This window comes from Notolabrus celidotus, chromosome 10, assembly GCF_009762535.1.
Source record: "Notolabrus celidotus isolate fNotCel1 chromosome 10, fNotCel1.pri, whole genome shotgun sequence".
Classification (NCBI taxonomy): Eukaryota; Metazoa; Chordata; class Actinopteri; order Labriformes; family Labridae; genus Notolabrus; species Notolabrus celidotus.
In genome coordinates this window covers 15,216,119-15,332,062 of record NC_048281.1, presented here as the reverse complement: position 1 = coordinate 15,332,062, position 115,944 = coordinate 15,216,119, and the positions used below count along the sequence as shown (strand labels likewise).

At 39.2% G+C, this 115,944-nt stretch overlaps 2 protein-coding genes and 1 long non-coding RNA gene across 5 annotated transcripts in view; 1 reads left to right on the top strand and 2 right to left on the bottom strand.

Moving 5' to 3' along the window:
- Positions 1 to 403: 403 nt before the first annotated feature.
- LOC117820729 lies at positions 404 to 89,678 on the bottom strand. Its single transcript, XR_004632829.1, has 6 exons — positions 89,591 to 89,678; positions 89,261 to 89,322; positions 13,807 to 14,087; positions 4,845 to 4,982; positions 2,994 to 3,171; positions 404 to 541 (listed from the first exon to the last, which is right to left on the bottom strand). It is a non-coding gene; the product is annotated as an uncharacterized LOC117820729 (long non-coding RNA).
- Positions 89,679 to 94,419: 4,741 nt separating this feature from the next.
- lnpa (limb and neural patterns a) lies at positions 94,420 to 106,919 on the bottom strand. Of its 2 annotated transcripts, none has more exons than XM_034694625.1 (13): positions 106,640 to 106,919; positions 104,689 to 104,788; positions 104,239 to 104,280; positions 101,036 to 101,223; positions 100,888 to 100,946; positions 100,752 to 100,792; positions 98,740 to 98,823; positions 98,606 to 98,657; positions 98,288 to 98,509; positions 97,093 to 97,198; positions 96,043 to 96,113; positions 95,575 to 95,730; positions 94,420 to 95,445 (listed from the first exon to the last, which is right to left on the bottom strand). In XM_034694625.1, the coding sequence occupies exons 2-13, from the start codon at positions 104,713 to 104,715 to the stop codon at positions 95,270 to 95,272; spliced, it is 1,224 nt and encodes a 407-aa protein (XP_034550516.1). In that variant the 5' UTR covers positions 104,716 to 104,788; positions 106,640 to 106,919; the 3' UTR covers positions 94,420 to 95,269. The 2 variants fall into 2 exon arrangements, with proteins under 2 accessions (XP_034550516.1, XP_034550517.1); XM_034694626.1 differs by lacking the exon at positions 106,640 to 106,919 and adding an exon at positions 106,116 to 106,480.
- Positions 106,920 to 112,147: 5,228 nt separating this feature from the next.
- The window catches only part of hoxd3a (homeobox D3a), a 66,492-nt gene continuing 62,695 nt past the window's right edge, over positions 112,148 to 115,944 (top strand). Inside the window, exons 1-2 of one of the 2 annotated variants that reach the window (XM_034694629.1) lie at positions 112,148 to 112,387; positions 113,402 to 113,582. The gene's annotated coding sequence lies outside the window, so the exon portion shown is untranslated. The remainder of the gene's footprint in view (positions 112,388 to 113,401; positions 113,583 to 115,944) is intronic. The other variant, XM_034694627.1, reaches the window with a different exon arrangement.

Sequence of the window (115,944 nt, the reverse complement as noted above, 5' to 3'; positions counted from 1 at the left end):
GATGGCAATAATATCAGGTCTCACCTTGAATCAACAATGGTCACAGCTTGCAAATGGCAAGACAGAGACAGTGCGATTAGAGCACACAGAGGAGGGGCTATGCAAGCTTCACATGGGAATATAGTCAGGCTGCAACAAACAATTAATAATTAAATAATGGATTATCATTTTGGTCCATAAATGTCTGGAGCACAGTAAAAAAAAAAGCATGTTACAGATTCATTAAAAAAAACAAGTTGACATTGTTAAATATCACATTGAGTCAAACCAATAATCCATAAAACGGCGACACATTGTCAGGTCATCATGATGGGTAGATAATGCTTAAATATGAAAATCAAAAAGTTGATTTAAAAGTTGAATACCAATTAAATGACTAGTTGATAATCAAAAATTCTGGATTATGATTGTATATACCATTTCATCAGTCCTTGACTTCACATGTAAAGTGCATGAACACTACGGGAGGTGCTTCATACCAGAGTAACTCCTGACACGACTCGGTGTGTGCGTGATGTCGCCTGGTGAATTCCCACTGACCCTGAAAAACATCAACACGAAATCCTTCATTCCCTCTGCAATGACCACCTGAACAGTCTAAAATAGACACTACCATGTGTTTTAAATGTAAACTTAAATATGGATGTGTCTTGTTGAGCCTTGTGAAAGGAGAATCAGTCACTCTTAGGGTGGATGATAAAGTGTATCTTTATCTAATTATCTATAAATGGTATCATACATGATAGTGATATGTTGCAAAGTATTTAGTTTCTTTAATTTTAAGCTGACCTACAACTCAGTATGTCCTGTACCCACAGGACACAGCACAACTTTTCACAGACACAGGCCTACTTTTTCAACCAAACTAGATCATGTCTTAAAATATACCCCTAGAGCCCCCTCCTTAAAACTTAAAGTTACCTGTGTTTTCCTGAATAAAACTTTTAAAATCCACAATCAATAAAGTCTAAACATTTTCCCATTTTCAGCAGATGTCTGCAATCTATTAATACACATGGAGCATGTCCTATTAAATCCTGTGATATGGTGAGGGGCTAAATATTGACCCAATCCTGATTGGTGTAGATTTTTTTCATACCCTTGCTTATTGTTTTTATGACTCTTTGACTTTAACCCCTTTACTGCTTCACTGACTTCATGCAGCAAACAATAGCTTTTCAATAATTCAATTTATAGCTCGCCATAAATGGAATTCAAAGGACAATGCTGTTGCAAATGAACACCGGCGATGCTTTTGGCTCCAGTAACACTGCCAGAGGAAAGAGAGAATATTTATTTTACGGTTGCCTCACATTCCCATTAAAAGGAGGAAGCTACATTTCCAAGCGCGTGTTGTAAATGTAATATACGGAGTTAAAAAGAGACAGATGGTGGAGTGAAACTCTCATGTGGCAACGCTGTGCAATAGTACCACTGCAGCCAGCGCCAGTGTTGAAAATCCTCCCAACACTATCCGAGGCCAGATTAGATCTATTAATACATGTTCATGTGTGTCCATCACGTGCCTGTTCACACACATGTTCATGTGGGCAGTCTGATCCTCATACACATGAGGCCACACCTTATTCATCAGTTATAGTTAGGGCCAAAACACTGAGAAGTGATATGTGGGAATGGATCTGAGACACAAGCACAGAAATGAATTACCCTCCTATTTATTTATCCCGGCCTCTCTGTCAATCACAGCAATAATCAGGACTAACTCATTCAAATTTTCAGAAAATGAAGGATGCATTCCGCCCAATTTTCAATTTGGAAGTGGCAACTATGGCCATGATGAATGTGTGAATAGTCCATCTTCCTCCTCTCATTTCTCCTAACCTTTCCTGACAGCTTAGATATTGCCTACCTGGTAATTTGCTCTACAATAATTGTTACTGTGAGATTTCCCCCCAGCTTTTAACAAGGATTCTTAACACCCTCTGTAGGTGACAAAATGCAATTACAAACACAAGTGCCCCATCGTGACGGGTCATCAGCAGCTGCCACCTCCATTCCCCAAACCCAACTGGTGTCAGTAATGAAAAAAAACAACAGATATGCAGACAGATTCTGCAAACATTTGCTGCGAATAAAACTTTAATTAAAAGATATGAAGCTGTTTTATTGATTAACAACATCAGTGATTAAAGTGTACGGCTGGCATTTTTTTCCAGCCTTGCTGTTTTGTTTCCTCTCAGAGATCATTTATTTGTTAGGCGGCCCTGTTTATTGATAAGTGTGTTTGATGAATGCAGATGCGGCTGTTTGGAGAGTGGGCATGCTGATGGAGCGATCATATTGTGCGAAACACCAGGCTCGGGCAAGAACAGATGTTGCCGCTCTATCCACTGGGACGCCATGTTTCACCACCACCCCGAGTGCACATGCAGGCACGCTGCTGTAAAGCTGCAAACCAACATATTCGAGGCGTCCTAACAACTCTATGAAGTTTATGACACATCACCGCAGCTCTCAGATCTCTGTCCAGCACTAAAACCTTAATTATCGGACTAATTGCTACGGCTATATTCATCTCTGTGGTAATCCTTTGGTGATTACATTTTGTGTTCAATACCAGGCTTATCCTTTAATTAAAAGGATTATTAACCTTTAAAATAGCCCCACACGGGATTAGACCCTGAAATGTTAGTGTCAAAAGCTTTTTTTCTTAAACAAAACAAGCTAAGAAAGCAGTGCATCATTTCAATCATAATCAGGACACTGCTGGCTGGTCAGAAGGCTCATAGCTGCACTTTAAGTTAGCCTTTATAAGGAGCTGACTTACAACAGCAATAAGCCATCATCCATATCTCCTTCCAATTAAGGTCCACAAGAATGCTGACACATTACGCCTGCTGGGCTAACAATCACTGCACATAGGCGAATAATGATACTGCTCTTACAACAGAGAGTCTAGGAATGCTGAGAACAAGGTGAAAGGGTGAATGAGTCAATGCAAAAAAAAACAATACAGACAGTGAGATCTTCACCTCTAAAAGCAGGTGAGATCAAAGTTCAAAGTCAGCCTAAGTGGAGCGTGATTGAAAATCATTGCGGATCTTGCAAATAAAGGAGCATTTTCAGCCAATGACGGGGGTGGTGTGGTCAGGGTCTGATGACAAATCACTGATGTAAAGCAGGCCTCTTCATGTCCACTCAGGTGAGAAACTGTAAGGAGAAACTCTGGTTAGCATTTGAATACATGGATGTAAAAGATGTAAAAGATGAGTCGATACTATCAGAGTCATACTTTCTGCTGCTGTGGTCACCCAATTTGTCTGATCAATATCGGCCCTCATCAATAATGGAATGGAATGGTTTGGCACCAATGAGCCGTGAGCAAGAGCCCGAGATGCTGAACCATCCTGAAGCTGAGTCGAGCAGTTAGCATCAAGAGCTGTTTGCCCATGCCAAAGCCACGCTGCATTATCCAGAGCAAGTCTTCATTTGAATGTCCTAATTAGTTAATTAGTTGGTGGTTAAGGATGATATGAGCATCTCATCAATCTCTCTATCTCTAAAAATAAACACCCAGGGACGGCGGTGGTGAGTCATTAGAATACTGATGACTGTGGGAAGTGTCTGTGAGGATTAGAGGTCTGCTTCTGACACTCCATATTTCCACAAACCGCCTGGCTCCATAAAGAAGACTAAAGAGCCATTTGCTGTGAGCATTGTATGGATGACAAGCCAAGCATGACATAATGAGTTTACAGAAAGTCTGAAGAGTTCAATTAATGTTTTGTCATGCGTAGCATTTGGGATCCATTTACTTGTTTATCACTGATGGAATGAAAATGAGAATTAAACATGAGAATGAAAGTTGGTTCCATAACTTCATAGCCACAAAGTATCATTAAAGGGATAGTCTGGGGTTTTTGAAGTTGGGTTGCAGGAGTTACTTATCAATAATTAATACACATCCCCTACAAAAGACAGCAGCCAACAAAGCCTTTGCCTAGAGAAGCCAGTTGGATGAGCATACGGAAGTTGCTTTGGACCATGTCTGCAGCAGAATCCTATTTCAACCACCTTGAAAGGAATACCTGAAAGAAAGGACACTATCTAATAAAGGCAAGAGCTGTATGAAAGATGAATGAGACGATAGCTCCCAAAATGTGAATCCAAAACATTTGAGCTCTCTCTTCTGAAAGGTCAAAAAGTCTGCCTACTAAATGTTTACAGATGGGATGTGACTCAAGTGTATAGTAGTAGCAATGTAAAGTTAAACAGTATCAGAAATAATACAATGACACACGAGTCATTGAAGTTTTTAAAACAGTAAGTGTCTCATTTAACCCTAGAACCCTAAGGCTAAAATTAGTTACACCATCTATAACGCCAAGTGTTTTTTACCCGATATAATATACCAAATAAAAAGTACTTGTCATCGAAATATATCAAAATATGATATTAGAGTAGTTTTCTTTTATTTTAAACTGTGCCATGTCTAACAAAATGAAAAAAATATATCATGGGGGGAACTTTTAAAAATGCTCCAAAATTACTGAAAATTTGGAATTCGGGACCAAAAATTTCTAAAACCAAATTTGATGAAACTGGAAACTTGGTGTTCAGTCCACCCATTCCTGAAACAAAAAGAGGGTGAAAATCACCCGAACACGTACCTGTAGGAAAAGGCGGGTTTTGGAGTTGGGAAACACCAACGCCTTTAAAGACGTCAAAGACGATGCTGAAGCTACCCAGGGACCCATGACACTTAGACAAACGCAACATAATGAAAATCATGTAAATGTGTTTGCTCGGGTGAAAATCACCCGGCGATAGTGTTCTAGGGTTAAACTGGGGCCTAAAGCTGTTCTGATGTGGGCCGTACCTACCAGAGGGAACTTTGCCGTTCTCCCGGTGAATGTTTGATTAGCAGTAGGAGTGGGACGTCAATACTGCTGCTCTACCAGCTGTTCCCTACTGGGCAGAAGCTGGCTCCAAATGACATCACCAGTACAAGAGGTCAGTTCCTGTCACAGGAGATATTCCGGCTTCACTTTTGTACAATGAGAGGGGGTGGTGATGAGTCGTCCATCTTTAGACGACGCATCACCACAAATATTTTTTTCACCTTTCACCATGCCTTCCTTCCGTATTTTTATTTGGCACTACAATGTACCAAGTTTATTTCTTAAAAAATGTAGGTTATGACTTTTAAAAAGGGCTTCTATTAAATTTGCTGTCCTACCCAAAACATCCTCCTTTAGTACTTATGTCAGAGTTTGAGCAATTACTTTAGGTAAAGTAACAGCAGTGCAGACAAAGAGTATGTTTCTTATTCCTGCAGTGGAGTGTAAGACAAAAAGAGCAGAGGAGAAATAAGAAGAGGCTGAAAAGATAGGTTAAAAATAGTTAGCATTTGGCAGCATATGATTGAGTTTCCAGGGCTCTGAAAATTCACTCTAATTATTCAATGGTATCCCACTGTCATCCTCCCCTATATGCATTCCTTTGCGTGGAAGTACAAGTGACTCCAACTAATATACATAATTCTGCTACTTAATTGGCACAGATCGGGTGAAAGTGGGCTAGCAAAACTCCTTGGAGACTAATAGGGGCACATATCATTGGCTCCATCAGAACAGTAGTCCCATAGGTGATCGAAGTCAGCAAATATTTCATGAGCTGTGCTATCAGAGTACCTCACCTCTGGAGTCCTGTGCACTATCCTGCGAAGAACACTTCCCAAACTGTTCTGCTGTCAGGTGTATTTATAGCAGGCGGGCCGATGACTGATGCTAATGCCATGGAAATTATGCAGTGCACTATTGCTGTCATAACAATATGTTAGACTTTAACAGGGAGGTTAACTAAACTAGTCATTTAAGTTATAAGTGGGCCACTGGCGTTTGGCTGGAATAAGCTTGGTGCTGCAGAAACTATAATCAGTTCTCATAGACATGGTCATAGTTGTAGCCTAGTGTTGATTTAAATAATTTGGTGTTATAGGGTCACATTTGCTGACATGCTAAATAGGGAATTGAGTTTAATTGGCATTGAGAAAGGAAGAGAGTCAAAGGTCAATCCTGTGCAAGAGGCTGGAGAAAACTATTAAAACTGAGCATAAAAAAGATTAACAGTGACTGATATTGTGTGTTAAAAAAAGAGAAATGCAAGAAAAAAGGAACAGATCTGTAAAGACTGGCATTATTGTATAGCTGATTCAAAAGTAGCAGTACTTATCCTTGACCACAAAGCTACAAAAATATATGCTCAGACATTTGATGCCAGCAACACATTTAAAAAGGTTAGGAACAACAAAGCACTGAAAAAGTTGTGTAAAGCTGAAAAAACACATTGAGGAATATCTCCCAACCAATTAGGTTAATATGCATCAGGTTAGTAATGACTGGGTATGAAAAAGAGCATTCAAGACAGGCTGAGGCTGTTTTCACATATTCAAGGAAAAATTTTGCCTTTACTAGATAAGATAGCTGATGACAGAAAGGAGACGTTGGTGGGGGAGAGCGTGAGATGACATACGACTGCAAAGAGGACAATGGCTGCTTTTGAAACCGCCTACTATACTAGCAGTACGTACTGATTTTGCCAAAGTTCAGTATGTAGTATGTGAACAAGAGCAAAATCTGCAGTATGCCAAAACTCCCCCGATGTCTACTGATTCAGGAAATTTCACAGTATGCGTCAGACCAGTCTGCCTCGCGTACTGTTTCCCACAATGCACAGCGCTCGTTCCACTTTTTCTTTTCTCTTCTTTTTTTGACGGGGGGAACTCTGTTTCTCGGTGCTGTGAAAATTATTAAATTCCATATAAACCACTTCCTAACTTTAAAAATCATAAGTGGATACTAAAGAAGCAGTTTCGCGATCAGCTTGGCCGTTGTTTACTTCCGCTTTCCGAAACCGGGAATCCAGTGACGTCTGGCCCAGCGTACTGCAACACAGATCGAACAGATTTTCAAACGCAGTATGTAGTAGGCCGTACCTACTGCCTACTACATTAGTAGGTAGTATGTAGCAGGCCGTTTCGAAAACAGCCTGAGTCTCTCAGAAGCTAAGATGGGAAGAGGTTCACCACTTTGTAAGAGACTGCGTGAGCAAATAGCTTAACAATCTCAGAATAGTAACCTCAGACTAAAGTTGAAAAGAATTTGGGGATTGAATCAACTACAGTACATAACACCATTAAAAGATTCTAGATAGCGATGATCTTCAGGCCCACAGACAAAACTGCAAGCAAAACAGATATGACTCTGCAATGGAAATCCCTGCATGGGTTCCAAATCACATCCAAAAAACATTGTCTGTGAACAGAGTGCGTAGCACATGCTCTCTGCATCCCCAAATGCAGATTAACACTGTCCCATACAAAGAGGAAACCATATCTACACATGATCTACAAACACTGGTGACTTTTCTCGGCCAGAGTCTATTGAAGATGGACTGAGGAGGTGATGTGGTCAGATTTGACATTCTTTTTGGAAATCATGGAGAGCACACAGTTCAAAAGCAAGCATCTCTGATGGTATGGAGATGAATAAGTGCCCAAGGCAGGGGTAGTTTAGCATAAAAGGAAGGTAGCATAAATGCTGAACAATATATACTCTTACGTAGGCTCTTGTCACCAATTAAAAATATTTGGCATATCATGAAACAAAACAGTGGGACAAAGTAGACCAAAAACTATTGAGAAGCCGAATCCTATACTCTGCAAAAATGGGACACCATTTCGGTTTCAAAACTCCAGAAAGTGGTCTCTTTGAGTCCCAAACATCTACAGCATAGACTGTATAAATATATCAATATCTTAGAAATTGCCATGTTAGAAAAATATCTACCCCACCGTACAGTGTGTGCCGATCAAGAAATGAGCTATCCAGACTACACTGGTCTTTTGTACCAGGCTGTAAACATGTTTATTTCTGCTGTAAAGATCGGCTTTTTTGAATTGGTGTGTATGTGGTTTCCGGTACTTCCGGAGCCAACCTCAAGCGGATCCTCAAAGAACTGCAGTTTTTGGCACTTCCGCATTGGACTCATATTTTTGGACCGGGGTTGCCACTTGGTCTACAGAGTGTTGCTAAATGAAGAGGTGATGCAACACAATGGTAAACATGCTTTTTTACTAACTTTTCAAATTTAAATTGAGCATATTTTTCATAAAATTTTAAAATGTTCAGTTTAAACACTTGACTTGTTGTCATCTACTATTTTCAATTCAAGATAGGGTCTAAATGATTTGCCAACTATCATAATACGTTTTTGTAAACATTCTATACAGCATCCCCATATTTTTGGAAATGACGTTGTAGTTATCTTGTCAACCTGCATATCTTGTGTTTTTAAAATTAAAAACTCAGCTTCTGTTTCACATTCATTTAAAATTTTTGTTTTGAAAATTAACTAAAATATAAAAAAATGTATTCATTCTAAAATGTTGTTTTCAGGGCACAATAATAGAAGAAAATTGCTTATAAATATTGAGACTTCTTTTCCGCACTTGTCAGATGTAATTTAACACTTAATTACTCACTCAGGTTTTAGCATTTCCATGTAATGCTGGTCAGTGTCATCAAATACAATCTATCATAAGTGTTAACATGGAAAACAAGAATGTATGGATGGTTTCATCAATCAACCAATCTCCTATCAGCTTGATGTATTCCTGTAGGACAAGGCCCCTTTAACCTTTCTCTAAATGAATGCAGACCACCACAAATATCCAAATGATTGGTCCCTTCCTCCATGGATGATAATCAGTACGGTCAGCAGCCTTTTGGTTGAAACCAGAACCTTCAGAAACGCCACACTCAATAGTAAAGCAGCACCATAATAAAAGGTTCACACTATATCAAAACAAATTGTGGCCACTAAAGGAATCAATTTCTGACATTTCACCTCTATCTGTAGAGAGTTCACTGACCCTGGCTCTTAAATTTACAGCAGCGTACAGCCTCAATCAAAATGTTTGTCAGCAACGCATTTTGTCGAAAGTTTTAGTGTAACACGTTGCAGATCATGACATGTATGGATTTAATGGGCCCTTGAGCCACCCTTATATATCTCATGTCTTTCACACAGGATGAATATCGTAGCTCTCAGTGTAATAACACCGGTGGAGATTTGTGGATGAGACCCCCATTTCTAATCTTAGATCTATTAAAGTGCTTCTGAATGAATCATCAAAATCGGGGTGTCACGAGGGACTTGTTAGCCACATCCTGCAGTCAATAACAATTTCTGATGGGGTTTGTAGGTATGGTCACAAACGGTAACTTTTTATGTACAATGAAATATTGTCTACTGAAATATAGATACACAGAGAGCATGTGCTACTTATATTTACATTATGCTTGTCCAAGATCAGAACAAATCTAAATTATCCATGGTAGTTTAACTATGAAATATACAATGTGTAAGTTAAAGCAGTGGCCTCAAATGTTAAGGTAAACATTTCACTGGAACAGGGTTCTAAAATCACATCAACAGTGATGAAAGAAACAAATTGCAGAGAAAATGAAAACATTAAACATTCTACCAACACTCTTTTTTCAGGAACAAACACAAACCACCAGCTGTTTTTTTTTGCCTGAGAATCAGAGAGAAGAAGAACCACTCAAGCTGAGGATTCCCTGTAAGCAGCAGAGATGACTTTCTCCATCGCAGTGAGAGGCGGTTCTGCTAGCCCGGGGAGAGGGATCATGAGTACAATATTGACTTTAAATTACAGCAATAGCTGCTGCTCATGCTGTCTCAGGACCATGCTGCGGATCAAACACAAAGATCAGGCCAGGATTAGGAGAAAGCCACTGACAAGCGCCGAGCTGCCTCTCTGCTGCGGCAGCACGTGTACTTACACAGCACCTACCAGATCTCACACTAAGCTCTCCTCCGCCTCTCAACATGTAGCACACAGACCTGACAGTCACCTCATTTGAATTTCAAAGCCGAAATTGATCACAAACAAAATTATCTAAACACAAGGGGTTAAAGGCGCCTGGTTGGTGGCGTGTGTGTGGACTTTGTCAGGAGAGATCTATTCTGAGGACTTGAGGGGCGGCAGTGTTTCCTCCCTAATGTTCAAGACTCTCACGTTTTGCTTACAGGATACAGCCGTGCTGTTGCAACGCCTTGTAACTGGGCTTTTATTTTCCTTTTCCTGGCAGTTAAACACAAATAACAGCATGGATGATGTGCTGGGAGTCATTGTCTGTGCTCAGGGAGGAGTGCAGGATATGACTGGTGTGATAAATGATCGTGCCTTGTGCCTAGCGTGACAAAGAAACTGCGGCACAATCTGCATGTGCTCCATCCTTTCGCCATCATTAGGTGTAATTGGGACTCATGGCGAGGCGTGTTCTTTTTTCACTGTGGAAGTATCAGGGAATGGAGCTGGGACTCCTAATAGGACAAGGAGACATGTCCAGGCCACTACTACAGCACTGAAAGTATGTCCTAGTATCACACTGCTGGCCTTAATGGAAGCTCAACAGATATGTGCCTGTGTCAAATCTCATTAAGTCTAATGTCAGACCGGCTCTATTGTCATGTCAAACTACGCTTTTTGATGTTGACCTTCAGAGTGTACACACAGATGCTGTTATTGGCACCTGTCTGAGGCGTGTGCAGTATGCTCCTGCACACTAAACACAGCACTTATGCATAAAACAAAAAACACTGCATCCAGCTAGGGGCGGATTTTACTGGTACTCAATAGCAATAATGCCATTTTATGTGGAAATTACAGCAGTTTGTAACAAGGTTAAACCAGACTCAGCAATCCTCATGCAACCATTTTTTTCCCAGCATTATTATTCATCATTAGGACCAGAGTAAACTAAACAAAACAGCAGAGTAAAATAGAAACTGTGGACTAAACTGCATTGTAATAATAAATGTGGAGAGGGAAATGAGGATTCAAGTTGCACCTTTTTTCACAACCAAATACTCTGAAACCCTCTCATGCATTCTTTAAACGCAGCAGAGTTGAAGTTCTAGCAGCAGCAGCAGGAACACAAAGTCTTTGTTTCATGACCTCAGTCTGTGTATCCTTTCCCCTCCTTCGAATCAAAGCCCCCACACCATCTTTAGCATTTAGAATTAATTGCACAGTTATCCTCAAATTAATTCCTAACTGTTTTACAACACACAGAGAGAAAAGGGCAAACCAATTATTATTCTGTTTTCACCTTACAGAGGGGGATATTATGCAAATGATCTTCTCTACATGAGAAGGAAAAGGGGCTTTATTTTCCTCAGCAGATGCTGCCTAGACAGTCTAGCATTCTGTGGGGGACAGGAAGTGGGGATGCTGTGAAGATCTGATCGCTCCACCTGGCTTCCTACTGACTCCATATCCAAGCAATAATAGAAAACACACTGATTAATTATTTATTTCAAAGATTCATTTCTGTTTTTTTTCTACTTTTCAGGCTGGACATGTAAGGTTAAAAGGAATGTTCCAGGTGCTGTCTGGAAGTATTTTACAACTTCTGTGCTTACGAGCTGGAGGTGTTTCTTGATGGAAGACAAAGTCCCTTGGCTATGCAGACCTGCAAAATGTTTTATTTGCTCCTTTCCCAGGAAGAGTATACACACTAAGAGCGTGCAGTGAGCCTGTTAGCCAGACATCACGATGTGGCTGACAGGATGGCAACGCTGGGTTTCAGAGAGGACAGGGGGCATCTCACCTCCCTCAGCTGCTCCGCACTTCTGACCACAGCGAGTGTTTATTAATCTGAGACCTTGAGACCTCATAGAAGTTCCTAAATGAAAACTAAAAAACACAGACACGCAGGATTTCAAACTTCTTAACAGTCAGGGGCCATAATGCTTTGTAACGAGCTGATTTAAAAATCTGATTCTTCTTTCCAAGGTGGAACAAACCAAAGCTTTAATGAGCTGTGATGATGAGTTGAGGTCAAAGCGCTTATCGTCTTTACAAATCAGGAGAAGATGTGCTCATGGAAATAAGCTCCCATGAGTATCCATCATCACCTCAAAAAACTGCATGCAGTGGCACAGCTCCAGGTGCTCGAGCAAATTGGGCTTTCGATGTGGAATGGATCAAACGCCGGCTCAATATTCATTACTCTTTCTGACTGTGATCTGCTGCAGATCTGTGAGCGGGTGAGGGTAATTGTGTACCTCATTGTGTGGATGTTTGGACCAAACTTAATCATGATGTCAGGCTGTTAATAAAAGGTTATTAAAGGAACAAAGATCCAGGTTTTACATATGTTAGGCAGAGGAGGTCTCGGGAACTCCTGTCTCTGAGGTAAACACGGGCCTTCATGACAAATGATGCTCATGCTGAGATCAGATAGTTAACATGAGATCCCCTTATTAACCAGGTCTGCATAGATAATTGGCACTTGAGCCTCACATTTTGAATCTGGCCTGAGCAGTGTCATTTATCAAGAAGCCGAGCATGCTGTCAAGGCTCCATAATAAGCTGCAGTAACTGATGAATCAAGATTAAGCAGATAGATTGAGAATGAAGGAGGAGAAAATGGGCCACAGCCTCCTGGCAGGGGGGCTTATCTTGATTTTCATAATATTAAAGCGGTATTATTCCAAACATGGAGAGAATCTACCCTGCATTAGAGGCTATAGCTGTAAAATAGCTCTGTAGTCAGACACTATCATGATGAAGAATCTCTGTGTGGATTGCAGCACTTTGCTCTAATCTGAATATTGTGTGTGTAAGCTATTTGACCTGCGTGGTGAGGGACAGTTGGTGAACTGCTGGTTTGGTTGACATTTTGAAGCCATCTTTGAAATTTCATCAGTGTTTGAAAAATGTGATATATGTTGAGAAATGTGTGTTCAAATCAACATAGTCCATTAATCTAGTTGGTCAATCCCCAGAAGATTAATTAGCAACACATTTGACTTGAACTGATAAATGCTAAAAACAAAATCTCTGGTGCAGGTGATTGCATTTTTTTCTTTTTGAAATTGAAAGAAGATTTAATTTCAGGGCGAGTCTTGACTTTTAATGACGAGGGATCAGAAACTTCAATTTGTCACCTTGGGCTATTTGAAATTATTATGGGCATATTTTAATTTATTTTTTAATTTATTTCAGATAAATCTATAAGTAAAGTCATTGAGAAAATAACTGGCAGATAGTCATTATGAAAATATTCATCAGTTGAAACTTAAAGTCTAAACTGCCTTCATTTGATAAACATAAATGCGACTCATGAAAAGAAGACAGAGAGCGACTGTTGCCTTGGGTTCAGTAACAGCTATTGTTCACAGTTTGAGCAAATTGTTGTTGTTATACAATATAATTGGCATTAGCTAAACAATGCAGGAGCACATTAAGCCTATTACTGCTGTACAACTATATCAATCAAACCAATTATAGCAGATACGACTTCCTCATCACAGGAACATAATTAGATGCATGTATTCTGAAGTCGCTGGTTTCCACTAGTTGGTCAATGGATCATCAGTGTGATTAGAAATGTGTATGAGTGTTCTCATGTGTGTGTGTGTTCACTGACCCTCCTTCTTTATCTCACTGGTATATAAGTGTAGATAATTACAGATGATGGGCTGGTGATCAGCTGCAGGTATGGGAGCCACCTCAGGCCTCGCCCAGCCTCTCACCTCCAGCACTCCCCTGCTCCGTCAGGCATGTTTGGCAGCGTCTCCTCTCCCTAAGTCTCCAGCTGTCCAGTGGGGTGCGCCAAGTCACAGCAGGAGCGCCTGCCTCTCCATCTACGGCCCATCTCTTTTTTGTAGGAGTGTGTGATGTGAGTGTGTGTTTGGGTGGTGGTGGAGGTGGTGGTGGTGGTGGAGGGGTGTCGTCTCTGTACTCACATTACTCACTAGCAGACGGAGCACGCTGCCAGCACCCAGCATGTCCGCCCACACGCCCCTGCCCTGCCGGTTAGACCTCACGGTTGGAGGAGATGATGGAGAGAATCTGGGATCCAGGAGGGGGGTGGATCCAGAGGAATCTGAGAGACTGAGAAAGACAGACAGAAGCCCAGAAGCTTACCTCCGTCCCACAGGCCGATCCTCGGACAGCCCGACCTGATATGGTAGTCTGAAGTCTCCTTGTTGGGGTTCTTTTGGGGAGGGGTGAGCAGGGGGGGATGCTGTAAAATGAAAGCTTGATCATGTATTTGCTTCTGTTTTATCACCTCCCTATTTAGCTGCTCTACAAATTCTTCATATACATTTTTCTGCAAAGTAGATTAATGTATATTTTGATGTGAACAATACAACTTAAAGTCATTATTGTTACGAACAGCATTGGAGAATTCAAATTTGGCAGCCCGACTTTCTTCACAAGAGTAATTAATGCAACATTTTGAAAAGCCGGCAAAGTAATGAGACCTTGGAGTAAGTTTAAGAAGCACCTCTTTGTGCTTGATGCTTGCTTGGTCTATTTGCAGCATTAGTAGAAGACTAAAAAAAATTAAAAGATAAGTTCAAGCATTTTTGTAGTTTTGGCAATTAGTCATGTATTATAGTTAATGAAGAATCATCACGGAGAAATATTCAGTAACTGCTTAGAAGCACTAAAAAAATCAGCAGTCTGCTAATGTTCATCATGAACACTGGGACACATTCTCAACAACAAACCCTCATCCACACATAAGTAAGTATGGCTCATTACAACCAGCGAGCATTACTTTCATGTGCCCACAGGGGGCTCTAGTGTACCACACATTTTACGGCCCACACTCAGTTAGCGGCTGCTCAGAGACCAAGGCACTGATTGTGTTTAGGGTAGACCTTTTGAACTGCTTTGCTGTACGATTGATATAAACATTAACCAAGCTTATGCACAAATCAGAGCATAAGCATGCTGTAATAGTGCAAATTAAACACAAAACAGTTAAACTAAAAGAGGAATTCAGTCATAGTGTAATGTATCACTGCTTTAAACAGGTTAAAAGAAGCTGAAAGCCTGAGTGAATACAGAGCTTATCTTGATTCCAGTATTTCTGACTATATATATATGTGTGTGTGTGGGGTGTGTGTGTATGTGTGTGCCTGTACGAAATTCCAAGGTGGTGAACAGTACTTGATGAGCTAGCTCTGGAGACCTCTGAATTTTAATGATGTTGGAGATGATATTGTGTGTCCTTCAGCTTGTTATACTGACACAAGCACTCCATAAATCATCATACCTAGCTATCGTAAAATCAATACCAAACTGCTACCTCAGCGCTAAACCGTAATAAGTTTTTCAGCCGTCTAACAGCTTAAACTTTGCTGTAATGCCGTTCGACCTATAGGTTAAGATCAGAGCATGCTTAATTTGTTTTGTAATAGAGACTTTCTAATCCTTAATGAAGCGCCTATTAGGGAGGCTTTTGTTGGCACATTGGTGATCAGTTGGTGGAACAGCCGCTGCAATTAAGTTTGAATCTTTGTCCTGGAGCAAAAGAAAAAAAGGAAAATAAAAAAGAATGTGGAAAAAAAAAGGAAAGCTTGAACGGTCAATAAATGTTAATCCAGTCAGAACTCGTCTGTGCCTTTGAACAGGACTCACGCTGGGTTTTTTTCACATGCACTTGTTTCATCCTTCCCTAAGAGAGGTTATCCCTGAAGGATACTGCCACTGATCCTGAGACCAGGCTAGCACTCACTAATAAGAGCCCATGTGTAAACAATGTTTTCCACATTAAACACATTAGTACTAGGCTTTGAGAAAAATAAAAGACAGATTTGTTCACAGAAATTGCTCACGTAAGTAGCATTTTAAGAAGGGTTCTTAAAAGTTTACAGCCAAAAAAGTTTAAATAAATAACAAGACCTTCAGGCTTTAAAAGAGGAATTATTCCTCACTTATTAAAAACTTTAGTCTCCCTTCTCCCCTCTCATGCTTCATCCAAAAAACAATATGCAAATATTAAAAAACTGATAATGACAAGCCTCATAAAACCATGCAGGGTTGGTTGTTTTTTTTTAGAATGATAGCTATAACTGGAGCAGCATTTCTGAGACACACAACATATGTAAAAGCCTTTGCACAAGAGAGAAGCCATTGCCACGATTTCTGAAGCGTAAACAGCTTATGAAAGTCAAATGGATATGTGGCATAATCTGACACGGCGAGTCGCTGCTTCAAAAACATCCCTAACAAACCACGGTGCCAGACAACAGCGACAATAGTTGCATGTTTTTGAACGCTCCACAGGTGCTCGAGATATAATGTTTGCAAAGCGCAAGTCCACAAATGGAATTAGTCATGTAGTCAGCATGAGAACAAAACTCCTTTCTGTCTGTTTCAGAGAAAATAAGTGCAGCTAATGAACAGGATTACATCCAATGCTGTATATTTCATGAGTACCAGCTTTCAGTTAACACTCCAGTGGATGTAGCGCTTACAAAAACATAAAAGGTTAACACGGGTCACAAGCCCAAAATTTCCATTTCCAAAGATTTAGCATTAAATCAACACCACTATCAGCTCGTAACTCATGTGTTTGTGGCAAAGGGAACACCCACATACCCGTGGTTTTTAGGGCTGCTGACGTTGGCTGTGATTTACACGCAGTAAGAGGTGGTGACCAATTGTCAGAGGTCTTGCTGGCTGACCCTGAAACATCTGTGTTTAGGGTCTGCTGCTGATTACACAGCAGACAAGGCAGCTAACGGGACAATATTACCCTGGCAGGAAAGTGGCCTGAAAATGTTTGACTTGCTGCTAATAGCATGGTGTCATACAGCTATGTCAGAAATACTACATGAAAACAATTTAAGATTACATTTTGATGTCTCTAGTTGGATCTATGTTGTCTTGTCAAAAATTGTTAAAGAGCAATTACTGATACATCTTTAAGCCTAGGATGAACTTCTATGCATACTCTTTCCCTAATGACCATCTAAAGGTGAAATTACTGATTTAATAGGAAAATGAACCCCTGTAAAGACTTGTGTGTACAGTTTCCGTGTAGTTGTTTAAATATGGAATTATAAGACTTTTAAAAGATGAATAAATCGATTTTTATTCATGTGAAGTTAAGATTTTGGCATTGTGACAAAATTACCTGTTATCAAACACAAGTAACTAAACTGAAACAGTTTCTTTTTAGACTTTGTAGAACAGAATTTATGAATTAATGTCAAAGTCAATGCAATGATGTCAGAAAACTGTCTGACTGAAGTAACTCTCTGAAGATGAATGTGTATTTTAAAATGAGAATTGAATACTGTTTTCAGAGTTATGACTCTAATTGGTGGTGTCTTTTTAGTGATCTGCGGTCAAATACATTTCCTTTCACCCACATTGCTTTGTTTGTTTACAGGATTTTTTAATCATAATTGTACAGAGTATAGAATTAAGTTTATTAAAGTTTATTATAAAACACTGATGGTTGCCATTGTCCACCGAAGTGTCTTGTAAGACAGCTCTGCTTGAAGTTAGCGATAATATTTGAAAAAGTTAGAATTTAAAAAATCTTTTTCAAACCAAAGGAGGCAGAAAATTCAGAAATTTAAATTCACTAAATTAAGTTCTCACAGGTTATCATTGGTGATGTTTTTTTTAATAGTATTAAAATATTAAGCTTCATTATTATATTCAATTCTATATCTGTTTATTCGAGTGCTGATATTGTGTTCATGTACACAGAGTGGGAAACCTTACCAAAGTACACAGAGCTACCACAAGTTCTGAAGGTGAACTGTTCCTTTAAAGAAGGGTAATAGATTTCAGTTTTTCTAGCTTATTAGGCACACAAAAAAATGAAGAGTATCTTTTGAGCCTGTACATCCTCGAAACTGAATTTAAACAAAAAATCAATCCATGAATTGTTTTGCTAAATTCTGTTACACTTGCGTTTGTTCACTGAAATGGCAGCAGTCATGAACTTACAAAAGATGTTGACACTGTGACTTTGCAGAGAAGTCTTTTATTTGAATACAGGGATAAATTGGAGCTGCCTGGTATCCTGCGTGTCTGTCACAGGCCTCCCATGTGGCTCTGATGGGGCTGTTAGGGACTGGCGAGGCGGGGCCGGGGCAGGGGGGCCACGGTGGGGGGAGGGGCGGATTTACTCTTAAGGCCAGAGCTGGGATCCGTCAGTGTGGGCGGGTCGGGTCGTCTTCAGTATGACCTGCCACCTCTGACGGAGCTCTAAAAAGTGCAATCTGACCCTAAATACTGAGCAGTCGTCCCTCTGACACAAGCGTGCGTCATCTGAATGAAGTCTGCAAACTGTGGTGTAATACTGGTCTATTAATACCTTCTTTGTGGGACTTCTACCCTACAGTGTGGATAATTTTTATATCATATCAAAGTTAAATAAAATAGAAAAATGGGTAGTTAGCAATTTTCACCTACAAGCATCTAAAAATAAAATGCAGCAAAGTAACCAGTGTCTTGTCTGCATGAAAAATACAGCGTTGCCTCTCAATTAAACCCACACAGCAGCCGCCCGTTCTTTACGACACGTAGATGTAGTTTTTCACAATTGTATGATCTGCCAAAAAGTCCAGTCTCGCCCTTTGTTGAGCACCTACAGAGGAAGAAGCACGGATAATAAAGGTCTCTTTATGATGAGGCTTCTGCACACACACAGCCACAAAAAAAAACTTTGGGAAAAAAAAAGATCTATCAAGAGGTGGGAATTACATTGCCCTGTGCTGGGGTGGGAAAAATGAAGCAGGCATTTCTGAGCTAGCTGGCAACATAACCTTCAGAAACATCCTATTTTTCATTAGAGTTGTGTCAGACAGCTATGCCTTTAATAACATTCATCCCCGCACCAAGGAGAGGATAACTCAAGCTTTAGGCACATAATGAATGGGAGAATAGGCCCTGGTGCTGGCTCGCCAAACAGGCAGAGCTGCACTGCTGCACCGCACGGCACCCTCCTGTAATAACGGCATGCAAATGAACAGTCAGATGCTTCCTGAGGTGGCTTTCTAATGTGGCCCTGTTAATTACTGTCATTAGAGCAGGGGGCTAGGAGAGAGGACTAACAAGCCACCGTCCTCATGATCCCCGCATTTGAAAGCCATCTTCGACGATAAAAACATGTCAGAACCCCGGTAAGGAAATTGCAAATTGCCAAATTTGCTGACAGAGTAGAAAAATTTGTGCTGACTCCGAGCAGCCTGCCAGTGATGGATGCATTCTTGACACAGTCTTGGTGTTTAGACTTAAGAAATAATGAGTATCAATGTCCCAGCCAAGGAATATGCAAAGATGAAAGAGCGCTGCGTGGGTTTAATTAAAGGAAGCAGAGGCAGGAGCTGCTTTCTAACAGAGTGACCCAACATGATCAGGTTCTTATTGCTGTCATTTTTGTGCTGAAATACGGCCGGCGAGGTGCAGGGAGAGCTTTAATAAGACCGACGTAATGTCAGAGCAGGCACGCCAGAGGCAGCCAGTGTAATGTAAATGTAGTCAGGAGTTATTTTTGTACGGGAACAGGTTCAGGTGAAGAACATCACATTAGAGAGTGAGGCTCTCTCGGTTTTGTTTTTAAGAACAGCTGAATTGGTTTTCACTGCATCATTACAACCACAGGGGGTGTGGGTACTCATTGTTTCCACAGTCAAGTAAAGTATTTTGTTTTACAAATGCCCTCCGGCAGTTCACACTCCCTACATCGGGGGGGAGAAAAAATGTTCCTCATACTTCAGAGAGCAAACCAAAATATCCCCTATTATGTCTGTGATGCATCAAATCCCTCGTGTTGCCTTGAATTTAGTTTTCCCCAAAAAACTGGGGGTGACACGGTCAATATATTCACCACACAAGGCCACATCCAGGCTAATCTGGAGGACTTTTCCCCCCTCTCTTCTCCTTCTTCTCCTCTCTTTCATTGTTTCACTTTCTCGCTCTCATTCCCTCCTCTGTTTTTCAAACGTCTGTTCTGTTGAGGACAAATCAAAGGCTCTATTTTACTAATGTAGCACTGAGCAGACTGTGAGGTGGCTGTGGGGATAATGAGGGACTGCAGAGATGTGAAACAGACAGGCTGAAATGGATAATTAGGACAGAAAGTTTCTGCAATGCCAATGACACTCTCCAGGAAATAGGATCATTAAGTTCTATATAAAATCTCTAGATGTAGAGTGTATCTGTATAAAACTGCTCGTCCTCTTCATCCTTTCATTACAACTTTTCATTTCATTACAAGCCAGCTCTGTTTAAGTGAAGGTGCAGCCCTTACCTCTGTTTTAGAGAAATGTCACAGTGTATCCACTTTAACAATCTTTATAACTACCTGGGAAATATATTTAGCATAATTGCTGCTTTGACCCGCTGCAGAAATACATGAATACTTCTTGTCCTCTCGCATGACCGCCCACTTAAAGCTATTCTGCAAATCCAATAGTCCTGATTTGAAATGTATGATCACAGATAGAAGCGGTGCTGTCCGATTGTTAGGACGGCGTGTGAATGAAAAGGACAGCCTCGCAGGTCCGGAGCACTCAGGAGTATTTCAGGCGGTATCAGAGGGGTCTTCTGCAGGCAAACTGGATAATGAGCCGCAATGGTTGTTAAAAGGCGTTTGAGGGAGATATCATGCTATGTTGCTCTATTATGATTAGATTTCTCCTTGACAATATGAAAAGATCAAATCAATATCTACTGAGATTTTGATGATCCACAAGCCACCCCCATCCAGATCCCCCTCCCGAGGCTCTATTGACAGAGCATGATCTCACATCACTGCTGTACTGCCAGGCTTTTCTCTGCTACTGTAAAAATATGTAACTTCGATTAGTGAAATGCTGAGCAAAACGACCTGAGCTTTGGATTCCCTTCCAAATGTTGCTGTTTGGGCACTGATGACGGGACCTATTGTGTTTCACTTTAAAGCAATTCAATTAGGAGTCATTAGTCCTCTGAGTGATTACCAGTGGCCTATCGATAGAGAGGAAGGACACGCTAATTAAAGGGCATTTAAATGTTTCTCTGCTCAGAGTAATGGGGAGAAACAAAGCATTTAAAACGCAGTTTGCAGGAAAATATCCTTGCACAGCAAATGACCGACATAACATGTTCACTTTGCTCTCCGCAAATTCCCTTTATAGACACATATACGGGAATGGATCCCCGCGGAATACTAAAATATGGTCATACAAGAAGCTAACAGCCCTGCTGAAGCGCAGGTAAATATTCAGATGTTATGGTTCCTCGCTTCAGAAAAAATAAAAAAAGACAGATAAATAGCTAAACTGATGTAAAATCATGGCAGGCATTTAAAGCACATATGTGAAATTGAATATAAGCATTTCACTAAAAGCGAGGAGTGGATTATCTTTCATTTTTAATTGACTGTCAGCGTTTTGCATCTTCGAATTCATTGTATCAGAGATGGATCGCTACTTTCACTGCCTATCATGAAGTTAATTTCACTCTTAGATGAATGGCAGTGCTTATGTTGAAGGAAGGTGACTCCCTCTAAACCCGTTTTCATTTTTGTATAATAGCGTGCTGCCTTTTTTTTTTTTAAGCAATCAAACCATATAAAGTGGAAATCATCAAAAAGGAAATGAAAGATATTCTGTGTATCAAAAAGATGAGTGTAGAAAGGCTGATAGTTGGAATGAAGAGTAAAATCTGGCTCACGCTAATCTGAGAAAATACAAGAACACAACAATGCAGCTTTTTGTTCAGCTCAGAAGATTTCCACGTGTATTTGCAGAGACTTAACATCCATAGCACGAGGACAGCACATCTCTGCAGTGTTGAAAGGACTGCTTTGTGTTAACATAGTGAGAGCGATATTGATTAAAGTATGATAAGAAGAAGCTCCAGTCCCAGGGCTGAGCCTTTATGGCTATGATTAAATATGCTGAACCCAGGTAGGACCTGTATCTCACACAGAAGCTCTGCATCAAAACCTCACTATTATGAATCAAAGAGTTTAAGAGCTCTAGAATAGGAATGTTTTAATGTTGAAGGAAATATTGCACATTACTGCATCCTACTCTAGAGTAATTGAGTAATTGTCTAATTATAATAATCTAGTAATTGATCATAATTGGACGACCAGAAAACAAACACTGTAGCATGGTAACAAATATTAGTACAAATGTACTTTATGGGATTATAACATGACAATGACACAAATGGGAATCACTGTAAAAGTTTATCTTCCCAAAATGTTATAACTTTGCATGCCATGAATGAATTAAAAGATTTAAAGTGATTATGTTTGGGTTACCTTAGGTGCATTTCGACCAAGAGTTCCGGGGTCTTTTAGCCCCCAGAATTACTTTACCCTGAACTAAAAGGTTCCTGTGCCCCCATTGTTGTCTGCGTTTCGACCACGGGCTGACGTCCCGGGTAGATTGTGCAAATCAGGGCAGTCATATGGAGGGGAAACAAAAATTATATTAAATAATATTTTGAAATCTTGATAACAAACTAAACTAGTATGCATTCCCAGGAACTCCCTCTGTGTTTCAACAGCTGTGTTAACTCAACAAACACCGTTACGTTCAACCGAAAGTCCCAGGACCTTTGAAAACTACTACCCCCCAAGCAGGGGCTTTTCAGGGGGAGATTTACCCCTGAACTAAATTTGGACCCTGGTTCCTCCGGTCGAAACGCACTTAGTTCCCGGTCGAAAAAACGCCTCTTTTCTTTAAGTTTTAGTTGGCATGCAGTCTCTGTGATAAAACAATTGCAGATTAGCTTAATGAATTAAAATCTGTTTGGATTACGATTTTGTGGTCAGGATATGAAGATTTTTCAGTTGCAAATATAAACAGAGCATGATATAAAACTGCATAGCTAACCTGGGCTGACCTTGTATACAATATATTCCATGTTTTCTACAGTACTATAAAAAAAAGTTAAAAGTTGGGCAACTATATCCAATCGATATTACCATGGCCTTGTGTATGCTACATAATGTGGTCTGATATGATTGAGGTACAACTAAAGTCATCGGTAAAACAATATGTTTGATGTTTTTGTGCTCAAAATATCATGAACAGTTGGTTTATTTTGTTCTAGCAGTCAAAATGAAGTTGGGTTTTTTGGGGGCTTTTTGCCTTTATGATAGGACAGCTGAAGAGAGACAGGAAATGTGGGGAGTAGAGAGCGAGGGGAGACATGGTGGCAGTCGGGAATGGAACCGGCAACCTCTGGGACGAGGACTATAGTCTCTGTATGTGGGGCGCTTAGACCCCAAAATTAGTCATGCCTATTTGTGATTCTTTTGTGTTTATAATTGATGTTATTATCATTATATTTATATTATTATTTGTATGCCTTATTCTTATGTCTTTGTACAAAGAGAGCACAGTTTACCAAGATAAATTCCTTGTGTGTTCATGCATACTTGGCCAATAAAGCTGATTGTGATTCTGAAAATGAAGTTTTTGACAGATAAATAAAAAAGTAAATTATCAATGTCATTATATCCTTAATATGGATAAATAGGAAGTTTTTTTTTTCAAAACAAAGTTCACCAGCTGTTTAAGAATGTGGGCTGATTCAATGATGTGTTATTGCCAAAAAAATCAGCCCCTTAAGTTTATTATACAGTCTGGTTAGTGTTTTCTCTAGTGATAAAACTCCAGTGTGAGAAGCAGTCTCAGTGGAGCCTATAGTCAGTTTGAGATTACTAATGATTTTTTATTTTTTCACCTTATCTTTATGACATAAAAAGTTCTCATAGTAGTCCTAAAACCTACTACTACTACATGTGAATTAATTTGTATAGTGGAAAATGAGGCGAGGATGTGAAGCTAAAATCTTAATTAAAGGTAAAATATTGACCTGAGCAGACATGACTTGTATTGTGTACATGCTGTAAGTGTGTGAAGTTGCACCAACACATTTTGTGTTTATTTCATCATGCATTTCCACAAAACGGGCACAAACAGCTCTTAACCGTCCTGTTATGCTGTGGGTTGAATTGATCCTTTTTAAAGTTAAAAAAAAAAAAATGTTAAAAGTATTTTTTTTGGTATGAAGCGTCTTCAACTTGGCTTCATAGGTGAAATAGATAAATATAAAATTAAAATGGTTAATTTCACATTTTAGGCAATATATGCCTTCCAAACCAGCTAAAAACAGCCTAAAAATCTGGGCAGCATGTGACAGAAGAGGTGTTTAGTTCATTTATTAACATCACTTCATAAAAAATTCTAAATTCTAAATAAAATAAACAAAAATCTGTGTCATGTAAAGCTATGGTATTTAGATTTAGGTCTTTCCAATGTACATTTAATAAAGTTTTAACATGAATTTTCATTAAAAACAAGTGAGTTATCCTCATTAAACCAAGATCTGTGAGGATCAAAGAACACCAATGGACTAAATAATGATTTAAATGGTTAGTAATGGAGTTAATGATGAGATTAAAAAAATGTTTATTGGGATTTTTTGGGGGTTCTGACACTTTTGGATAATTAAATATGCCCTGGGTCAAATTGACCCAGGAACATTATTGCTGTTCCTGGGAACCAAACATAACAGGAGGGTTAAGAAACTTTAATTTCCATATTTTCATTTAAAAATCTAAAATATCAGCCAACATCCACATATGCTCGATATCTGAGTAGAATCTGATCACGCCTGAGGTGTGGGTGTACGAGACTCAACCAAGTTTAAAGAGGAGCAGTGCTGTGAAAACCGCATGCAAACAAGTATGCAGCTCGCTCAACATCTCTTCAGCTCAATGTTTTTCTGTAGTCCCATTGAAGTGTTTGTCGTCAGACATGAATGACATTCTGCTTTAAATCAAAAATTCTAAAATTCCCGCCTGTGTCATTTGAAACCCTACTCTTTCTGTGGAGAACTCATTAGTTAAAATACTTTGCCTTCAAAATTGGATTATCCAATTTTGCATGCTTACTGCATTCCTGTGTTTTAGCTACGCAGCCGAAATAACAGTGAAAAACATCCCCTTGGTCTGACTTTTATTCCTCACCTTATTCCCAATGTCATTCATTTGCCACTGAAGGTAACAAGCCTTTTCCACTCTGTGCTCTGTAACGGCAGACCTTTAATAGCCATTTCCCGGTGTGGTGAGGGGAGAGAGGGGGAACATGTTTATTTGTGTGTCTGCACATGCCTCTCCAGCGATTCTCTCTGCTCCACTCACCCAGCTGCTGGCTGGAGGAGTGATTCATGGGCCTGACAGATGCCTGGTGCAGCTGGATCTGTCCTTGATCATCCCAAAAGCCTGGACAGCACTGTCATTCACCATTGCCCAAATTATCTCTGTATTGACTGCAGAACCCTCTGTGACAGCGCCGTAATGGCTAATTACCCAGGATGCTTTGGGTACTTTTAAACCCCAGAGTGTTCCCTTGCTGTCTTGCCATGCGGCTGCTACTGTTATCGCGTGTCGCTGTGAGGGCCAGCATTTCCTCAAGCCCCACCTGAGTACCACCAGCTAAGGGTCCCGGAACAAAACGTCAAGAGAAAATGGAAGGAATATTATACTCTTTCTGTGGAATTATACAGTAATGACAAAGTAACAAAACTTGTGGTCTCAGTGGTGTTTGGTAAGCTGTCACTTGTGACATCTCAGAGGACTAAAATGTGCACATAAAATCCCATTTACGGTTTGTCTGCTTCCCTCCTCTTCTCTGTATGTCAGGGTAGTCCCCTGATGAAAGACAAAGTTAATTACCGAAATCTGTGTAATGAAGTTAGAAAAATAAAATGCTGAAATAAATCTTTTTTTTGTATGGACACATGATACTGTATACATGTTGAATGGGAGGGAGCTACACTGTTAAAGTTTTATATTTGATTCAAAGTCCACCATAAGCATACTCATCTCCATTCTGAAGCTGCAATGTTACCTTACACTTTCAGATGTATTTCAGGGGGAAGGTGACAGCGGGAAGTGAAAGGAAATGAACAGGGAGACAGAAAGAAGGGAAGGAGAAGGTGAGGGAATAGAGGGTACAAAATCCCATCCTGACTGTTAGAGAAGATGATGAGGTCCCCTGAGAATGGACAGAGCAGAGAGGGAGCAGCTTTTCCTCACAAAGACTCCGGTAATTTGCCACATCCTGTCCGCACAACCGGCATGGAAGCCACTCTGTCCTTAATTACCAGGATAACAAACCCATCCCCTCCCGGCTCCTCGTGGCTCTGTTCTCCTAAAGCTGCCTTCCCCCCTTCGGCCAACGTCGCCACCACCCAGGCATCCCGCGCTCCCCCTTCCCATCAGTGTCGGCGTAGGAATGGATGGGCTCTAATGCTGTCTGCAGACAGTGGAAGGATGGACACCAAATAAAGTGATAAAAGCTGAGAGAATGGCCCTGCCTGGGTTAGCAGCTCTGATCTTGATGGACAGGGGCACTATAATGACACAGAGGCCTCACCTGAGTAAACTATTGCTTCTGACAGCCCTGTTAGCCAGATACACAGGGGAAACCTTCACACGAGACGACCTCGCTGATGGTCTCCAACTAATGACGCAATTACCACGAAATATGTTGATTATCTTCCAGTAAAACATTCTCCATTATTTATCATAGTTGAATTATTTTAGTACAATCATTTCTTGTCTAATCTTTAAATAACATACAGTTTCCAGAAGTTTACTTTGGTAAATACTTAATTGCACATCAGAAGCCGCTGCAAACCTTGTGGCTAGTAATGACATCGCTGTCAGGAGACAACCAGAGTATAGGGGCCGTGGCCTTTTCGTCTGCTCGGCGTCTGTCATCTCCAAGATGGCGTCGTGTCTGCCTCAGCTTTATTTGCATTGGCTTTTGCATACGTCCGCGTTGCTGCCTGCATCCTGACTCCACGGCATCAAAACAAAGAGGAAGAGCCAGAAGAAGTGACACGATAGAGCTGCCTCACTACAGGACACACAGATAGTCAGCTCAGAGGGAGTGACGAAGCTGGATTTGTGCAGTGCTTGTGTGCCTTTTTTTTTTTTTTTGCCTGTGAGCTCAGAGGCAGTGGGAGGGTCTGTTATTCCTAGGGGTGAAGGGGTTAGAGGGGTGTGTGTGTCTGTGTTACCAGTCACCTGCTGCTAAATCCTATTAGCAAGGCCTGGGGGTTAAACCAACCATCACCATTAAAGGCCTGTCAGGGGAAAGCCCACAAATAATAGGGCTGATCGCTACAACTCACAAATAATAAGGTGCTTTGATAGAGGATAATCAATTAGTGATAATAGGACGAGGGTTGACATTTGGGGATGTGTCTAAAAGGGGAGAAATCGGAGCATAAAAAATTAATCAAATTGATGTCAAAGGGAATTTAGTGTTTGGACTTTATTAAAAACCTAAATATTTGAAGAAGCACTATTCAATCTGTGAAATAAAAAATATACAGTTTTTTTTTTCCATCTGAAATCGGCTGATTGTGATATTAAAGCTGTAATTACTTTGTTTAATTTTTTCAGTGTGTGCATTTAATATCGTGACCTTTAAAACATTTACATAAAGCTCTGCAGTTCTTAACGATGATGATGATGTATTTGTTTTGATGAGGTGAAAAATAAAGAATGTTTTCAAGGTAACTTGAGGTCACACAGAAGCCCAGCCAAAACCTTAGTGTTAATAGTTTAGATGTTTTCATGACAACTGTGCTTTCTGCAACAATTTACCCATGAAATTACACGTCACAGGAACTCACCACAGCTGTTCTCAGACTGCATGTTTTGGAGCAAACAGTAGAGGTGTCTGTTTTGACTTTCCAGCCAACCCAAGGACAAAACAGCGACTGGTTTTTAGGCCTTATTGCCTCTTGGAAAAAAAAAAAACTAAAAGTGAAAGTAACAAAGCAGATATTGTTATCTAAGGATTAGAGTGTCAGCCAAAACATTTCCATATGCTTTCTAAAGCGAGGAAATAGAGGTGAGAAGAAGTTGGCAAAGCAAGTGTTAAATGAGATGAGAAGTGACAGTTTACATCTCCAGCCACAATTAACACGTTGATGGCGTTTTTCGCCGGGCCCCTCACAGTGATAATGCCTGTTGTCAAATCTGTTTAGCACGCCAAATCTCCTGGAGCCTTCAGCTAGGCAGCAAGCTTTTGACAGATTGAAGGTTCAGAGATAGGCTATCATGACAGATGGAAGCTGGCATCGATGTTCAGCTCTCGCCAATCACAGGGGACCTGCCCCCCTTATTCTGCGGGGCGCAGCTCCGCAACCTTCCCCCCTCTGATGGGAGCAGGGGATGGCATTGTTAAGCAGTGCATCTGTGAGACTCAGTCTCCTCTGATGGAAGCATAAGGCAAAGAGCTCTCAAGCAAAAGACGGCCACTGCTGTAAGCGCATTTCAGATATGATGGGAGGCTAGCTCGAGGGAATTGTGGAAGAGAAAAAGTTTGAAACATTTTGAGGAGGCAGAGGAAGGACCCAGGAGAGAAAAGAGCGACTGCAGGAATCGTCAGCTATTCAGTAATGCCATCATTAAATCTGATTATTACGTAAATGCTAGAAAATGCTCCACACGGTCACAGCAGAGTGGTGTTTGACAGAAATTTGTATTTGATCAGTCTTTATATCTGATTCGTAGAATGACATTTTTTCTTTTGACCAACAGAGTCTCACCTGTTAAATACCCAAAACTGAGAGGGAAAATCAATTTAGACAGCCTTGGATTGTGCATAAAGTCCTCCTTAGAACTCAAACTACAGTATGATTACCCTTAATGAGATCCACCTGAAACAGTGGCACAGGAGAAACTCATTAAATCGAGCTTGTTCTAATCAGACAGGCTTATATGGATTTTGCAGACATCAGAAAATGTTCTGAAAAGAAAAATACACCAGGGCCTCTGAAACAGAAGAAGGGATCCGATAATTAAGTGTCTGCCATGCGCTGATGATATCACGAGTGTTAATGATCACTATAATGACAGTTCACGCTGCACCCAGTTGATTTACAATACACCTACTGTGAGGCACCACTGCGACAAACACTGCAGCAAACACACCCAAATGAAAACAGTTTAGTACAGACTAAAAAGCCATGAGTTAGACCCAATAGGCACTTTAAGGGAGAGGAATTAAATGCTTACTTGCACAATAACATTTCTGCAGGTAGATAACTTTGAGATGCGGCGTTGTCGGTTTACTTACTGGCAGGCAGCCCTCTAAGTTGTTTGGTCTCTCCCTCCCTGTTTAGGCGAACACATTGTTGATTCAGACCCATCATGTTGAGGCTTGAGGTCACCCTGTCTCAGGCTTGGCTAGTTAGCAGCAGCCCACCTGATGGCCCAGAGGAAATCACAGCAGCCGCACTCACAGGAGAGGGCCTGACAGCCAGGCCCCGCACCAGAGAGAGGGGTCCAGCCAGGGGGGTGGAGAGGGGAGGGTCAGTGTGGGAGGAGGGGGAAGAGAAAGAGAGAGGGTTCTAAAGGGAAGAGGGAGGAGGGGGGGGTTCCTTCAAACATAGTAGGGATGAGAGACGGCTAAAGAGGGTGCAACGGTGAGTTGTGTCGTGATCGCGGCTGCATTTAGTGAGAAAGTCCAGGAAGGAAAAGGCTCAATGATGAAAGAGGGATGTAAGAAAAGAAACAGGGCTGATAAATAGACTGATGCCAACTTACTGGGTGGTATATAAGATCAGTAAAAGAGAGATGAGGAAACAGGAAACAGTGCCTGGGTTAAGTTGTACAAAGAGAGTGTAAAAGAACGATGGGGATCCTCATTCGCAGAAGAATGGTGCTTGATATTTTGGGGAGTAGAAAAGGATTTTATTGGATCTATAAAGGGGGCTGGTGTAGTGGTCTAGTTGTCTAGTTTTTCTAACACCGAACAGCAGTTTCTGTTCAAGCAGAAGCAAAACTGCACTGTGTAAATGAAGTGAGGCATCAGTGTAAGTTATCCTGGGGCAGTGATGCTGCTCTTGCAGAGAAAACGTTGGCTGTAAAATGCTGTGATGAACAGCAGACATTTCCAGTTCACAAGTCTCCCAGTCTCTCCTGAGAGTCTGCTTCATCCCTATTATAGCCAATAATAGCCCATTGTAGTCATATGCTCTTTCTCTTCACTGTGACTGAATGAGGACACATTATTTACCGAGAGGAGACAACACTAATATGCTGCTGCAGGAAAGTGCTGACGGGAAGAGGGCAAAAATCAGAGGTTTCCCCTCCTAGAGGACGTTACACTTCTTTATATTTCTATTTATGCTTAATAACATCCCACAGTCTGCCAACACACCTCTAGACAACCTCCACAGTCGCTCTCGCTGCAGGTTCAGCTACAAGGTGGTAAACTGAGGAGATGGAAATCAATGTTTTATTTTCCTCCTTCTAAACTAACTAAGTGCATATTGATGCTGATAAGGTCATTTTGTGCAACTTGAGATGAAAGAAGTAGCTAAAAACTGGTAAGTATTGTCCAACACAAGGGCTCAAATGACATATTTAGATTGAGACATTTTAAGCTAAATTCTAAATGCTGCAAAGCTATGCATGCAAGATTTTAGATCTCATGTTACACAACATCATCAGTGTGGGACATATCTTTTATTTACGATTACAGCCTGTACAATCATGAGCAATGCACAAGTTAAAGAGTAAGAAATGAACTAATTAAATGAGTCCTTTAGTACTCGTTAAAATGTAATCTCAATGGATAAAAGCCCTTCTTCTGGAGCATTTCATCAGGGCAATAACTGCAAAGTACAGATCAAAACCTTGTTGCACAAATGTGCCACTAAACAGTTTCTTTAGGTTTCCATTTTGTGCTTATGTCCAAAGGCATCAGGAGACAAATGCCTCAACACAAAGTCATACACCATTAATGCAGTCAGCGGTGCTGAAGCCTCAGAATCTTATTATCTTAGTTGGTTCAGCCTCATTAGCCGTTCTATGCATATTAATGGATGGGAAATGGAAAACTATACCCCATTTAAGAACAAAACATGCTCAAAGTACTCGCTGCTTCCAGGTTATAGCACATAACTCACTCTGCAAATTGCTATCATCGGGCTCCTGGCAGAACCCTGCTGTTTTCTTTACCCAAAAGCCCCTGGTTGCCTCGCAGAGACAGAGTTTCATTAACCTGCACTGCATTCAGATGCCATTATGGCTCTAATTATGGCACATGCTCCTGTGAGGAACTGCCTGGGTTCTCAAAGACTTTTATGTCCGGCTGTCCTGTCGCCAAGGCCGGGGTCGTCCCCACAGCGGCCGGAGTTCCAGATAGGGAAGATGTGCTAATCTCAGATGCATTGAAGCTGGCTTTGTAGACTTATGCAGGCTTATCTATCATGGTCACGACTGCATTAGACATAAGACCTTAAGTTTGAAGGCACCAGAGTAGAAAGGAGAGCAAATTACATTGTTCTCATCTACCTCCTCAGCTGTGCCCAGATTGCATCAGTCACAAAAACACACCAAAAACCAGTGTAACACTAAAACCTAGCAGGGCAGAGGTAAGTCTTTACGTTCTATTTGTTCCCCACAATAAAGTCTACTATAACAATCTTCACTTAATGATTAGAAAAACAAGGTAATGACAGTGTTTTTGCCCCTCAAGACTCAGCACACCTGCCAACAGACCAATGGAGACCTTAGCTGGGGAAACAAATAAAACCTCTGTCCAGTGTCTCATTATCCATGAAAGGATCTCCTCTTCTTCCTCTGTCTAATCAAAGAGAGAGGAAACACAGGAACAAGACGAAAAATTCCAGCATGAGGAAGATTGAAACAGTTCCCTCAGCGTTGAGCATTGCCCACTCACAACAGATAGTGAAGGTAAGAAGATCCTTTGGCAGGTGCTACGCTGCTGTCAGAGCCGTAGATGAGCTCTGCTGCTGGATAACATCTTGCCAAATGCTCGAAAGTTGTCAGTTAAGAGTCTGCCAGAAAAAGGTGGACAGCTACTAACCTCTCAGAGAAAAAAAACAGAGACCAACTGTAAGTTCATACCATGAAAAGAAAAGTTTAGAGTTTTTCTGAGTACAATTAGCAATATTGTCACACGGAGGAAAAGAAGGCCTCTTTTAGATACAAATGCCTTAAGCATTTTATGGGACTGATACAAGGAGACAAAACACTAACTTCATTGTAAGATCTTCCTGGTGTTTATCAAACAGAATTTTTTTCTTGAAAGGAAATTTGATGTATTAGGATTCAAGGATTCAAGGTTTTTTATTGTCATACCAACACAAGCTGTTGCATGATATGGAACAAAATTTTGTTTCTCAGGTCCCGTATTAAGCCAAAAAAAGAACATACATATAGCAAATGCTAGTTTTCATTTAAACAACTATAGCACACGGCATCAGCAGCTAGTTTAGAAGTTAGAAAGTAAGTAGCGGAGGACAAAGTACACAACTTCATTACTTAAGTCAGAGTATAGATCCTCCTGGTCAAATATTACTCCAACACAAGTGAAAGTTGCTCTGTCAGATTATTACTTGAGTTGAAGTACTGAAGTACTTGCTTTTAAAAATACTTAAAATATTCAAAGTTATTTTCAAAATAGCTCAAAACATTCTATTTTCACAATACATGAGTGCAGTCAAGGATACATAGGAGTACATTCTGTTACATCATGTTTATTTAGAAACCATTACTTGAAATCTCTAAAAATTGTACCATGGAATAAAAACAGCAATTCAGTTACTCCAAGCACAGACAACTTAGTTTGAAATGTTCATCTGGAATGAAACAAATGTTATGTAGCTCAACACACTTTCTCAGGTTGGACAGTGAATGTTTGTATATTTGGGCAGAGTGGGAAACAGGGAGAACATTTCAAACGATACGTATCATTCTTCATTTCAAAAACCTCTAACACGGACTGAAGATATGACCATGGGTGCTCAGGTGGAGAATTATAGCCATCATTACCACCTCTACATGAACTCCCTGATCTGAGTGTAATGTGCTCTGTGTTTGCTCCACGTTCAACCGTCAAGACGCACGATATACAGGTATGACTAAACCACTGAGACAGACAGAACTACACAAACACATTTTACTGTCTTAGGGATCAGATTTCAGAAAAGAGAAGGAAATTCATGAGCTGACTTCAAAGATAAAGTAGTGAGTAACTAGAGCATTGAATGAAATGTAGTGGAGTAAAAAGTACAATAACTGTCTTCTGAATGTAGTGGAGTAAAAGTAATAAGTTCCCCAAAAAATAATACTCAAGTAAAGTACAGATACTCCAAAAATGTACTTAAGTGCTGTACTTACTTTGTAAATGCCCACCACTGATGATAACATATCCTTTTAGTTCATTAAAATCTATTTTCAAAACGTCATGTACCTTAGTTTAAACATCATCAGTACAAATTTTACTGTACAGTAAAGTTTTAATCAGCATTTGTGGATGCTGTGACTGTGTTCAAAGTCAATGGTTTTTGATGGGATTTTGAGCCCATGCAGTGATTTCCACGTCTGTGTTTAATGCAGAGCTGCCTGAGGGCCCGAAGATCGCGGCCATCCTGTATCATTATCTGCCTGATCCTTTTAGTACAGAGTTTTCTCTAGATTCTCTGAATTTTTTCAATAATATTTACTGTGGATGAATCATTTACATTTAGGAACATATTCTGGAATTTCTGAGCTTTTCCCTCACCCAGTCTCTCACAGAGTGGTAAACCTCTTCCCATCTTACCACTGATAGACTCAGTTTCTCTGGAATGCCCTTTTTTATCCAAGTTATGTTATTAACCTGTTGCAAAGTTTGTACATTTATTTCTCCCGTACATGCGTCTACCTCTGTCCTTTAGTTTGACTTCTTCCCAACACATTTTCTACCCTTTCAGTGAGGGATAATGCATGGTTAGTGGGTGGTTAAGCAGTTAGGACACAAGACCCTGAAGCCAATCTATTCCATTTCAGGATTGCAGGACAGGACCCAGTATCCATGTTGTGGAAATTTCTGTCAGGGAGTCTTTGTATCCTTACCAGTGATGGCGGTCACTAATCTGATCACTTTTTTCAGTAACGAGTAATCTAACGCGTTAATATTTCCAAACCAGTAATCAGATTAAAGTTACTTATCAAAGTCCCCTTGTGTTACTATTATTTTTGTCATTTTCGATAGTAATAGTTTTTTGCTTTCTTCTTGCATCTAAACAACTATGGAGGGAGGAGAGACATACGCATTTTCTTGCTGGAAATATAGTCCCTATTTTGAGTTCATGTCAGCTAAAGATGACAATATTAAGGTGACATATCATGCAAAATTGACTTTTTAATGGTTCTTTACCTGAAATATGTGTCCCTGGCATGTCTACAAACCCCCCGAGAATGAAAAAAATCCATTCTGCCCCTGTTTTGATTTCTACACCTTTCTGTAAATGTGTCTAAAACGAGCCGTTTCAGACTTCCGTGTTTTTGTTACGTAACAACAATATCCGGTCTGTCACGGAGTCAGAGCTCGGAGCTTGTTCAGCCCATAGACTGTATAAACTAATACTGAATCCCTCCCCCGTTTTTCATTACCTGCACAAATGTGTGCTAACAAGGAGCTTAGGAGGGAGGCATGCTAGTTGTAGGCTGTCTTAATAAACACAAAGGTCGGTTTGACTCCCCACGTCTGCAGATTTGAAGATCTAGTGGATGATTTTTATTTATTATGGATAAGTGTTAGCGCTAGTTAGCATAGCTACATGTCGTAGCCGTAGCTGTGTACCAAGACACACGTCAACATACTGACAAATAAAACAACAAGAAACACTAAATCTGTGACCAATCCTTCAGAAAAGGTTCCGCTGCCTTTCTGGCAGAGGTCGGTTTTACTCCCCACGTCTGCAGATTTGAAGATCTAGTGGATGATTTTTATTTATCATGGATAAGTGCTAGCGCTAGTTAGCATAGCCACATAGCTACATGTTCGTAGCTGTGTACCAAGACACACGTCTACATACTGATAAATAAAACAACAAGAAACACTAAATCTGTGACCAATCCTTCAGAAAGGTCCTGCTGCAGGCGCCTCTCCATCAGGATCAGATTCTGGATCAGATTCAGAGGGTTGAAGTAACGCGATCTCTGAGCAGCCGTGTATATTCAGCTAACATGTAAACATTAGATCAATGTGCTGGAGAGCCGAGGCACATCCACTTCCGGAGGGGGCGTGGTCAGAGGGAAAACAGAGTGTTCTGAGGAGGACTGAAGAAGAGGGCTTTACAGGCATGCCAAAATCTGATTTCAAAGTGTTTTTTTGAGCATAAACTTTAAAGACATGTTTTGGGGACCTCTTAGACCAATATATATTGATGAAAAAAGCGTGATATGTCACCTTTAAGGTTCGTTGTATACTCTGTTCTGCTGGTAACAAAGTACTATCTAGCTTCAAAAACACTACGTCTAATTTGAAGAAACATTTGGAATCGCAGCACAGCACAGCACAGTCAAGCTTACAGAGCAAGTCCCACCAGGTGGGGCTAAGCAGAGAGCAGTGAGCAAAGCCATGGCCTTGACTTCTGCAGGAGGTCCCCCACCCACCAAACAACAAAAGCTGGACTTCGGCGCAAAACCAGTAAGTGGGGGAGAGTTGAAGGAGTTGGTCAGGTGGTATGTTGTAGAGGAAATGCTGCCCTTAAACAAGGTTGACACGATATCAGCCTACATGTGGTGTTGTACATTGTTTTGTTTTGTAAAACCACTCTGCTGCTCTAATGCTGTGAACATCAGGTTCAGGTTCAATGTTCATGAAACATGTTAAAAATAATTTAATAGTTACATTTATAAACAATGTAAGAGTAAGTTTTACCGTTACAGTGTTAACAGATAAATATGTGAGTTTAAGAAAGACTGGCTTTATTTAATTTTTTATCAAAACATGTATTATTTCAGGAAATAGTATTTAAGTTAAACTTAAAATGTCTTTTTAACTTTTTATTTTTTGTATCGATATGTTAAAAATGCACTTCCAATAAAGTGAGTATTGGCAAAACCGGTTGTCATTTTTATGTTGAGGCGGGGGTCGTTGTCGGCAGCTGCCAAAAGTAACTAATAAAGTAACCAGTAATCTTACTTAGTTACTTTTAAAATCAAGTAGTCAGTAAAGTAACTGAGTTAAATTTAAAATCAGTACTCAGTAATCAGGTTACTTTTTCAAGGTAACTGTGGCAACACTGATCCTTACTGTTGCTTCATTCAAATTCGACAACAAAATTCAAGTTTTAGGGTTTTCAGAAGACGATTAATAAAGTATCATAATAATACATTTAAAATATAATGTGTCTGACATGTTTTTTCCACAGATTTGAAACTTTCAACAACAGCAAGAAGTGAAACAAAGTATTAATTCTTACTGAGGATTTAAATGTATTTAATAATTGGATATTACATGCTGAATCAAACCCAAAATATTCCTCAGTAGAAATCTTTATCAAACTGGGTTTTAAAATATATGTTTTACAAAGGCATTAATATATTTAACCCTTGAGTAATTATTATTATTATTATTATTATTATTATTATTATTATTATTATTATTATTATTATAATAATAATAATAATAATAATAATAATAATAATAATAATAATAATGTTACAATGTTACAATGTCTTTCAGCAGACGCTTTTATCCAAAGCGACGTACATACGATAATACGATAATAATAATTCAATTTATTTATAGGCGCCTTTCTGGACACTCAAGGTCACCTTACAACATAGCAATAATAAAAGCAACACTCAACAGTAAATAAATAAATAAATACATTAAAATAAAGATACAATTCTGGAAAAATGAAAGGGGAAGGGGAGTCATTCCAGTCCCAAAGAGACGGATTAGAGTGAGTATGCTTGGTGGAAAAGGTGAGTTTTTATGCAGGATTAGAAGGTGGTGGGAGAGGGGGAATTTTGTACGTCGAGGGGGAGAGAGTTCCAGAGGCGGGGGGCCGAGCGGCTGAAGGCTCTCGACCCTCTGATACACATTAGCTAAGATTATTTTGATATTTCTGTCATAATCACCTGCCACCTGCAACCACCTTGCACACCAAACTTTCAACCCAGCCACCTCCCCAGCATCCACCTGCAAGCTCCAACTATGGAGGCTTTAAGATATCATCACTCCTTCATTTCTGTGCGTAAAGTTAATCTGCAAAGAGTGATGATGTTTGGAGTCTAGACGCCATACACAAACAATGTTCTGCGGCTGGGATTAAGTTTTGATCTATACAACTTGCATTGTGTCAAAACCTCAGAGCTCCAGATAACTGTGGTGAAGCTGTAACATCCTTCAACTGTGATAAGTACTTTCTTGAGTTCAGGCAGATCTGGGTTGGAAAAAATATCGACCTGATGGTAAACTGTAACTAGTTTCAAAGTGTCCCACCAGGCAGTGGAATCTCATCCATCCAAGAACCGTCTCCGTTATTTTTCACGCTCTTAATCAAACACTGGTTAGTTTCTTGAGTCTTTGGGATACAGTTGACAAAGTTCACCACTTCATTTGGGCTACTCTTTTTGTTTGGTTGAACTTGTGACAATCTTTGACATGATGATTCTTGAAATGTTTGGTTAAAGTGGTTGTGTTCTCTTATGCTATGCTATTGCCAGCCATCAAATGTTAGCCTTGCACATATTGCAAGTTGCCACAACATTTCTTGGCGCAAAAAGCGAGAAATAACTCCAAGCTGCTGAGTCTTTGAAGTTAGCTATCGGCCTAGAAAAATGCAAACACCTACAGAAGTCCTGGTGACATAGTACGCATGAATGGTTACTGTGCTATTCCAAACACAGAATAGCATCAAACAGAGTTTAATAGATCTGCCCCATGGATCTGCCATATGCCCTTGATTGTCAACTTAGCTGTTTGTGTCAGTATCTGACCCATTTCATTCAGGTAAGTTTAACTCTGTCCCCTTCTGCTGTTTTACCAGCAATTAAATAATAATAATGATGATATTCTTTTTATTAACATAACATGTTATTTCCAAAACGTGTGATGTTACGGCAAAATTTAGTTGGTTGTAAGTGGAAATATGATTTGCATTGTTTCAATTATAGGCAAACCATTACTAAATAAGTTATTCAGGTTTAATCAGACGTGTAATATCTTCCGACAGCTTTGTAAACACGTTTTGATCAGAATGTATGTTTCTTAATTTTGAAGTAAAAGTAATAACGGATCTTGCTTGCTTTTTACCAAGGACAACAACAATGTATGACTTACTGGACTCTTTCAATGCTGTCACAAAAGTGAATAGACCTTAGAGGCTTTACATAAAGAACACAAAAAGTGTTATTAATTCTTCCGGAATCTAGAAAATCACTCAGACGAACACTCGGTACTTCTGAAGCTTTCAGCAGTGTGTGAGCTCAGCTATAGTAAGCATGTCTTTCCTCTTATTTCCTCTCCTAATGGAACAAACTACTGCATTAATGTGAGCTCATGATTGAAGACACAGTGAAAGTGCACACACTTGCAGTGTGCAACACTAATTCCAATAAAGCCCTCTCCTAAATAATCTAAATAATTTTGCTTTAATTATAACCACCATAACAACGAGCCACAGTGAGATAAATAAATAACTTCACTGTCCTCCCTGGAATTGTGCTGATGCGGAGGCCTGCCTAGGCATTATAAACCTAATTAGCAGAAGATTACTATGCAGTGTGCAAGGCTGTGGTCCAGAAAGACATCATTAGGTCTTCTGATGGGGATATGCCTTCAGCACATTGATTCTTTTTCGCTCCAAGAACAATGCAGATTGCAGACTTTATAATTGGGCTTTCAGGTCACTTGTGACTTCACTTCCACCGTGTGTGGCTTGCGTTCTCCATTCAAACAAAAGAAGCCCATAACAAAAAGACATAGCTGCTGAGCTCAAGGAATGAAGAGGATGGTCATGGACTATGAGACACATCAAGAAGATCTGGATTAAAAATATGTATAAAACAAATCATTTCTCCACAGAAAGAGGTGATAAAACTCTAGATCTAATCGTGTTTTGAGTAAATAAACTTCAACACAGTTTGACTGTCATCACAGATCTCAAAGTAATATATCTCTTATCTTATTTCATGTACAATCCCAATGAGGCCTGCCAACAAAAACTCTCACGCACTTTGTGCTGAGAATGCACAGAGGCTAAAACATATCCCTCAGCTCCTCCTGAGAATTCCTAAGGTGTTACTGGACCTGGTGGGATCTATAATCTCTCCTGTGTTCTGAGTCTGTCCCAGGTGTCCTAGCTGCTCAGGCTGTTCCCAAAAAACGAGCAAAGAGATCCTTAGGAGACAAACATACCCGGGCCCTGCTCTCGGGTATCTTGATTGTCCTGTCACTATACCAGGGGCTTTGAAACACTACCAGTACTTAAACATAGATCGAGTGTAGCTACATCTCAAAGCCTCACTCTATTTCCAACCACATTTGTCAGATGCGTTGTCTAAAGCGTTGTCTGAAATACTGCCTACACTGCCCCTATCTGTTAACGAAAAACACTGAAATAACTTTGTGAATGAACAGGATCTGATGTTGATACAACACCTACACTTTTAGTACTCTGCTCTGAAATACCCTATCTGCTATTACATTGAGTTTTATTTACATCCATAAGGCCTCCTTTGTTAACTAAGGAGCTGTTGTTTTAGCTGTTGGGACTGACAAATATGGAACTCTATCCCACTGTAATAAACAACAATGGTAAAAGGCTAATATGAACTTGAATTTTGAAATCATATTTGCATCTTATAGAAATCAGGGCTCTGAGGACTATTCTTTTTTGCACAAATACGTTGAATTATATAAAGTTTCCTCCCAATGTTTTGGGTTCATTTCTGAATGATAATTTAGCTTCTACATCACAAACACACAGTCCAGCAACCAAACTTTTCTTGTCAAGCTTCTTGAAACAAGATGTAGGGGAGAACGGGGTTGGTTGTCACACGGGTTGGTTGGCACACTCGTTATATCTCGCCACCAGGGGGCACTGTCTCTCAAATTGGGGTATGGACATTTCCAGAATTAGGATCAGAGCTCACCTACATAGTCTTCTCTGGAGTAAGACAGCTGAACTTGAGGTGAGAGGACTTTTTGTGTTTTTCATGTCAAATTGTAAATATTCAGCTCCTCAGTATTTTTCTTCTGGTCTTTAAACGATGGGTTTATAACAAAACAAGTGTTACCCTTACAAAGTGTGAGGGGAAAGCTATAGTTTAGATTGTTATTAGCTAGCTAAGTAGTTGTAAGATGGTTGTTAGCCTTGATGTTAGCAAAAAAATCCAGTTGGGGTTGGTCGTCACATTCTCTTTGGGGTTGGTTGTCACATGTAACAACCAACCCCTATGTTGGCAAATTCATGCATGGTGAAATGAGTTGGAGTGCACAGACCCTACATTTGCCATCACTGTAACTCAGACAGTGACTGCATGTAGCCTAGTTGAGTAGGCCATTATTGTTAGGCCTATTTGTTTTGTTCTTTATGTTGTTATATAGGCTGGTCTAAAGATGTGTTTCCTGTTCATGTTCCTTGCTCATTTTATGTTAAAATGCATTAAGTTATGTAGACATATCACTTGTCAGTGCAATTAAACTTTCAAATTTAGTTCTGCCTTCTTGCCTTTTTTAAAAGATTTTTCCCATTGAAATACCATTGTGACAACCAACCCCATAGTGTGTGACAACCAACCCCGTGATGGGGTTGGTTAGTAAATTTGATAGTAAATTGCCTCTTTGTTACAATGAGTTGGAAAATGAGAGGGATACACATTTCGAGCCAACACCTTAAGCTTCAATTGAATGTTGGAATGACTATTGAAAGATGTTTAAATGATGAGCAATCATCAAAACAGTAAAAAAAAGTGACAACCAACCCCGTTCTCCCCTAATACCTGGCAGCAATTTTTCCTTCTTATAATTCGATCATTATTTTTAGCTTGTGGTATCTTGGTGTAATATTTACATCTTGACTTGTCAGGTCAACGTGGCTTATACTAAGTGTGATCAGATAAATTTTGACTGAAAATGAAGCAAATGTATTCAGTAAGATGTGGGAATTTTTTGCAGTGTGAGGGTCCATTTAAATGTTCAAACTCAATCCAGACTACCACCCCTCACCCCAAATAAAAAAAAAAAAACCTACATCTTGCTGTAGTATCCTCTACAGTTACGCAGACGAGTATTAAAGTCACCCAGCCGAGCTTTGTGGTCCCCATGTGCCTGCCTCTTCAGGTTACCAGTCCCAGAGCTACAGTGGGATAATCATCTTGTTTTGATTTATGCTCCTCCTTAGCTGCTGCAAGTTATTAAAGCCTTTTTTTAATGAAACCAAAAATGGGTGCAAAATTATACAAACAGAAAAATTGCAACTTTTTGTGGTAGCTACCTATTTTTTGAAACTTTGAAACTTATGTGAAGAAAACTTGAGGCTGTAGGGTCATAAGGCTTTAGAGCACGAAGAGTAAAAACATGGTAACCATAAATATTCTGAGGCTCTCCTCTGTCTCCTGCTTGGGTTGTGTTTTGTTTGCTTACTTTGCATTCCTCTATGTGCGTTCATAAGAGAGCTTGTTTAATCAGCTTTGCTTGCTGCCTTTCTATCTGGACTCGCCCGTCGTATGCCTGTCTCCTGCACCTCGTTCTCACTGGCTGGCGTTTGTAACGGAGCACTACAGCCCCCATTTGAGGTATGATAATCAGCTGATTAGCCAGCGAAGTCCTTTTCCCAGAGGCTCCTTTGTGTGCAAAATCCTCACACTCATTTGACATGTGGACATCATCAAGCTGATGAAATGCAATTGTAATGAACAAGTGAGGCATAGCATCTGCAGTGGGACCCTGAACGAAAAGGACCCTTCCCTCCTGACATGCTAATGCTGAAAGCTGCTCTCTGCCTGTACTCCCGGTGGGTCCCTCATGGAAATGTGAAGAGATGCATATTCAAACCAGCGCCTTCTGAGGGGGCTAGATGTACAGAAGAGAGAGGTGGGAAAGAAAACCCTGTGTGGACTTGGCCAAATGTTAATTCTGAGACAGATTATATTGCATCACGCGCAGTAATGATCTGACAGTTCATTTGTGAGAAGAGTTCAGGATCTGAGGTTTAATGCTTGGGTGGACGCAGGTGCTGAGCCCCAGCTCCTCAGAGCTGTCAGAGGAAGGCAGGGGGCTGCTGTCAAATTATCCCAGTTAAAAAGGCTGATGCGCCTGCAAATATGAAAGACATTTAAGAAATTAATGCATTCGTATTCAACACATATTGCAACAGTGTTTCATTAGAGGTGCTCTAGTCATATTAAAACTGACATCTGACCTTTCACATTTCTCTGAGGCACTCAGGAACATTCTTATTACATACATGCTAAAGTCAAAGAGAAGGTAATTGTGATAACTAGCAATAATTAAACAAACTGACATTTTTGCTCCATCGTTTCTCTTTTATTTCTCTTCTTTGGAAAGTAGGATTTTCATAAAAGCTATATTTGTGTGAGGGAGAATATTTTAGAGAACAAGAAGAGGATTGGGGAAAAAACCTGGAGGCTATGAGAACATCATATTCTGCCTGAGTATACCATCATTTCATCTCTTAGTTGTTGTGCGTGATTATCAAGGAGACTTATTGTATTACCGCTGCTGCTTTGTTACTGCATAATCTTGCCGTGATTATGATAAGCATGCATAATGGAGACAAATTCCATACAGTTTCCCTGATCAACATTTTCTGCTTTCATGCATAAAACATTCATCATAAACAGAGAGAAGGAGGGAAGTCATGGAGACTATCAAAGTCAGGATTCTGTAAATTATAGCTCGACAGTTTCTCAAGGAGTGTTTCCAGCTGTGGTGTCACAAAGCAGCTTGCAAAGTTAATCTGCGCATACAAGACTTTTAACAAACAATGCACAAAATATTTTGGATTCTTACAAGAACAGAGCGTCAACTGGTGCTGTGCACTGAAATGCTTGTACAGTAGGTGGAGGTCAACACATTTAAGCAGACTGATGATGCCATACATATTGTTGTATATGAATAGATGTAGGTCATTACACCTATGGCCTCCTACTGAGCTGCTTTGCGATGACAGGACCTCTTGGCTTGGACCTCAAAGACAGAGCAAATGGGCAGTCAGCAGGCCCCCTGCTTTCAGAGCCTTTTGGGTTGTTGAGGACTCAGGGGCAGGGAGGGTCATGGACCCTGAAATCAAGTCTCACACATCTCAACACAATCCCTAACCTGGTGTGTTCTCAACTAGACCCTAGGCTCTGAGGTGGGCTCCTTCCCACCAGGTGTTCTGGATGGCATACTTGTCTTCAGGGTATGGAGTGCCGCTGGCCGCCCAGGACTACACATGGTGCTGGGGGTCAAACATGGAGCCATGCTGGACCAGCTGTCGCTTTGCTGTTCGCCCAAGCTCTAAGTCAGGTCCGCTGGAGAGGGCCAGATGCGCAGACTCAGTCTCCTACATCTCAAGGCAACATGGATCTCAATATCTGGCCTCTGTGCAACATTATCATTTAGCCAAGATTATTGCAGTAAAGTAACAGATATGTCGTGATCATAGAAAAAAGAACCCAACGTTGGATGTTTGCATGACGGCACAGAAAGGCAGCAAACAGTTCCTCAGTATTCTCCCAATAATTGGCAGGGTCACTGTTCTGTGTTCCTGTTTAGCATACAAGGGCATCCATTAATTTGAAAAGGCTAAGCTACCATGCACACACATGTACGCACCTAGATCACAGACTCGGCACTACTTTTGGAGGCAGCAGCACTCCATCTTCTGTCTAACTGCAGCTAAGAGCATGAAAGCAGCAGTGAGATTTCATTTGGCTAACTGACTGAAGGCACTGAGGGAGTAAAGCTCGCTGGAGAGATTTATACACCCGGCCTGATGCTTCCTGCTCCCTATAATAGAACAAAAGCTTGTTGTCTCTTCCAATTACAGATGTCAAAACGCTTATTTTGAGGGTTGTGATCTTTTCCCTTTTAATCTGCTAAGATAAAAGGTCTCAGCTTCATTAGCATGTGTTCTCTCCTCCCCCCCCCCCAGACTCAGATTCCCTGCAAGCAGCCAGCTCTGCCTTACAGCCTATTACCCACTCTTGGGGCCATTAAGGTCTAACATTAATGATGTGTAATTAGCATATGATGACAAATAATAACAATGCGCTCCCATTCGATGTAATGGGGGGTACGATGATAACATGGAGTCCCACTGTTTCAGCCCTACATAAAGCTCACAATATTTATGTTTTATTGCCCACTCAGTTGTTCAAAGGTATAATAGAGTGGGATGTAGTACGTGTGCATAAATTATTCAAATTAATATGTTCATCGAGAAATATAGCAATTACAATGCATCAATAAGTCAAAGTGCTTAATCTGCACAAATCTGGTCTGCAGTTTAATCATGTTCAATGACATCATAAGTAAATGTGAAAGCATTTCTGAGAGGTTTTCACGTTAAAACAGAAATTGTATTAGAATATTGTGAAGTAGTGCTTTTAATTTGCAATGTTGTAAGTTAGACGAGACGCAGAGAAATCATTACGTGTGCTTAATAAATTAAATGGACCAAATAGTCAAATAATGGGGTTTCTGCAGCTCTCTCCTCGTCTTACCTGCCTCCCTAATTTGTAAATTATCCATTAAAGTTAATGATAACAAGCACTCAAGTTAAATGAAGGGGTATTAGTAGACAAGTGATATGCTAAGAACAGAGGCGAAGCAATCAGAAGTGACAGACCGTCTTCAAACGGCTCTTCTCATCCATTAAACAGGCTGCCTGTTTGTGTCAGCTGTGGGTCTGGAAGAAAACCATACAATTAAAGAGACCCCGCATGTTTACGCACACACATTCATATGCAGCTCCAACATGGAGCATCTTGTATTGTGTTTTTGTGTAATGCAACCCACACTCCCTTTTTCTTTCTTTATTTATTTTATTTTCACATCTGTCACAAAACAAACCCATCACCAATTATACTGAAGCGCAAACACGGCCGTGTTCAAATTTGTTGGTTACCTCCTGTAAAGAGGATGGTGGGGCATCTCCGAATCAAACTAATCAAAGCACCTCAAAAGTAGAATCTGAATGAATGTATTGACAAACACACGAGTGAGGGGCTGTTGAAGTAAACAAGTGTGAGATGTTACGAGACATGCTACTGTTTTTTGTGTTGCATGTGTTAGATGAGAAATTAGGTCTAGAAGAATTGGTTTTCCCTTATAAGCATTAAAAAAACTCAGCACTAAAGAGACTTTCTATATTTTATACAACTGCACTGTTGATTTATGGAAAACACAATGCTAATAACAAATCTTAGCAATAATGTAGGTATCAGACATTCCCTTAAAAAGAACAAAATATAAAATGTAGAAGTGCAGAGAGGAAATGTGCAATAGTAGAGAATATATGTCAGCTGTTTTAAATTGAAATTGCTATCTGGAAACCCCAGACATTCTCTTTTTTCAAACCAGCAAAGCAGAGCTACTCGAAACCCTGTTTACAGCACCCAGATCTCAAATTGACTTGCTAATGTTAACTTTTATTCCGTTGCCATGGGTTACCATGTCGTGTGATTTGACACCGAGCTACAGACACTGCTGATTAGTAGCATCCAGTTCTGTCCATCTCTGTGCATCACTGAACCATCTGGTCATTTATTCACTAATAAGCCCCTAATGGCCCAAATATTCAGAGGCCTGTCATTGTGACATGGCAGAAAATGCCTACATCTTTCAACTCGCCTTGACATGTTGCTTGTTTCACATCAGAACTCGTCATTTACAGGAGAGAAACTCAGAGGGGTAAAAACTTGACCTAATCTGCAGTGTTAACACCGAGGGAAGGAGCTTTGTTATCTGCTAGACTGACTGAGGGGATGTTAATGCATTCATCCTTTCCTTCTTCAAGATCTTCTTTTCTGCTATGAGGAGGAGGATATGAGTGCTGTCAATAGGAGTTTGATTATGCACACATTGATTCTACGCTCAAAAATGAAAGATTATGCACAGCCCAGGTTGTGAGATGCTGCTGTGAGAGAAGGCAGAAATGCAGCTCCTGGTTCTGCAATGTGTTCACGTCCGACCTGTCATTTATCGCCAAAACATCGACTTTGTGCCGTAAATATTTCAAGATGAACAAAGCCAGCTGGGATTGTAATTGGTGACATGCAACCATAAATTTAACCTTTCCTGGGACACTGGTGGCAACCAATTAACAAGCCATTGAATAAAAAATTCCCTCAATTATCTGTCCCATTATGGCTCTGCTGACCTGCATGTACAAAGAGCAATGAGAAGGAAGAAAAGCAGGTTTACACTGGATTTTGTTCTCATGCACGGATGTATTTCAATTTAGCGTTTACTGAAAATCAAAACATTATTCTCTTGGTAACAAGATGCATACATTTGGAGCAAGATTAACATCATTATGCCAATCAGTTATTTTATGTGTTAGAAAACAGGAAGGCGACCTGATTTGATGTACAAAGATAAACACTTTAATACAAAATTCTAAATGAAATCCTGAAAGAGCCCTTTTCTCTATCATTGGCCTGATTGGAGTGTGAATGAGCTTCATGTCCACCGGCTGGTTGCCGAAGCTCTCTGTCAACTTAACTATCAGCCCAGGATGGTGTGAATGTATACTTAACTCCCTGTCACTTAGCGAGGCATGCACCCTGAGTCTCCATCAAGACGAGCTAAGTAAGATGGAAGACGAGCGGGCTTTGGCTGGAAAGGAGACGGGAAATGCCACCTTTGGTGAACTCGCCTGGAACCAGAATCTCACAGACTTATTTGAATGTTGTGCTAAGGCTGAGGGGATACGGAGCTTGTGTCTTTTACACACTTAATATGATATCTATTGTAGGAATGTTAGGGTAAGGCTGTTTGAGGGATTTACTTCATACTTGAAGCATTCACAGGAAAATCCCTCTTCTAGCTCATCTTTTCCCTTTTTAAATCTCCTGCCATGCATTGGCATTGCAAACTACATCGCAAGCGGAGGAAATCAAATCATCTATGTCTTAAACCATCAGGCTCCATACAAAAATAAAGTTGAAACCAAAAGCATTTGATAAAGGAAAGCAAGGAGAAAATGTTTTATGTATGCAGTGCAGACTTAGGACTGAATTCAAAGCAGAATATATAGTTTGACTCCACTTTTTTAGCACTTCTAATTAGCCAAAGTATTCAAATACAAACAGTCTAGCCTGTCTGCTGCCACTGCAGCTCTGTGGTCTAATTTATGTAAACTTGTTCCATTATATAGGCTGCTGAGAGTATCATTAAGGTTTGGCTTGGTTTTGGGGGACTCTTTTAACACAAACCTACAATAAAGCACAGCCAACTCATCTCATTTGCTCTGTGTGTTGGGTGCATATATTCTAATGAACGGCTTACAACAATGCGACCTGCCAGCGCAAATAATTAACCTTAAGTGAAACCAATTACACACTTTTCTGCCATCGCAAATGCTTCTAAAAGCAATCATGTATAGCCTTCTCCAGGAATGTTGTGCTGATAAAGAAACTAAGTGGTGGATTCTGGGCTATTCTGTAGCAACAAATGAACACTGAGAAGTCTCTTTATGCTCAGAGAGATATCTAAAGAGGAAGAAGATAAACAACAATTATACTGCTCTCCCTGTCAGCGCAGCATGCCTCGGGTCAGTCCATTAGAGATCACTGTTTGGTGCACTGTGGTGCTGGAATAAGAAGTGCACCCGTTTGCGGCCAGGCTTTTGACTGGCAGTTGGGACCTGGAGACTGTGTGTGTGTTGTGAGCTGCCTGTGAATGCAGACGGGGGGGGGGGGGGGGGGGGGGGGATATCCAGACATAAACTTCCGCTGTCAGCATGGGCAATCATGGCACTTCATTGTCCAGCAGCATCATTACAATATGGTTATCATCTGAGCTTGAGTCTGACACCTTCTCCAGGACCTCTCCAATCACCCCCCATAGTAGGCTTCAGTACCAGGCAGTCAGGGCAAATCTCTGCTTTGTGCTTGTCTGCCTTAATAGACTGGATGTCACTTCTGCCTGTGGAATGTGCCCGGTCTTCAGCTGTCAGTCAGAGGCGCGGGTGTCAGGCCGGAGCGTGGCTGGAGCCGTCTGGATTAGAGGGTAGTTACCATAGCTGTCAGATTACTGACAGCCTGACACCCCCTCTCCCAACTTCCTCTTATTGTTTCTTTGTTTCTCTCAAACATCCTCCAGATGGGAGAATTACCAACCAGAGGAGAGAGAGAGGAGAGAGAGAGAGAGAGAGAGAGAGAGAGAGAGAGAGAGAGAGAGGAGAGGGAAGAGAGAGAGAGAGAGGGAAGAGAGAGAGAGAGAGAGAGAGAGAGCAAAAGATACAAAAGCCGAGGCGGGTTTTTAAAGTTCTATGCCACGTTAGCTTTGTGATGAAGTAAAGTGTGCTTGGTAGATTCCCATAGAGAGGGAAGGAAGCGGAGAGAGAGGATGAAAGAGAGAGCATTACACCTATTCCCACCTCTCCTTGTTATCTTTGGTATTCATGTCAAGATAGGTGATTGTGTTGGTCATTAGTGTTCCTATACCCAACAGAGTGTCTTAGTTAGTACCTTTGAGTAAAGCTTCATCTTCACTGAATATTCACCTCTATGACTGTACCTGTCTCATTCATCTGGAGAAACGTTGGAAATGTTCTTTAATTTCTCTTTCTTCTTTAGACAAATGAAGCAGCTTAATGTGGAGATGTAGACAGGCATGATAAAAATCACTTAGTTACTATAACCTATAATGAATAATGGAATCAGCCACGCTTTCTGGAAGTATTTTAATGATTGAAGAAGCTGTGGGCAGGCTACGGGTCAGCACTTGTCTTTACATTTCTCATCTCTCTCATTCCAGTGACCCTGTATGGCTGATTCTTTAAATGAGCACTGGACTAACAGCAGAGTCTACATTAGAGGAAGAGGTGGAAACCCACATCTCACTGCCTGCCCATCTTCCCATTTAAATTCAGCATGAAAAGCAAATTCAGCTTCATGCCAAATACAATTAATTCTATCAAGTCGATCAATTATTTCTAAATGAAACCTTGGCTAAACAAATATATAAAACAATCTCAATATCATAATAATATATTTTAATCTGCTCCAACTTCTACCAGCCCCAAGCAGTGAACTTCACAAACAATTACACGAGTGTTAAATGAAATGAAATGAGATGTTATGTTTGTTAAAATAGGCAGATACACCACCTCGGCCCCTGGCCGTCGTATTCTACCATAAAAATAACCAAAGGCAGATTACAGTTTGCCCTGACCTCCAATCTCCTCTAACAAGCCCGGCTACAAAAATCAGCTGCACCGTCATGTACGGGTAAAGATAATGAGGGCGGCTGCCTGAGGAGAGACCGAATGCAAAACAATTATAGTTAGTTACAGGAGCACAGGTTAATATTCTCTCATGTCCCTCTTCTCTGGCATTCCCTTTTGTCCTACATCAATCTTAATGAAAGTTATGAGACCTGTCCGCAATGATAAGCAGCCACTCAGGCGTACTCTGTGTCAAGGCTTCCACATTATGCCTCCCCTTCAGCCTATGTTTTGCATAGCCTAAAGCATCTATTAAAATCCCCTTGTAAAATTCATAAAACAAAAATGTGGTGGGTCAAGTCTAGAGGGAGCCAAAGTAAGCTGCTTATTAGCAGGGAGTCGAAAACACAGATCCAATTACAGATCCTGAACAAGGAGCACTAAGAATCAGCATTGGGGAATAAGTATTTTCCTTTTCTCTCCCCTTCAATTGGCCTAGGTGCAGAGGAGAGAGAGGGAGGTATCAGGGAGCAGGATCCACGAATGGTAATTACAGTGGGAGTGTTTAGTGCATGAAGCTAGAGTTGGAGCCATTCAAGTACAAACTCATGTAAATCTTCACTTTGCTTCAGATAGTAAATTGGTCGGGTTTAAGAGGAATCCCAGAAGGAGAAAAGGAGAGGGGCTGCGCCGAGAGGAGCCATGAGCTCCAGAGATATGTAAAGATCTCTGTCTGGAATTTAAAGGGCTACAAATTAGACCAGACATTAGCCTTTTTCTTTTACAGAGCCAGCAGAATGTGAATGAAACAGAATAAATAACTATAAGACGGCTTTTCCCCCCTTCTTATAAGATGACATTAATCCTTTCATGTGCAATGACAGCTTACAGGGTCTGACCCTCTCCCCAGACAGCCATATAAAGCAAGGGGATTTCTTAAGATCCCACCAAGAACATGCTTCTGTTAATAAGAGGTCCTGATAGAGGTCTGCACCCCGCATTTAAGACTACAGTTTACAGCACCCTATCCTGCTCAACAGATGGCTCTGATTAAACCAATCAACAATGTGGTGAAATGTAATTCCATTTAGACTTGGGTTAACTAAATCTGAATCATTCCATATCCGTAACAAGCGGACAGCACTTTTACATTTTTTTTCTTGCAGGGCAGTGAAGGCTGAAGTGTCTCTCAAGCGTACAATAGTGTGAGCATTTGAGCCCTTTGAAAGAAAGAAGATCAAAGGCTGCTAGTCCTCCTGCTGCTGCTGGGTTTAAGCTGTAACCAGCACAGACCCTGCTCTTCACATCTCGAATGGCGCATAGTGGTGGGTGGCGAGCTGACTGATTGCCAGGAGTGTACTGTCAGCATCACTCTCTCCACAGAGGACCATGATGGGGGGGACAGTGTGCAGGCAGTCCCCATGTGGACCCCCACGCCAATACCAGCAGCTCTGCAGAGAAATGGTGGCAGCCTGCATCTCACATAATGACCTCAGTGGGTAATGTGCTACACTAATATCTGGACAGGGTAATTCATTTGCACAAATGGACAATCCATCACATTTCTGCAGACAATGAATCCTGCACACAGCTGAATGGATGTTGTATTAAGTTTTCAATAGAATCCTGAAAAAGAAATCAATAGGAAAATACTGTAATTTCTATAAGTGATATTTAGGATGCAATGTTAATGCATTTTCTGGATGCTAAATTGAACCTGTGAATGTCTTGTAATAATAGTAAAATGCATCTAAATTACTATAAATGGGAAAGATGCATTTGTACCTGATTAACTGGCAATTAATTTAAACACAAATGGTAAGCTGCAAATGTATGAATACTCAGCCAGCAGTTTGAGCAACAATAAACCATATACGGTCACCACAGAGGTGGCTGGAAATACCAGAGGTTAATGATGCTAACAGTGACATTACCTCTGGAAACATCTCCATGGCTCAGTGGACTGTTTGGGGACACACCATGTGCTTCTGGATGTTGTGGTTTCCGGTCTAGCTTGTGGCCTGTGTTGTGTGTCATCCCTTTCTCTCTGTCTAACTTACCCAATATCCCATTTCTGCTATCTGAGTTTCCATTCAGTGTTATTTCATTACAAGTGGACACACGGGAGTTATGTCAGGGGTTAAACTAAGTGTGAGGTCCTCTGATCCTTAAATAAATGTTAATAGAGTGGTGTGAGTTAACAGACACTCAGGTACAATTACCAGGCAGTCTTACACAGCTGACATTATCAAGAGGTAACCTACAGTACAAATGGTCTTCCTTTTGAAAAGTGGCCACTTTATATTCCTTCACCTTGGATTTTTTTTGTCCTCCTGCCACTTCTTATTTCCACTCTCCAATCAATTTCATCTACTGCCAATAGGCTGAAACAAACAACAATGTCTATTTACGCAATAGGATCAGACACAAACAAATCCGCACGATCTGCAGTCCAAAACAACATCTGCTAGTCAGTGTATGCAGATTAATTGAAAGTCTTTGTGCTGTCATTTCAGTTGAGTGCAGTTTGACTAACATCTTAACCTACTTAGTGCAATTAGTGCTTCATTAGAGAGGCTAACTAACTATTGCTTCTCTCCATAATGATGTGCAAGAGTGTAGACATAAAAGTACATAATCAATGGTTTCCAATTACTCCACAAGTGCAACCACTATTTCAAATAAACTGGATAATAATATAGAGCCATTACAAAGTCTAAGGTAGCAGAACCATTTAATTGCAGTGCAGTTCTTCTCAGCTCCAAGATTTTTTCACACTAATGAAGTGTCATACAAAAAAAGCCTGTATTGATTTTTTCACCACACAGCCTCCACCACAAATATGTAATTATCCTTTTTATATCTGGCAGGGGATTAAAGTAATCTATAGTATCTAGCCTTTGCGCTTCCCTGACAGGGTTGTGTGCGGCTTTTACCCTTTTCAAAATATGCAGCTTTTTGATGAATGAACTTTAGACAAAATGCTGCTCTGTTCTTTATTGTTTTGTCTAAAAACCTGTATTCTGAAGACATCATGCAGCATGTACAGCTGCCTGAGCTTTCAGTACACAATCATGGCATTTCAAGCCCTGTCATCTATGAGCCAGGCAGTTAGGGCTTACCATCAGCTAACACACACACACACACACACACACACACACACACACAGAGATATGCTCCACAATCATGCACAAAACAGAACCAGCCACACACTCTCACACACACATAATTTTCTTTGGAGATCTCCAAGAAGCAGTGAGCTCAATAGAATTCATCACAGCTGGTTAATAAGGTTAATTTAATCCAATAATGTGTCCATGAAAATCGCTGCTTCCTCTGGAGCTGAACACAAAAGCTCCCTGCTGTTCACTGTCAAACACACAACACATCCACACTCATCCTCAGCTTCACGTAATAACAGCCCAGTCCATTTAAACTTTAAGCCAGCTACTCTTCTCCCCTCTCTCTCTCTTTCTCTCTCTGTCTGTCTTTGTGTCTCCAGACCTGAGATGGACGAGCAACCTTAAGACTACCCCACGCTGGGCTGCCCTTCACGATAATAAAAAGCCATTACCTTGACCGCTGACACGAGGCCAAGTGTGAGGGTCAGAGTGATATTTATTGATGAAACTCTGAGCTCCCAATCTGCTGCACTCAGTGCGCATCATACAGCTGTCAGCACAGACAGGGATCAGGCAGCATGATGGCCCTCGACATGGCCCATCTATAATTTATGAACTACACAGAAAACAACCAGGAGACAACAGAGAAGCCCCGGCTGCCCAGGGATTACCCTCCAGCCCAGCTAAAGAGATCTGAACGAGAACCATCTAAGGGCCACTGTGGGCCACGCTGATATGGGGCAGCAGGTAAGCACAATAGCTGGTGTTCCATATTCAGAGGGGCCTCACCGGGATCCATCTCTCTGGAGGACACTGTTGTGAATAATATAATAGACAGTGTTTACAGTGGGGATGTAAAGTGAGTGCGCTGGTGCATCACACACCCCAGCACACTTCAGCTGAGCCCTGTAAATGAGCTAACAGAGGGGCAGAAGATGTAAACTTTCACACTTTATTCTGCAAAAAGCTCCGGGACAGCCCGCTGGCAAAACGGTCAAAAATGGCAACTACAGGGTGAGAAGGTTTCAGTGGTAATATCATTACTATGATTGTTATCATACTTTTTAAATTTACATTTTAAAGACTTGTAAACCAAGAGTGGGTTAAATTTACGGCTGCAGCTAACCGTTATTTTAAGAAATTAATGCATCAAAACTGATTGATTTGCATCTTTAAATTCCATGTATCGTTTAATCCACGGCCCTAAACACAAAAACACTCAGTATAAAAATGTGACACAGAAAGAAGTAGAAAAACTCACTAATGTCAAACTTTACCCGGGATTGTTATTTTTTATTCATTTATCTATTTATTTATCTATTTATTTAAAGGGGCAGTACATATTAATGAACATTTCAGCGTAGCATCCATGTAAATATGCCAGAGTTAGCCATCAGGCTAATTTTCATCCGTAGTCCCCGGCAGGTCGAAACAGAGTTCATAACAAATGGTAAACATAAAAAACAACAAAAAAACAGCGCATCCTGATAGCATGACAACGAAAACAACAAAACATCACAAGAGCTACAAAAGCTATGAGTTATACAAAAGTGCAAGTAAGCGCATTGAAGTTCCGTTCAGCATAATCGAGAACTTTGCCTGTCACTCAAACATCCTAAAAGCTGTCAGTATTTTAAGTTTTTTTATCAGAGTTTCTTTCAATTGCAGTGAACGCACGGCTTACAAACATAGTTAGGTGAGGCTCTGGTGATCAACAAAATAAGCATTAGATAAGATAAGATAAGATAAGATAAGATAAGATAAGATAAGATAAGATAAGATAAGATAAGATAGTCCTTTATTCGTCCCACAACGGGGAAATTTAAGTGTTACAGCAGCAAAGTAGATGCAAAACAGTATAGAGTAAACAAGAGCATATAAAATAGCAATTCTTAAAAAAGTTATTAGAAATTAAAATGAAACAAGTAAAAATAAGCATATCTTATATACGTATATACACTAAATAAGTCAATTTACAAATAATTACAAAACCAATGAGGCAGTGAAAAATGTGCACAGACTTGTAGCCTATAAACAATGTACAGAACAGAACTGAGAAGATGGGTAGAAAGACATATTGCACATGTAAGAAGAGAGGGATGAAGTGAGATTAAGTAATTATTGCATGTTAATAAATAGAATAAAAATTAGTTTCCTCAAACAAAATTGATGTAACATCTGAGTACCAAAACTTGCCACACCCTGTGACTTGCAAAGGGACTGCAGGTGTGAATAAGCTACAAGCTAATTTTGGTACAATGCATCAAATGGTCCCCTCATGAATAAACATGTTAAATTGAAAACACTTTTTAAGTTTAATTTAGATTGTTCTTTTATTAATAGTTACTTTGGTCTTAACAAGACAAATGCGGGTTACAGCAGATAGGAGGCACTTATTCTGACTGCTTTTTTCCCTCTCTGGTTTATTTCTGTATTGTTTTTTTTTCTCCTCATTTTAAATCCCACTTGACAGTTCTTTGTGGAAAACTTTAATTGCAAATACACTTCTGGCCCATTTTTTAACTCAAGGGTATTCTGTCTCCATTCTTGAATTCCCTCCCAGATCAAATGCAATCCTTCATCGGCCAATTTCCCTGACACTTTCTTTTTATCCTCTGAATTCATCTTTACATGCCGCAGACAGACATATATTGTTTCTGATCAATAAATAACCATATAATTGAATACTGCTGCATCCCAAATGAAGCCCTCATTTACCAAGCTTCAGTAAACAGTGAGATTCTTTGCCTATCTAACGCTGACATTTCAGAATTCAAACACATTCAGGGCAGTGTCAGTGCACAGAGCTTCTGTATCCCACTTAGGCTCCCTTTTCAATATAGAACTATCTCCAGCCAATAAATTATTCTGGGCATCTCCAAAGTCATTACACATTTATTTTGATCTCGCATCATAATTCACAGCTTGGCGCACAATGCATTTTCTCAAAATGCATGGTAATTCCTTGGTGCAGAGCAAAGTTATGATTCATTTATACTGGAGTGACAGCATAATGCAGAGACGTCAAAATCCATTAAACTGTTCAATGTCTTGGGGTTTATTTTTAGATCCAATTGAGATTTAACTGATGGTGAAAAATATACAGTCAGGTGTGTTTACCTCACCTTTAGAGGGAATGTGTTATGGTTCCAATTAATTTGTTATTCCTGTCACTAAAGGCATTGTCTATGTCAAACCTGTCACCGTGTCTAGGGCTTTGTTTTCTGGAGAATGGCATTTAATTTCACCGCATTCTTTCATAACTATACCCATTTAAAAAGGTGTGCATTTGATTTAGATCCACTTAAACTAAATACATGCTGATTTGATTGCTCATCACAATGGCAGATTGCGAAATTGCTGCTTGTTGCCTTGACCACTGAGCTAGTTAAATGATCATCCACATTTTAAAAGACATTCAATTATCTCATGGGCGCCTCCAGAGATGGGAGTTGAGAGGAGGGTTCTCCTGGCTGAGTGGATGCTAAATTGCATTACTGTGGACATAATGTTACCATTTAACAGTGTTACCTTTGTAAACACTTTCCTATGTATAACAATATACAGGCCTATACTATACTGGGGCCCTGCATACCTAGAATTTTCATTGAAATATATATTAGAGGGCCAAAAATGTTGCAATTTTTGGTCCAATAATTTTTGAATTACACTGTTTCATACATATGACTATAACACATCTCGTATTGTTACCTGACTTAAAGATTTTCAAGTGTAGTTTTATTATAAGTTTAGTTCATGACACATTTCAATTATTAAATGTCATATTTTGCTCAATTAAAGATATTTTGCTGAATAAATTAGAAAAACTATATGTTAGTATCGATGATATGATGTGTTAAAAAATAAATAAACTGTAAATTTGTTTCTTAACTGTGTTTATATGTCTGTATGAATTCACTTCAGCAGGGATTGTGAACTCCATACTGCTATGTTTCTTCAGTATGAAAGCCCACTGGTGCACTGAGTATGGCTAGCTGCTGTCGGGGATGGGGAAAGGCAGGCAGGAGGGATTTTTTTTCCCTTTCTTCTACAAGGATTTTTTTGTGTGCAGTTATGGTCCATCATTATTAAATGTCTCTTGTTGGATGGGAGAGGCGCTTTATCAAAAACAGCCATTCATCAGGCGCCGTGCAAGACAGCTCACATCTGACCTCTGCGGCAATAATGCCGCATCAAGTAGGCCAACTACCTAGTTTAGCGGCAGAGCAGGGAGCAGGGGCTGGCTCCAAGATTAAGTGTGCTGTTTCAGGTTTTCATTCCCAGGGGCTCTGCTGGCTGATGTTGTATTGATTGCAAAAGTTTACCAGTAAGTATCACAAACAACAATAGCCAGGTCAACGATCGGTGATGCCTGAACCGCTATTCCCCGGCGGGGGGCTACACGTTCAGGGCTAAAGCACTGCCATCATCATAGCTGTGTGCAGGGTGTAGAGAGGGCTCTCCTGAGCTGGGGAAGAGAAGTGCACTGGCTGTTCCAACTGACATTTAGGAAAGCGATATGTCAGTGTGAAATGAGCGAGCGTGAGATAATTATAAGCCTTTGCATTATAAAAGGCTGCATCGACAAACTGTCGGATTGGCCTTCCACAGAGGCACACGGCCCTGTTAGGTACTCCTGCATAGGCTACTCCTCATCCCATCTAATGCTTTGGTAAATTTTTTTAACCAGCCCTTGTAAAGACCCACGTCTCTCTACACACGCGACAGGTTCAAGCTCAGTGTTTGGGAAATTACTCACAGTAAGGCTTATTTCCAACAACTCACTTCACATGTTTACGATAGCATGTCAAGACAGGAAGTGTTACCAATAAGCAATATTTTCTGAAGGAAACTGCAGTGCTCTACTCTAAGATAAGTGTAAGAGCTGAGCAGTAAAGAACACGATTCACCCTAAGGCCATCTCCGGCAGGCTGAATGATGGTGCATCCTTGGCCCTGCATGGAGGACAGCACACAACCCTCCATCACAGTGCCACTGGACCATTACCCAGGGACTGCAACGGCCAGCCGCACAAAGCAGGCCTCCTCCACTGCCCCATGAAGCTAATCATGTGATTTGATGCAATGACAGAGTAATGACACAGATTGGTGGTGTGTTCAGCTGCCCCTGCTGGAGACTAGAGAGGAGGTGGTGAACACACGAGACTGCCCGAGTCAGAGCAGGAGCCAGACAGAGACAACATAACAGCAAGTTACTGAAGATTTCCAAGCACTCTCACAAGTGAAATCAAGATTAATGGATCTACTGAGGGATTCTTTTATGTCCTTCAGTAACTATATTTCACTTAATGAGGGACATTAGCTGTAATAAAACTACTCAGAAGTACAAGCCGTTAATTAATGCCTCCACATTACCACTGAATGAGAATAACGGAGTTGTAGGACCCATTGGACCAAATATTAAAGGTGCAATCTGTAAGCTCATAATTTCCACTGCTCTGTGCCAATTCATCATTTCAACCACTAAGATGTATCCAAGTACTTAATTACCAAACCAGTACAGTGAAAGTTTGATTACTGTAACACATCATTCCTTATTAGAGTCTTCAGCATGTCTGTATTTGTTTACCTCTTATTATCATGTATGGAAGAAGTGAATGTAATTAGGACCAGAGCTGAGGACTGTGTTTGTAATGGATAGGAAATGATCTAAACAGATGAAATAACGGTCCTGTTTCGTTCTAGTTTGGTCCTATTGTGTTGAGTCCTGCATCTCTTGTTGTAAAAATGACTTCCAGATTCTCACCACAGAAATATATCTCACTAACCTCCCTCTTACAGCACCTTTATCTGGGCTATAATCCTGTCTGTAATGTGCCCTCGTTAGGAGAGCACTGCTGGCCCACACCAGTAGCAACACGGGGAAGGCCTCAGGCACCACTGGAATTAATTACAGACAAAAGCGATGGTGTTTGCAATTGTCATGCCAAATTTATCACTAGCCACTTAATGTGCCTCATCTGAACTGATCCACACTAGCTGAATTGCCCCAGGGCATCCATTCCTCCTCTGCCACGGGTGGGGTGCTAGTAGTAAGGGAGCATGTCTTTGTGCATGTGTGTATGTGTAGTGTACAGGGAAGTCTACATCTGCTGGGGGCCTGCCTAAGTCCTAGGCTGGAGGCGTTGTGTGCTAACAATGCCCCCAGCAAATACAGAGTGTAGGAGTCTATAACAAATGTTAACACTGCCCCACAACCCCCCCTGGTCTCTACCCACCCAGCTTTGTCTCCTGAGAGAGCTTCAAAGCCAGTCTTGACATCTTTAATTCTGTCATTTTTGTGATGATAATCCTTGATGGGCTTGGATGTGGTGTCAGTAGTCATTTGTTCAATGCCAAAGTACATCTCTACACAGGCTTGGTGCACACAGAAATCCTCAGATCAATGAGGGAATCACACCATATTTATCCATAAACACTGTCAAAACAGAACACACTCAAAAGCAGGGCGGAGCTGTAACTGGTGATTATTTTCATTTTTATTTCTACAAAAAAATCAGAAAAAATAAAGTATTTTAATTCTGAAAACGTCTTAAAATTAAATAAAATTACAATTATTTTATAATTTTGTTGCGTCATTTTCTGTTAATAAAGTCATCAATTACCAGTACGATCATTTCAGCTCTGCATGGAAGTTTCCGATACAGTCCGCTTAGTAAGCATATTATAAAATTGATTTATGATACTTTTATCACTCAAGGTGAAACAGAGTTCGCATCATTTAGCATCCTTCTTTAATCCTGTCATTTATATGGCTGTTTATATCAAAAGGACATAGGCTGTCCCAAATGCACACTTACACATAAGCCACCATTATCTTTCTGCTTGTGCAGCTGAAATCCTAATACCTTAGTTCAATAATAATGCAGAGGGGACAGCTCATTGGTAGCTCGGTGGTACAACAGTATAATAGCTCAGGAGGAGTCTTGCCTCTCTTAAACAAATATACAGGTGCTTCAGTTCAACTTAGGAAAAATGCAGCAAAATATTGTATCCACAAGTGCATAATGTCTCATCAACACCGATCGGTTATCAATTAAAGCAAAACCATCTCATTATATTAATGAATGGCCTTAGCCAGTAATAGCCTGTCTTATTGATGTTTGAGCAAGGTAAGCACAAACCCCCTTACACAGCACAGAGATCTACAGTATCAGCAGCTGAGAACACACTCGCGAGGAAGAGGAAAACAAAAAAAAGGAAAAGCAAAGAGGAACTGAAGGACACAACAGGCTACTCTCAGAGGGACTGCATTTATTCCAGCAATTGTCATGCAAGCCTTGTTGTAAGTAATAATGTGGCCTTTAATGACGGAATGATGGACCTGCCAAACACTGCCTCTGCCATATACTGTGTGCATGTCCCCGCCGTCCGCTTCTCACATACCCATCTGGGACGTATTAGCATATCCTCGTCAATTCACAGCCCACTTTAACATAATCCATATTTGTTGGGTAAAGTCCAACAGCAAGGCTCCCCGTACAGCGGTCATATGATGCTATGACACACTTCAGGAGCCTGGCCCACATAAAAGCATGCTTGGGCAGCTAAGCAATTCAGAAATGCAAAATAGCAGGGCACACCGTTCCCTACCTTGTACCTGGAGGGACAAATCCCTTTTGGCCAGACATCTCCAGACTGTTACCTCAGTATTTCTCCACAACAGTACTTGTGATTTTTATTCTAAGTGTTCGGGAAAGAGGAGGAAAAAGAACAAAAAGGAGTCCGCTGTCATGGCTGGCAGTGAGTGTGTAGAATACATTGAGTTGCTGAGGCATGTCAAAGTATGTATGCTTCACCTATCAGGGAATAATGCCATATTTTGATACACATTTGCTTCGTAAATATTCTTACCCTTTAGAAAATGACTGGAGTGCTGAAAGACCAAGCTTGGAATAACCTTAAACTGTCATTTAAATGTAAATAAGAGGAATGGTTTCCTTTTTTTTTAATACCAACACTGTGCTGCTGTGGACATATAATACACCTCAGTACTATATTAAGTAATGTGGACATATTTATGCACTCAACCACCTGCATCTACATTAAGAAATGTCTAAAACAGATGTATAAATAAAGTCATGGTAAATAAGGCCACAGTGGTGTCCTTACCAATGCATGCACATGGATGATAACTTACTAATAACATCATTAAAGGCAGGACAATCATCATTTCAAAGAGGGGAAAAGCATCTCTCATGTCCTGACTTTTACTGATAATGTAATGTGAGAGTAGATTTTATTGAGTACAGTCTGGAAACTGTTTAAGTGAAAATAAACCTCAATTTCAATCAATCTGCAAATCCAATCAGAGGGTGAAGAAATAAAAACAGCAACTAATGATGAAGTGACTCGTATCAATTCTCCATTTCACTGATGCAATTCGTGGAAGTTATCTGCAGTAAAGACATTCAGCAGAGTTCCTTCACCCGCTTGAAGCAATACCTGTCATGAACCATCATCACAAAAGCCTTCTGAGATATAATCTCGGAGAACTTTTAACCCAGGAATTTCAAACCCTCCTGTCAAAGAGAAAGCAGAGATCTCGGGATCATGACACTCAGTCAGCAGCAGTCACACAGCTCTGGGCCCGGTGCTTCTCAAGTCCTGGACTGTCTGGCAGCCAGCAGGGCCAGAGGCTGAATTTCACATAGCTTAGTTAAATAGAAGTCCAATGGAATCCGCTAACTGTACTGCAGCGCACCAAAAACTGTACCAATACATCAAGGCTCACTGCATGCTATTTCTCATCAAACATAAAAATATAAAACAATCTACCACCACTGCTGGGAGGTAAACAGAGTGGAGCAAATTGTAAACATCAAGGCTATAAATATTTCAGCCATGTCAGCTGTCAGACCCACCTAGTGTTCAGGCCCAAGACATCTAGTTATGGCTGAATTCTAACTGAGGTTGACTTATGATAATGACATGCACTCACAGCAGGATCTACTGTAAGTATACAGGATGCCTGCTTCATTTCCTTAAGTTTAGGAACTTTCTCATTTGGATCCCCTCTACCTTCAAAAAAGAGAAAATCTGTTACGCATGACTTCAATTTTATGAAAAATTACACAAAGCAAACCCGCTCCCCCTGAGTCACAGACCAATTTAATTTGTGCTCTGGAGGGGTCAGGGAGGGATCTGGCAGTACACACATCCCCCCCCTGACCGAACCCCCCAATGAGGCAGCGAGCGGGACGCTTCTCCGAGGGATGTCATGCTGCATGTCATCAGCCTGGTTAAATTGCACTGCCAGTGGGTAAGCAGCAGGGGTCACATGAGGCTCAGTGTGGACTGCAACATGTAACGCATGGTAGACCACAGTCTGAAGGCTGGCCAGTAATGACTCCAAAACACCCCGATGAAGATTGAGGGGCAGCTGTTTTCATCTAAAGCAACTCGTCTCAGACACACGTGCAAACACAATGGATGAAAGGCTGTGTAAAGCTTTGCAGTGAAACCTTGAAACAGGCGGTAAGGTTGTGGCTGTTCGCACAACAGAAATCAATAATGTCAATACTGTGTCAATAGATTCTATCTATAATAAGGCAATTTGTAGGGTGTATTATTCCAGTGGAGAAGATTATAATTTAGAAACAATCACACAAACCAGAGTACCAAGTTAAGGAAAAATGTCTGTTTTGGGAGCGAGTCCAAGCATTTGCCCTTGTAAACACAAAGCCCACATGTGACTGGGAGAGGCCTCAGTTGGGCAGACAGCAGAGGGAGTTAACAAAGCTAATTAGAGGAGGCTGACATGTTAAAGTGAGCTGCGGCTTGGGAGTCAGCTCTATCACATATGTTTCCTTTGTGGCGGGTGAAGTGGCTCCTTTGTTTGTGAATTGATGGCGTTTCGCTCCGCCGTCCCTTTGGGTAGAAGCACTGACCTGCGGAGGCCCCGACAGTGAGAGGAGGCTCTTTCTCTGTCTCCCCAATGCCTGCTGCTCCAGCTGTCCCACTCCCTCCCAAACCTAAACCCTCCCAGAGCCCTGGATGCACAGTGAGATGGGCAACACCTGTAAAAGAGCATGTACCCCCTCAGCCCAGGCACCTCAAAGCAGCCTGCCCACCTGCTACTGAGCTCTCTGGGCCCTGCAGCTTAAACGCTCATTTTGTGCCTCTCAGCACGGGACTTATTGATATAAATAGCTGTGCACAAAGTGCACACTCTGTTTTCTCTTGGTCTGATGCAGTAGGTGTGTATGTGATTATACTCAATGGCAGCCTCTTTCAGGTGGGGATGAAATATGAGCAGTTTGGACACTGGGTAAATGACAATCTCTGCTAGATTCACTGAAAATGATTATAGCACAATTGACATACATCGAAATGGACAACATGATTCTGGTCCCCATCTTAAACAAGGATTCAATATCTAATATGTAGACACAATTTACTCTGTGTTAAACACTACAGATACTGCGATAGATTTAATGATGACCTTTCCATTTATCTTGATAAAGCTTGTCCTTTCACTGCAGTGAAAGGTAAGGTATGTCCTTGAACAAGCCGCGATGGTAACAAAGAAAAAATCAAAGCGTAGAGCCCATAAAGCACAATCTATTATATTTTTATTTTATCTGAGTACTCCGTTAACCTATTAATGTTTCCTTTGTATTTGTAAGGGTTATTTAAAATCAGATAAAAAGCATCGGTAGACAAAGCTTTCAGTACAGCATCTCAAAGACTTGAATGGATTTTGAAGTGTTAAGTCGCCCTCCGGGGCCACAAACAAAGTTTGGAAAAAGTCAATCTCTTTCATTCACCTTAGCAGGCGTGGCAACAGATTAATCCTCAGCCATTAAGATGACAAGACAATTTGTGGAGTAGTTGAGTGTAAATAAATACGTTGAGGAGGAGATAATACATTAGGCTGCTGACCGGGCTATTCCATTACAGCAGCACATTTGTTTCTATACACGAGAAAGCCATTCAGCCGACGGCGTCTTTCCTTCACGAGGTGAAAGTGGATTCTTGTGTCTGAGAGGAAAATAAGGGCATCAGGACTCCCCGACATTAACTTTCATCACAACAGTCATCTCACCCACCAGGAATAGAGGCTTTCTCCAGCTCGCTCATAAAAAGGAAAAGATATAATACACAGCCTTCAGTTTAAGAGGTAACAATAGTTTTGTCTCCATTAGGTGATATAAAATAAAAGCAGCAAGAGCTGCACCCACTGCCTTGCCTTTTTTCACAAACATGGCTGTAAAGCACTACCCTGTAACGCAAAACAGCCTTAAAAAAACGCTATATTTTAGATCCTTTATATGCATCTCAAGATTTACAGGCCCTTTTTACCATTCCAGGTGGTAGTTCTCTGCTGGAAGAAAACAGGCAGTACAAGCCAAGTGGCTGCATTGATTTTGCAGTAATTGATCTGATGGTTCCTTGTGATAATTGACAATTATCCCTGATTACCAGACAGGGGCTTAAAATCAGTCTAAGAAAATGACCGGCATTATGGGATGTTGTACAATGGCTGAACAAAGATAAATCAATACACCTCTGAAAACTGCTTAGAAAACAAGACAAAAGGGTGTCACAGCGGACCACATGCTGCTCTGCCTCTAACAACCTCTATCATCCAGTTTACTATACCACTCCATGTTACATGTATATTCATGCTACAGGGAGTTTACAGGGAGTTCAAATGAACACAATACTCATTTTAAGAGCAGGAATTAAGCAAACATAATTAGCTGCAAATTGGAACATTTACTGCATGCATGTGTGTGCACGGGCTGCAAGCCTGCAAACGTCAGCATCTGTGTGTGTGCCCATATTAAGTGTGTGTTCATGTGTAGCTATATGTCTGTATTGCTCTGTTACTATGTGTCTGACCTCAGCTGATTGGTCTTCCTGATTCTACCAGACAGATGCAACTCATTGCAGCTTAATAAATATAGGGGCCCAGGGGATCTGCGCTAAACAGTTCTATTAAGTTGGAAACATGTCAGCCAATATAAAAGCAGCCTGACCCCCGGAAAGGTCAACTGTGACACGCATGTTTACTCGGGAAAACAACCGGAGGCTGGAAGGTCTTGTTTTATCGGATGTCTTCAAGAGAGAGAGAGAGTGTCTGGCTGCCCAATTGTTGGTTTTACGTGATTTTGGGTCTTTGAACCCACACATAAAAAAAGAGCTGCACTGTCACACAGTGTTTTTCTGCACAAGTAAAAAGACAGATACACAAGGTTACAGTGTATGTTCATAGTATAGTATAGTATAGTGTAGTATAGTATAGTATAGTATAGTATAGTATAGTATAGTATAGTATAGTTTAGATAGATAGATAGATAGATAGATAGATAGATAGATAGATAGATAGATAGATAGATAGATAGATAGATAGATAGATAGATAGATAGATAGATAGATAGATAGATAGATAGATAGATAGATAGATAGACAGACAGTCCATCCACATGTTGGTTTTACCAAATGAATACAATAAAACCCAAAAATCATTTATCCTTAATCGTGAAAGAAAAGGTAGAAGATAATAACACTAGAAAAGCTGAAATCAGAGATGTTTTAAATTTAACTGAAACTAAAAAAATATTTTTTTTTACGTTACCTTTCTTTTTATTGCTTCATCAAAAAAAGGCTTTTCCAGCACTTTTGGACTACATACCCATTTTGCATCTCCATAGGCTTTTTATTTTTTATGAACTCATGGTCCAATGATGTTGATATCTTTTCACTGGAGTAACTCCCTGAGACCCACTAGTAGTGCTTTGAGTGGGTCCCTTTGAAATAATCGGTCCCCACTAGGGATGTGCGATATATGTTAAGTCTAAAATTACATCTTAATCGTTGTTTTTGCAAAATGACAATATCCAGTACCTCACTCATTTTGCAAAGCCTTTAAATGACATGCCTCCAGAGTCCAGACAAATCCCCTGAACACAATCTATTGCGCATGCCAACTGACAAACACATCCAGTGTTCATACATTACAACAAGCTAAACTAGCATAGCTGCCTGCATGGCTGAAGTTAAAAATGAGTGAACAAACAGTACCTGGAAACAAAACCAGCTTCTGAATCAACGGTGTTAGATTTAATTTCTAGAAGTGCGTCATCCTCACATTTTAAAGCAGGTGGTTCGGCTTCCAAAAGATGGATTTTGGGGGAAAGCGGATGCCGTTAAAGACTGTTTCATCATCTGCCAATTACCACCACACTTAAAATGAAGACTATGAAAAGCTTCTGGAGTCAGTGATCACCCACAACTGACCAGCAAAGGTACACCGGTAAAACAAAAACACATGCAGCAAATATTGGCAGAGTTATTCTTGTTTACATTAAGGGGTAGTGACAGTTTAAAATGCTTTCATAATAATAGTTATTATATTAATAATAGTTTTTGTCCGTCTTTGTGCAATATTTTCAAATTAAATCCTGTAGGCCACTTTGAAATGGTTTTCTCATACTGGCACTGTTTGAGTTCAATACCTCCTCTAGTGATTTCAGTATTGTAATTACTTGAACAACTCTATATATATATATATATATATATTTATTATATATAATAAATAAGACGCATTTTTCACAACATCTATCATATCACCATCATCATTGTTAATAAAATATCAATATACTTTAAACAAGAGTAAGCTAGAACATAATAAGACATTTAAAAAAAATCAGATTTTATTGAGGGGTGCAAAAACTTTCAGCACCCCCACTCCACTGATGGTTGACAAAATATAGTTCAGCATGAGAGAGATGAGGAGCGTCCTTTGGAAGTATGGGTAGGGAGTTTATGCGTCCTTACAAATATGAATGCACAAGAGACACAGGATGTGTAGCTGGCCCCATCACTGGGAGTTTTTAAGACCAAAGTGAGAGTGACAGTGGTAGTTTATGTGGTCAGACTGTACACGGCTTCTCTCAAGCTGCACAACGCATTAATCAATGCATCGCACAAAAGAATATTTGAAATATTTGAAGACATGATTCATGTACCTCAGTGTAAACTGTGATTTGCACACAAGTGTGATGAGATGTTGCTACAGCTGCTACCGCTAGCTGTGGCTCGGGTGTTTCGTGAACAGTTGACCGCAGCACATTAAATACAGTGAAAATTCACACTCTGTTGAAGTAAATGCATTATCATTTTGGACATACTTCCTTCCTTGTATGACATGTTTGCCACACGTGTTGCACTTTGCTATGACTATGATTATCTTTTTTAGTGAAGCTTAGAGAAACTTGCTGCAGTGGCTTGATGCTGTCGGCCATGATCCTCTTCTTACAACTTTGTTGGCGTGCTGTGTCCCAGTTGACGTAATGTTACGTTGGCACAGCAGAACTTGGCTGATAAGTAAAACTTCTGTGGAAGGCAAAGTTCTCACTAAGGTATAATCCTGAAAGATTTATGTTGCTGTTAGGATCCAAAAAAGCGGAAATGAAATTCATGTGATCTTTTCCAATCAACAAATCTCAAAAACTAAGAACAGGTTCTAAGTTGGAATCAGTTCTTGACACTAGGGATTGGCATTTCAAGCCAAAATACTATTCGATAATCATTGGCATCTATTCGACGATTATTCGCATAATCCCCCCACACACACACGCACCTGTCCCGTTAACGCCCCATTTGTGTGGCAGTCACGTTAACCAGCAGCAGGACGAGGTGCTGCTAGTAGCAGGCACTGACAGCGTCTGTATCGATCTTTATGTCGGTGTTTCTGTGATGCGGCATGGCGTGTCTGTTTACATTTTATAGCCATGCTTAGTCTCTGGAATAACGCGTGTAGTAGTGTGAGATCCAGAAACAGAGAAAATCACTGCGACTGTCGCAAATGTTTTCTTCTTCTTTTGCTATTTAATGCAGTTAGCATTCTTCTTCTTCTGTTACTTAATGCGGCTAGCAAACAGCTTTAAGACGCTCTATAGCCAGCGTCTAGCAGGAATACCATATTACAACCAGGCACCGGTGAAAATGATGAAAAATTATACTTTTAAAATGAGAAAATATTCAAAGTACCTCTTCGATTTTTATTAAGTGAACTAATATTCAAAAATCATTGCCCATCCTACTTGCAATGCAGGCCCATTCGGTATGTTGTAAGTACGACAACAACCAGAGGAACCAGTGTGGAAAGAAAGAAAGAAAGAAAGAAAGAAAGAAAGAAAGAAAGAAAGAAAGAAAGAAAGAGGTGGTTAAAGCATGAAACAGTTCAAAGGACTTTGCAGTCAGTCATGCTTCCCATGACATGAGTGTAGAATGGACTTTGTTTCAGTGGAACAACCTTCCTCCTCATATTTTGGTGCTCAAAGCAGTGCCAGGCACGAGCTCCCCCCCTGCTGTGACAACACAGTGAACTCTGTCACTCAGGAACGGCAGAGGTGAGAGGACCCTGCTTCTTTTCTCCACTAATCTGCCTGTACAATGTTTAATCAGCACATCAAAACATTGAGGGAGAGGAATTTCCGTGCTTGGTGAGCCTATTAGGGATGCAGTCACAGCGTTAACTAGCATTGATGAACTGTTTGCTTATGCAGTAATAATTAACTTCCATTACATTACTTTGTGTGATTACTTTCTTAATTGCCTGAATTATGCATCAATTTAATATCTAATAACCAGTCTCAGACATTAGACACTGTTCAGACACAAATTGCATGTAGTTTCCGAGCTTTAATTAAACACACTAGAATAAATGAAACGATGCAGGATGGATGTCTTGCAGTGATTTCCTGGGTGCTTAAATATGCTATTTATTATAAAAGCATATAAAATTCACTTTCTCCTCAGGAAAGCAAACCACAAGATGCCAATTATAGTATGCAAGTTGCTTTGCCGTGGCTTTTTCAGAATCTAGACTAATAAATTTGTTGAGTGGGACTCATTGTTATATTATGCAAATACATTATTATGCCATTTTTTAAGTTTCAAATTTTGTGTGCAGAGCAAAACATGTCCCCGAAGATGATTTTAATTATATAGCAGAATGGGCTCATGTTTTGCATTGTTATTGTCCTCTTGTATGGAACGGGTGAGCAGGGATATTAAATGAGAGTCAATGCAGATATTCAAATTATTTTTCATACCACTTTAATGTAATATATCTCCTACACATTTTATGCCTGAAATATGGTCATGTGTTACCGCTTGAAGCTAGGAATAAATGACCTAATCAGAAATATAAAAACACTGTAAAGGTACAGCAGCCATAGAGCAATTATAGGAATGTTATTTTAGACGTGTTGTGGGTCGTTGCATCAGTGTGAAGAAAAGCTTTCTGCACAAGCTAAATGCCTTTGCTCATCTCTTGCTATGCAATGCAAAAATAAACATTTTAGAATTAGGTCCATCTTTCTCAATTGTACCCTTCGTGTTACCTGATTCAAATTTGATTTACAGGTAGTAAAGCAACTGTATATCATATGAACGGAATATAATTAAAAAGCCAGCCAATGGAGGCACCAGGTCATTCAATGAATTGATATTAACTTTTAGTCCTCTTGCATCATCATTTTACCCTCACTCAAAAAGTGACACATCCACTTAAAGAGAAAAATGAATCCTATTTTCTTCATCAGCAGTGGTCTGGCAAACATACATGAAACAGAAACCAAGAACATGTACACTTTGTTAAAACATCTTGTATTTAAAAAATGAAATGTAATTTAAAATGTTTTTTAGTTGGATACTTGAAACCTATGTACAAATTTAAATGATGACCCAAAAGATACGGTGGAAATAATCACCTATGGCTGAAATAAAGATCTATTTAGCTGATCCAAACTCATGCAAATCCTTGTGACTGGTGTTAGGGCTGGCAGCATCGTTAGTCTGCTTTTTAAATGATCTCTGGAGCTGGTGAGCTGCTGGCAATGCAAGGTTAGACAGAAAATGATGGCAGCACGCTGATGCTTCACAGACCTCATGATAGTTTCCGTCTGTCATTATTTACGTCTGACTAGTCGCGTCATGTCAGCTACCTAGAGAGACACTTTTAATGTGAACCCCCCTCCGTTCTCCTATTGCTTTTCACAAGCACTGTAGTATACCATTATTTCTTTGCTTCAGTACCTTTAGGTGAAGCTCGCCCTCCCATCAGCTACAATCAAAGACAGATCCTCTGCTTGATATTACACAAGCCCCTGTTCGTACAGATCTAGCACCCGGGCTGCATAATCCAATAAGTCAGGCTGCTCTGTAATTCGTTTTTACTAATTCAACAAAGAACAAAAAGAAAACATTAAGTGATGTGGAGCTTTGAGATTTAAGATATGGATCTTAAAAGGTTTTGGATGGCATAGCTGCAGCAACAGCTCCATAATGAATACTGGAAATAATTCATAGTTACAGCCTCACGCTTTATATTGCATTATGATCGAGTCATTAGCTAATATATTATGTTTTCTTTAACAGCAGAATACACACCAACATGTTGTTAGATACTTAAGCCATAAAATGGCATTAATCCCCAATTATGTTGATAATCCTCTTTGTTTTTGTTTAAGGAAATCATATAGAAATGTTCTGTTTAAATGTCTTTAACTCTTCCATGACAGTCAAATAAATATACTTGGGTTATGAGCAAATCAAGAGACCTGAGGATGACAAATATCACACAGATCTACATTGTTCACCATATTCTGACATTTTCTTTTTAACAAATAACTAATCAATCATTTGATGTGTAGCAACAGATACACCAACAATGAAAACGGGTTAGTAAAAATGATCAAGTTATGAAACACAGAGAGTAAACCCAACAGGCCGGTCTTATGAGTTCTTCCTCAGAACATACAAATTTATTTCACAACAGTTACCCTCAAGCTCGATAAGACGGCCATTTATCAAAGCACTGCCCATGAATCAAGTCCCGTTGTAAAATCGATCATTGATTCACCTTATTCCCTTGTTTTTCCATCTGAGCCACATAATGATCATTAAACTGACCACAGAATGTCCAAAAAATGGATTTATAATACACTGAACTCAGCCTGAAACACCACCAGAGTGGTACCATGAGGAAAAGATGACACAGATATAGCATACAAAAAAGAATAATCGTTTAGTGTTTCTTACGACTATGATGCTCTCTTCTGCAGCTTTAAGTACAGAAACTCTTAACAGTTAAAAACCACGGGCCCAAGACCTCTTGGCGAAAGTCCATCTCTACGCTTTGTGCACGTGATCCCAGCCAAGATGAGCATGCTGTAATGGGGCTGCTTAGCCCCATCATGACCCAATGAGTGCCGGCTGTGGAGTGGATGTGCTTGGTGTGTCTGTGTGTGTGTGTGTGTGTGTGTGTGTGTGTGTGTGTGTGTGTGTGTGTGTGTGTGTGTGTGTGTGTGTGTGTGTGTGTCTGTGTGTCTGTGTGTCTGTGTGTGTGTGTCTTCCCAGCAGGGAGACAGTGCCTTATGAAGGTCACAACTGCAGCAGTCTGGGGCTCTTTAAGTGAACCCTTGAGAGGATAACAAGCCACATCTAACGCTCTTTCTTTGTGCTCTCACAGCCACTAATTCACAGGAGAATAGAACAAGCCAAAACACAGTTAGCGCTAAGCAAAGGAAAGCAAAATTCTATCTCAGGATGGTACAAAAAAACACACATTCAGTTCCTGAAAATGCTGTTTTCCATTACTGTACAGAATTATTATCTCAGAATCTGAAATCAGTCTCAACTCAAAATGAGATATGTGGTGTTTTGAAAAGCAATTCTTATATAGCCTGTATACAAAAATAGGAAAATGAAGAATACCAATCGCCTCATGGGAATTTCAGTTCAACCACAGTGTGTGACAGCATTGCCCTGTGTTATGGCCGCCTAATGGACAATGTAGCATTAATTCAGCTTCAGATGAACAGGCAGGACAGCAGAATCAAAAATGAGGAGGGGGCCCTAGGTGTATGAATTATGCATATTACATTAACATAACCCTACAATACACTGTGCGACAAAACAATGCAGTGAAAATTGGCTTCGACTGAGATATTGAACAATTTCCTACATGGTTCTTGCCTACCTTAGAAGGGAGATTGTATTAAGCTTCCTCAATAACAGCCAAACCCATATGAGATTTGTATGTGAACACCTAGTCCAGTGAACAAAACACTATGTAAACAAGTCAGGGATAATTGAAAAGAAAGTCTCCTGACTGCTTTCCCAGGGACCTATCATTCAGGTAGATGGGAATTTGGTTAAATGGCAGGAGAGAAATTACTTTTTTCATTGATTTTCCTTTCGACATCACAGGCAGACGAATGAAATGGAGCAATTTACTTTGTCTAGCTCTGAAATGGTATTCAAGCAAAACATGTCAGAAACTATTATTTGCAATCATGTTGCTCTTATTAATCCTGAGGAAAAAATGGATAAATAAGAGCACACAGAGGGATTACTGGGCTACAAGAGATTTTCAGTTTGTATTAGGCCACAAACAGTGTCGAGAGACACACCAAGTCACGAGCAGTGTGTAGTTTAAAATGTTAAATTTAAGTGTACTTTAATCAAAGTTACTTTAATCACTTGAAGATTGGTTGGGCGGATCCTTACCAATGATTATTATCTCTCTTTTAATGGCAGTAGGTTGAGACTGTGGATAATCAGCTGTTAAAACTATATGAAGTGAATTTTTCATGTTTTCAAAGATGCTATTCTATCAGCTTTAAAAAAAAAACTCAAACTTGTATATATTATTTCCAATTATTTGTGGGGTTGTGATTTGAAGATGACTCCTGTTTAAGACACAGCCTTTAGCTGCAGCAGAGTGTAAAACAGCATGTGGTATTGGTAACTGCTTCTGTTCAAGCCTTGTAATCATTACCTGGCATCTTATTGCCTCTGTGGCTTTTAAAGCTCTTGTCTCACCCTGAGAAAACAGGGAGTTATAGCTGATCTTTTATTAAAACTTTAGGAGAGTGTCCCCCTCTGAAGGGGCGGAGGAGGAGTGGGACAAATTAGTGTTGACAGTAGACACTTAAAGCAGGAAAATCACAGGCCCACTGGGAGGCAGGAGCCACATGGGGCTCCCCGCCTGTGTAAAGAACACTCCAGATTTCACTTGAGATGCAGTTGCCTTTTAACAGGGCAGGGGGAATGTCAACAGACCCTCCTGAATGAACCAATAAAGCCACTAAAAGGAGAGGATTAACCAGCTGATATCAGCGACAGCGGTTTTGAATGAGGCCCCACCTCTCTGGAACAAGGCCTGAAACACGCTGGGCGGAACATTTCTTTTCATATGCAGGGTGCTACACAGCCAAAAGTGTGTACTTCATTGTGTTAACGCTTGATTGTGGTCATGGTCGAGTTAACCATGTAATTCTATTCTGACTTTACTTCTAATGGATTGAACTGAGTATTAAGATTTACCTTTGTATCAATTTGAAATTGACAACTTCTTCTCCTAACCTCTACTTGTGATGTAAAAGGAGCTGTTTCCTCCTTAACTCTTTTGTGTAGTAGTTGGACTATTATTGCTTTTACTGCCCATTTATCAGAGAGCGCTGCTGTTCATGAGTGAGGCTACACAACATGAAACAGTAATTACAAGACATCAGGGGCTTTCAATCTCCTCTTAATTTCCCAGCAGCTGTGATGAAAAAACACTAAGTCCAATTAATGTGTCAAAATATGACCCAACAATGTCACGGCCTTCTCACAACCCCATAAACATCAAATAAAAGACGGGGCTTAAAATAGATGTAGTTCAACCATGATGGCAGCATTTAATTTCTATAAACCACCAAACAAACAGGAAACGATGCCGGGTTAGTTGTTTTTCTCAGGTGTTGAACTTCATTTAACAACAGCAGTGAGACCAGACAGGGTTAAGGAGAGACGCTCTGTTAGAGACATTTGATACAAGGATAAATATATCCCAGAGAGGTGTGAGGTTTAAGTTAAGGGCTGAAGACTGAGAGTTCAATGTATAGGCTGTAACATGAGAGGACTGTGATAAATATAGGTTAGCCTCTGCTTTGAAACTGCAAGACATTTTTTTCCATTCACTGTGGTGAAGTTTAAAAACACACAAAACTTGGTTTACTAGCTTAGCCTCATTTTTGAAGAGAATGTCGACAAAATAACAACATGAGTTTTGATCTAATGTTTATCAAACCATATTTTAATCTTCATTTTTAAATAGGCAAACCACGTGAGGTAAATGATCTGTGATTTATTTGTATTAATGAAATTTGCAATGCTACCATTAGCTGTTAATTCACTGGTTAATATCCAAGCTACAGAGCTTCCTGTCATGCTCCAAAAACTGGTAAACACATGATCCTGTGCACATCAGCTCTAGACAGCATACTAATTTTTTTGTTCAAGTCTGCTTGTAACTTAAAATATATTTTTTTAACATTATCACACTGCTGGTTTTAAGTCTTATGTCTTCTATTCAGTGCATTATTTATAAGATGTTTAATGTTATAATACCTTTGAATCCTAGAAATGTGAATATGTACGCAACAGTTTTATTAACATTAGTAATACAGAATAATACAAATATTATCAGTGTCACTCAACTGTTGCTGAAATGGATCTGATCAATTATAATACGCAGACCAAGGACAAACATCAAGTTTTAAAGAGGTCAACCAAGCAGACTCAGGGTGGATCTCAAAGCTCTTGACTCTTCTCTCCTCTCTCCTCGCTCCTCCACCGAACCGGAAGTAGTTACCGTCCCGCCATCTTAAGTGGCGTCCCAAAGCTACTTAACGCTGCTGGAGGAGAGAGGAGAGAGGAGCGAGGAGACTGATCAGAGGAGCGATAATCGAGGAAACACGAGTGAAGACTTTGTGGAAGTTTTTTCTCTGACAGACACGCCCCCTGATCTAATAGCTCTCACTGATTGGACGCTGCAGCGGCTCGGACTTCTCTGAAACTTCACATCACTTAAGTTTAATAATAGAAAAAAGATGGACCTTAAAACAGTCACTAAGGGTGCCCTGAAACAGATCAAAAACATACGTCATTTTCTAAACAGTCTGTATGTGATGAGCTGAGATTGAAAAGTGTTCGATGTGAGCTTTAAACAGAAAATACTGAACGCAAAATCATAAATTCAATTTAACAGAGGATGGATTATGTTATATCTGATTGTTTTTGTCAGATTCACTGTCTAACGAAATAGAGTAGTAGAGTCTAACATCATTGAGAGAATATATATTAATGATCAGTTATTCCTCCTGTTAGTTTCCCCATTTGTTCTCGTTTTCTTCATGAAGAGAAGTCTGACAGTAAAGTTTGTCTGTTAGTAAAAACACTTGTTATATTTCCTGTCAGGTTAATACAGTTTCATATGAGGCTGATCATTAATGAGAACTGGGTTTGAAAAGAGCTGCATGATTTATATTTTCCCTTAAAGTAATAAATAATTTAATAATGAGGCATTTTACCGGTAAATCGATCCGTGATGCTTCAGGACAGAATAAACAGAGAGCAGATTCTCTTCATGTGCAGGTGTGTGTTAAACAGGTAAACACAGAGACAGAGCTCTGTTACTGTTTATATTGATCAGAGTTATTACAGTGAACATGTGTGTTAAACAGGTGTTTGTTAAACATGTAAACACAGAGACAGAGCTCTGTCACTGTTTATATTGATCAGTTATTACAGTGAACATGTGTGTTAAACAGGTGTTTGTTAAACATGTAAACACAGAGACAGAGCTCTGTCACTGTTTATATTGATCAGTTATTACAGTGAACATGTGTGTTAAACAGGTGTTTGTTAAACATGTAAACACAGAGACAGAGCTCTGTCACTGTTTATATTTATCAGAGTTATTACAGTGAACATGTGTGCAGACACAAACAGCTGTTAAAGCCGTCATCATAAAACCGACGTCGCTTCACGTGACGCTCCGGAGGAAAGTACGTCTCTTTTCTCTTAATACAAATCTCCTCGTTTCCTCTCTCCTCTTGTTTCATTTCCTCTTATCTCTGGTGGGCGGGGCTAAGACGCGAGTGAACGACTAGACTGAACGACACGACACAAGTGAACGACACGAGGATGGACGTTAAGAGCTTTGAGATCCACCCTATATCTGAATATGTGTAAGTTGTGAATAAACTATTTAAGTTTAAAGGGGATGAAGTACAATTAGTATATCAGAGTATATATCCCCTTACTGGAAACTCATTCATTCCTATGTTGAGGCAGTGTGTGATGAATTTAGACCCTTGGAATGTGAGGCTGATTTATTATGGACAAAGTGAGGGTAAAACATTGAGGGATTTCCCTTTAATCAGATCTCTTAGGAGTCCATGCAGTGGTCCAATACCCCAATGAGTTCTCTTTTAAAAAGCCGGGTATATTAGATTGGCTGCACGCTGCCTCAGTTTTAGCTTCAATCAGAGGGAATTGGGGAGGATTTTGTTAAATCTAAAAGCCTTTTACATCTCTGAAAAGTTCATTTCTCTTCATCTATTAACCCTGAATAAAACCCGACCATCACTTATGCATTTGTCCATTTAGAAATCCTCAAGCTCGTGAGCTGTAGATCTGAGCTCAAATTTGAGCTTACGGATGGTCAATCACAGAGGTGCGCGCCTCAGAGCTGAACCACAAATGGGTCCTTCACAGCATTGTAAATCAGGACCTCAAAGAGTATTATTTAGCCTCAAGCAAAGAGGGCTTGTTTATCAGATGGTGCCTGAGTCTAGGATAAAACCTCCCAATAAATCTGGTTAGCTTTTATGTGCTCATGGAGACTGGCAGGCTCATTCTGTGTTTAAGGCTTTCAGGAATGCAGAGGTAAGTATGGCATTCAAGTCAAAGGGTGCCCATTGTATGATTAGTACCTAAAGACTACTTCTAAAGGATGTGGTTTTATTAGCTGTTTAAACATATTCTAATTGGTCTTAATGCACTCTCAATAAAACCGGTGTCACAGTGTAGTACTGCCATAACTTAACCACTTGATTCAAGTGCAGACAAAGAAACCATAAACCACAAATCAGTGACAAATCATAACACAAAAAGGGTGAATTCAAGGTGAATCTTTGGCTTGGCTAAAGGTTTTGCATTTATGATTTAGTGGGTGTTGTCACCATACAAGTTCAATAAGCATTGTCAATTTCTCACATGAAGTGTCAGTGTGTGCCGCACTACATCCGACAGCGTGCTACATGTAAGTTATCACGACTGCAGCACTCCAGCGGGTAATTTTCTGAACATTTTATTTTGTTGTCTGATATATTGCAGCTCAGATATAGCGATGCTAAACCCCAGGTGATAAATCAAACGTGCAGTGGCTGCCTCTGATAACTCAATAAGCACCTGGACTCCTCCTAACATGTCACACCTGCACTTCTACGCATACCAGTCTCATTCTCAGGCCTCACTGGGGGGCTCAATACACCTGCCAAGTGCATTTCAGAAGCCTAGCAGCTGGGAGAGAAACATCATGCATGCTTAATTAGGAGGTTCAAGAACCATGATAAGTCGTTGGTTTTTTTAATACACAGTATATATTCCTAGTTGTATAAAAATATAATTTATTCATACAGCAGCAGTAAGTAAATAACGTGTTTTTTATTTGTGTAACTAATCTATGAAGAAAAATAATGAAATAACTCAAATATTGTATTGAATTACCTGCATAATACATTTAAAAAACAACCAGAAACAATCTATTCTAAGAAAGTGAGACTGTCTACACTATTTCAAACAAAGAAAGAGAAAAATACAACCGTATTCTTCTTTCACACTGCAGAGTATTAAATAGACTTGATTTAATGAGCATATGTAACAAGAGGATACCAAGGGGAGACTTTTCTGATCAATATTATTGCATACTTTTTATCCAATCAATGAACTGTCTGCTTAGGAGTCTTTACCAAGTGTAATAAAAAAAGGCTGTTTGTTTAAAAATATAATAAAATAATGATTCACAAACCTCTGAGGCATTTATTAAATTGTATGACGAAATGTTCAATGTCATAAATGAACAACGCACAAAAAGGCAATTCAATGGATAGATTGTCCGCAAAGACTGTCAACAAGTACTTTAACAAAACATTGATTTCAAACCCTCCAGATGAATTAAAAGGACTTTTAAGGGAATACATGATCAAGTATTATAAATGTTTATAGCGACATAATAGTAAATCAATTATTCCAATTAAAAGACCTTTCATGGACATTTTTCTGCACCTCCTGATCACAGCAGGTGATTGACAATGGGAATTATAACTGCCTCTTCTACACAAACAGCACTTAGTTTGTAGTTTGTAGTGTAGTCTGAGAAAACAGTAAGATGTTTAAAAAACATACTAAAGCGATGTTATGGCCACGTACACAGAGGCATTTCAGACAGGAGGTAACATTTCCAATGAATTTTCAGTGTTTTACGGGGCCAATCTTCTCACCAGTCTGAGGGTATTGCTTATAAGGTGTGACTCTTATCAACACTGCTCGAGCTATGTGTTTATCACACACTTTGAGTCATAGGCTCTATTCTGATATGAGCTTCAGCATTGCTACAGAGGCTATAAACCCTATAAGGGAGTGAGGAGAGGAGCAGCAGTATGATAACTCAGAGCGTCCTGCTGTAATTATGGTATTCATGAAAAGATGAAATTGAGTGCAGACTAAATCTGTAGCTCCAGGCAAAATCAACAGCCCTGTATTAGGCCGTGACCCCTGCCTATGTTGAGGATACGGCAAACATACCAAAACTTTGCTGCTTTTTTCATCAGTCAAGAGTGAGGGAATGAAGTGCATCGATTGCTTGTGATTATTAACTAGACTGAGATAAGCCCTCTCCTTATTATGCAGATTACTGAGGCTCCCCGCTCTAGCATATTGTACAGATGCAAGGGAGCAGCTGCTCTTACAGATGGTGGGTACACGGATCTATCATTATGCCTCCATTGTCTCCACTTCAATTGTTTGGGGGACAACAGAACTGCATCAAAGAGGAATCCGACTGCAATGAATTAAGAAAGAGAAACGAAAACCATCAACTAAATTTATACACCGGAGGCCGTGGAATGGAGAGGAGCGTAAAGCTGGAGCTATTTCATATATACAACCATGGAGTCGCCCAGTCATGTATACTGCACCCAAATCTGTTGGATTCAGCACTGTGCACCAAACATATGTTGCTTTGTTATTAACAAACAGATTAATTCAGGACGCAGGTATTCATCTGAATATGAAAAAACACTCACCAAATGTCTACAATCCACGAAATAAATGAATTAATGAAAAAAACTCAAAGAAAAAAAATGTATTTGGTCGTTATTTCTACGGTAGTTTGCTATTTTTTTAATGAAAAACTGACGCAGTTTTTGGTTTTGCATGAACCCTTTCCTTGTAGGGTAAATACAATCATTTGTTAAATACACCTGTTCACTTTTTTCTTCTTGCAAATACCACACTGTAGAAGTCTCAAGAAATTGAAATATAATATAATGCCACAAAGCCAACCACAGTGAAGGAAGAATATGCAGACAGCATCAGTTTTGCCCTTAAGAGGAACCTCTGGTTGTCCATTTGACTCACCACACCTCCTGCTGTGCACTGCAGAGAGCAGGACACTGGTAGCTCCTCTGATCAAACATGACATTACACTAGAGGGAATTACATGCTCACATTATAACAGAGAAGGTCACACAGAGTTGTAAGTCATGACAGCAGTCTCATACTATTTCACAGATAGCGAGGGGTAATATTACTTTAAGAATTAATGCGGTGACATTAAACTGAGCACGATACAAGTTTCCAACCCTCGTCGGGCAGGCTTGTAATTTAAGGTTAAATGGAAATAACCCTGCTATAAAGTATTTACAGGTGATATAAGGAGTCATTTTTCTTTCACTTGCAGCTGTCAAGTTGAGTGACAAAGACAAAATAGATGATGAACATACACTTTGAGGAAGCAGAAGCTTATACTGAATGCTTAGGAGCATATTAATGAGAAGCAGATGAACTCTAAGTAGATTAGGTAAACCAGATTAGAAAAGTGTCCTACTGTGAAGTTGCAAGAAGAAAAATAGTCCTATTAAAGAACCTGTCATGATTTGTTATTATTTAATATAAAAAAAGAGAGAAAACAAGTGGTTGATAACTTACAGACATAAATGTTGCATTAAACGGCGTGTGCGTTAAAATTATTCTAATATAACTTTCTAAATATGTTTTAAATCCAACAATAATGTTTACAAATTTAATAACTCTATTGATTTCTTTTGCTTAGCTAGTGGACTAAAAAATAAGGCCCATGAAAATGTCCAGCCCTCATTATCCTATCATTTTTCAATGTACGAGAGCCAGAGTGGAAAATTACGCTCAACAGGGCAACTCAATAATGCCCACCAGATAACTGCATTTCAGTTTTATTTTATGTTATTGTATAAGAAATATCAATGATGGATCTTGGATGTTGATGATGTTTGTCTTTGAGGGCATTTATTCTGCATAACAGCAGGCATTGATTACAAAGATAGTGCTCCTGCCAGCATCTACACAGTTGTATGCAGTAATTCCCACAAGATGCGTAGAACTAACATTACTGGCTCCAAATAGAAAATCAATTCCTTAGCAGAATATTTTCTGTTGTCAATACAATAAAGATGCTGGCTTCAGATGACCTCAGTATGAATAAATAAATCTCTTGTTTACCATTCTTTTATATCAAATAGATTTATTCAGTATCGAAGTAGAACTCATGACAAAAAAAACACTGTGCAAACAATTCAGTGCCTCCAAATGCTTTTTGCATGTGAATAAAAACACACAAAGGATGCAGAAAAATAAGTAGCTGCATCCCAGTAGGTCTGAAAGCCATATCTCAACATTAATTCCTTAACTCCTATCTCCTATATTCAAATAAATAACACTTTGCCTTTCTTGTTCATGTGTCATGGGTGGATAGATTGAGCCCCTGTCAGAGCACAAAGCTCCCCTCAGATGTCCGCATTGCCTCGTCTGTTGTTAGGACCTGGTCCACATGGGGCCAAATTTGATTGGAAAGCCCAAAGGGAGGAGTTCCACCAGTCACAGGGGCATTGTTAGTGCCTCAAAAATGGCCCGAGAAGAATGACTGATTATGCAACCACAGCCAGGGTTACTAATAGGAATTCTATTTGAATTTCTAACATAACAGATGTTTGCTGGGCACCTCCATGGAGTGCGCATACACAGTTATGCTAATTTGCCAGTGTTTCCCTTCAACTTAGCTCAGAGTCATTAGAGCACACAGCTAGCTTGGATCCCTCTGTCAAACTAATAATTGGCCATTATTGATATTAATTAACATTTTTGCTCTCTATGTCCTTTTTGACCTGCTATCTGTTAGTAAATCCAGTTACTGAGTCCTATTAGGGCAATAAAATCCACAAGACTCTATAGTAGTTGCAAGCCATTTATCAGAAAGAGAACATAAAGCCAATTAGGAATGGGTGCAGACAGTTGTCTTCATTCTCCACTGACTACTTCTTGATCTCCATTATAAATTGCTAATAGGGCAGATACTGGTTAGCTAACGGGAGGAGGAGTGTGGGGCTACTATTGCTCACTCCCAGCCCTGATGACAGGTGAAAAGGACCAGAAGTAGTATTCTAGCCTGATGAGGCTACACCATCATCAGCTGCTGTTTTTTCCTCAGTCTTTTGGTTGAGGGGCATTATTGTGGACCTGTCTGTCTCCACTGCCAGTCAATCATGTTAATTGGTCCAAGAGAAGACTATTACAGAAAGCCATTAAACTGTTGATTGTTCATCTTCCAAAAGTAATAGCGTTTGGTCTCACTGCTATTATGATGCTATGAGCATCGGAAACAGTGTACACCATAGGTTTATGGACTCAGATCAAGAAATCCTAATAGGTGTATATTGACTGGTTTATTTTCCACAACACTCCGATGGGACCGGCGATTGCAAGAAAATATATCAAAAAGGCTATCAAAAATGGTCGGGTCTTGTGTGTAAAATCAATAGTGAGCCATAGATGGCTTGAGTTTTCACAGTTCTCTCTCGTCATTTAAAAAGACTGTAGGCTGTATGATGCCTAGGAGGACCCATGAGACGTTTGTAACATAGCAACCCCTGTTATATGTTTGAAAGGACACATTAGTAATAACCTAATCTGCTTTGCCTTTAGTGAAAACACTGTATGTTGTTGTTTTGAACTTGATAACTGGTTATTGCTGCTCTAACATGACACTTCGGGGATGAATGGTTTAGTTTTCTGGAACAAAAGAGCTCAAGTAGCAGTAGCAGTAGTCATGAGTTGTTGCAGAGGCAGGTAGTTTAACATAACCTATGTGAATTACAACCCATGTTTGTGCTCCCTGAATCCAGATGCTACCGTAGAAGCCCGGGTTTATGACAAGAGGTATAGTGGTCCCTTAAATGAGCAGTATTTAATAGCCTGGATTCAAGTGTAAAGGCTTCCTCCCTTGTGAATTACTCTGAGAACCTAATTACAAGTTTCATCATCAATCATAAGCATTATTTATTCAGCGAAATGAATTTCTAATTAATAACTGATGAGCATTATGGCCTCGAAGACTGTAAAGCAATTAATTATGGTCTGCAATAGGGAATATCACAGTAAAGGACTAACTGGCTCACAGTCACAGCACAGCAGTGCCAACAGGCTAATGTCCACAAACAAGAGGCACTGGATTGTTTTTGTACCTAGGCTTTATTGAGATAATTACTTCCATGAATGTTGTCTGGGGGCTGTCATCTTGTTGGCAATGTAATAAACACTGAAAAACTGTATACAAATTTTGTTAAATGCTGCTTTGAACTGCCATCTTCCATGCTATGTGCTGCCACCTCCATGTTTTGTTTTTGTTTGGGATTTTTCTCAGACTACAAAAAGGCCCAGAGGGCTTATTTTTCAGGCAAGATACTTTAAAAACACTTCATAATGCACAGACTCTCAGCCTCGTTTTAAAGTGAAGATAACACTTTAAAACATCTAGGGCGCTTTCACTGATCTTATTTCTGAAGGTATTTCTCCTTGAAGATTACAAAACATGTTGAAGTGAAATGGCCTGAATTTCAAACTTTATTACGAATTTAACATTAATTACCGACTCATAACTTACATTAAATATAGAAGAAATAAAATTACTCAGCTTCATCATATGTTACACTAAACATACAGTCAAACTGTTCATTACATTTAAGTATATTTTTCCATGTTGCAATTAGTTGTTGGTCAAATGTTTAACTAACTTGCATTTTAGCAACATTTATATTTTGACCTTTTGCTGAAATGTGGGGTGTTTATTAGACATGACCTAAAAGTTAAAAAAAACTAGTAACAGAAATATATTAGTAAGTTTATATTTGTACCCTTGCTTAAGTTACATTTGTTGCAATCACAAAAAGGGAAGAGCAGGTATAGTTTAGATCAAATGTATTTTATTGCATGTGAGTAACTCGCAAATCACAATTTTAATTTGACATAGAGTACGGTCTAGACCTCCTATGTTTGTAAAAGCGTCTTGAGATAATGTTTGTTGTGATTTGGCGCTATACAAATAAAGATTGATTGATTGACGACTTAAAAAGGGAAGTGTAGGTATAGTTTAGATCAAATGTGTTATATTGCATGTGTGTAACTTAAACTTGTGTCAGCTAGTTTATCAAAATTGACTTTTCCCCATAAATTGACAGCTGAAGTTGTTGAAAATAAAAGTGTACATTTAATGAATCAAATATTAGACAGTGTATTACTGTTAGCTAGCTTTCTCTCTAATAGTACATTTACAAATATGGCAGTCCACTCATGTCATAACACATTTTTGTCATTTGTTGTTCTGCTCTCGTCAAAGCTTAAATAATTTTTTCATAATGTTTCAGTGTTTAATAAGGTAACCTCACAGGTTCTTAGCAGCACTTTAAAAACAAGGCCACTATCAGCTGATGAAGCCAGAACTGATCCTTCTGCCCTGACCTCCTTCAGGGGGGGGGTTAAAGCGATCAGGTGACCATCCATCAGGTAAGCAGGTATATCTTTCTTTTTCTTTTATGTATACAGGATATTAACCTAATGCACCGTCATTTTTCAACTATGAATGCCTAGTTTGAGGATGTAAAGAGGAGAGTAAAGGAACTACTTCAAATCTTCACATCACTGAAAGTACCTTATACCTTTAAGGTTTAAGCTGGATTTAGCATCTTAAGTATGACTATGGGTCAAACACTGACTGGTTAAAATGAAAGAAGATTAGTGTACATCTTAATACAGCTGGGACACTAAAATAGACACATTATGGAAGTAACACGGGGAAAGTCAAAATGATGATAAAAAGCTATGAGAGGCTGTAATTCTTTAATTTAGAGAATGGGAATCAGTGAAGCAGCTCTTTAATTTATGTGTTGTTTCAAATCAGCAGATTTTTTTCACATATTTCTGTCAGGTTTTTTTTTAACGCATATATTCATCTCGCACACAATGATATCGGCACAAAACAGAGATGAATTGAGTCATGCATGGTTGTGTGAGCTACCTAGAGTAAATGTAAAAAATGTGCATGACTGTAATGCTGAATGTGGCATTGTCTTAATGTGTGTGTGTGACTCTTTTATGGGTTAAGGTAACAGGATTTATGAAGGGCTTTGAATGAAGTATAAAATTACCTGATGTTGTACATGGAATGTGTTCTTGTGTTATGTGGCTTGTGTTGTGGTAAAATTTTAATTAGGAGATTTTCATTACACCCATCAGTTTCTATTCAGAGATTGTATGGTGAGCGTGTCCTCTGGGTATTTTTTCTATAGCTCTGTTTTTTCTCTTTAAACATTGTTTTCCAAGGTCTCAAGGATGAAGAGTCTACTCTTATTGTTGCATAAACAAATGTGGAAAAAATACTGCAAACTTTTAGACGGTAATCAACATGTGAATCTTGTTAAATAAAATATCTTTATCTTTTAATTGGGAACTTTCTCTACAACTGTCAGATCACATGTACCATGATTTCCTGAATTCCTTGCTGAGGCTGCTTTATCGGTTTTGCAAAGACTGATACAGCAGGACAAAAAGTTAAATTATATATTCAAACGTTATCATGTAAAATGTACTTTATTGTTGCATCTTAACTAAAATATTTTTTATTCTCTATAAGAAGAGATCCACATAATGGGAAAATAATATATCACACTAAAAAAAAAAATCATAAGTACCCTAAATCTGTTCATATCTCTTTTACAACATTATTTTATGCATCACAAATTTTACCGTTATCAAGAAACTGCAGCTTCTGTGGTTTGAATACTGCACTTGTCCTTAACCCTCCTGTTATGTTGCGGGTCAAATTGACCCTTTTTAAAGTCTATTTTAGGCAATATATGCCTTCCAAACCAGCTAAATGCAGCATAAAAATCTGGGCAGCATGTGACAGAAGAGGTGTCGTGTTCATTTATCAACATCACTTCATAAAAAATTCAAAATGTAAAATAAAATAAAATAAAATCTATGTCATGTAAAACTATTGTATTTATATTTAGGGCTTTTAAATGTACATTAAAGATTTTTTTAATATAAATGTTAATGAAAAACGAGTGAGTTATCCTCATTGAACCATGATCTGTGAGAATTAAAGAACACCAACGGACTAAATCTTGATTTAAATGGTTAGTAATGGAGTTAAAAATTAGAGGGGGGTTCTGACACTTTTGGATAATTGAATATGCCCCGGGTCAAATTGACCCAGGAACATTATTGCTGTTCCAGAGAAACGAACATAACAGGAGGGTTAATGCAAGTGTAGTATTTAAACCCAGGATTGCCTTTTTTATGACTTGTGCAGTCTTCTATTTATATATCAAATAATATTTCAAAGGTATGGTCCGCCTGTGACAATGAAAGAGGGAAAAAAGTATTCCTAAAGCGGGTGATAACACCAAGTCATCTGCCCATACCAGTGCACATCTCTATAAGATCAGCGTAAACAGAACCTGCTAGCTATACTGTACTTGACGAACATTAAACCAGAGGCATTGGTGGTCCTGACAGGTTAGTGTCCAATCTGTCTAATTGAATTAAAGTTACAAAACACCACTTCAAACAAGGTATTCAATGGGGTGGCACACAACAGCAATACTGCACTATATCGCTGTCCTGAGTCAAAAGAGTAATTGTTTTTCTGTCTCTAAATATCAATATTTTAATTATAAAATAATACTGCTATATGAATAGATGTTCCTTGGATCTTGAGTCGCCGTTTGGCTATTTGTCAAGTTATTGAAGACTAGCTGTATCGTGATAATTATCATTTTCACAGACCATCACACTGTAAGTTACCCTATGATTCCCACACCTGGTAATGTAGTATTACATAGAGAAGTGACAAGATCTCATGTCACGGGATCTTGCAATACAAAAGCGTGATGATATTTCTTATCGAGGTGATAAGCTGTCTGCGAGTTCAGTACGTAACATAGTTTGTCCTGCATATTAAACTACGAAGCGGCCGCTCAGCCTCATCTCATTCATGGAGAGCACTGTTTTCTGAGGACGGCACTCAGTGAATTTGTCATTTATAACTGCAATTATAGCATTATGCCGGTGTGGTGGCAGGGCCGTATCAAAATCAGTCCAGTGCAGCTGAAAAGGTTCTGCCAAAACTGTCAAAGAAAGTTAAAGGGTTAAAGGTTTGATAATGTGGCCTAAAATTTGAATGTAATATGCTGATCTACAAATGTACATTTAACTTGTGGAGGGATCCTTCATGTGAGACAGCTATCACCGTTTGTCCCTGCTTACAGACACTCCAGACTGCAATTTATTTCATACACCAATAGACCTCATAGTTACACAAAGCAACACCGGACTCCTTGATCAATTGTACCATTGTTGTTTCACATCTACACTAGTGTCAATATTCACATTCACTTTCCCCGTCTGTCCCATTCTGCCTTTCTCCGGCACTGTAGGAGTGTAATGTAGATTTAAGTACTTTATAAATATTTTGTTCTGTCATGTCTTTGTTACAGCGTGTTAGCCAAGCGGCAACCTCCAGCCGCGAGAATTGAAACCAATGCGGAAGTGTTAAAAACTGCAGTTCATCAAGGATCCGCTTGAGGCTGGCTCTGGAAATACCGGAAACCACATACACACCAATTCAAAAAGCCGATCTTTACAGCAGAAATAAACATGTTTACAGCCTGGTACAAAAAAACGGGTGTAGTCTGGATAGCTCATTTCTCGATCTCGTGTGTGTGAAAACTACTAAATAAAAAGTATTAAAAAAAAGAAACAGATGGGTGACGTCACAGATATTACGTCCATTATTTACAAAGTCTATGGTGTTAATGTGTTGTTAAAATACTCAAATATTGTAGAAGAATACATATCGATAAGAGGACGATGAAAACAAAGTAGAAAGTCATTATTGCCACAAATAGTCACTGAGGCAGAGAGGGACACAGAGGTGAGAGTTCATAATAACAGGCTACAGTGAGGTCATGTAAACAGCTTGACATATCAATAACTGTATTTCAGACCTGGTAATGGTATCGAAAAAAAGGCAAATGTCTACAGTGGAAATGTACAAAACAGAATTCCAGCTGAACCAGACAGTGAATGTACCTATTATGTGTAAATCTAGTAATCCATAGCTCTGTGAGATGAAAGTCCTGCTTGGATGAACAGGTAAACTTCTCTCTCAGACTGACGAGAGAGTGATGACACTTTTACAGCGCCTACATATTGTTTGTGTCTTTTACTGCATTTGGCGATTCACACACAGACGGAAAGTATAACAGAAGTGACATTCGTTACATGATGAGGACTAGTTAAAACATTTCAAAAATTGACATGGATTGTTTTGCATTTTGTGACTTTCATTCAAATGAAAGACTATTTCTCTACTCAAACCTTGCATCATGGAAGTTTCCTTCAAAATAGTGTCTAAATATCTTCTTGTTTTGTTCTTGTGCACTCAATGTCATTGTGTATCATAGCGTCTTGTGAACTGAGTGTCATCACACCCCTAGTATTACATTGTGCTTGTAGTGTTCATTTACTTCTTCGTGGAATGTTTGAGGACAATCTCTTATAGTTAAAAAACATTAAATCATGGATGAAGAGCAATAGAAAGGCAGCAACAAATCCAACATACTAATGTTATTTCTGATTTGAGCACTGATTGTGAGATGTGATTTAGTGGCTGGTTTTGACTCTTTTGTCTTTGAACTTTTTATTACACTTTAATCAACATACAAGTATTGTATTTGTATTTCTTTTACGTATATGAATGAGTTGTTAGGTCTTCCTCTTATGCCTGCCAACCACTTTACCTCAAATTGCCACCCAAGGGACGGACAAAGTATTTGAATTGAATTGAGAACTGAATCGGAACGCATAGAAATGAGTGCACAAGCAAAATGGCAGATATGTGTATCAACTGAAGTGTTTTTCTTTGTTGTCATTTACTGAGTTGAAAAACACATATAAAACTTAGTTGGTACACTCAAGTTAGCAGGAACAATTAGACTTAAACTGCTATACACTGCTGAAATTGTCTCGGGTAGAGTGACACAATCAGCAATGAAAATACCAGACATGTTTTATATTGATGCAAATTACTCCAGAAGGAGTTTTGCAGTTCCTGAGGACATCGGGTGGGTAAACCAAACTTCTTTTTTTTTGCTACAGTTATTGAAATCATTAATGATTACAAATCCATCTCTTCAGGCCAGGCAGTTTTAGCAAGCAGATTGATCTCAGCAGTGCACAATGTAAAATGACGCTGGCCTTTTTCGTTTAAGACACCTCTCAAAAGATCAAATACAATCCAGGAGATGCCATTGGATACACAAATTCATGATTTTGCCAAACACTGCTCAGTTTATGTGTTTATTGATATCTTAAAGTAGGACTTAAATAGGAGAGAGATAACCTGAAGGCATTATTTTTTGGCCGCATGTAAATGATCCTCAGGATGACCGGAACCAATTACTGAGTGGATTACAGGGTAATCTCTTTTTTGACTGTGAGTTTACAAATGGCCCAGTGGCCTATGAAGGCTATACCTAACCATATGTGAATTTGAACTGTCTTATTTTAGTGCTTTTTTTATACATCACAGGCCCTGCATGTATTGTTTACAGCAGGGGTTCCCAAAGTCTTCAGCCCGCGACCCCCAAAATATAGGTGTCAAAGACTCGCGAACCCCACTGTTCCTCAAAGTGAGTTAACGTGGATTTCTTTAGCTGGTCTGCAGAAAATTACCCTACCTAATCCTATATGAGCATGTGTCTGTGTTTCCTGTGCTGTTATGAATTAACCTCCTGCTACTGATGCTTTTGATAATTAACTGTTCACTAACCCTAAACTTAGGAGTCATCTGGCAAAAAAAAAACTCATTACATTTTCTATTTTCAAGGTTTTAATTCAAGTTTAGCTACTAATTTTGTTGTTGTTTTTTTTAAATAAATTGGTAAAATTGACTATTTTTAGATAACTTTTGTCATTCAACTTTTTTTTTGGCATTTTTTCAGTATTTCTTTGTTCACCACAAGTTAACATATTATATATAAGTAATACAAAACCAACAAAGAAGAAAAAAAAAAATAATAATAATAATAATAATGTACTTTCACTCTGCATCTGAGAGTCTTGTTTAGTTTTTGGAATTTTGTTTACTGTTTTATTAACTGCAATGAATCAGGCACTCTTGTTAAAGGAACTAAGGACCGGACCTGAACAGGGTGGGTTGGGGAGGGTGGTGGGTGGTGGTTAGGGGGCTGTCTTTTTGTACCGTATTTTTCTACATTAATTTTGATTCCAGCATGTGTTAAAAGTAAAACCCAATACAAAGATTGTTAAAAATAAAAAATTGAAAAATAAATAATAATAAAAATGATCAATAATTTTAGATAACCTTTAAAAAAAAATAACATTCTGGAAGACATCTAATGACCACCCATCTGTGTCTCGCGACCCCCACAGGGGTTCCCGACCCCCACTTTGGGAACCCCTTGTTAACAGCACCACAAGCTACATCTGTTGCCTATCACAAGCTATGAAGTTTCTGCGTAGATGTCATAAACCAATGGTGAGAAAAGACACAGTTGCCATATGAAAACTCTTAAGTCACCTACCTTTACCCACAGTCTGAAGCTGTAAGTTACTGAACTGATGTTGGTCCTCTGACAGTCTGCTCCTACGTGAAAGGAAAGAGAAGTTCACCTGAGGTACGTTCTGTCACAGTAACTCAAACTCACGTCATAGACCGTCAAAGTGTTTTACCTGGTGTACACCTGGAGAGCTCACCTGGAAGCTAGCTTGGTAGCGTTAGCAAATTCACGTTAACAACACATTTTTCTTTCTCCCGCCATACTGTCTCTAACCTCACCCGCTCCTTAAACCTCCTGTCTTTTTTACACCCGAAGTTAAACTATTAATGAAATGTAGTAAGACACATTACAAACCTCTGAACTTCAAGATGATGTTGACATTACTCTCACGTTGCGTAGAAAGGTGTGTCCTGATTGGAGTTGGTGCTAGCTAAAATCCAGCCGTCCCATTGGTTAAAGGCAAACGACAGTAGATTCGGAAACACCATTAAACAAATGCTGCTCATGAACAATGAATATAAAGGGTGCGTGCATATGTAGAAGTCAGATAAAACCTGGTGTAGTGTTGTGAGTGTAGTGTGTTGTGAATATATAATTTATTGTATGAATTTTGTTCATGCCAATAAAGCAAATTTGAATTGAATTGAATTAAAACCTGGTAGGTGATAGTTCAGCACATTCAAATAAAATTAAGCATTATGGAATATTTTAAAGAATTTAAAAACTATACATTTTTTAGATTTTTCTTTGAGTTTTCCACTCATCTTCCTGTTGGGTATTATTTACCTTATCTTATGTTTGCAACTTTGTTTTGAAAGATGCTTTTTTAAATGAAGTTTATTCATTGTTAATATCATCCTATCCTCAGTCCAGCCACCTATCTTCTCATGCTAACACAGGTTCAGGTCTCTTTGATTATTATCTTATTTTATTTTGTCTTACCTTGTTTATAATATCCATATTCATGCACTACAAGGCAACACCAGTAATGCAAGACTTAAGTCATTCTACTGTGGATGCAAATTGAGTATTTTTATAGGCTATGTTTCATCTCACTACTTTGTGTTGCCTGTCACGTATAAAATAAAATCATTTCCCTGTTATTTTAATGAATTACATGCAGTCGTAGAATGAACTAGCTGTTGAACTAGCCAGAAGTCAGCAGGTCAGTTCATTATACATTATTCCACTTTTACAGCACTGCCAGCTCACCGCTGAAAGTAGATAGTCTATGTCATCCTTCAAGATGAGTGAGACACATAGCAGAGACGGGACTGTGCACATCCTATAACTGTCCTTCTCTGCAGGTCTTCAACACACACACACACACACACACACACACACACACATACATACACACTGAAGCTCTCGTCTTTCCATCTGGTAAAGTGGGCCGTTGTGATTGATTTGTGGATTTGCTCCCTCTTTTTTTCTCTCCATTTAAGTGAAATAATGTATGGAAGCAATCTGGCGACAGACATTTTGGAAAATCTATTTGAAATCATTTCAGCTGAAGCCATGGCAGTTTGTCTTCTTAGAGGAGAGGAGCAAAGTATAATTGTCTGCAGTCTAGTAAAACACAGTATAACTGCCATCACACTTGACTGAGCTTATAGCCAGCCAGTCCCATGGCCTCTAGAAGATAGAGCAGTTAATGTTCCCTTTTATTTTAGAGGATATGTCACTTGTGTCGCAGATTTATACCATGATACAGCAATTTTGTCCAAACAGATGGATAATGGTGTCACCGGCAAAAAGCCCTGTTTTTATTGAGTTTAGAGCGTATTGTTTAGATAGGGGCCTTTGCTGAACAGCTCTGCCAGCGCTTTCTCTCTTTATCTCTCTAATCTTGCCAGTATTAGATTTGATCATTTTTGTTTGAAGGAGGAAAATGTGGCTGTAATGGCTTCCTAATAGCAAACACAGGGGATACAAATCCAGAGACCCTGTTCTGTAGTGCTTCCATAAGCACCACTGATTTATAGAGGTCTTTATGACAGAAAAGAAAATGATCTGCCGCAGGTATAAATCAGGTGAGGAGTAGGAAATTGAACTTAGATATCATCTTGTCAGATGCTTAATGCTCTTCCTCCTGTCACATTCGATAGGACCAATTTGGAGAATCCTGCAGAGGTAAAAAGAAGACAATTAACAATGACAGTGTGGTAATAGATGAAGCTATAAAATGAACCTGCTGCCTGCAGGATGCTTTGTATGATTTCCACATGAGGTAGTGGCAACGGGTGTGTTGTCTTGGACCTCGGTTTCTACTCTTCCCTATTCTGTTTATAGTGTTTTTTGAACATCATCCCAACAACACTGTAGTAAAACAACAAGAATGTTTTGTGCATTTACACTGTTCGATGATTGAACTATGCTCCTGCATATGACAGGACTTGTAAATTTAGGTTAACCATGCTTTTACGTTATTGATTCTGAGGGCTATATGTTATATCCTAACGCTATATAAGATCAATCAATAGATCAATTGTCAAGCACAAAAATTATGAATGTAGAGAAGCATTAAAAGTACAAACAGCCAAATAACTCATATCACCATGCTTGAAGCTAGTTCAGTTCATGTATACCTCAATCTGAAGTGTGTTATGATGCAATAAATATTTCCATGTATGTGTTGTCTTTGTAAAAGAGACTCCTCCCTTAGTTTAGCATTTAAATAACAGCAGATTGTTTGCCGTAATAATTGTCAAACCGTGTGAGTGCTCAAACAGATGTCATCGCTCAGTGGTGTAATGAGATCAAGATAGGACAGAGAATGACAATGCTCTCTGATCCCTGAATGTCACTCCGGTATAAACTACAGTGCAGTGGTTTATTGCCGGCATCATGTATTCAGCCGCATGCATTCATGGCTTTGACAGATGGAACGTGAGGGAGAAAAAAAATGGAAAGCCATCCATCCTGAGTGTGTGTGGGTTTCAAATGACTTGAATTTTCAAAACTAATTTCTTGGAAGCTGATGACCTTTTGTGAAAAGCTGCTCAACTTTGTCAAGTGGCAATTCAAGCCCAAGCAGCTAAAGAGCTCCAGTAATAAGAAGAGATCCACTGCTCGGGAAGCATCGCCCCTCACAGCTCATCAAGCCAGGCTCTTGTATTATCTAATTTGATTTTAATGCTTCTCTGAAGGAGATTGTGCTCTTATTACTGTGTAATGATGCTGTTGTCAAGAGCCAACGGTGATGTCTGATATCACAACCATGTTAACTGCTTCTGTGACACTCATCTCAGTGTTTTCCACATCGTCTCCACTGCACAATGGCTTTTTTCTGTGTATTTTTACGGCTTTGTTGTTCTTCCTGTTGCATTCCTCTTCAGGATCGACAGAAACAGTGTAAAGCTTTAAAACTCCCTTCCTTATTACCCCTGTCTGATATGGTACTTTTTTCGTATTCAGTACAGTAGATAGAGCATAACGATGAAGGTCTTTCGCCGAGATGAGGAGAATTTTGAAGTGCTCACACTCGGGGGCAGCAAATGGAAAAGTGACAAGCCTGGTGCACTTGTCTATTTTACTTATTCTGTGCCTCTGTTTCATATTCCGCCTCGCACCGCAGGGTTATTTTCCTCCAGGGTTCAGGAGGGCACGCTCTTTCATTTCTTCAGAAAATTGTTTCGCAGGATTTCAATCTTTGGCTGCTAGATATGACAAAACACAATATCAAGAACACTTATGTTTCTTATCTGCCATTTTTTCTGGGTATAAATAAAAGATCAGTATAAATTTATGTCAAGTGGCCTCGAATGCACATGTGAGAGATGAGTATGAAAAGAACTATGAACCTTGGGACAGCACCACTGTACATTTTCATCGCTTGCACAAAATTACCTTGGCACTGGGGCTTTGTGTGCCATTTGTCATCCTTGAAAATCAATTAGTGTATCCATGATAGCAATCCAGATGTAATCCTTGGAGTGTTTGGACAATTGGGCACAAAAACCTGAGTGCAGCTTTTGTTCTATTTCTTTTAGAGGCACTCGTAATAGGTTTGGATGACAGTCAATTAGGTGCAGACAAAGATGACAGTTTGAACATCCTGATCAGAGTTGAAGGTCCACCCTAAATATTGATTGTGCAAAAAAAAGCCATCTTTTAACCTGATAACAATCATCCCACTGCACAAATGCAAGTACCTGAGAAAGTGTAATAATTTAAAAGGCAAAGTCTTAAAACAGTCCAAACAACAACCTTACTTTTGATGCTGTTTGTTGATTCCCCAGATCTCTGTGAAAATATTCATGCAAGATACAATAGAGCCACAGCAGAAGTCTTACCTGAGTTGAAAATGCTGCACACAAATAATTCCACTCTGAAGCACAGTCAAAAACAATTCAGTGCAGTGGGTTCAAACATATTACTCAAACCTATGTTTTGATACCACAGAAGCACAGAGATGTTTTGTGATATATTACTTATGATGATGCACATATGTGCAGGCTATGTTTACTGGACAACCTCCCAACGGTGTAAAAAAATTCAAACATTGTCCTATTGATGTCCCATTTTTTTCCCCCGTTTGGCTTTTGTCAGAGGTCAACCTCAAACAGCATGCGGTGGAATCAGGCGTTACTGTCGATGTCACATTGATGCATTACAAGGCCCGGGAGGTCACATCTCTGTAAACATACATTATCAAAACCCATAGAAGATGTGTGCTGTTGACCTCACCGATAGTTTACGGTTTATCTTCAGGGGAAAAAAGGGTCATGTGATGGCAGAAAGCAAGTTTGTAGCCGCAATGACTTTCTTGTTGCAAATGAAGAGGGTCAAGCAATCAAGACTGGTCGGGCTCCGTGTCAGCAGCATTATCTTACGCTGTCTCAAATGATCAATGAGCTAAAATAAAATGATCACAAGGTAAAATTGGCCTGCTAATGAAAATGGACTGGTTAAACATGCTCCTTGGTTAGAGGCTGGCCAGAGGAGAAACAGAGGAGCAATTTAAAATACATGACACATTACAGATAGCAGGAACACAGAGGCTAAAATGATGTCTTACTCATATCTTGACTTTCACATGGAAAATCTTTAAAATTCTGCTTCATTCTTTTTTCTTTTTTTTTTAATGTTGCCACTCAAATAGATTTCTAGTATGTTCATGTATTAAACATACACAGCATCCATCTGGATGGAATTAGTGTAACATGGAGCCCACACAAACAGACATTTTCTCAAAAGTTTATTAAGTATTATTTAAACAGCAAAGGGATTCAGACATTCAGCAAACACACAGTCTGTAAACACTTAAATGACATTACTGTCTCTGTGTAAATAGATTTCATTGACAATACTCTGAAACAGACTTTAGCTTTAAAAGGCACTTAGGGAAGGTGCACAGTACTGACATAAATCTCATTTCCTCCCTTTTAGCAATAAATACAAACTGTTTGTGCATTCCTATTACTGTACCAAGGTTGTGTAAACATGTTTTTAGCACTACTGTGCTGCAGAGTAGCCTAGTAAACACTGTCATGGATGGCACAGCATTATAGAAAACTATTTATTATTATTTATTAAATTATTGTTTTGTTTCTGTCCAAATTCACAAAGTGAATTAACAAAGATGGGCTCATCCAAAAATAATCCAAGATAAATACAACATAATGAAAACATGGACTTTTTCTGTAAAACAAACAAACAAACAAACAATACATTTAATATCTGTGCCATCCTTATTCTTGTCCCCCTTAACGACATCTTGTCAAGTTGGGCTGGACCCATAAGTGAACAGGAAAGGAGGTTTGTTTGGCGATTGTTCCTAAATGCTAATGCTATGCTGTAAATTATTCCATTCATAACTACTGTGCAAACTATAAAAGCAATTCTCAAAAGAAAGGTCATTCTGTTCTGTAAGTTAAAATTACATTACATCAGCTGCTGACTAATTCCTGTGTTATTCCAACTCACGGCATTTCCTCTTAAGTTAACAGTTATCTCTTTAAAGATCCAGCATGACTTGTGTTGGCATCACAACTCCACCTTCTTTATTCCACCTTCTTTATTCCACCTTCTTTATTCCACCTCCATGGCAGACAAATCCTGCTCCCCATCAGATTTCTCTACGGGTGCATCTTCTAACTCTGGAGGAGTGCTTTGGCTGTCTGATGCAGAACTGGGCTCTGTGGTTGTCGGTGTCCCTGGCTCTTGGGTGTCTGATTCGGCAGAGACATCGGCAAGCTTGCTGTCCTCTGTAATGAGATAATAATTCAGTTTAAATTTGCATGAAGAAGCCTTGAAAGTAGAAAGGAGTTAAGGATAAAATAAAAAATAGACACTACTGAATATGTACACAAGAAAATTTTGAGGGACATCCTCACCTGTAACAGACTGGTGATCATCCACGTCCTCAGCAGACGATGCCATGGATGCTTCAGATGGCATCTTCAGCTCACCTGTGACCTCGGGGAGTCTGGGTGCCTGAGGCCTGGTCCTTCGCGCAGGGTTCAAGAAAAAACAATATGCGCATCGAAAGGCTGCGACAACAAATAAAAACACCATACATTTAGTTTATGTCACTTCGCTTACACATTCGCAAACAGACATAGATTAATAAACATGAATGTGAAGCGATGACAAAAGATGCCTGAGATGCATAAACATTTCAGATTGATGTGTAACACTCGTTTGCATTTTCAATCTTGTTGCGTTTTTGCTTACAGGGGTCGCTGGTGGCAGAGGCATTTAAGAGCTATATGATATACTACACTGCCAAATGCTAGAGGGCAAATGAAGGCACAGTGTTTGATGGAGACTGACAAAGAGTGTGGTGTTTCACTAAGTCTTACCAACATATTCAAATTCCTCCTTTAATGCCATGCCGTTATGGGAGACACACTGCTGACATATGAGAGCGTATCTAGGAGATAAGAAAGACAATAGAGTTATGACAGCTTACAGAGCAGCAAGATGAATTCACTGTTAATCTCAGAAAATTATCAGCATCTTGACATTACTTTCCAAAGAGAGATGGAGATACATTTTGTGTACATATATGGATTATCTATTACATAAAAAAGGATCAAGTCGAGCTAATTTAGTTTTTGAATCAGCATGTATTTCTATATTCCTGGGTCAGCTTCTACATTAACTATAGAGATAGACCGATATGTTTTTTTCAGGGGCCGAATTGATACCGATTATTAGTAGTCAAGGAGGCCGATATCCGATTTGGAGCCGATATTCATTCGCAGTAAAAAGGGAAATATTGGCATCAACATTTTGAATAATACAAACTCCAACACTTAACTTCATTTAAATGCCTTTAAGCATATACATTTATTAAACAGCTTTTCAGATTTGCAACATGTTAAAGTTTTTTTTATCTTAGACAATAGACATCTTTGTTTTAAAATTCTAACACAAAGTACAGGGAGCTCCCAGGCTCAGCAACATGTCTTATGAAATTAAATGAAATCTTAAACAAATAAATAGCTCCCAAAAGTTTTCTACAGTACAATTTCACTATAACTGAAATGTTAATCTTTCACTTATCTTTGTTTTATGGGGTTATTTCAGTGTTTTTGAAGTGGGGTTGTATGAGTTTTAAATCACTAGTACTTGTAAGGGCCACAACAGATGCTGCTCAGCTCGTCTCCTGTGATGAGAAACTGCAGGAGAAATGGAACGCAAGCTAGGCTACGGTTTCTGCAGACGGTGTCATATCTGCCACGTGATTTAGTGAATTTTGAGAGATTCTGACCCGAATATCGGCGTCAATAATCGATCTATGCCTAATTAACTATACTTATAAACATGATTCTAAGATGTGAAAATGTCCACACAACATGTACAAATGTGTTACTAGAAAAGAGCATTGGAAAGCAGATTTATTGTACCTGTTCTGAGGGCCATCTCCAACAAGATACTCAATGACTCTGTCCATAGCGCCTCTCTCCCTCGGGAACACGGGTCTGGCCAGGGGTGGGCCTGGGGGGTGCATCCCTGTAAAAGCACAATATCAATGCCTGTTAGACAGACGTCTTAAATACAGCCTGCACTGAATCTGGCCTGTGTATAGTTAAAACCAAGTGCAATGTTGGGGCAGAGATTCACAGTTCACCACACAAACCATGATGGATTTTAGAAAAACCCTGCCCCTTTTTTTCTTAATGACTGAACACTAGATCTCAATTGCAAAGCACGTCCAGAATCCCTGCTGTGTTGGCGAGTAGTAATTAATATAATCTAACATCAAGAGCAATCATAGGAAGATGACTGGTCATTTCTGTGAGACTTGGCAGAGTCTCAGTATCCTGCTGGTTATTAATTTACCAACATATGGAAACTCTGTGGTGACTCTTTGTATCAAATTGCTTTTCACTTTCAATTTTCCACAGAAGCAGGTGATAACATCAAGTCATGTAAACCATTTGTGAGGTGTTCCCAATGCCAAAGGCAATTTCACCGAGCATTAAAAGACATTTAGTGAGATTCCACCACCATTGCCCAGAGAACAAACGCAGGGTCTGGCTAATTAATCATAGTTAATGTAATCCTGATTCCTGCATACCTCACAGTTGGCATTCCACATGGCAATTACAGCATGCAGCTTCCTCTAAGAACACATTTCTTTTACTGTTTGCACTTATTTGCATCTTCTATGGAATGTTCATAGTCCAGAAATAATTTATATTAACTATTCAATACCTCCACACGCCATGGATGTCTTCCATCTACAACTACTGCTCAGAAAAGTTTTCATGGTGTTGCCTGGCTTTAAGAAAGTAACTTTAAGTGTAAAAAAAAAAACATATGACCAAATAAAATATATTCCTGCATTAAAGTTTCTGCCTACTTAAGATTTTAGTTCCCAATTTTTATCTTGTTTGAAAAAGGATGAACCTTGTAGTGAGATATTTAAAAACTACATTCATATAATTACCCATTACAACTAGTGTATAATATATACCACCTTTCTGACAACACACACCGCAGGGCCTTGAGCAACTGGGGACACAAAGCCAGGGAAGAGTAAATCACACCTTAATCGACCACATTATGATGTGGTCCCCCAGTGTGCAGGTAACTCACCGACTCCTGGAACAGGTGTTCCAGGGGTCACGGGCCTCCTCATCAAGCTCTGCTGAGCAGCCATAGCCGACAGGCTCCTCTCTGGGGGTCCACCTGGAGCAGAGTGGGAAGATCGGCCAGGATAGGTGGGCCCAGAGGCAAGAGGAGGGCGGGCGGCAGCTCCGCTTGCAGGATTCACCACCAGTGTGGGGGTCTTTGGGATGACATTGCGCTGGCGAAGCTCTGACACAGAGAACATTACAGTTTGTTAAACAAAGGTAAGAGATGCCAGAGGAAAGGAGGAGAAAATGATGCAACCTTTTAAGAACTCTTCGCTACCTTGTCCTGGCTTTGGAGTCATATGCGGTCCAACTGGAGTGGATTCAAGCTCCTTTATATGGATAACAAGAGACGGTTAGAGCATGGTTTTATAGGTAACATAACTTTACCTTTCAAGTAGAAAAATAACTCACCATCTTTTTGTTTGAATCAGGATCAAACCTCTCCAGAATCATTTTAGCGTTTTTATAAGTCTCAGTTTCCATAACTTCTTCAAGCTGGAAAAAAGAAAAGACATTAAATTGTATATTAGGATAAATGCTGACATCATATTTTCAATACATTGCCCAATCAAATTATTCATATTCTGGCTCTTTTGCAGATTAGTAACTTAATGATCATCTGATGTAATTAATAGGTGTTTTATAAACACACATTAATATCTTAGAATCATCTACCGTAACACTTCAAGTTTACGTGACTGAGAAAGGGCCGGCTCAAGTTATTTTACTAAATTATATATCTTCATTTAAATTAAGTACTAAACATTTCTTAATGTTTACATTTAATATGAAGAATAATTACATTCACTACTTCGATAATGGAGAGTGTGAAAATCCATCAGCACTAATTATTGAAAGTTATTAGACTTGACAGAGGATGACAAGCAATTTCTCAGATTTATTTCTTTCCTGCACTAAATGCTATTAATTAGAGTGACATTAGCAGAGTGGGTTAAGTCACTGTACCAATCAAACACTGTCTGTATAGATCCTATGTCAGCAATATAATGAGGATATCAATGTGTGCAACACTACACCAACTTCTTTTAAACTAGCCACATGAAAAAGAGTTGTAAGTGTTTCTCTCACTAATCCGACCAGTTTGAGGGTCAAATATTAAACACATGTTTTCTAAAATGTCTCTTTGTTGATCTCTTAAGCTCAGAGTGAATTTCAGCAACACTGGAGAAACTCTGTTGAGGACACTCGAGTATGGGGGAATAAAAATCATTACCTCCGCATTGAAAAACAAATTTTGTTTATCAGTCTTGTAAATCTATTATAATGCACTAAGGGCGATACACACTGGGGTCTCAAGTTCTCCCTTTTTAGTTCAAGGCTTAGCACAAAATATTCCTGTGTGAAATTAGATTTGCTTGATCCTTCATTTTTATTATTACACATTAAAGTGAATGTAACAGCAGAAAACTAATATTTCTTTAACTTTTGGGGGGAATATGTCCATTTCTGCTGGGTTTGAAGAAAATGTCATAATACCCATCTGTACTCATCGGTAAGTTAACCCTCATGTTATGTTCGTTTCTTAGGGACAGCAATAATGTTCTTGGGTCAACTTGACCTAGGGCATATTTAATTATTTAAAAGTGTCAGAACCCAAAAAACATCCCAATAAACATTCTTTTAATCTCATTATTAACTCCATTACTAACAATTTAAATCAATATTTAGTGCAATGGTGTTCTTTAATTCTCACAGATCATGGTTCAATGAGGATAACTCACTCGTTTTTATTGAAAATTAATGTTAAAACTTTTTTTAATGCACATTGGAAAGACCTAAATATAAAAACAATAGTTTAACATGACTTAGATATTTGTTTATTTATGAGGCAGGAGCCGTTTTATTTAATATGTTGATTATGCTAATTAAGCAAAGTAGAAGAAGTTTCATACCGAAAAAATATTTTTAACTTTCTTTTTTACTTTGAAAAGGGTCAATCTGACCCTGAACATAATAGGAGGGTTAAGTAATTTGAGACTATTACGAAATCACGTTTTCCAATGCCTTTATATCAAGCAATGTTATTATTCCCCTAGTTCCCGTTATGACGGACCAATCACAGCTAATCTCCAATTCTCCATTCTGGTTGGCTAAGGGGCGGCCCCTAATACGTCCTCTGATTGGTTATGAATCCGGCACTATCATGACTGCACACACCGATCTGTGTTGGGGGGCTAAGAGGAAATCTGGTTGGGAGGAATAGTGTTGGTATTCGACGTCCCTCTCTCTGAACAGATGTTTACTCTGTGACTACCAACAGCAGCTTGAAGAGGCTATGTAGTTACTAGAATTAACACTGTTCAGTCATTTAGGTGACAAGGAAAGCAAAACAATAGATCAAATATGAAAATGCAACCAATAGTTATCTGTGATATGTGACAAATATAAAAAACACAACTCACTATTTTTCTTTTTTGTGCTTTCAGATCTTCCAAGTTTTCATCTGGGAAAAAATAATACAACATTAATATCATCAATACATACATATTATGTTATGACTTTATAGTAAAAGGCAAAACAGATCAAAATTTAACTTACTGTTTTTTTCAGTTCTCCGAGAAAAAATAAATATAAGCATTTTTCGAAGTAACCATACTCTGAAAAGAAACAAAAACATTGTTACATAGTAGAAATGACTTCCACAAAATGGATACATCAATATGAATAGCTTCTCTTGTACACTTACATTAAAGGAAATACTACAAAGGGAAGAGACAATATGAGCCGGCCCATCATCTGTTCAGGCAGGTACCAGAAGTACACCACGATACACGTGACCAGGAAGAGCAGAGACGAGTACAGAAGCAGCCGCCAAACCCATATCTTCAACTGCTTTTGATACTTCTCACTGTAATCTTCAAGAACCTGAATGTCCTGTCGAGAAGAATAGAGCATTACAAACAAAAGTGATCCTGTGATATGGTGCTAAATTCTTCAGTGTCAGGAGGACAATAGCTTTGTAGGACTGAACCCTGCAACACTTTGCATCCTCAATGCAAAACACATTGAATGGCTACATTGTTCAAGATTCATGAACGCTTTTCTCACCACCACAATACTGCACACTTCAGTTTACTGTGCACAAAATATAAAAAACTAAACCAATCATTAGGTAACTTTAGCATCATATAGCCAACAGCAAGTAATTACATTCTACAATGTCTTCATGTAAAAGAAGTAGACCGATGCAGCAGCGTGCTGGGTCAAGTGAATTCAAATCAAGAATAATTTGTACCATCTTATGCAGGCGTTCATCCTGAATATTCACGACTTCTGTTGCATTACTGAAATCAATTTGGCTTCATGGGAATTATTCCATGCAAAAAATTTGTGGAGAAGGGTTCATTTCTATTCACAGCAAATGCAGTTTCTCTGTGTCACAATCTGAAGGGCTGCTGAGTTCATGTTCTGTGATGTTATGGAATTTTTGATTTTGCAAATAAATGATGGATACTTCACAGATAATGGTGATAAATAAAGTAATGCTGCGTGTCGTTGGTGTGTTTTTTTTAGTTTGCTGTGTGAGCAACAAAGCAAGCTTTGCTGTTTGGAGACAAGTGCTCTCTGTTTTTGGATGTTATGTTGAGCTGCATGAGAACAACTGAACAGTTTGAAAAGCTATCTCAGGATGAGAGTAATGAAAACAAACCAACTGGGATCTAACTGTGGTCACATGATAATGTTTTATTTTTTACAGCATATTAAATCAGAATGTCATCTGACGACACTATCAGTATTTTCTCATATTTAGAGCATGTGATGCATTCAGGTGACACTCAGTTTATGCTTTGATCTGCCGTTTGATTCCCTACTGTGACTCTCTAATGTATATTTTATCAAAAAGCAGCAAGACAGAACAACTCTATAATTAAAATTAAGTCTTCATTGTGATTGTTCAATTTTACTATTACAAGCAGCCTTTTTTGTCAGGCTGGGCCATCATGCTATAGTGCCATCATCATCCTGTTTTATAAATAGGGGTGAAAGTATGTCATGTCTTTAAGTGGATGCAAAGGATGTAAATTCTATTTGTATAAGCTTTTGACAATATACATGGATTGATAATGTCTTTGTAATTCACAAATATTTAACCCTCCTGTTATGTAAATCTAAAAAGAAATTGTTAATAAAATGAAAAAAAATCAAACTATAAAATAAAATAAATACAAATCTAAGTAATGTAAAACTAGTGTATTTATATTTAGGTCTTTCCAATGTACATTAGAAAAAGGTTTAACATGAATTTTCATTAAAAACAAGTGAGTTATCCTCATTGAACCATGAACTGTGAGAATTAAAGAACACTATTTCACTAAATATTGATTTAAAAGGTTATTAATGTAGTTAATAATGAGATTAAAATAATGTTTATTGGGATTTTTTGGGGTTCTGACACTTTAAGATAATTAAATATGCCCTGGGTCAAGTTGACCCACAAACGATCATTGCTGTTCCTGAGAAACGAACATAAAGGGAGGGTTAACTCATGCTTTTTTTTTTGTTTTGTTTTTTTGTTTTCTAATACAGAAACCTAACACCACTGCATTTAAGTGCAGGCTACCCCATCCATAAATAACTAGCAAACAGAATGGGACCAGGCCGGGTCACCATGGTTCCACCACAACATGTGTGTCTGTCACTCCAACTCTGGATAAACAGATCTCACAGACAGCTGTATAGTGCATCATTCATGATTATTCATGAGATGAAAATGCACTTGAAAAATCTTTAAAGTTAAAACAAAACATTTTACAAAAGATCACAGTTATTCTCTGAAAGTAACAGACTTGAGACTCATCTCTTCAAACTTCAATGCCACCTGACCCTTCAGTGTCTCCTGCCCCAAGGGTAGGTTCTGAAAATAGCCTAACACTAGCTTAGCTGTAGAGGAGCACCAAAGCCCCATCAGAGTGCAAATAAGGAGCTGATTTGACGTCCATTTACTTATCTGATGACCTATCTTTGAAAAGATGCATAGTAAACAACACGTCAGGCAAAGCAGCCAACTATATCAAAAAACAAGTCTAGATGGCCTCCAAGCATCAGAAGGGTTAATAAGTGATATCAAATGACTCCACATTCATGGCTTATTCTTCATTTATCCACATAATATGCAGAGCACATAACTAAAATGTTTCTTTCTTCATGTTTAACTAACAAATGTATCTCCTCAGGCATTTCTGGATTGTGTAAGCTTTGCAAACATTACTGTGCATAATTTTACTAACAGATGCATTCGGTCAGTTCTATTAATAATGTGAAATTGGATTTTCTAATGTCACCAGATAATTTTTTATTCATGCACTGCAACATTTAAACTGTCTAGGCATGGGTCTGGAAGCACACAAACATGCAAAAGTCACAATCATTTGATCTGGGCATTAAACAACCTTCATCCTCTCAGTTCCCTTTAGTACAAATAACGCCCGATACTGTAATGAGCCAATGTGTGAGAACAGCTTACTGAACAGTTAAGAGCAAGAAGTGCACGTGTTGTTGTGTTTTACGGAGTGTAGCTACTTCCTAGTCTTTTCTGATGCCTGTATTATGCAGATAGATCATAATGCATGCAATATTGTTATCAACTCATTGAGATGAGTCAAAGCACTAGACACAAGAACCTCCCCTCGCCTTTGCCACGCAGAGATTGACCTGTAGGTGAGGACTTGTCTGATGCAGATAATCTCTAGTTGTTTGCTACATGTGTGAGGAAAGGGCAAATCTGGACATTGTTGGGACCTGACTCTACAGACATTATCTGGAAAAAAACAACAGCCACCTGAAGAGTTGTATTGGAGAAAAAAAAAACACCTACCTCTGCTTCAGTGTAAACAGGGCATTAGAGAATAAAGAGAACACTGTTGAAACTTTTTTGGAGGGTAAGCATACCTTATCGATTCCTTCCAAAATCTCCACAGTGGATGGTTTAGCCTGTAGGGCAAACATTGTGAAATCCCAGTCAGCAACATTTGCCACAACACACAGTACCCTTTGTGCAAGCAACTTTTTAAAAGAATCTTAAAACTTCCTGTTCCCTTTTCCTACTTCTGCATGTTTCATGTACCAACCGTGCCTGTGTTCTTCCATCATTTTGAAGACATAAATATATTTGCTTGTGGATGCCAGCATTATAAATTGTGTTGATCCAAGCAAGTCAAACAGGTAGATTTAATTGTAAAAGTCCTATATGCACACTGAAGGCATGTCATCTTAAGTTTACCAATCAAAACTAACCTTGCTCCTTAACAAAGCAAAGGCATTACAAACATGTGTGCAACAACAATATGTTATTTTTAGAGCAACATAATGTGAAAAGTGAAGACGGGATTTGAAACAAACCTTCCACCGAGAGATGACAGCCCCCATGTTGATGAGGGAGTTTAGGAGATACTGTAGCTGAGACCCTCCTCTGATTTCTTCTCACAGATAAGCTCTCCACCTGTTGACAACAGCAAACAGATTGAATACACACATACACAACGCAACCATGGTTTGACAAAACTTTATGAGAAGCACTACGTGAACTTTCCCCTTTGGCAGCTGTTTGTGAGGGGGATTAATCAAAAGCTGCTAAGAACTAATATCCTTCTAATATGGTCTGGAATTTATAATTACTTAGATTGACAGTATTCAGATAACCAAGTGGAGTATTCATTGTTGTTGGAGGAACTAACAAGAGCCTGTAAATTGCAACATCACCACAAATGACTGCCTTGAATCTTAAAATCTCTACCTTAACATCCCCCTGGACATGTATTGCTATCAATCAATCAGACTTTATTTATAAAGAGCTTTTCATACAATGGCATTGTAACACAAAGTGCTGGACACAAAAACAACCTAAATTGGAATAAACTAAGAAAAAGATCCCACCCCTAGTCCCACAATCCTAAGGTTAAGAACACAATGCAACAATAGTAATAAAAACAGTAAAAACAAAATTAATAAAAAAGAAGTTGCTGAATGAACTGAGGAAATGCTCTCATGATATCTTAATGAGGAAACACTGGAGGTCAAAAAATATGTTAAAACTCAACACAGGAAATTAAAATCACCAAAATAAAATACATTTCTAAAGATAATGAAACACTAAAACATTAAACCATTAAAGAAAATAAGATGCTAGACTTAAAATAAATAAGTACATAAATAAATGAAGTAGAATAAAAGTGACTAAAATTTTAACTAGATAATAAAAATAAATAAATAAATACATAAATACACAAATAAATAAAGTAGAATAAGTGACTGAAATTTAACCTAGATAAAGAATAAATAAACAAACAAATAAATAAATACGTACATAAATAAATAAAGTAGAATAAAAGTGACTGAAATTTGAACTAGATAAAAAATAAATAAATAAATAAATAAGTACATAAATAAATGAAGTAAAATAAAAGTGACTGAAATTTGAACTAGATAAAAAATAAAAAAATAAAAAAATAAATAATTACATAAATAAATAAAGTAAAATAAAAGTGACTGAAATTTGAACTAGATAAAAAATAAATAAATAAATAAATAAATAAGTACATAAATAATTGAAATAGAATAAAAGTGACTAAAATTTGAACTAGATAATAAATAAATAAATAAAACTGTTCAGAATAAAGCTCAGTTAAAAGCGAGACTAAACAGGTAGGTCTTGAGTTTGCTTTTAAGGCTGCTTTCAGACACGTGTACCTGTTTGAGCTCAACTAACCAGCATTACTGTTTACATGCAGAGAGCAGCACACATTGGGTAAGACTGCCACATAGTTAACCTTCAGATCTTCACTGGGACTCCTCTGACGACTCAACCCCGCATTCTGATATCTTGAACTGGGAGAAACCTGTCTTTCTTGTGTGTAATAACTCAAAAAAACCTCTTTTAACCCGTGTTGAACTAAGTTCCTGTGACTTTGCTAACACAGGTAGTCTCTCTGTGTTTGAAGGCAAAGGGCATTTCTAGACAACGTTGACTGAATTTAGAGGCAGTGTTATCGCTTAAATCGCCCGGACAGATTGTCATGTGGCTGTTTGCAGCTTAGGTTTCCTAAATAACTTCTTAACCCACTTTCATGACCAAAGCAGTTAGCATTGTCGTGCCTCTAGCCAACCATGGGTAGCTAGCTGCTAAGTGCTGCTACCCCTGAGGTTAGTGCAGCCCGCCCTGCAGCTCATCGTGATAACTAACAGGAAACATCATCAACTTTGACCCTACTCAATAAAAGTAAGCGAGACCATATAAAAAAACACCAAAAGTGAATGAGTAACCGCGACGAGTGAAATGCAGCCGTGTGTTTACCTTGGCAGTAGAGTTGTCCGGTTCCGACAGCCCGCAGCAGGACTGTAGAGCTCCTGTCTTTGGACGGAGGCAGTGCTTGCCAAGATGGGGGAGTGTCCACTAAAAGGGCAGGAGTGGAAAATGAGCAACAGTGTGAGCACCAAAACTCTTTGCTTTCACTGTTATGTGTGGCACTGTGCTAAAACTTTTGCAGATTAATATTATGAAATTTTATTAATCAATAAAAGTTGTCTTTATTTTTAGAGCTTTGGGCATCTTAGTGAAAAGTAGCATTTCCACCTGTAGCCTGTTAATGTCAGGAACGTGTTTTTGAGGTACTTAGGGGTTCTCTACGGTGGCCCTGGAGTGCAAATCACTACGTCAAATCAGAAAACACTATGGGTCAAAGAATAGACCAGTCCAATCAGCAATGAGTCATGTCCCCTGAGGGTACCTACTTCTTCCGGTTTGGTTAATGTCGTGTATTTTCTGAATTACCGTTAAGATTTGCACTTCAAGGCCACCGTAGTTCCCTTACCCCATTGCCAGCCATCTACACCAAGGTGGAAAGACAAAGATTTCCCTGATATAGCCTACAACAGTTAATTCTGACCAGGCAGCAAACTCCCGTCTCAAACTATGAAGCCCATGCGGAAGTGTTATAAACTGCAATTCATCCAGAATCCGCTTAAGGCTGACTGCAGAAACTACATAGGCATGAATTGGAAAAAGACGATCTTTGCAGCATTAATTAACATGTACAGCCTGGTTCAAAAAACTGCTTGGCTCTACATACCATATTTCTCTATCGGCACACACTGTACGGGGGTTGAATTTATTTCTAACGCGACGGTTCAGAAGATATTAAGATTATGAGTTTTTGCCCAAATAAGGACATGACTGAGTTGACTCCCGGATGGGAACACATAGTTGTTGGCTAGGAGGCTCAAACTCCGCCTCTTTACGTCACATTATGCCTGGTTGAGTTCCGCATTTCCAATATGGCTGCCGCCGTCGATTGGCTTCAAAACAGTGCTCTGGAACAGATGGGTGACGTCACGGATACTACGTCCATATTTTATACAGTCTATGGTTCTGACCAAATAATCATAGAGGTACTCAATGAGTCCTGGTTGAGAGTACAACAAAGCTGCAACCTCTGGTGCACCTGATGCAGAAGTGCAAAAAATCCTGCAGTTCCTTGAGGGTTTACTTAAGGATGACTGCAAAAGCTAAAAATCCCTAGCTCCCATGTTAAAATGCAAAACATAACAGCAGAAAAAAATACATGAACTGCCTGGTTAAAAATTAACCATTTTAGTTTATGATGCTTATTCCATAATTTGTGCAAACCATAAAGGCTGTGACATTTTTATACATCACCTGTTAAGATGATATAAAGGCTAGGAGTTATAAATACATTTGCATAATTAGGGGCATGACTGAGTTGAAGTACAGGTTAGGGTGCATATCAGCTCCACCTCTTTGCTTGTGTCTACACTGACTGAAAGTTAAGATGAGTCAGAATTTCCAATATGGCAACTGTTATTTTTGGGCTTCATATCTAGGACACATTTTTTGATCATCCACTACACCAGACACTGGTAGCTGCTACCAGAGGATACATCTTTGTTTGATAATAGCTGATGGTTTCCGAGACTGCATGAAAATTTGACAAATTAGTTTGCTGATTTCTGAAAAAGCAGCACCTTTGGTTTACAGAAGTTACACCGATATCATTAATACAATAATACTAATCCCGGCTTCATGTTTATTTCAATGTACCAACACAGCACCTTCAAATAAGCATTAAGACGCATTCTTACTTCATCCAGCGCACTCTATCTTGTATTGAGCTATGTTATTGCAACACATCCAAACTGTCAAACTACATGCTGCCCTGTCAACCTTGGTGTTCAACTCTGCAATACCCATACACAAAGTCTCAGTACTTCAGACAAGTACTAACCCTGAGGAGGGACACTTTTCATGGATAAACTTAGATCCCATGTGGATTTTTTGTCCCCAGTGCTTGTGATGGAAACATACTGAGTACTTCCAAAAGTCCACGTTCCTTGGGAAAGTTCTTTGGCATGACAGCTAAAGGACATGTATTCAAGTGTTGAATAAAATACTTAAATCAATATTGAAATATCTATTCTTTCCTTGAGTCCATTTAATGGTGCTTCAACTCCATTAAGTCTAAGAGGCAAGTATTGGCAAATATTACTCATCACTCAACTGAGTCTATTTGATGGCTAAAAGGGTTGTCCAACCATAAGCTCTCTTTGAAAGCAAACAAATTCAAATAAATCATGGTATTTAAGAGGTCTGCACAAACCCATGTATCAAACCATTATTTGTAATTATGCAAGATTCCGGTTGGTGTCATTTCCATAGTATGTTGTGGAAAAATGGAAAAAATGGGCAAAACACTTGACAAAGAAAACATGCTTTACTGCAATGTCCATTTCCTTACAACTTCCAGAAAAGATCAGCTCAGACATCAGTTTGTTGATTTAATGCAGATGAAAAACAGCTTTCTACAGAAACAGGACTAGAGTTCAGAATATTTACGATTCACTGTGGAGTAAAGGGAAAATCTCCCCTTGAAAAATGACTGATTTGGCTCATAGGGACAAGTTTGACAGTGGTGTATCACCAAAAGTACAGCAGCTTACTTTTAAATAGTACTGAGACACTAGCACCTTTGTATTTTGAAAATATGTCAAGGACTGCCATCTCACCTGCACTTCTTTTAGAAGAGGAGGGAGTGTCCCTTATACTGTAATGGAAATAATATGAACTAAACACAAACATGCTTTGTTTGTCAAAAGAAGAAACAAATGCTCCCCATGTCAGTACTAGCTGTTATGTGAAGTTTCAGACTATTAATCTAAAATAGTATTGTTTCTGAATCTATTATGAAAATACCAGTTTAATTTGACTGATTCAGACTGCTGAAAACTAAGTTTTGCTCTAATGTCGGCACCAAGTTTTAAAGCAGTACATCCAATAGTTTTGAGAGTTTACTCAAAAAACTATCAACCTCATGGTGGCTCTAAAGAAAAAGTCAGGGATCATCAGACTTATTAAGGGACACCATCTGATAACCATGACAGTATATAATGTTGTACCAATCCATCTTGTTGGGGAAGATATATGTAGTTTGGAATTTTTTGACCTGCTCCTAATGAAAAGTTATTTGGACTCATCTTCTTGGCACCATGGATATCTGAACCAAATTTCAAGGCCATTCAAGGCAAAATGAAGAGGCTCTGTCTGGATTAAAGTGGTGGACTGACTGCTCAATAGTTCATCACTGACCTCCCAAGACCCAAATAGAAAGCATGGCTAAAAAGTAACAACTGTTGCTGTAAAGTTCTGCTCTGCACTGGTGTTGGCAGCACAGTGTTTGTGTTGTGGAGGGAGAAAAGATAAACTGGAGCAGACCACCAATAAATGGGTGAAATTTATGTACTTGCTTGGTTGAGCAGACAGTCAGACATCTAATTTTCACCGACTGCCTCCACCACTGCTTCAACATGCTCGGTCATTGTGAGGGTCGACTAATGCCAACAGAAATACCACACAAACACTAGCCAGTGGTCAACCACAGAGACCCAGCCATGGCCAAATGGCACAGGAAAGAGACAGCCAGTTTCTTGCTTTAAGGCCCTTTAGTCACTTCTCTTTTAAGGCCTCATTGGTTGGCAGAGAGGTGGTGTTTGCTGTTTTAGCAAATTAAGCCAAAGTGATGAAGCACAGCACTTTTTCTCTCTTATTTCTGTGCTTAAGACCAATAGTTTGTACTGATAAAGGGGGTTAAGGTTCATTGTAGCTTTTGCCTATTAATTCCCTGTAACGTTTTAATTGGCTTAGAACAAATCTTTCATTTGCACATATCAAGGCCTTGAAGAAACAGGATTATCACTCTAGGGTGATGAAACCCCTTTCTTGGTCATTGTTGAGATGTATATGAACTAATGAATTGACATGGCCATACAGTTTTTAACTCAAGTCATTAAAGGTTAGGCATGTAAATGTTTTTTACAATATAAAAAATTAGATATATTTTAGCTTTTCATAAGAAAAAAGGAAAAAAGAGGTCATTGAAATGAATGCAATAACCCAGAGAGACAGTGCCTCTGTAAGCTACCAGGAAGTTCTAGTATATAAATAACCTCTATTTAATCAGGTAATCCCATTGAGATCAAGATCTCATTTACAAGAGAGCAAGTATATGCAACCTTTATTTGACTAGGAAGTCACACTGAGATGAAACCTAGGACAAGTGAGACCCAGCCAAGACAGGGTCAGAAAGCAGCAAATAAAATCACATCAGAATCCTTTAGTACCAAAAAAAAAAGTGTAAATAAGGTATGCCCTTATACTGGTGCAACATTGCAGCACATAAAATGTCTTTATTTCAGTACAATAAAATTAAATTGAGCATGATTACACAATAAAGCAAAACAGGAGCTTTTATTAAAGCTTTTAACTGCATTTTGCTGCCAATTCACTCCCCCCAGAAACGGTTTAAAAGAGGAGCCATGTTGTCAGGTAAACCCTAATCTTGAAGTTTTGGCCCACAGTCAAACCTTTCAACCTTTAACATGTTAAATGTAAATAAATGCTGCTCTTACAGAGTCTGTAAGATAAAACTCCTGACCGACTGCTTTTATGGCTTTCTGCGAGATCTCAGCGAAACCTTAACAGAAGTTCCTGAAATCTTAAGGTAACTTTTTGCTCAATTAAAAAAAAAGGCGTTTACCATCCACAAAACATGAATACAGTTGAACAAACATCCAGCTAGGTGAGTCAGTTGGCAAGCAGAAGCAGTAAAACTTGTGGCAGCATGTTGGCATTTATATTTTCCTTCTGCCTCTTGTCATCTTGAAAACAGAGCAGAAGCCTTGAATGCACATATGAAAGCTGAACAACAAAACAGAGCTTGTTGCATTTTCTCAAGCATGAGCAACTTTTGTTTGTTTGCTCCTCTAAGGGTATGGAGTGCTAGCTTGCAGCATGACAAATAGTACATTTGATGAGATTCTTTTGTTATCTGTGTCACATTTGAAACCTCATGTGGATTCACATTTGATTCAACAACACAAGAAAATCATTTTTTGCAGTTCTTTTTTATACCACAAATCTGTCAAATTATGTGACAAACATTAGCACAGTATATTTTGGTGGTAATCCCAGCACTGCTAACTTTGTGGCAATATCATGAAGCAGTCTTACCTTAATACTCACCAGCTCTGCTCATCAGGCAAAAGATAGGGCGAAGGGTCTGAGGTCTTTTTATACTTCCTGGTTCTTCCATGTCTTCAAAGCAGGGGTGTGTTAGTGTCTGTTTTTGATGCAGACATTTTTTCCTGTCACCAGTTATTATATACATGGTCGTTACTGTCATTGTTTCAACATATTTGAAAAAAGTTGTACAAATTTAAATTGTATTGGCCTGAATTTCAGTAAATGTGTTTGTTCCTCAAGAGCTCCCCCACTGTTGGTTTAGTCCGGTTCAAATTGGCACCAAATTGGGTACAAGAAGGGTTGTGAGGCAGTTGTAGGGGTTTGCTGCTCTTTTGCCTTGTTGTACTGCTCCTCCTCCTTGTCATTTGGGGATTCTGCAAAACATGATAATGTAATAAATCTCCCAACAAGAACATATCTAATCCTCAACTTGGTTTGTCCTTCCTTACATTCAAGTAAAAGCCAACATGACATCAGTTAACTGTGATATCCCTCTGGCCAAACATTCAGGTGAGCAATAGCAGTGAGCTGAGGCTCCACAAGTAACATTAACTTGCTGAATTAGAATTTCTGCATTGTGGATGGGTTGTGATTTATTGAGGAAAGCTTCATATCCTTTTTCTGTCAGCTTATTTTTTTATATATATATAATTGTTTGACTAAGGCCTTGTTCCAACAGAAGCTGTGACCAAAAAGGAACATGCTTTGCTGTGGCTTGCATGGCCTTGCTGTGAGTTAGCCACTGACTCGCTGACTTCATAGAAGTTGGCTAGATACTGTAGTTATTTAGTAAGTTTACTTTGAGTTTGATTAACTGGTTTGATTTTTTCTGATAAGTGATAAATGAAGTTTACACCAGGTACTGTCATGATTCATTGTCATCTTATTGTGCTTTATCGGTTGTGTCTTAAAAAGAGAGCATTGTGCATAATACAAGTTTGCCATTAAAGCTATTGTAAGCTAAGATTTTCCCTGCACTGTGACAGTCTGTTTGAAGTCTTACCTTATCTGTTTATTATTATATCTGAATTGAAATGTGACCATTGGTTTGGCGATAGATTTATTGTGTAACACTGCTTTAGCTTTTTAGGCTCTGAACGCAGCTTTGCCTGTATTTTAGTCTGAGCTTGTTGACTTGATGGAGCTTTTGCTATTACCAGACCTGTGAGCAAACGTCATACATGTAGGTATGATATAGGAAACATGGCTTGGCGTATTTTAATATTCCTAGTGGGCTTGACAGTAATAGAATATTCTGATATGTGATATATGTGATGTATGATGGGTATTTGGCCGCACAGTGCTCTGGCATCTTGAAGTCTCTGCTGCTTCAGTTTACGTTTACAGGTAGGATCATGGGTAGAATAACCGGACCAAGATGGCGGCCGTATTTCTTGCGCCCCAGCAGCCAATGTGGCGTCTTCTCTTTATAAGTCTATGGTACAAAGATACAAGCTAGCTTAGCTTTCTTTCAGTGCTTGCAACATTGTCAGTCCAAGTCTCTTTTTGTGTGATCTATTTCAGGAATGCATGCTTCCATCTGCCGGTACTACAAGATCCCTCCTTTAACTTGCTGCACGGGCTACTTCAATTCATCTTTTGCATCAAATTCATCATTGAGGCCTCCTATGAAGAGCAAAAACAGAAGGCCAATCTGTACCAATGTGGAACCAATCAGCACCCACGTCTGAACTGGCAGCACAAGGTGAGTACATAACAGTACTACATCCATCAAACTGTAATTTAAGGTAGGTAACATGCTCATGAATGCTTCTCTTTCCAAAGTGTCCTCAAAGCATCGCTGAGAAATGAAGCTATTTTTTCAAAAGCTCTGAGAAAGAAACAAGTATTTTTGTATCTCAATGTTTCTTCATTTGTGTGTTCACGTAGCCTGAATCATCTTGACCATTCAGGAAAAAAAAACATGACCACATATTTACCAGATATGTTTTTGGCTGGTTCTCATCCAGTGGTACTTAAAGCAAAGCAACGAAAAGAAAAGGATCAATGTTGTTTTATAAACCTCATCAATAAGTAATCTAAATCATCTTAAATTTGTTGTGTTGTCCATCTGTTTGAGTTGATTTTACTATCTATGGAACTCAAGAATTGCAGTGACACAACTCTTCATGAGAGTATTATGAAGACTGTATTTTGGGTGGTGTGCTGTGCTAAGGGATACTCATGATGGCTTCTTTTGAGATCTGAGAGTTTGGGGAAGGGACTGATGTTGGTGCTTTGTATCCTTATTAAAACTGAATAACTTGTTAAAGAAATGAGAAACAGTTCAATAAAACAACTAAATTTTTTTTTAGACAAGCAGCAGTAAAGCTTTGAGTGAACTAATGAGAGACTCCTTGCTGGCAGCGATATTGAATGTCACTGCCAATATCTTTGCTTGAAAATGGAATGCTTCACTCTTTGGGACAAAAGATTTAAAATGTGTGCATAATGTGTGTTGTTTGGACATTTTTGGGAGACCAGAGCACACATCATGTCACTTGGGCTTGGGCTTTAAACCAGTTTGTCTGGTCACTTGTTCTAAGCTAACAGACTATAATAATTCAGTTATCAAAGTTTTGCCATTGTTACTTATAGTTAATGTTACATAGCTACAAACCAGTGCATTACTCATCACTCTGAATCCTGCAAAAAGTTGTCTTAAAGTAAGAAAAGTAGAATGAAAAATTCCACAACCAAAGCAGGCTTTGGCAAGAGCCACATTTTTTTTAATTTAAAGAATCTCAATATCATTAGGATACATTCATTTCTGAAAGCCATTTTTGCCAGTCTGTCTAAAGTAAATACTTCCAAAATTGGTTGATCATCTGACAAACAGCTCAACAATGCCCTTCCTGGAATTAAACGTGTAGCATTTGTTAAAATAAAACCTTCATTTTGAGTCAAAATATTGCTAAATACATTTTACTGCATCATGCTATAACTTGCCTTGTGGTTCTGGCAGAACAATTATTTAGTCACTTCTTTTTTTTTTAATAAAAAAAAAAAAAGATATACAGGATATCATTAAATATCAAAAATTTGACTGTATTGAGCAATGGGAAATTGCTCCAAATTTGAACCCTGTTTACAGGCAACAAAATTCCAAAACAATGGAATATGTGAAAACCAGAAAGCTGATACACAATGATATTTTAGGACAAGCTTGCATTTATTTAACACACTGACAGCCAAGCCTCTTCTGTTCCTCCTTCAAATTTATTTTATGATATTTCCCAATTATCTTATCTTATTTCCTCACATCTATTTTTTGTATATATTGGTCTTTTTTGCTTCTTGTCTTGCTGTTGTGAAGTATATTAAGGGCTAGATCAGGTACATTTGAAAAGCTGTGACTAAAACGGATCCTTCAAACATGCATAAGGAGACATGACGTTTCAAAGAACTCTCTCTTTTGACATGAATACTTGTGAGAAATCAAAAAGTAAGGCGGTCACTGGGGAAATGTATTCTCACAGCGTCTTGTGGAAAAAAAATAAGAAGTGGTGGTACACTTGTATGAGTCCATCATGCTCTAGAAATGTGCTCAGTGTTGAGAGCATTGATTCAAACATGCAGTACTGTATTTCTTCAGGCAGGTTGAGATCTTCTCTTATATTTTACCTCATGGCTAAAAAATATCTTGTATTTTACATAATCCTTGAATTATTCAGGGCTTCACGTCTACATATTTTGTCAAAAAAAGTGAAAAAAGAAACCTCTGGGGTCCAAGACTTATTAAAGAATTACACCAGAGACAAGTCCACAACATATTGACTGTAAATGAGAGAAACCATACAACTGAAAATAATTTATACAAACATTGTCTTTAAGTGAAACTGGGAGAGGTTTAGACTTTTAATACAGATCAAAATTATGAAAGTATGATGAATTTAAAACCAAAACGAAATAAATCGGCCAACCTATAGGGAGATTTGCTACATAGGTTACGAATAATAGTATGTTAAGAGTGAAGCTATTTCTGTTGGGTTTGTGTTGTTTCCTCAGAGAATTTCCCATAGAGAGCCAATATAATCCTATTCAAATTAGAGAGCAGGAAAGTGATT

Excerpts from the sequence above, each read along its gene's own strand:
- lnpa (XM_034694625.1), bottom strand. The coding sequence starts at position 104,715 with ATGGGGGCTGTCATCTCTCGGTGGAAG. Across the intron at positions 104,281-104,688 it reads CTGTCATCTCTCGGTGGAAG|GCTAAACCATCCACTGTGGA; the intron begins GTTTGTTTCAAA and ends TTTGCCCTACAG. Across the intron at positions 98,824-100,751 it reads AAGCACAAAAAAGAAAAATA|CTTGAAGAAGTTATGGAAAC; the intron begins GTGAGTTGTGTT and ends TCTTTTTTCCAG.